General features: G+C 36.9%; 5 protein-coding genes and 10 long non-coding RNA genes across 25 annotated transcripts; 5 read left to right on the top strand and 10 right to left on the bottom strand.

Annotated features, from left to right (window-relative positions):
- Positions 1–15,290: 15,290 nt before the first annotated feature.
- Positions 15,291–16,821, bottom strand: LOC126876858 (uncharacterized). The gene is made up of 3 exons (XR_007694574.1): positions 16,786–16,821; positions 15,424–15,539; positions 15,291–15,346 (listed from the first exon to the last, which is right to left on the bottom strand). It is a non-coding gene; the product is annotated as an uncharacterized LOC126876858 (long non-coding RNA).
- Positions 16,822–30,659: 13,838 nt separating this feature from the next.
- On the bottom strand, positions 30,660–35,974 carry LOC126876853 (uncharacterized). 3 transcript variants are annotated; one of them, XR_007694568.1, is made up of 5 exons: positions 35,346–35,972; positions 33,929–34,224; positions 33,642–33,846; positions 32,793–33,546; positions 30,660–32,751 (listed from the first exon to the last, which is right to left on the bottom strand). It is a non-coding gene; the product is annotated as an uncharacterized LOC126876853 (long non-coding RNA). The 3 variants fall into 3 exon arrangements; XR_007694567.1 differs by having other exon boundaries at positions 32,793–33,846; positions 35,346–35,974; XR_007694569.1 differs by having other exon boundaries at positions 32,793–33,716.
- Positions 35,975–40,145: 4,171 nt separating this feature from the next.
- LOC126876848 (omega-amidase NIT2-like) lies at positions 40,146–40,839 on the bottom strand. The gene is made up of 2 exons (XM_050639713.1): positions 40,438–40,839; positions 40,146–40,286 (listed from the first exon to the last, which is right to left on the bottom strand). The coding sequence occupies exons 1-2, from the start codon at positions 40,661–40,663 to the stop codon at positions 40,195–40,197; spliced, it is 318 nt and encodes a 105-aa protein (XP_050495670.1). The 5' UTR covers positions 40,664–40,839; the 3' UTR covers positions 40,146–40,194.
- Positions 40,840–42,863: 2,024 nt separating this feature from the next.
- Positions 42,864–112,610, top strand: LOC126876843 (venom serine protease Bi-VSP-like). 5 transcript variants are annotated; one of them, XM_050639707.1, is made up of 10 exons: positions 42,864–43,168; positions 108,547–108,744; positions 108,983–109,078; positions 109,150–109,304; positions 109,633–109,687; positions 110,385–111,129; positions 111,342–111,437; positions 111,514–111,792; positions 111,868–112,136; positions 112,220–112,610. In XM_050639707.1, exons 1-6 carry the CDS (start codon positions 43,066–43,068, stop codon positions 110,411–110,413), a joined length of 636 nt encoding a protein of 211 aa, XP_050495664.1. In that variant the 5' UTR covers positions 42,864–43,065; the 3' UTR covers positions 110,414–111,129; positions 111,342–111,437; positions 111,514–111,792; positions 111,868–112,136; positions 112,220–112,610. The 5 variants fall into 5 exon arrangements, with proteins under 5 accessions (XP_050495664.1, XP_050495662.1, XP_050495661.1 ...); XM_050639705.1 differs by having other exon boundaries at positions 109,633–109,974; positions 112,226–112,610; XM_050639704.1 differs by having other exon boundaries at positions 109,633–109,974.
- LOC126876850 (uncharacterized) lies at positions 75,205–84,220 on the top strand. The gene is made up of 6 exons (XR_007694561.1): positions 75,205–75,249; positions 75,520–76,299; positions 76,595–76,717; positions 77,208–77,296; positions 77,400–77,621; positions 84,172–84,220. It is a non-coding gene; the product is annotated as an uncharacterized LOC126876850 (long non-coding RNA).
- Positions 84,253–97,491, top strand: LOC126876846 (omega-amidase NIT2-like). Of its 2 annotated transcripts, XR_007694559.1 has the most exons (5): positions 84,253–84,433; positions 95,937–96,121; positions 96,516–96,684; positions 96,959–97,339; positions 97,400–97,491. XR_007694559.1 is itself a non-coding variant. In XM_050639711.1 (4 exons), exons 2-4 carry the CDS (start codon positions 96,038–96,040, stop codon positions 97,237–97,239), a joined length of 534 nt encoding a protein of 177 aa, XP_050495668.1. In that variant the 5' UTR covers positions 84,253–84,433; positions 95,937–96,037; the 3' UTR covers positions 97,240–97,491. The 2 variants fall into 2 exon arrangements, 1 of the variants encoding a protein (XP_050495668.1); XM_050639711.1 differs by having other exon boundaries at positions 96,959–97,491.
- On the bottom strand, positions 87,872–89,913 carry LOC126876849 (uncharacterized). Its single transcript, XR_007694560.1, has 4 exons — positions 89,858–89,913; positions 89,514–89,782; positions 88,908–89,430; positions 87,872–88,759 (listed from the first exon to the last, which is right to left on the bottom strand). It is a non-coding gene; the product is annotated as an uncharacterized LOC126876849 (long non-coding RNA).
- Positions 90,515–95,489, bottom strand: LOC126876845 (venom serine protease Bi-VSP-like). Of its 4 annotated transcripts, none has more exons than XR_007694556.1 (6): positions 94,462–95,489; positions 92,844–93,041; positions 92,560–92,655; positions 92,334–92,488; positions 91,664–92,005; positions 90,515–91,253 (listed from the first exon to the last, which is right to left on the bottom strand). XR_007694556.1 is itself a non-coding variant. In XM_050639709.1 (6 exons), exons 1-6 carry the CDS (start codon positions 94,562–94,564, stop codon positions 91,225–91,227), a joined length of 636 nt encoding a protein of 211 aa, XP_050495666.1. In that variant the 5' UTR covers positions 94,565–95,489; the 3' UTR covers positions 90,515–91,224. The 4 variants fall into 4 exon arrangements, 1 of the variants encoding a protein (XP_050495666.1); XR_007694557.1 differs by lacking the exon at positions 94,462–95,489 and adding an exon at positions 93,113–93,490; XM_050639709.1 differs by having other exon boundaries at positions 91,951–92,005.
- LOC126876860 (uncharacterized) lies at positions 97,216–99,513 on the bottom strand. The gene is made up of 2 exons (XR_007694576.1): positions 98,501–99,513; positions 97,216–98,437 (listed from the first exon to the last, which is right to left on the bottom strand). It is a non-coding gene; the product is annotated as an uncharacterized LOC126876860 (long non-coding RNA).
- Positions 99,508–103,691, top strand: LOC126876856 (uncharacterized). The gene is made up of 2 exons (XR_007694572.1): positions 99,508–99,913; positions 103,151–103,691. It is a non-coding gene; the product is annotated as an uncharacterized LOC126876856 (long non-coding RNA).
- LOC126876847 (omega-amidase NIT2-like) lies at positions 104,097–105,620 on the bottom strand. Its single transcript, XM_050639712.1, has 4 exons — positions 105,467–105,620; positions 104,904–105,072; positions 104,249–104,629; positions 104,097–104,188 (listed from the first exon to the last, which is right to left on the bottom strand). The coding sequence occupies exons 1-3, from the start codon at positions 105,548–105,550 to the stop codon at positions 104,349–104,351; spliced, it is 534 nt and encodes a 177-aa protein (XP_050495669.1). The 5' UTR covers positions 105,551–105,620; the 3' UTR covers positions 104,097–104,188; positions 104,249–104,348.
- A 4,289-nt stretch (positions 112,611–116,899) lies between the features above and the next one.
- Positions 116,900–119,517, top strand: LOC126876859 (uncharacterized). Its single transcript, XR_007694575.1, has 2 exons — positions 116,900–117,353; positions 118,428–119,517. It is a non-coding gene; the product is annotated as an uncharacterized LOC126876859 (long non-coding RNA).
- Positions 119,518–120,078: 561 nt separating this feature from the next.
- On the bottom strand, positions 120,079–120,728 carry LOC126876855 (uncharacterized). The gene is made up of 2 exons (XR_007694571.1): positions 120,391–120,728; positions 120,079–120,271 (listed from the first exon to the last, which is right to left on the bottom strand). It is a non-coding gene; the product is annotated as an uncharacterized LOC126876855 (long non-coding RNA).
- A 550-nt stretch (positions 120,729–121,278) lies between these two features.
- LOC126876854 (uncharacterized) lies at positions 121,279–124,812 on the bottom strand. Its single transcript, XR_007694570.1, has 2 exons — positions 122,506–124,812; positions 121,279–122,431 (listed from the first exon to the last, which is right to left on the bottom strand). It is a non-coding gene; the product is annotated as an uncharacterized LOC126876854 (long non-coding RNA).
- Positions 124,813–127,328: 2,516 nt separating this feature from the next.
- On the bottom strand, positions 127,329–129,604 carry LOC126876851 (uncharacterized). The gene is made up of 4 exons (XR_007694562.1): positions 129,560–129,604; positions 128,510–129,289; positions 128,092–128,214; positions 127,329–127,601 (listed from the first exon to the last, which is right to left on the bottom strand). It is a non-coding gene; the product is annotated as an uncharacterized LOC126876851 (long non-coding RNA).
- Between the last annotated feature and the right edge of the window lie 14,575 nt (positions 129,605–144,179).

Raw genomic sequence — 144,179 nt, 5'->3', positions numbered from 1 at the left:
TTCTGCTCGTTTCAAACCTCGTTATATATTATTCAAACCCAATACGAAAGAGTTTTCGTGTTAATAATTCGTATTTCATCGAAACGCGTAAATGTGGATCGCGATTCTAATCGATACATATTCGATCTTGAATTAATTAAAAAAATTAGCAAAAGCTCGTTACGAGGAGTGCGCGCTTTCAAGGGAACTTTTTGCACGGCCGGGAATAACGTCGCACCGCGGAGGCAGCCGATTCTTTCATCCCGGAAGCGCACTGGAACTTGGAGATTTTATTACGAGCGTACAGTGATCCTGTTTAATTGCATCCGCTACAAGGCGACCCTCGAAAAGCAATTTCGAGTGTACCGGAGGCTGGATTTATCGCGACCGGTATTCACTGTAAACAGCCAACGACGTTCCTCTTAATTCTGCCGCCGGCTTCCGATTCTTTACCTTCGCTCTGTTGGCCGCGGTTTTTCTTTCGTTTTCGCGGCACCGCGAAACGAAGAAAAGGCGCTTCTATCGTCGAGTAGGTTTTACTAATAGTCGATGCTCTGTTCTTCCTTATTTATTTATTTCTTTATCGTTTTCATGATTTTTATGGTCCGGGATTAGGCAGCTACCGCGATTAATAAAATACGTAACAAAGAGCAAAGCGTAGAATGCAATGAGGCAAGTTAGAAACTCAAACAACGGTATCTATACTACGATACAGCGTATGTTAGAATTAAGCAGGTAGCTTACGATATCATAATTGCTGATACAGATTAATATCTTTGAGAAGATAAAGAAGATCTTCAATGCTTCTGATTTAGACATGCTGCATCTCGTTTGGCAGAGCGAATTTATTTCTTAATTTAATTTACTTTTCATGCATTAACGTTGCTACGATTAAGAAGATTATCATCTACAAATAGGATAAAGTTATGAGAGTGTGTCAGTTTAGTATGTCGAATTTTAAGTCTCATGAGAATGGCTTGCTTTCTCCGATCGGAAAGAAATACTGGACTTTTATCGATGTACGTACGGATGTTATGTATGTTGAATGGGGGTGATTCCTGTGGAATCCTATGGAAGGGACGTTTGTACTCTCTGGAGTTTTGTTTCTCATTCTACGTTTTTAATCGAATGGAAACCGAGAGTAAAGATCTGAAACACATTTAGCGCATGTCGAGATAAAGGGGTTTTTAAGCTACGCTGTGCCACAAGTTTCGAGCACCTAATGTGCTTCTTGTGTTTAATATTAAATCGCCTTTTGATTGCAATATCTGCAATAATTTACAAACATTGTAGAACCATATTTTACTTTTAACTCAAGTTTGACCAAAATGTGTGACCATTCAATTTTTGACTAGTATGCAATTTTTTATGCACTTATGGGAGACTTAAACGCGAAACATAAGCAAAAATATATGAATAAATTCGAACTATAGTACTCGTTATAATATCTATCGAAAAAATGATTATCCATCGAGGTCCCATTCCTTCAGTTATATTCGTAAAGATATGAATTTGCATAAAAATCCGTAATCTATCTTTCATGGAAACTAAATTGAAAAGATAAGCCGAATATTTTACGTTTTGGGTCTGCGTTGACAACATTTTTGTTTCGTGTGATTTTGTGACATTTATATTTCCGAGATATAAAATGTGAAATTAATATAAAACTTATCACGTGATATTTAGACTTCTATTAATGATACGAGAATTTATGACTCCCCATTTTCTCCCTTTCTCTTTCTACAGTTGAAAGTCAATCTGCTGAAATAGGAAACGTCACATAATGCTGTATATCATTCAGAAAGTAAAAACCACATCGATTAATAACGTCACCATCAAGGTGTTAGCTAATCCGTGGCCAGGGTCAACGTAATAAGGCACACCTGAGATTGATGACAGCTGTTGATGTATCACTACTCTGTTATTATGTATTTCTGTAAGAATTCTATTGTGTATTCCATTGTGTCTCGATTAAACCATTCAACAGATTTATCTTAATTTAGTCTATTAATAATTTCGACGTCTCTTTTTCTATCTTGATGAAAGATACATTGCCACATTTACGCATCTTGAAGTGACGTTTCCGGTTTATGCTGAATTTTATATATAAATCTTTCCTCTGTATTTTCGAGCTGACATTTTTCGGCATCTACATTCCCATACAAAAGTTTTCGTAATAAAAAGGCTATTTATACTCGAGTAAAGTCTTATAAAATTTCAGCGTAGAGTTAACGTATTTCGTAACAAAACGATTAACATAACTGTTTTATTCTTGCGTAATAAAACAAAAAGTAACTACGATATAGAAATAAAACTGACCAATTCTATCGAGGTTAATTAATCGTTCCGTTTCTGCGAAATGAACCCTATCTACGTATTTTGATACGTAAAATTAAAAACTTTTGAAACATCGAAATCGATCAGTTCAGCTTGTCAGATTGACTCCTACATGCTTTATTTAAACAAAGAATGTCAATGTTTTCAAGACATGCGGATTACTTGGAAATGATTGTACATTTGTCATTTTCCCAGTGTCTGCTGGTATTTCTATTCTTTCTTCCAAGAGTAGAAGCTATCGTAACGATTTGTTATATTCGTTACATTAGCATGATCGATCGTGCGGAGCAAATGATCCACGTTTCGTGTACACACACCCTCGTTACGCCGTGTTTTTCCCTAGTGATCGAGTGGATTTCATCATCGGTAAAATGCACTATATCAGACGTCGCTGACATTAATATTCAAGGTATTTAACGTTTAAAGACGCGGGCGTGTCGAGTAGTGCCTCTCGGTAACAGGCAATTCGATTGGCAAGCAACGAGGGAAAAAGCTGTTACACAATAAAATAATAGCCATTATGACTAATCGCGCGAGTGGAACTCGCGAGTATCGCGACCCTGACTAATTGTAAGCGAGTACGCGAATTGCGGTTGAATGGAACGTGCTGTCGCGTCCCGGAAACTCGAAAAAGTCAAAGGGAAACGCAATTTCGCGATAATGAATGTGGAATGTATTAATGTACATGGTGTCTCATTTTGATCGTTCCACGCAAACATATATCCTAAACTATACGTAATTCGAGAAAGAGCGTACAATAAAATTGTACGGTTTCAATTGGCCCATCTTACGACGTTCAATTGGATTTGTCTAAGTGGAAGCGTTTACGAGATTCTAAGATAACCGTTGTTTCTTCCAATTGAATTATACGTTTTATCTTTCATACACCATCCGATGCACTTTTTAGTTCTCTACGGAAAAGTATCAAGGTAGTTGTATCTGAAAATTCTTAGCTTAAAAGATATCTCATTGTTAATTTCATTAAAATTGAGCGTGTGGAGGACAAGAAACATATAAACGTAAGTGCGCTGTGTTATCTTTCCTTGTCTTTCATGCGATAAGTTTTACAAGGTTGAAGCTGGAATACCTTTTGAACTAATCATTTTTCCATTGAAGTACCCTAATACTGGTTTGTAGGGAATTAAAAAATCCATCGAATAGCGTATGAAAAAAATGTATGTAGAAATCCATTTGAATAAACGAAGGTCACCTTGAGATCTCGAAGCTATGTATTTTTCGAAGAAACACTTTTTTCGAATAATATACGGTTTAAGAGATATTTGCCTGGCTCGATCAAGACGAGACACCTTGTATATACAGGCTGTTGCAAAAATATGATAGGTGCAAGGATTTTGTTAAAGGGAATAAGAAATAATTTCTAAATACACTTAGCATTGTAATTATTAATATATTTATTTAGTATAACATTGTATTTATTATATCATACTAGTTAATTAGGTCCAAGTGTATTAATTTCGGTATTTGGTAAAATTTTATATTAGGAAAATGAAATATAGAAACTCATTTAATTCTAAGAAATGGTTCTTTATTATTCATATTGCTCGATCATTTTTCAGCATGGGAAAACCATGATTATTCAGAAGCAAATCTGAATTTACTTGAAGTAGTTCTTATATTAATAATTTAAACTGTATTTTTCCTTATTCCCATGAGTATGCCATTCCGTTCTCTGATATAGTGTTGCCAGAATTTCGTACAGGTGTAGAATTATAAGATCGACCAGTACAGATTCCAAAATCAATGCTTCCAACGTAAAATCTAATTTTGTATTTCTATGTAGGGTGACTTAATTTACTAGTCTATAAACGATAATTCAGTTAACACATTAACAGTCGTCGATGTAATGTAATGTTTCGTAATTAAAGTACTTACTACTAGGTAAGACAATTATCAATGGCTCTGAGGGATTTCCTGGATTTATTTGAATTAATTCTAGGAAACGATTAAGGTTTAATATTCGTAGGATATCGTTCTGCAAAATTATTAAACGCGAGTATATTACATTGCAACGCGCTGTAGTTAAAGATCTATAATGTTTAAGAGGGAAAAAAAAGAAATAAAAAATATCGAGAGATTTTTGAAATCGATGTTCTTAATTTAAAATGTAATTTTGTCTCTTCTTATACTGACATTTAATGAGCTTAATTTACTCAACCCTAATGTAATTAAATTGCAACAACGAATATCTTCGTAATGTTATAATATTAATAATATATAAATATCGTAATATATATTTTATCACAGTTTTCAATGTCTACTACAAGATCTTTATGTTTGTGACACACGGCATACTATTTGCCGCGATACGAACCGCATCGTTTTTTATTTTCGATCGATTTGAAAAGTTGCTATGACATACAGTAACTTAGTTGTATATCAATCTAGTGATAATACGATTTTGATTTGCGCAGAGTACAAGCTATTTCAACAAGTTGATAAAATTTATTACCATGTAATATGATTTAATACCGTAACGTAATTTAAAAGTCGAAGGATCGAATCCTGAGATTCTAAGATGATTAATAATTAGTCTTGAAGATACGGTCTTATAATTTAAAGGTATAACGGCATAATGATACAATCTGTAATATAAATGAAGATTCAGTATATCTTAAACGTAAAACGCGGCTATAAAATGTTTCAAAATAGAAATATCCAATGTTTTAGAATCCTAAACCAGTTTGAATCTTCAACAAAACTCCGATTTTTTGAGAAACCTTGACAATACGCTAGCTTTTATAGAAGCTTTTTAAAGCTATGTTAAAGGAAAGAATCAACAAGTTTAACAATCATAATATTTAATACCATTCGCGTCACAACGTTTAAATTTATCAATACACATTATAAAAGTCCAAATAGTTGCATAAAGCCGCGTAAAAATCCTAAAGTATACGAGTTGAAAAAAACCGGCGAACTTCTGAAAAAACTTCGGACCTCGACGATACGCTATCTTTCACGGAAGCTTTCAAAGTTATCGCGAAGGCAAAAACCAACAATTTTAGCAATTACGCCATTTAGTATAGTTCGCGTCACGCCATTTAGATTTATCAATATACATTATGAACGTGCAAATAGTTGCACAATACAGTGTTTAACAATACTAAATCGCACAACTTGAACCTCTTAACGAACCATCGAACTCCTGAGAAATTCCTCTTGACAATAGGCTATCTTTTACAATTCTTTGCCAGTTATCTCAAAGACAAGAATCAACAATTTTAACAATTACAGAAGTGTCATCCGCGTCACGCCATTTAAAACAATCTAACACTTGCGCGTGACAAGCGCGAAACTGGTGTCGCCAGCTCGATTTCCGGCAGACGACACGACGGCCAACTCACTTGACGCCGTTCATCTAACGGCGTTTAAGCTTACTTTAAAATCGATCGATCGCCTGTCGAACAATTGATTTATGGTGTTCGCGCCGTCCTATGTCAAATTCTTCGAAACATGACGTAAACGTCATGCAACATAGGGCGGAATGATGTCAATTGAAGAGAATTGCGCGAATTGAACGTTGTATACTCAGTTTCATCCAGCACTTTCGCGATGGAACACCGGTTTACGAAACCGTGGCATACAGTTTCGAATTTTCGTAGAAATTCCACGCCCGCGAATAAAATCACACGGATAATCAAGGAGTATTGTGTCCAAGTGGTCGACGTTGTTACAACGAACCTATCCACGGAATTTGTCGTTTTATATCCGTCGCGGATACAATCCGCGAATATGGCCGTAATCCTATCGTTTAATGAGTTTCCAGATCAATGACAACATGCGTTATAATATATCATTCGTTTTTTTGCACCACTATTCTTCATCGTCTGTTATTCTACGCGTTGCTGAAGTATTGTCAACTGCGACGAACTATTGTAAACTGCGTCGCGTTGTCGCAAACCTCGGCTCATAATTATAAAACAATCCTAAAACTTTTAATACGACGAAAGCTGCCTGGTTGAATTTAGTAAAGTTATTTTCCCCTCCTTTTTTTTTTACTGCACGAATCAACCTACGCTAATGAGAGCTTAAGACAAGACGCGTACAATCTTTATCTATTCGACATTTTACAACTGTACGAATAATCTTCTCGGTGGATTAAAAGACCTCACGTTTCTTTTTTTCAATTAAAAGAAATTGCCTGGCGATTCGTCAAATTCGGTTAATGAACAATTTTTGTACGATTTATGTTTGAAAACGAGCTCTTTAATTCGTTAACGACTCGTAATATATCGTGAATTGGTAGAATATATCGATGGTCATAACTTTTCGCGAGGATATAATTTTTACTGATTAAAAGGAAAGCTTGTTCGATTAACGTTAAAATATTCTCATTTTATCCTTGTATATAAATTGTATATAAAACCACTAATTTTTTCAAATACATTAGAACAGGAGGCTGTAACTGGTCAGAATTTGTGGTGAAAATAAAGAAAATGTGCAAACTAATTAAACTATCAATAAATACGACAATTAATTGAATAACTCGCGCACCATATTTCCTTTGATCGAACGTGGATTTTCCATTCGCTCAGATGAAGTTGAAACGAATGGCAATGCTGCTAAAACAAAATACTTGTTGCGTATCGCTTAGATTAACGAGTTGCAAATTCGTTGAACGCTGTAGCATACGGATAAGATGACTACTACATACATTCGCTGTCTCTGCTGCAAATTAATGCTACAGAGTGGAGTTTAAATTTTAAATGAGATAGAAATACAGAATAATTCCAACCTTCAGATGACATTAAAATTGACGTACATTACGAACTGAAAGTTTTGATGTAGCGCGATCCTTAGCATAAATCGTGAAAATAACGAATTAAATATTTGTCCCCTTAATATTAAATGGAAATTTGTAAAATAATCAAATGGAGTGACAGATGGATTTCGTTTGACTACTGCCCGCGTATATTAATTATTTGAACAAATTTCTAAGAGAGAGTGAGCTACAAAATTATCGTGGAGAAATATTTGTAGAATGAGGTGGGTAGCAAATGAAGAAGAAATATTTGTATAAGAGAATGCAGTTGCAGAATAAAGTTTTCTCAATATTAATAAATTTTTGCAATAAAAAATCCCATTGAAAATATTCCAGGTGGTGTAGTATACTAAGCGAAGTACAAGCGTATCAATTAAAATTACTTTCCAAAAATCTATCCCGACCGAAAAGTTTCAGAAGTTGAAACAAGCTCCTCAGTGATTTTAAAAACCCAACGTCTTTTCAATTAAAAGGTTCTCCATTTAATATTCTTCGATCGAGAAACTTGTCAATTAAAAATCAGATGTTTCAAAATGCTGAACCATGTCAACTATCGTAACTTTTTATCAAAGGGGAGAGAAAGTAAACGAAACGCTGGGAAAATACAAGAGAAAAGAAATTACATGTTGTTTAAGAGTTTATCTCCTCTCGAGCGAATAAACTTCTCTCTCGAGAAATTCGTTGACTCGCACGATCTCTACGTCTCGAATTCTCGCGACTCTGCTTCTCGAGTGCTCTTGGTCACGGCATCGATTAACTTATTAAGAACCAAGTAGCAAAATAATACATAAAAATTGTGTAAACGCAACGTTACGGTGAAAACTCTCTATGATCGTAAACTTGAATCTCGTGTTTTTCATTTTTCATTTTTTTTTTTTTTTTTTTTTTTTTAGACACAATCATCTTTTCTTCTGAATTTCTTTCTAGAAGAAGAAATGTTACGTCGTGTTAATAGATGGACAGAAATGCTGTGCAATTCTAAGTTTCCGTGATAATTTTCATAGTTGAAAATGGTAATTATCATCGTCTAGGCTTTCTTTGACGAGCATGTATGAAATTTTAGCCCAATGCAGGGTTAAGCTCGTACCTCGACCGCATTATGCAACCCAGTTTCGAAGTTCAGGAGGGACGTCGGTCAAACAATGGTGTAACCCGACCTATGTGGTAATTGCAACTAATCTTCTCAATTTATTTTTGTTGTCCCGTCCCACGGGCTTCCTTGCTTTTTAGAATGTATCGATTTACCTGGAAATCGTGTCCGTGACGAACAATCCAAATTCGATTTCAAGTTCCATTTGCTGGGACAATAGACTTGATCCGTCGCGGATTTTTCTTTCGTTTCTGTTTTGTACTTAAATTCAGGTAATTCTTTCACGCGAGACCATCTTCAGCGAAATATGTATTCTTGGAATTGTAGACAATTTTACTAATATTATATTTGTTAGAAATATTTTTGAATATACGTAAATATTATTAGAAAATTATTGAAAGATTAATCCTATGTGTGCTATATCTCTATTCACGCGGAGGACTTTGTTTTGAATTTTCCAAGCGTCCATAACAATGTATTTTGTAGTGTTTTATTTGAATTACATAGGACTGAAGATATCTGTTCACTGTTCCTTTAGGTTTTCAAATTAAGAAACGTTGAAAAACTCTCTATGAAAAATTAATAATTGAAATATTGTATCATAAGATTGCATGTTAAATTTGATTTATTTCAGTACCAAGTAACGATTTGTTAGATTAAATTCGTGTGAACCGATCGAAGTTAAGAACATAATGAGAGTACAGATTTTTTTTATTGAGAGATCAAATTAATGATTTTGCCACTATTGTTTCGAAAATTCTTCATCATTTGTGAAACACGTTCTCTCAGAATTTAAAGTCGATCGGTTTTCTAATCAGAAACAAACAAATTGTTTGGTAAATTTATTATCACTTACGAAAATCACAATTTTTCAGTCGACAAGGTTTCCTGGCATGAAATATACGACAAAATTATGTGTTATTTATCGATAAGATTATTTCTCCACTGTCTCGGATTAACTCGAATTCACGCAACTAAATACAGCAGATTTTTCTCCGGTACACATCTTAATTGCACTTTCGTCGCGATTAATCACAGTTTGATACAATGGAATGAAAGATGCATTAATTATTTCTGCGAAACGCGCTTCCACTAAGCTAACGACTTACAGTTCTCTTATATTTACCCCGCTAAAACAAAGAAATGAAAAACCACCCTCTCAACACTAAGATTGCTAAATCTGTTAAAATGACACAGACCGATTTTTCGTTTGTACATTACAATTGGCAAAATTGTTACGGTTTTCGTTATATCGCTTCAATCATAATTATTTTGCTACGCTATTGATCAAACATTTGTAATAAAATTCAAGAATTTAAGAGAAAGTCAGTTCAGGACTTTGTATTCTGTTAGAAAACTTTTACATCAGAATTCTATCGAACTGAAGAAAATTACCACTGACAAATTTATCGTTTCAAAACAAAAATTACTAGGAGTAATTCGATGTAGCTATAGCTTAACAGGTTTTTAAAATGTGTACATATATTTTTACACATATTAAACCTTCATAATTCGAATACTAAAATCTTACAAGTAAATGTGATAACATTTCTCTTGACAATCTTTGCATAAAATATCTAAGACAAACTTTTAACGACTCGATCGAGGATAAAGAAAACCGATAGTCTTGAGAGAAAGACACCATATCATATTCACTTTTTTAGAGATTCTTAATGAGAAATAGTTTGGACAAACTGTAAATCCAGAAGACTCGCTACGTGCGTAAATGATGTAGAGACATTAGAGAGAAAGGAACCGAAATCGACGCGTAGGAACGTCGGTTTTTAGAAATATTCCATCCAATGTACCGATGAAGCAATGTACTCACGACAGGAATTCGAACGAAATCCTTTCTGGTCCTAGCCGCTACCGAAGAATAATGGCCGCGCAGAGGATTGCCACTTCACTCATCGCCGACTATCCTTGCACTAAAGCTCTGTCACCTCGCTCTGGCAACGATAACAAAACTTGCGGACGTAGTTCAGCATTTTAGAGGCCCTGCATTCGATCAGGGTACGTGGAGAGCGTGCCAGCGTGTAATTCTTCGCCACTTAGAGTGGGTCATTAACGATGCCCTCCACGATCTTTCGAAGCTCGCGTAATTCTCGTGCACGCGCTTTTTATCCTCTTTATTCTTTTTCGTTACGTTCACCTTCTTTGCTTCTTTTCTTTTTTCGATCGAAAAATGCAAGATAAAGTTACGATCTTCGTTATTCGCCGACTCGAGTCGATTATTAGACTATGTGGATTTTTAAACGTGAAAAGGCTTTCGATGAGAACATTCAACGAATGTCGAAAGCATTGTGATTTTTAAAACGCACGATCCTCTACGAGGAGATCTAATTTTCTATAGTAAACTTGTTCCATATTGTCGTTGCTACTATCTACCATATACTTATTACGCGTGGTTGATAGATGGTTATGCAACGTACATTCTATGCATTTTTGAGAAACTAGAGAAGCTTTGAATAAAAATCACTACTGCATCATAAAAATATTCTATTTTTCGATAGATTCGGTGCTACATAAAAAGATGTCGTTCTTCATAGCGATCTTTTGCATAATTTATTCTTGTTAATCTCAACATTTCTTTAATTAATACTCTCCTAATACCTACCCAATGTAAAAATATTAATTTTCATTGAGACATTAATGTGCATAGATAGAACATTAGTGTGGAGTTTTATCCATCTATAGGAAATTTAGAAACGAGAAAATCCGTAAGACGCTCCTAATATACAAAAATGTATTCTTTATAATGTTCCAGAATATTTGGTAAATAAACAAATTTCTGCTTACAATCTATTTCGTTGATCATTCATTAAAGTATAAACTTTGCCTTTTGACATATTTTTTCTTTTTTTCTCTCATCTTAATAATGTCTTTGATACACGAAGGTGTAAATTTACATAAATATCCTTGATCAAATTTGATTCTCACGCGAATAGTATAACGATGTGTTGTCACGATAAGCATTTTTGTATTCGAGTAAAGTCTGATCGAAAAAGAGGACTGAAGAGGGTTATACGATGGAAGAGAGGCTTGCAGAGAAGCTGGGAAACAGTTTACAAGTCGGGCTAGGAAATAGAAGATTGAGTAGTTTAGTTGTATGTTGGAAAAGAGGTTATATGAGAGGGACTGGGAAATAGAATCGAAAAATTATGCGTTCAAGCATATTGAAAAGAACTTTTTTTAAGAGTGTTCGTAATATATTCATCGTACATGTTTTAAGGAATTTATTTGATACATCTGAGATTTATGTAGCTTTTGCTTGTGTAATTCTGCTCATTTCTTATAGATGCCTTTTCTTTGTCGCAATATAATGTTATTCATAACATGCAATGACATTTCCAATGGTGTTCCCTATCCTCGCATAATACGTATCGGTAATTCTGTCATAATACTTCATCTATGCACATATGCAGTCGACTACGTCAGCGATATGTGTAATACGTTTGTATCAGCTTTAAGATTAAACAATACTGCTATTGAGTTGGAAATTCATCCGATAGTTCGCATCGTACAGTGTGTAGTGTAATAGTGGATATTAAACAATAAATATTTGCTACGATATGTATAACTAATTGCTTCAGTTCGCAGTCAGAATTAGCTCAAACTCGCGCTATATCTAAAAAAATGTTCTTAAGTTACACAGACGGTTGTCTGTCATCTCGGAAGATGCAGTCATTGAAATCAGCGTTTGAATGTCATATTTTCTGGATGATATAATTTTCATCGGTAAAATTAGAACATATGAATTATCACAAACCAGGAATTAAGCCAAGTTTACGCAACGTGTTTATGCACCAGTTATAGTTTACATAAGAAATTCCAATTTATTTACATAATACGTCATACTAATACGTCAAAAAAAATCATTTACTAAAATCCATGTCTCATCGAAATATGAAAAATACGAAAAAGAAAGCAGGAAACTATGGAGAACGATAGAATTCGATCGAAGAATCGGTCTCGTTCGGATAAAGAGGCTCTAGAACGCACGCAGGCCTAGTGGCCCCGATACTGGAAGAGGCCTCCATTGTGCGAAACCCACGAAGATGGAGATAACGTAATGAAACTAACTGGCTTGCTCTGACCAATTAACCAACCCAACTACGGCATAATATTTAACGTACACTCGCCGCCTTCCCCTGTTCACGTGGCCACGTTTACGCGATGGATATAGCGTTACATGAAAACGCGTTGCGAGGGAATCTCGCGTGATGATGAATTCGCTCACGCGCATCATCCCAGCGTGAGTTACAAGTACCTTCACGCGATTGACGGATCAAATATTCAAGGCAATTCGATTGGAATTATATTCGTGGGCCATAAAAATATTCACCTTCGCGATCTATTATCTATTTATCGATCTATTCAAGACAGATTGGAAATCGATGTGTCGGAGATGAAAGAACACCTGTCGGAGATAAAAGAACACCGGAGCCTTTGGAACTTTGGATAACCCCGCAACATTGTAACCTAGAGTCTACTAAAACAGTAATTAAACAATTGTAGTTATTCAATCCGATTGTAATTGTTCGAGATAGGTGATAGTGAGCTCTGGCTCGAGGCGATAGTCTGTCGCCCAACGTAGCCGCGGCCAACGGGATGACAAAAGGACGTACTCACAAAGTCTAAGTCTGGTTAAAACGTGAAATAACCACTGATCGCGAAGATGTTAGTCTTTAGTCGATGAGATCGCGAGCGAGAATGACTTTCCCGTCCCGATGATACCACGGAGGAAAACTATATTGGGGCGTGTCTAAGGACACGAGATCGGATTCGTCGAGAAAAGCCTCCGTTCAGAAAGTAAGGGAAATTGTCGTTGCCGCTAATTGGTCAATCTCTATACCGGTGGTTAGAAAGAGATGCTGGCTGTTTTCGAGGGGAAGTTGCTAGTGGGAGACGCCGCTCGTTGAAAAATTGGTCTCCCCTATTTTCCCGTAGTGGGGACAAAGATTGTTTGTCTGTTTGATGGACTTTAGTTGACTAAATCTTAAGATTTATAACGAGCCCTCGAGCTAGCTGAACATGTACTGTGGAGACGCATCGACATCTGGCAATTATCTTACTCCAGGAATAGGGTCTGCGCGTGGCGAGCCACGGGACAAAAACCGTTGGAATATTTACTGTCACGTGTCGCCACGAATATTTCTTTTAAGCTATAGGATTTTAAGCTTTTGAGCTATAGGATTACTCCATACCTTCGTTAAACAAAGCGTTCATTCCTTGGCCGCGGCAACGTTGGGCGACAGACTGTCGCCTCGAGCCAGAGCTCACTATCACCAATCTCGAACAATTACAATCGGATTAAATAACTACAATTGTTTAATTACTGCTATAGTAGACTCTAGGTTACAATGTTGCGGGGTTATCCAAAGTTCCAAAGGCTCCGGTGTTCTTTCATCTCCGACAGATGAAATATTTTTATTCTCTGATTTATAATTTTGGAAGTGTAAGGATTTCGTCGAGTGAACGAAGAATATTCGTAACGGAGTACCACGTCTTTAAATCAGGAATTTTTGATAAATAAGTAACGTAAGGTTTTCTGAAACAGATTACTGCAAAAAAAGAAATTCATCATAAATATTTATAATATTAGATAAATATTAAAAATGCCTTTTTATGCAAATGCGAGAGGTATATTACCATGAGACTGTGTTCGCATGATAACGATGATAATGGTCGCAGAAACTGTTTTTTGCCTAACGCTATTTTAACATAGACATCGTGTTTTTTGATGGTTACAAAAAAAAAAAATTAAATTTTATAGATTATGTATAATCAATTAATTCAGTGATCAGAATTTTAAAGAAACTTTTTAATAGAATAAATGAGAACTCGAAAGGGCAAATACGTGGAATTGTAACGATGTGTTAAGGTGTAGGAAGATTTAAGATTAAGCTGTTACTGTTAATTTGTGTTTCCGCCTGTTTGCACGCGTCTGACCATAGACAGGCACGCTCTACTGCGGCTGCCAGGCATCCGCTGCACGTGAGCAATCGTATTTGAATATAACATCTGTTTGATTTGTTTTTACCAACTTTGTGTACCACTAATTACCAGTGGCGAAATTCAGAAATTATTCCTATTTCCTCGAAACAAAAAACATAGAATCTCGTCCTTTTAGATATATGATTTTACTTGGATATGTCTTACAGTTCGAACACCTAACCGATTTTCTGTACATTTAGTATTTATAATAATAGACTTTAGACTAGCTTCACGTACGAATATACAGGGTGGTTGGTAACTGGTGGTACAAGCGGAAAGGGGGTGATTCTACGCGAAAAAAGAAAATATAGAATAGAAATCTTTCGTTCGAGGCTTTGTTTTCGAGAAAATCAACTTTGAATCTTATCTCGTTATAACGGATCTCACTGTAGATCGTTGTCTCGATGGAAAAATTAAGAAAAAAATTTTTATTCTATATTTTCGACTTCTTTCACCCCCTTTCCGCTTGTACCATCAGTTACCATCCACATCCATTCCATATACATCCTGTCCATAAAATTATGAAATACCTACATTTTTCAATTATGTTCAAAATTCTACAGACCTCCCCCTTCCCCGAAATCTCATTTTGCGCTTTCGTCAATCATAAAAGTTTATTTGCGAAAACAAGCAGCCCAAGAAGAACAATTTGCGTCAGTCTAAAATTACCATCACGCATCAAGGAACGTACCTGACGTCAACAAACCTGAAGTCCCTCCCATATTTAACTCTACTAAGCCAACCACGGGAGTTCCGCGTTCAAAATACCAATCGTTCGTTTATTTGCATGAGAAAAGATTTGTCGGTGGCTGGGGAGGAAACGAGCCGAAGCGCGGATAGGTGAATGTCGGAAGAGAAGGGGAAAACCTTCCGAGTCCTGAAACAATTTTCGTTTCGAACAGCTCGTCCTGCTGGTGGGGAGGGTTGCATAAATATTCGAGGTTGCGCATCGTGCTCGACATAGCTGGAAACTGCTGGCAAGCGAACAAGTGGTGGAGAAGGAGCACCAGGACCTTAGTTTCGCCACAGCTCAGTACCAGTTGCGCTCCATACGAGTGTTCATCCAACCTGCTCGAAAGGGTGGAATTCCAACGTGAAGATATTGAGTTCGGTGACATCGGTGAGTTTAAATCCACTATATCTTCTATGAAATCATCGTGACGCTAAATGTAGTTACAAGAAATCATTCTAATTTATTTCTGTGTGTAATTTCTTTTCTTCATTTCGCGTGGTTTCTTACTTGGTCAAAAAGGTGAGGAACTTTTATGCGAGGATACTGTTGATAAATTTGCATCGTCCATCCTTTATTGAATTTATACGCAAGACCATCGACGTTGAGTTTCGCTCGATCATTGTCTATCGAATAATTATAAAATTTATTCTGATTTTTGTGCGTCTTCGGTCCCTTCCTTAGCTTTGTCCGATTCTTTTTTATTTGATCTGATTGATTGTAGCAATTTAAATACGAGGAGACTGCTGGTCAGTTCGAATCGATTATTTTCTGTGCAGTAATCGTAGCAAAATGAATATATTCTAATTTATACGTGTCCTTTGTCCCACTTTGTGCCCGCTCTTTTTCCCCTACTTTCTACTGTTTCGAGGCATGAATGAATCCTCTGAACTTGTTGCTCTGGCAGTGAATGAAAAGTGAAGTTTAGGATTGGAAAGTGAAATGAAAGTTTCAATTCCTCGCTTGTGTTTCACTTGTGGAAAGAATCTTCATCAGAAGTTTGACATTTTTGATAGACGCAAGTTTTTGTGCTTACATTTAGATTTTAGAAAGAATTTTGAATTGTATATGTCGATTACGTATATTGGTCATTTAAAAAAATCATAAACACTGTTCAAACTTCTAAGGTACAATGAGAAAAATACAATGTTCATCATTTTATCTTTCCCATGCATTACTGTACTATTACTTAGTGCTGGAAGTTATAAATACCTCTTGTCGTAACTTATCAAAATGTTCTGCTCAATGATATAGTCCCATTCATCCCCTGTCATTCCCACCCACCATTTACATCTCATAACATAATAATAAAACAGTACTTGACATGATTAATAACATATTAAAAGCATCACTTAGAAGAGATGAATTATTTCATAATATAAACTTTCATGTTTATTAATCCCTTAATGTTTTTGTATTCTAATACTTTTGTATATCGCTTATGCTGTAGGTTGAATATGCAAATTAATATTTTTATAGATATAATTTAAATAATACTCGATAATAGCACTGGATAATATTATATCGAGTACTATTCCTCGAATATTTTACACGTTTTTCCATATTACATAATGGAACATAATTTTTGTCTAAATTACGATGCTTCTAATTAAATTTAAATATAAACGAAAGATTGCTTTCCTTCAAAGTTATTGAAATTCGTAAGAAAAGCGAAAGACAAAACAGAATCGATGTATCGATTAATTCCTTAAAAATTTTTACTCGATAACTGGCCCTTAACATTTCACGAACTATACGCGTTTTAATATTCATGGTTACAAGAAAGTAAGAAGAAAGAAGCCGAAATAGGTCGACGCGTGTTAGCGGCATATTTTTTATTCATGTACCCACTTCAAAGTCGTCTATACGTACCTCACCGACCTAATACGAACAGCTCTCTTTTCGGTCTCCTCCTTTTTATTTCTCTCGCATTTTTCTTCTTCCATTTCCTCCTGCCCCCCCCCTCTCTCTCTCGTTCGTTCCTTTGGCCTGGATATTTTTCGCGTGGTTCGAGCAACGATGAATTTCCGTGCCGCGAAATTGATGACACGAGGGATAATGAAAATTTATCGAGTATAATAGCCGACGTTCTGATCAAAGACCAAGCCAATCCGTGCCTAAAAAAAAAAAAAATTTTTGGATACCGTCAATGAAGCTGTATTATATTTACATATAAACTATATTATATATGGGACGCAGGTGTTCTATATTAAACATAGCTAAATATAGGTAAATGCAATTAAATAGAGTTAAATATACCGTAATGAAATATATTTAGTTTATGAAACTTTTCCTAAATTAAATGGGAAAATTATTCGCATAGCTGGAAATTCGTATAGTATCTATAATAAAAATTTATAAAATAACAAGACAGCTCAGAGGACTTTTCAATATTTTTTATTTCGATATATATATAGCATTTCCATTAATCTTCGTTTCAGATATTTTTAAAAGGTACTTATTAATATCACTTCTAGTCATTTTTTAACATTATTCGATAAAGTTACATTAACAAAATCGTGTTTTTCAATTATACCATTTACTACTCTTTATCTTCATGATTATAATTGATTATACAAGTATCCCATATATCGTAATGAAGCAATTGTGTATAGTTGTAGCATTGTAAAGTTATGACTCTGAGACAACAAAATCGTAAAAATTCTTAAAAAAAATTGGCTGACAGAATATCCTACCAAGTATTATTTTCAGCGAAGCAACAGGTTTTGTCAAACGTATAACCTTTATAAATTTCTGACGTAAAGTATTTCAAATCTATCTTCTCCAAAAAGAAGAACGTCGTAGGATAAAATTGTACATTTTAAAATGTACATTGTAAAATTATACATTTTCGATTTATTTCTTCACGTAGAAAATTTTACCTTATCCTTTATAGTACGATTAATGAGACACACTAAATATTTGAATGCTACGAAACTCGTAAGAACCAGTTGTACTATACTTTAACCAGTTACACATACTAAACGGTATCAAGTAACTTATCGATCAGTATCGCTTTCCTTTAATATGAAAGAACGAAATAAACGTAGAACAGAATTTTTACGAACAGAGAAAGTATTAGGTTGTCCGGAAAGTGTCTTTCTTTCGCAAGCGTGTCTTTTACAACGATGCACCTTCGTACAAACGTAAAACCAAGTCTGTGAAATTTATCTCAACAGAACAAATTGGATCGTACGTAATTCGACAAAATAATATAAAACAAAAAAACGTTGTGCGTCTATTATTTCCTCATAAAACGAAAGAAACTTCTTGGACAAGCTAATAGTTTTCGAAAGATTTACGACTTGTCTATGGAAGACGAGGGATTGAAAGAACGCCGAAGAATGAGGTTCAATGGATGAACCAGCAGGAAGTTCTCGAAGCAGCCGCGAATCGCGAGTATCCCCTCGAAAAGAGATGAAAGTGAATCGAAACTGTAAGACTGTTACGACTTTTCCTCTCCGATATTCGTGAATTGAATCACGGTCAACTCAGCTTGAAAGAGAAGTTCGATTAAAAACTTCTATTGTAAAATTCCTTAGTCACTCAGGCAGATCCATGCGATTAACTCTTAATTAGTATTCTTGATACAGCAATAGTTACTCAATTTTAGAGTTTCAATAATATACGTTGATTTGTATTTCGTACTTTACGTAATAAGTATCATTGATATTATTTACGGCATAACACTAAATAATAATTTAAATTTCAATATTGAAATTCTGTAATCATATATTAAAATATTGAAATTGTATACTGAAAGTATTTCATTCTGTTAGCTTAATTTGCTCAGGAGTCACGCTGATCACCTTCATAAATTCAAGCACAGAGAAAAATAACAGAAAACAATTACAAACGCTTTTGAAAATTTACCTTGGAGCCTGTGACTTTTTACAATTCTTTGCGATAGATAATTGCAAATTTGGAAAAATAGATCGTTCGTTTTTTAGCATGCTGAATATTAATTATATACTTAAATAATTAAATCGAGGAATTTTATATTAATTTTATATTTTTCACAAGGCTGATCAGTTTCTCGTGTGAAAATCTCAATGAAAAGAATTCATATGCTATTGTTAAATTAATCCTCGTCTTAAATTCTCGTTACTGATCTAATTTATACAAAATAAGGTTACACACTTGCAACAATAAAGAAGCTATAGAACGGCGAAGATATCCTCAAAGAAGGAGAGAAGAATCAATTATACGAGCCATTATTCGCCACTTACCTAATCTTAAATCTAACTGCAATTGTCCTTTGTTAATTTTATGATTTCCATTACGCGAATCGAGTTGAGTGTAAAAATTCTGTTTTACGACTAAACCATATTTACGACTAAACGAATCCTTACTCAACATATATATAAACATAAACATATATATAAACATTATAATGCAGAGATTGGAACACAATTCAATTTCGTGGACAGCATGTGTTCGTGATCAATCGACGCGTCAGATAATTTATTATTGAATAAACTGGCCGGTGGCGTCTGCGTTTCATGATTGGCAAGTCGATAACGATACAACCGATAGGTAACCGAAATAAATGTTCTACATCTGCGAAGTAAACGTTGTTCTACTAAGCTTTCGACGAGTGAATATTTCTCTTCTTTCTTTCCATCGATAAATCGCGTATCTCTTAGTAACATTCAACTAAATTTTACAAATTTCACCATAGGCAGAGTAATTCTATAGCCGAAAGATAGAAAAAAAGAAAAAAATGGAACAGCGAAAGAACCAAGTCAATTTCCCTCTTTCATCCAGTTTCAGAGCGAAATACGACATATATGATATTTTCATGCTTCAATTTACGATCAAAGGATATTCAGAGTCGCAACTTTTTATCGAATCGAAACTCCCAAGCTGCATGTTTCACGCAGAGGAAATGGGAGAAAGAGTTACATAAACACTGATAAGTGAGCCAGTGAGAAGTTAAATTGATCGATTCCATTTTTAAACAAGTTTTTTCGTTCTAAGATCCGATCGACTAAATCGCTACACTCACTGCTGATATTTATTTAAATTTATGTTTTTATAGAGCGCGACGAAGGAGAAGAACCTAGACAGAAATTTATTTTACTTACTGAACTATTAATAGCTGCTAGACTTTGCATATTTGTACACTTTCGCGCGTATTTTTACATCTTTCAATTTACCGTAAAACCTTATTCACATTGAACTCTTCAGAAACCAAACGATTAATCTCAATAGAGTCAACCTTCTTTACAAACAAGGTATTTCTATATTGCAACTATTTTGAAACATATACATGTATGAAATATAAACATATTTTTCATCCTAATTCCGGACACTCTTTTCACATGGATTTCGTCAAAATTATGCGGCCTTGCGATTAAAAGAAATTTTCTCGAGAAGTGTCGCGATTAGGCAACTTATTGGTATTAACAGATTATTAACAGAAAGACAAAATAAACTCCGTTACACAAATCGGATGATCAAGTTTTCGGAGGAGAAAGAGAAAGAGACAGAGAGGGGGGGAGAGAGAGAGAGAGAGAGAGAAACAAGATTTATTGAAGGGAGGATGAGGGAACGGAAACACTTTGAGGAAACACTTTGAGCTCTATGCTTCGACCTGTCCAGCCGCCAATCGAATTAGCGTGCCATCCAGCATTGATTTTGCGTCCATATCGTGGAACCATGCCGTATTTATTGTTTACCAGGTTTCCTGTGTCCTATGAATTTCAGTTTTTCCGCAAGATGCCGCAAGATGCAGCTCGTTTTCCTTAGACTCCGATGTGAAATCGCGCGAAAAAGTAAGAATGAAGGCGTTTCCATTGGATCGCGATTGCACTTTATCGTATTAATTAACTCGACATTACAGCGTAGTCCTAGAAAATCGTATTAATCGAGGTAATCCGATGCAATTGATTCACGGCCAGCGTACTGCTGCGCATCACGCGAGTCGTTGTCTCAATTATTGAATTGCTCGTTGCGAAGTATTGTAGCGGAACCTCGGAAACGAAATTAACGATGTAATTGGGGACAGGATGCATTGTAACGATGGAAAATATTTTAGTTATAACAGCTAATTCGAAGGTTGAAAAATATCGATCGAACTGTTTGCTGGTGTTCGCCCAAGGATTCGAACATGTAGGGGTATAGTGGTTGAACAATTAGATCTGGTCATATCTGTTAATTTTTCTGTCGTTATTGTATAATTCATTGTATTCTTTGGTTTACTATATACACGTATCCCGTTTGATAAATTATATTTCTAATTTTCGTTAATAATATTAATACTTTGCATTCGAAGGTTTCATTTATTCATATTACCAGATACTCCAAGTAATTTCAGTAGAAAGAACGTGTTTTCGTATAATTGGTTAAATATATGCGTAGAATGAAGAGTCATAGCCGCATCACTCATCACCTACTCACTCACTCACTATCATCGCGCAGTGCGATACGATTTTGCTTGGTAGTGTAATATATCTTCGGCCAATACGTCGGTTTATTTTTCTGATTGTATCTTACCTGTTCGTTGCAAGAATACGTGAGATAATTATGATTTGACAGGTTAAGGACAAATTTTTAATTTATTGATTTATTAAATTTTTAATTTATTAATTATTTAATTTATTTGATATTATTAGCGGAGCCCTCGATTGCGAAGGGTTATAGTAGCGTCGAATAAAATTGAAATTGTTAATAGATCATTTTCTGATATTATATTTCAATGGATCTTCGTGGAAATTGGAATAATGTCTGATTCTATTATTTATCTTAGAAAACTTGAAAAACTAATTAATTATTCGTATCGAATTAGTAATATTCGTTTGTTTGTAAAATGTACTTGTCAAGATAGTATTATATAAAAATGCTGAATCTCGACAGGTTAATTTCTCATGTGAGTTTTCACGAAGCTTGAAAAAATAGAATTTGTAATTAGTGTTATTTGCAACAGACATTTATTTTCCCTGAAACCTATGTAGGTCACAAATATTCCTAGTAGCAATGCGTGTGAACTACATTCGCTTCTCTATGTACGTACATATGTACTCTCAAAATTTCATTAAAATCGTTCTTACGTTATTTTAAAATCCATTCTAAAATCGATTCTATGGTGACAACCAACGGTGTAACTTTATAATTCGACGAAATTTTCCAATGCATTTCAAACAGACAAATTTTTACAATCCCAATATAGAGAAGGTATAAAAATAAAATAGTTATTTTTCTTGCTCGGTTCTAGATGAGAACAATAAAAGTTGCGTGGACAGTGATTAAATTGCTTTAAGGAAAAACCTCCTATTTTTTGTTTTATATATTGACTTTTTGTTGCAATATTTTCCAAGAGCTTCGACTGGCATCGAGTCGTATAAAATCGCAGAAAAAGGCGCTAGTATTCTTTATAGTTGCATAGCTTCCATCATCGCCTGGGTAATAGGCCTCGCTTCGTCTTTGACGCGACAATCTCGTTACCAAGACTTCGATCTTCGAGTTGCTTAATGCGATATCGACATCAGAACGATGCCTCGACGAGCAATTCATCAAAAAAGTTTTTTAAATTTTATTCGTGTAATCTCGAAAGTGACTCGATATTGACCGAGAATAATACGATGTTTCATTTATTTGTCGAAGCTTGGGTGAAAATTTTCCGCCGACAGATTTTTGATTGCAACCAACGACATTTGAAATTACTGACACGAGAAATAGAAATTTATTGTCATAACTAGCAACGTTGTAAATTGTTCGTATTTGCTTTGATACGAAGATGAATTGGAAATTATTAAAATTTAACAATTTAATAGCATTTACAATTATTCGTATTATCTCATTTAATTATATCATAATTGACAATACAGAAGTGTCACTGTTTCTGTATACCTAAATATATTATGTAGTATCGTTTGTTTTTTTACAATAACTGTGCAATTCCATCGTATTGATGCCTTTTCTACTGTAATTCTACTCCTAACTAATTACATTGAATCAACGTCAGTCATTCGCATAATAACAATTCTATTCCCTGATATTCCCAACCCGAAAGCAAATATCCTCTTCCAAATTGTTGCGTATGTATAACCATCCGATTTCTATAGTGATATATTAGCCGTACTGTATTATGTGGATTCTTCGTTGTACGAACGTAAGTAGTCAAGTGAAATTTGTGATGTTCCTTGATCTATGTACGTTACGATCAGTTTGCAACAGGCAGTTTTCCCGAGTCGTTGCACGTTCAGCAAGAAATTAATCAGCAGTGAAGAAAAATATAAAGTTCCCCTGTATTTCTAACTTTGTACTCTGTAATGTCACGGTTTCTAATCTTTCATCCATAGTTCACACTTTAAGAAAAATTAATCAATTACATTAATTACGTTGCTTAAAATCATCGAATTTATCTAGTCGGTTAAGCGTGTAAAATCGACGAACGGAAGATTATTCAATGAGAAAACTCGACATTACAAAAATGAACGTTTGCCCATGTTGAAGTAGCATTTAAAGGATGAACGCGATACTCAGCGTCGAGTCGAAAACGTTTCGAGTTCGAGTTTCTATTCGCCTCCATATGAACCCATTGAATAATCGATACGAGTTGCTCGTTACACGGTAATTCCTTGCTTTCAAATTTGAAAGCCACCCCCATAGGCCCTGTTAATCGGTCAGACTAGCGCAGAGACGCGTTTCATTTGCTATAATTCGATCATCGGACGGTTTAGTTATCGTCGAATTTTGACGCTGCTTACCAGCAGATTAATCTCTAGCAAACAATTGATAGGCGTCACAAACAGACCAGTTGCTTCGTAGTTAGCGAGTCTCTGGACGTTCAGAATATGAGGATCCAGCTGATCCACCATTACAATTAATCGGATTAATTCTCACTCCCTCTCGCCAAGGGATATATGTAATTGATTTTCTGAATCAGGGATGGCTATTCCGATAATATACAGTAAATATAAAATATAGCGAAAATACATAGTAAATCGAATTTTTCCTTTTCATTTCTTAACTTTATCTGTTCTCAAGATACATAGCTTTTGCAGTTTTCCGTAATGGGACAGAAAGCGGAACGTCTTTAGGCTACCATCTTTTTCTTTTTACAATTTAAATTCGTTTCTTCAATGTCCGTTAGAACATTTTCCAGCCAATATTTTCTAAAATTTCACACGTATCCTTCCTTCGCTATAAGACGCGAGATACACGTGTACTTCAGCATCGACGTGTCTTCAACTCATCGATGCCTCTTTCTCGGCGTTTCCCATAGTCCGTTTTCCATTCTGTCCGCGTTTCAACCCCCGACCACATTTTCTGTGCAACGTGTACACACATCCAAATATGGGTTGACTGCGACACGGGAAAACTCAGCGTTAGAAACGAACGAAGAAACGCCTAACCATCGTGAAAGCGATGTGAACGCGGAAATCGGACGAGGCGAAGTTAATTTCGACTATCAGCCAGCTTTGGGCAATGAATCTCGACGATTTCCGCGAGCATATTGGACTTATCTGCTCCAGCACGCCTTACAATCACGATAACACCTTCTGTTGCACGCACGTGAACACGCAACCCCCTCGTTACCCTCGAAACGAGCGGTCAGAGATCCGTGAACAAGATTGAAGTTCGTTGCGGTTACGGAAGCCGTTTACGAGCCTATGGATTACGAGGGTCGTTTCGAAGAATGCAGTGAGCGATCCCATGGAGCGTAATTCTTAGCCCATTAACGGGCAACGTTGCGTTAGCGAATTTCATCTGTCACCTTTTCCCCAATGAATTTGCGTTATCGAATTCTATTTGTTAACATTATCACCACGACAAGCAATTCCAAGGATGAGCTTCGCGTTTACCTCGTCTCTACTTTTTCTATCTGGATTCTACAATTTCATGAGTTTCAAAGGATGTGGATAAAACGGCATTATGAGAAACTGTTGGTTGATTCTTCATGGGTTAACGTAGTTTTGAAGAAATTCTTCCAGGAACCGGGAAGAATATTAAACATTGAAATCGGATACAGTACCAATTCTGAGAACTTTGAAAATGACACGGTACCACAATGTCGCTATAGAGACCAATATAATGTTACTCTAGAGGCTTTCACTGCTCGAATTGTCACAATTATTTTTTATACTTCCGATCCTTGATCATGCCAAAGCGTTATTTTTAAAAAATAAAATATATAATAGAAGTGTGTATAGAACTGTTGAAAGGGTCCGTGTAACAGACTTTCGTCGATGATCTATACAACTAAAATTCTTAATATTAAATTCAATTCGTAGAATATTCAAATCTATCTATAGTTTGATCGAATCTTCGATTATAAATCGACGTAAAATTTTTGGATACTACAAGCGTAGCCATCGTTCAGTATCTCGTAAACGTCTGATGAAGAAGTACATGTTACAAGGCTTATACGTCAAATCTATAGAACACCTGAATATAACTGACTTCCCAATATTTCAATATTCCAGGTCCCATAGCTATATCGGATGTCGATTAATACGAAACATGAGAAGTCAATCAATCGATATGTTCAATGGCACGTAATCTTGATAAAAGCTGTACAAACTTGCAGTCCTTTCCTTGTTTATAACGGGAAATTGAATACTTTGTAATTAAATTGTAGAAACAGAAGCAATAAAATGTTGCGTGGCCTGTCGCAATAACGTAACGAATCGATATAATGGTTGCCACAGATTAATTAATTAATATCAATCCCGCGATCCTCCATCGCAGCTGTCTTTATTTCCGCGTAGTTTGTATCGAATTCGTCGCGTTTCATCGTGAGAAATCTTCAGCCGTTCCAAAAGTCTCGTAAAGATTAATCCTTCATAATTGAAGAGCGGAAGTAGATAAAGTTGCCAGTATCGAAACTAAAGTTTTCTGGGAAACGACTGTTTATGAGAAATTGTTTGTTTATGGAAATGTTATTTATTAGAAAAATATAACGATACTTATTTATTACGCATATTATAATACTTTATATAATTTTACGATATCTCTATTCTATCGTTTCAAAGATCTGTTAATTAACGATAAAAAAAATATCTTCTTTATATCTTAAGAGAAGATATGTAAGTCCATTATGTAGTTTGCTTAAGAAGGTCAGTAGAGATTTTCTTATCTGATGGGATAATTGAGGCAGATTTATCTACGCACATGTTCAAGCACGATGGAGGGAGTTTGCTGGCACATGGTGCACACAGTCTAATTTAGGGAACTAATCGTATAACATACATCATACACAACCTATATCACGTATGAAACGTTAAAAACTGTACGAATTATTATGATTACACTTCCCTTCATATTTAGTGATATTAACCTTCATACAAACAACCTCTTCAAGGAAAAACAAAATTCTTTTTCGAAAATGGCACTTCCAATTCTTCTTATTCTCACTATTTAATTGCTAGCCGTATCAAGTAACAACGAAAAAAATAATAATATCTAATCGTTAAGCAGGGCCATATTTTTGGGGATACAATTAAAAAAGTAAATCGTCGGTGGAATATTGTTTCACCTATCAAGAATTTTGGAAGATATAATTAGAAAGGTACAACCTGGGTAGAAAATTGTACTCCTTATCGAGCATTTTTGAAAATATAATTGAGAAAGTGGAATCTGGATAGAGAATTGTTTTACCTACGAAGCATTATAAAAAATAAGTTTAATAAAACTATACCTTGGATAGTTCATATATTTTTTCATATTATACGCATTCGTTAAAATTTTACACTCCCAAACATCCTGCTATACTTGCACAAAAAAGCGCAGTCTAGTAATATCCCCCTTACTGCTCCTCGCATTTTCTTTCTAATCATCTCTCGTTCGCTTTTCCTGATATTATTCTCATCGTAAGTTCAGAGTGGCGGTTTTTAAACTCAGGAACGCGCGGCTGTTCGTTAAATGAAATATCAAACGTAAGAATTGCCGCAGTCTTAACGCGAGATAATTCATTTCGTGGCAAAGAGCGCACGTCGTTGAATATTAATTCATATCTCATATAAGTTGCGAATAAAAAAAGCAGATAAAAGAGGACAAAAATCCGATAATTACCGCGAATCTTTACGCAATTTCAAGAAATACAAAAGAAATTTGTTTGTAAGCATGCTACTAAGTATTATTAGAAGTACTGTACTTTCGATATTTTACATATTCTTGCATATTTTCTACATTTTTCTGTATTTTTGTATCCTTAAACTTTCTGTAAACGCGTAAACGTCTGCGCTCTGACAATGACAAGGAAGATTCTACTGATAAAAATAAAGCATCGAATTTCACCGAACTCTTAGAAATGTAATTCTCAGATCACATAAATTAAAAAGAAAGAACAAAAGAAAATACAAATATATATATATACATACGTAGCCACAAATCAATTTGGATCACGACAGATAAAATAGGTAGCAATAATGTCTCCACGAACATTATCATAATTTATTGGAATTTACATAAAAGCCAAAGAATGCTATTGTTTCAATGACACGGCGTTTTGTCGAGTTAGATAAATATGAATTGTGTGTTTGAACAAGTGTTCGGTCGTGTTTCACGCGACGAAAAAGGAAATCACAAGACAAGGTGTCGCCTCGTTGGAAGCAACAAATCGCAATACGAGGGTGGAAATTGGGTGATACCGGGAGGATTACGAGGGATGAGAAATCTGTCGAGAGCGTGAAAGGCTCGCAGTCACCGGGTTTCTCCAGTTCTGTCGCTTTTAACGCCGAGTTCTTCCGCTTCGAGGATAGAAGCTGCGAAATATCGAGGCCATTGTCCAAAGATTTTCAAGAATATCCGATGCAACGTCTTGAAATTTACGAGAGCAAGTCTGATAAATTCTTATCTCTGGTCCATTCGTGGCCAATTTTTTAATACCCTCGTAACTTGTAACGACAAATAAAAATATTGGTACAGGCCAATTTTTTTTTTTTGGATAAAATCTTGTGTGAATTTACAAAAAATACGATTCTTCGTTTAAATTTTTTCCCTTATTGTCTTTACATATTTGGAGTTTAAACGCGTTATAAGTACGTTTTTTTTAACATGATTACGTAGAATTCTTATTCTGAATAAATTATTTGTTTCCGCTTCATAACTGTTTCTAAATTACAGTGCATTTAATCTTGAAATGCACAGTAACATTTTATACTTTTTACGTTCTAAGGAATTTTCAGGATCGGTTAAAAATTAAATTACAGTAATGGTAATACTCAATATTAATGTCAGACGTGAATACTTCACTGTTTTGTATAATAATTTGTTATCTTGGCATCGATAAAGGTATTTAATATACAAAGCGTACAGATTAATAAGAATTTTAATTAATCCTTCTTCTATAGTATTCACCGTTCTTTTCGAGCTCGTACCATTTCAAATAGACTTTCGAATAGATTTCAAAGATTTGTCTGTTCAAATAAAACGCGATCTTTTTTATTTCCCTATCAGTCGTCCCGTTACTGTTCCGTAGTTTCCAACAGATTGCAGATTCGTTTAAAAAACATTTGTAACGAAAAACAAACCCACTCGCAGAAATGTTATTCAATATCGCATATATAACTTTTATAGACATCCTCCTCTCATTGCTATCATTGTAAACAGATTGAAACTTCGTTTGCAAACACTCGCGATTAAAAAAAAAAAAGAAGAATTAATCTTAAACAATTTTATCTTGTGTTCCATTTATAATTTTCATAATTGTCTTCCCGACGTTGTATCATTTTAAATGGCTTTTTTCTATCCATCTATGTTGCAGCGAGATCAACGGTCCTAATTACTAAATTGCACGATGTGTTCATACAAATTCACTTTTTATGAACGCGATGAAACGAAATGAAACCTAAGTAGAGATTTGTTTTCTCATCAAGTATAACGAGTTTTATACTTTGGATAGATAGCCTCGTTGTGAGAAGGTCTTAATCGTTTATAATTGCGATTAAGTAATTGCAATAAGTCATATTTTTAAGAAACGTTCTCACATGCTGTCACACACTCTAATTAGAAAAGGATCATGAAACATTCGGTTTATGATATTATTTGTTTGTAAATCTTCCTGCTTCCGGAAACTTTTTTAAATATGAAAATATTTATATACAAAATGAAATATTTTTTTCAATATCAACACTTCTTGCGTTTATGTTGTCCTAGTCAGAATTATATTATTTCGTGTATCCTGTTGCTTTTTATATGATAGTCCTCTCGTTGGCCGCGGATTCGTTATCAAGCCTGAGGCCCTCGTCACTAGTGTCACTATCGACAATAAAGGTGCCCCACCCGCGACCGGACGATGGAGAACTCCAACACGGAATCGCAATCTCCCACGAGCCCTGCCCGGGAGGGCGCCTCGAGCTCGGACTCGGAATGTGACTCGAGCTCGGATTCGGATTCAGACTCGACATCAGAAGTGGCATCCGAACACACGTTGTCGGCACGGGATCGTAAGAGTATCGTGCGCGCACTAAAGCGGTCGCTAGGGAAGAAGAAGAGGAAGAAGAAGAAGAAGAAGAAGAAAGGACACCAGGCAACCTGGGTATCGCTACCGCGCTTCAACCCCGAAGCCGCGGACGCAGATCCAGCCGCCTGGTGCACAGCCGTCGGCCTGCTAATGAGGGACCACCCCCTGAAAAACAGCGCACTGTATTCTGCCCTAAACCGTGCCCTAGAGGGTCCGGCAGCGTATTGGCTTACGCAGATAATGAACGGCGACGAGCTCACCTGGCCAGATTTTAAGGAACAATTCGCCGCGCACTTCGGTGGCCAAGAAGTAGCAGCCGCGTCGCTAATCAAGGTAGCCGAGGAACTACCGCGGGACGGCGAAACACCAGGAGCGTACGGAAATCGTATCATCACCCTTCTGGGGTCGAAGTGGCGAAATTCAACCAGGGAAGAGGTACTCGCCGCCACCGCCCTCCATCTGCTGGGCTCGCGCGATGAACGTTTTAAACGACTAGCACTCACGAGTGACATCACGTCGGTGAAACAATTCCAAAGAGAAATGAAGCCCTTCCTATACACGGAGTGGCCAACGCCCCCGCCGTGGAGGTCATTAGCGAGCTCCGGAAACAAACGAGGCAGGTCACCCGCCCCCTGGACCAGGTGTGGCCACTGCGGTATTTACGGACATCCGACATTCGAATGCCGCAAGAGGGCGAAGTGGGAACCGAAGAAGGACCCCCGACGCCCGGAGGAAAGCCGACCGGTTGCACCACCAAAAGCGTTGTGCTTTCACTGCCACATGCCGGGACACATCGCGTCTCGCTGTCCATCGCGGCGAGAAGAAAAACATTGCAATCGTACGTCGATCGGAGGATCGTGTGTACTGAGACACTCGACCGGAGTCTTGTTTCGGTGGCGTCGTTGGGATGACGAGCAGTCTTGCTAGAGAGCTGATCGGTGAAGGAAGTCGAGTGCCTTACGAGCAGGGAGTGGTGCACGTGTGAGTTAGAGCAAGGGAACCTGTCCTCCCGTTGGTCACGGATTCGTTATCAAGCCTGAGGCCCTCGTCACTAGTGTAACTATCGACAATAAAGGTACCCCACGCGCGACCGGACGATGGAGAACTTCAACGCAGTACCGCTACCTCCCGCGAGCCCTCCCCGGGAGGGCGCCTCGAGCTCGGACTCGGAGATTCAGGCTCGACATATATATTATTATATATATTATATATATTATTATATCTATATAATATATGTATTTATATCTATAAATATATGTATAAATATATCTATTTAAAAAAATAAAGTTGACCTTCATATATCGCCAATAATATCGCGTGCGTAAAAAGAAACTAATTACATTTAATTCTTTTTTTACATTTATTTATTTTTTATTATTATTTTTTTCACAACTAATTACATTTAATTATTACATTTACATACATTTAACTATTATTACATACATTTACATACATTTAATTATTATTTTTTTCATAATTATATCTCGTTTGAAATATTTTTCGACATAATTAATTGTTTCAAAAACATATATTCCAGCCTTCTAAATGATTTATTTTGCGTATTATACGAATTATTCCATCTATAAATAAATTGTTCTCTCTACACACAAACACGCACACAGTCTGTTAATTACACGAGTTAATTGTAACATTTTTCTCGATAAGTTGACAGAGCAAGGAAAATGAGCGACGAACATACCTACAAACTAATCTACTTCAATGCCCGTGGTCGTGCCGAACATATACGGTACATATTTGCATATACTGGCATCGAGTATACCGACGAGAGGATCCCCGAAGAACTCTGGCCTGAATACAAGGATTGTAAGCGTGAAGAATCGATTTTTACTTTCATCGTTCAACTCTCAGATATCTGCCACTTACTCAAACTTTTCTGTATATAAAACTTTCGTTTCACGTGCAGGCTAAACTTACTTAAAGTAAAATTTCATACGGAATAAAGTCGAACTTTTCATTAAGTTTTGCTTCCGTAATATCGTGTTCATCGAATACCAACTTAATTCACTTACGATTCTCGAATTTTTGTGTTGCAATCTTTATTGTTTTCAATGAATCGAAGCATTTCGAATATTTTGAGAAAACCGTAAATAGGTGACTTAAAATAGGAATACAAAAATACTTCTACGTTTCTCGTTAATTTAAAAACTTTTTAGGACTTGTCGGAAAAAAAGGATAAAAAATTGAAATCAGTTCGAAAATGAACAAGAACATAGCTAAAAAGTAGAAAGAACAAAGCAGACATAAAATTCGATCTTCCGTTGCGACATTTCTATCGTAAATAGTCTTCGATATAATCTTATATGTCGCTTGCAGATAGAGAAACAAAAAATCAACGTAAGTCTGTAAATCAATCCTGTCGGTGTAAAACACAAAATTACGTTCGCAAGAGACATTCGATTTATATTCCTTGCATTTCAATTTTCATTACAAGAACCGTGTACATTTTCTAATATTTTTTTCCGTGTCTGGTATTATCTTTTATCCTTGATTTTAAAAACTTTAGATTCTTCCCAACAGTCAAAAACACGCGATACCCTGTCCATCGTAATCGTAAGAAAAGAAAAAAAGGAGAAAGAAGACATTTCTGTATTTCTTTACTAGGTCATGTTGATTAAAACCGAAATGATTTCGATTCATCTATTCACAAGAACGCAACGGCCTCGGAAGCTGTGTTGTGATTTCCTATCGATCGTTTCCCTCTACACAGTGTTCATATGAGCCATGTTTGTTCTTAGCAATGCCTTATAAAAAGCTGCCTGTGCTGGAGATAGACGGGAAACCGGTAGCGCAAAGTAACGCTGTGGCGCGATACTTGGCGAGGAAGTACGATCTAATGGGAAAGGACGAATGGGATGCGATGATATGCGACGAGCTCGTCGATACTCTTGGAGATTTGAAGCAAGGTGAGTAACTGATGAGATGACTTTGCATTTGTCTCACCACAGAGACAGACGTTCAAGAATTCATTGTGAAAAGACGAGTACAAACAAGATACGTATGTCTTTCCGTTAAGCGAATGTTACAGTTTGTTTGCAAAAGTCAGTTTTTAGATTATAGAATCGTAGATAGAATTTAGAGGATAGAAACTTTTAGTAGTCACTTTTAGTTTAGTAAAGTCTTATCGACAATAAGCAGACTACGTTATGATACAACGATTCCAACTGAAGATTTCTATCGACATCACGAATTCGATGGCTTCCAAATTTTCTTCTCTGCAATCTCAGACGCTCAACTCGAAAGAATCTTTTAGATCCCCCGACAAACACTCGACTCAGGTTATCTATTATCGTAATCTTCCTACGGGATTTTTTTTAACTGCGTTGCGTTAACGAATAACGGGATAACATCACGTTTCTCTCAACGCCTTTCAACGTTCTACAACTTTTATTCTTTGCAAATCCCTGTCTCTATATGATAAACGCTGGTTATCCGCGGAAGAAGCGAGGACAACGAAGTGTTACTCGATGATCAAAGACAGGAAGATCCTGGTACGCGATAACGTTACTAATTTCCAATTACGATATGTGTGATTACGTAACATCTGCTGTCTGCATAATGCGTTAACGATCCGCGCGTTGATCGCATAAATATAAATCGAAGGGAATGGAATCGCTCGAAACTCATGCAACTATCCGCAGGTGTTTAAAATCGTGTTTCTACACCGCCAACGTAACGTCACGCCAGTCGAATCGAAAAATTATTACTAGACAGAGAAGGTGAACAAAAAACGAGGTAAATAGGCTACCGATTGAATAATATCATAACGATCGTATCTCTGGTTTTTGCTCGTCTTTTATATTTGTTTCAAATGTATAAAATATAATCGTATCGATATCGTTCACGATTAAAGCCATCCATCCGCCATCGACGAGGAACGAACGATTATATTTTATCATTTATGCGAATCCTTCTCTTCTCTTCTTTCTCTATTTACGCCCCTCGCCTTGCTTCGTACCGCCGATGATTCACAATTCGATGCACCTGAACAGCTGGAACGTCGCAGATTTTTCCGTACGATAACAAACGTGTTTTTGATGGCCTGCTTTAAACCGTGACGATCGCCATGACGTGCATCAATTGTCGAATGATGTAGTGCGACGATACTCCTACGCAACTTTTTTTTACGCTGTTTTTTCCTCTATTTTTTCTTCCTGTGTGTTATCACATGATCATGAGATACCTGTATAGAAGATGCAAAGAGTCTGTGAAGAATTTACAGATATTTAAGATTATCATAATGATTAAGCAAAAGCTAAGACGCAAAATATTGCTCAAGATGTAATTATGTAATATTTACTCAATTTCTAGAAGACTGTTTATATCTTGTTGTTATTCTTGATATGGAGATAAATATAGTATACTTTATTAAGACCTAGATAAAAGACTTTTTTCTCGTTTCTCTTCTCTTACTTAATCACTAAGAGTTATATAACGTTTATTCGATAATTCTGCTTCTCCTGACCTTTCCACAAATGGTTGTTTATATCTCGACATTCTTGGTACTTTTAATCAAATTTTAATAACAGTACTTTACTCGTCAGAAGTAAATAAAAAAGCTCTACGTAGAAGCAAGGATTTACTTACATTTCCTTTCTCGAATCTCAGTTAGCAATGTTGTTCCTCTTGAAAGATTTTCCAAGTTTCCAAGACAATTTCCACGCTGGTAACATTGTATATATTTCAAGTATCGTGAACCACAGGAACTTGTTGAGGCAATATTGAAGAAAGCAAAGAGAATGAAGAAATTGTAGGAACTATGAGAGGCTACTCCTTCTTTCACACCTTATTTTCTCTTCGTTTGGGGGGAAAAACACAAATGAACGTAACGGTTGGTTTCATATACGTTTCAGATATCTGCTACTATCGCATGGAGGAGAATCCTGAAAAGAAGGAAGCGAGGAAGAATCAACTTTTGAACGAAACAATACCATTTTACTTGACTAAATTCGACCAGATTATTGGCAAAAATAAAGGATATATCATTCCTTCTACCGTAAGATTTTTTATCCAAATTTAATGTTAAAATTTTTAGTCTTTGTGCAAACTGGGCCATGTTGTCCATAAAAAATTATTGAAACTTTGTTGCGACAAGACAGCTTTAATTGTTGAGAGCAGAGTGTATCTTTAAAATTCACTCCTGTTAGTTTATGTACAAATGAATTTGCCAAGATTTTCAGCTTTTAGATAATTATTCATGTATCTTCCTCATCAAGTTTGATAGAAATTATTACTATCGTAATCAAAGCAAAGATTAAGATATGTAAGATCATTTCTCTGGATATGACACTCTTGTTTAATGAGTGATAAATGATACCATTCGAAATATCATATTTATATAATATATAATGATACTTATAAGTGTAATCACTTAAGTACAGATATCTGAATTTTTCTCACTGTCACTGACATAGATACGTATTATCGTTCCTTAGATTACTTGACCAGTTTATTTCTTTCATCACTGTGTTATTATATAATAATAATAAATAGTCACATTAAATTAATTTAGTATGACTATGATGTTTAATAATACGTGTTTCATTGCAAAATATTTAGCGATTGAAGGGCTCATAGGAAACATGAAAGTGAAAGAATACTAGAATCTAGAGTTTACGATTTCAATTTCTTTAACGAGATATTTATCATATTACACAATTCCTGTAAATGTATTTGTAATTATATCGCCGAAGAATTGTATTTAATTAAGCTATGAAGTTGTGGAATCGTGAGAAGGATTATTTTTATAGAACTGTCTAATTTCCATTCGACATTGATTGATTACTCTTTTTTACATAATACCAGTTTTGTCATTTTTAATTAACAAATACCTCCAAAGGTTGAAGTTTCTAAAATTATCCATTAAATTCTGACAATAAAATAAAAATCCAAATTCTTCCTAAAAAGCTAGTGATCTGTAGTTAAGAGTTCGATTTTTCACATTTTTCGAGGTAAATTAAAAAAATTGTTTAATAGAGGAGGTACAAAATAAATGTATACAAACCTTTTTTCAGACGACATGGGCGGACTTCGTATTTGCAGCGGCCCTTGAAAATTACGAGTATATGTTTGGGGCACCAGCTTTGGATAAATATCCAGCTCTTCGAGCATTGAAGAAAAGGATTCATAGAATACCGGCCATTTCTGATTGGCTGATTAGGCGCCCATTCACAAACAGCTGAAAAGCTAAAAACGTGTGGAAAAAAGATGACCAGTACACCAGTATATATATATGTACGCTGGCATCGCTATGTTGGTAAATGTTCGATGTTATACGTGTCGTAAAATGTAACAGTTCTATTTAAAAAAAAAAATTTCGTTTCTATGAGTACGTTAAAAGTTTAACTATAAAAAGTCTCATCTGGGCTGTGCTCCTTTATGGAAGGTATTATTGTGTTTGAAAGAACACAATATATAATAAATGTATGTATGTTGTATAATAAATGTATGTTCTTTCGAAAAAAGTTCGAAATTTTTCTTTCTTTTATTCGTACTTAACTTTTTAATAAAATGCACGATTAATTCTTGTGTCTCGTTTAAACAGCTTTTGGTCTATCGTTATTTCGAATTATTTGAACATCGTGTGAATTTACTATTTAATTTTACAATATCATTTACTATATAATTTTACAATATCATTTATTATATAATTTTACAATTATAATTTTACAATATCAATAATTTACAATAAGTGAGGGAAAAATCATTGAATGTTATATCTAGATGTCTATATACTATTTTAAACAATACTTAACTCGAGATACTCGTTTCGTCTCTTCATGATACTTACTGGCAATACCGAGTACAAATATGATGTTCTTTGAAAATAAAAAATGGATTTGAAAACGTTAATGCACGTAAATTAAATTTGGTTTGGACATATATGACACAATTTGTATGGACAATGAAGAGTACGAATCTACGAATTTCGAGGTAAAAGTATTGATATATGTATCGATATTTCTGGTCGTTACAATATCTCTAATCAATACAAAGTTCTAACTGAATGTTAGAATGTTAAACGTTAAAACGTTTAAAACGTTAAAATGTGTATCGAATCGTTGTAATTCCAAAGATGTCAATTGATGTAATGTAATAATAAAGTATAAAGTATAATAAAGTATAGAGTATAATAAAGTGTAAAGTATAATTTCGTCTGTGATATAATCTTTCTATTCCATTTTGTTACGTCGCACCGCGAGCAATATGGCAACCAGATGTCACCGTATACTCGCAGCGTATCCTCCATAGTTTCAAGTACCTTCCATAAATCTCATAGATTTCCTAGAAAAGGTCCTTCAAACCAAACAAACGTCTGTTTCCGAAGAATTTCTAAAGACTATTGTCTACCCCGACTGGACAAGGGAAAGTTAGTTTTTCTCACGTACGCTGCAACTTTCCTCCCACTAACCACTTTCTCTCGAGGGCGGTTAAGACCCTTCGTCTGACCAATTAACGACGAAGCCTACTCCCTCACTCTCCTAACTAAAATCGTCACCAACAAATCCGATGGTCCCGTGCGCTAGACACACCTATCATTAGCTTTCCTCCGAGACAGCATCGTCTCCCAAGACAGTTCTGATTTCACATCCTTCGAACGGTCAATATCCTTCCACCGGGTAGGGCACACCCACAGATCAGCCACTCATTCATCTCGTACATATTCTCAACGCGAGAATTAATTGTAATTTCAACAAATAAATAAAAAAAAAAAAATCTCGTACATACGCACCAGCGTAACTGCCTTCGTTATAAGTTGTTGGAATAAACGGTGAAATATAACTTACTATACAGTGTCATATTCATTTAACCACCTCTTATCTTAACCGAAACAGGGGAACGACTACTTCGCGGCGTCGATTCACCGAATCGTAGCGAGAATTTACGCCTCTCGCTACTGCGACTGCGTCTCTCCGCGAACGGTCGTAACACATTGATCGACAGAAGTACTAAACTCTAATAACATAAATTTATATATTTTCTATTTCCCAGCCAGCAGTTTTATAGATTTTTCTATCTTCTGTACTACTTTTATCCCTTTTATTTTTTCTTACATGAGATTATTGTAAATTTTTTTTTTTTATTTATTTGTTGAAATTACAATCAATTCTCGCGTAGAGAATTTTCAGTAATTTTTCTGGCGTGGCGCAGTGACATGGCTGTTTATTTACAATAAGTTAATACTTATTATAGATAGATATAATTTATAATCTATAAGTATTATAAGTAAGTGCATATGCTTAATTTGGATAATTAAATGAATCTAACGTTTAGGTCTAGCGGGTAGTGCCTCTTCAGCCTGCGAATCTGGTCCGTCGTATCGAGTAGTCCAGTGATTAGGGGGTTTCGGTGTTTGTTGATTCTTTTGCTGTATCTGTTGCTATATTTTGCTATTTCCTCTTTGACGGTGGGTATCTTGAGGTCGCGGTGTATTGTTTCATTGGTTACATACCAAGGTGCGTCAATTAGGGATCTTAGCGTTTTCGATTGAAAGCGTTGGAGTATTTCGATGTTGGAGTTACTTGCTGTTCCCCATAGTTGGATTCCGTAGGTCCAGACAGGTTTTATTACGGTCTTGTAGAGGGTAATTTTATTCTGTAAATTTAGTTTGGAGCGTCGGCCCGTGAGCCAATAGAGTTTTTTTAGTTTGTCCTTTAGTTGCTTCCTTTTATCTGAGATGTGTGTCTTCCACGTTAGTCTCCTGTCCAGGGTCATGCCCAGGTATCGGACTGTGTCCCTGCTAGGAACTGTTGCATTGTTGATGGTGACCTGGGGGCAGGTTTGTTTTCGGAGCGTGAAGGTTACATGTGAGGATTTCTTTTCGTTGACTTTGAAGCCCCATTTGTGAAACCACTTTTCCATGGAGTCGAGACTTCGCTGGAGAGTGGATGAGGCTATTACCGGGTCTGCGTGGGAAGCTAATAGCACTGTGTCGTCTGCAAATGTCGCTATTGTTATATCGTTTGATATAGGTAGGTCGGCAGTGTAGATGGAGTACAGTAGGGGTCCGAGGACACTACCTTGGGGTATGCCGGCTTCTATTGGGAATGTTGCGGAAGTGGCGTCTAGGTATTTAACCATGAATTGTCTATTGGTTAGGTAAGATTTTAGGATGGAGTAGTAGGGGTGGGGTAGGATCTTTTTAAGTTTGTAAAGTAGCCCTTCATGCCATACTTTATCGAATGCCTGTTGGATGTCTAGGAAAACCGCTGAGCAATATTTTTTCTTTTCGAGTGTTTGGCTGATCGTATGAGTTAAGCGGTGGATTTGCTCTACTGTAGAATGATGTTTTCGGAAGCCGAATTGGTGATCTGGGAGTGTTTTCAAGTTCTCTAGGATTGGAAGGAGTCGGTTCGTGAGCATCTTCTCGAATAGTTTGGACAGGGTAGGTAAAAGACTGATTGGGCGATAGGAGCAGGTTTCGTGTATCGGTTTACCGGGTTTAGGGATGAGGGTAATCAATGAGATTTTCCAAGCCTTAGGATAGTGTTCCAGGCGAAGGATAACATTAAAAATCGATGTGATGAGTGCTATCCCTTTTGTGGGAAGTTCCTTGATTGCTCTATTGCCTATTAGGTCGTGTCCTGCTGCTTTCTTGGGGTTTAGGCGACTGATTGTTTCTATAGTCTCAGCAGAGGAGAAGGGTTCGATAGGAGGGGACATTTGGAAGGGGGTGTGTAGGTATTCAGTAACGTCCGCGGCGGCTTGGGGGGAATGGGGTTTGAATACTTTTGACAAGTGTTTTGCAAACAGGTCGGCTTTTTCTATAGGGCTCCGCGCCCATCCACCTTGCGGACGGCGGATAGGTGGGATTATTTGTGGGGGGCGTGTGAGTTTCCTGGAGGCCTTCCATAGTGAGTAGTTGGCGTCGGCTGTGGGGGATAAGCTGGCGAGGTATTTATGGAAACAGTCGTTTTTATAGTTTGTTAAGGTTCTGGATAGTTTTCTAGTTGCGTTGTTAAGTTTGCGTTTGTCCTCCGGTGTTCTGTGGGTCTGCCATACTCTTCTTAGTCTACGTTTTTCTGCTATTTTTTTTAGTATGTATTGTGGATATTCTTGTTTGCTGTTAGTTGGCTTTGTCGGTGTGGAGAGGCGGATTGCGTTTATTATGCTCGTGTTTAAGTATTCCGTGGCTGCTTCGATATCTTCCTTTGTTTTTAGTGGGGTGAAGGCTGAGGTTGAGTGTGTAAAGACTTCTCTGAAGAGCTGCCAGTTGGTGTGTTGGTTGTGAATGGAGCCATTAGGTGTACTCTCGATGATTGTTGAACTGACTGTTGCTATCACGGGAGAATGATCAGAGGAGAGATCGGCCGAGGAGTTGATCTGGACGTGTCTTGATGGGATATTTTTAGTTATGAAGAAGTCGAGAAGGTCGGGTATTTTGTTGGTGTCAGTGGGCCAGTATGTGGGTTCGTATGTGGTGAGGTAGTTGAGGTTGTTGTTTATTATGCTGTTTAAGAGGTTTTTGCCTCTTGCTGTAACCAGTCTGCTGCCCCATTGGATGTGCTTGGCGTTATAGTCTCCTCCAACTATGAATCTGTTGCCCAGGGTGTCCAGGAAGTTATCAAAGTCTTCTTTGGCGATGGAGTGTCTGGGAGGGCAGTATACTGCTGAGGTGGTGATTGAGCCATGACAGTCTTCTATTGCTACGTTTGTTGCTTGGAGGTAGTCTTTCTGGAATGGTGGGAGTTCGTAGTGCTTAATACTTGCTTTGATTATTATTCCGGTGCCACCGTGGGCCTTTCCGCTGGGGTGTTATTTAGTACAAATGATAAGAAATTAGTAATAATTCACAAAAAAGGGATATTGTAGTAGAAATATTATAAAAAAACATTTTCTGTTTTAGTGTAGAGTTACTCCTTCTTACAGACAGTGTCGTACAAATCTGTACGTCTCTGAGAAAATGTAGGTATCTGAGCCCTTACTTCCTCAACAACTTTTAGATCTGATAGAAAAAAGAAACATACGAAGTAATAAGTAATGCTTACTAATAAATTCAACAAATACAGAGGAAGATGGCTAAATCGATAAATTAACGAGACTAAAAATTAATTACATCATGGATCTCTCGCTTTTAATTTTAAGCTGTAAATTACCGATATCGGTGACTGCCATATTCTCTTGAGTTTCCAAATCGTAAAGAATCTTTCCCCAGGGATTGGTCAACTGTGTATGCCCCCATGCGACGTAACTTGCTGAAGGAACACGAGCCGGTGATATGCAGGCAACGTATAATTGATTATCATTCGCTCTGGAACGCTTAAGTAATGACCAGTGCAGTGGTCCAGTGGTCATATTGAATGCCGCTGGATATATCAGCATTTGGCAACTTAACCCAGAGAAGCAGGAAATATGAAGCCACCGAATACCAATTAACTTCGTAGTTGCACGGTTCACATTCCATCATTTCTGAATATGCGAGGACAGTCCTCTTATTGTGCTTTTAATTCTTTTATTTGTTTCATTTTCAGCAAATATACTGGTTTTTTAAATTAAGCTTCTTTTTATACAGAGTTACAGATTATATTAATTTTATATAGAATATATTTAAGAAAGATATTTAATTTTTTGCTAGTTAAGTATTGATCGATTAAGTTACTGTACCTTTGTTACGATAAATGCGTGCCATTTCCTCGAATCTAATATCATAGCAAATGCCAATACCTATTTTGCAGCCCTTCACGTCGAACGTCGTTAGGGAGTTACCAGGACTGAGTGAATCACTCTCTCGAAAAGTAATCTTATTAGGAATGTCGATGTCGAATAGATGTACCTAATAACATAAAAATGTAGTCGCTAATTCTATTGCTGCAACTTTTGTAATTTAATATCAAAGTTACCAACTCCTAAACTTTAATTATTTTTTATTTAATAACTGACAGCGTTTTTATCACTTTCTTTTATTAAAAAATCTTATCATTTAATAATGTTTAAAAAGGAGAAAAAATAAGTATAATAATATTTTAAGTATGTGAAAAATTTATATTACACATTACAACAAAAATGGGCGTTTCCCGTATCATAACGTATTTTATAAACCGTAAATTATAGAATTGGTTATAGTATACGTATGTACATATGTATATTCCTAAATTATTCCTAGATAGAGTCACTTTCTTCACCCCAATATTTTCAAATCCAAAGCCATAAAGGAATATATTACTTACCTTTCGGTGTTTTGCTATCAAAGTTCCATCGGGACCCCAAATAGTACAGGTATTGTACAATTTATCGCCCTCTATTTCAGGCATCGTACCACCAACTACATAGATGTTGTTTTCTTTAGCTGCGTTCGATGAAGCAACGCTCGTTTCACCATCAGGAATACTCTCGGCGTATTTTCGAAAGTACTCTGCATTGCAATATTTCAATTAATGAAAAATAACTGTCTTTTGTTCCAACCATAAATTAAATTGAAATGTTTGTCAGTTTTTTATTTTTTAAATTATTAAAATAACTAAGTTTTATATTTCGACTTAATTAAATATGCAATTACTTAGCTAATAGTATATATAATAAATTGTTTCTACAGGTTCAAAATGAAAAATGAATATTTAGAAATATTTAATTACGACAATGCTATTTGTGTTAGCATCAGTGGCTTGTTACTCAACGACTTTGCTAGTACTTTTTCAAACATAAAGTTAGTTTTCAATTAACACTTATACTAGAGGCGGAATTATAAATGCAAAATAATTGATAATACTAATTTATAAGTACCTAATTATTAGTATCTTAAAAAATATATTTATACAAAAATCACGATAATCATGAAAATGGGGAAATCCTATATTCTCGAATCAATTCACAATTTATTTTGTATATTAATTAGATTCCGCGCTCATCAGTACGTACTCACTGGCGACATCGAGAAAATGTATCGGCAATTCCTCGTACGACCAGAGGATCGGAAATATCAAAGGATATTATGGCGCAGCGCGAGTGGAGAAACAGAAACATATGAGCTTAACACCGTAATACTCTTATCATAGAAATAGAAGCAGTCCTCAATTCCCGCCCGCTAACTCCTATCTCCACCGATCCAAATGATCTCCTAGCCCTCACTCCCGGACATTTCCTCATTGGCGATTCATTAATGTGCTTACGTGATCGAGATTTCAGAGACATTCCATCGAACCGACTCTCCAAATGGCAGCATATCCAACAGCTTAAACAACATTTTTGGAACCGCTGGCATAAGGAGTATTTGAACGAGCTAACCAACCGCAATAAATGGAGCAAGGGTGGACACAGCATCCAAAAGGGCACAATCGTCATCCTCAGAGAGGACAACGTTCCCTCCATGCATTGGCCTCTGGGCCGAGTTATCAAGATTCATCCAGGCGCCGATGGTGTCATCCGGACAGCTACAGTTCAGACGGCAAAGAGCATTTTGGATCGGGGCGTCAAAAGGCTTGTCCCACTGCCAATTCAACCCGATCTCGAGAAACCCGAACAACTAGCCACCGAGACGAAATAAAATGGGAACTTCAACCACACCTCCCTAGTTTGATCGGTACCCTCTCAACGGGGGGAGAATGTTACGCCATGCGGCTTACCATAGGTCATATTCTTAACTATCGATCGCGGCACTATAATGTCGCAGACGGATCGTCGCGTCTGCCCGGCAAACAAACATTGTAGTGGCAAGCGCATGGTTCATTAAGCAGGGCGACTTCCAGAAACGTCGACTCGTGGCCCGTATTTTACCTCGCAGTAAAAGAATGTGGCGTGATCCGAACGTAGTGGGGGTCGCCTTCCAGAAAAAACGAAAAAAATCGAAAGGCGTTCAGAACTTTTCGAGAAGTCGAACCGTCAACACATGTGGTATGTCGCGCATTACTTATCAACCAAAACGCAGTTACATTTTTTTTGTTCCATTTATATCTTTCTAGTTAATAAGTTGTTGAAATAAACATTAATTTATTTGTGTTAATTCTGTGGAATTTCATTGAACTACCCTTATTATCATAATCGAAATAAGGGGATCGATCAGTTCGTGGCGTCGATTATTTAATCGTAACGGGAACTTACAACTCTCGTTGACGTGCTATCTCGCGATCGCGTCTCTCCGCGAACGGTCGAAACGCCTATTTTTTAATGAACGACGTCTCCCACTAGAGACTTTCTCTCGAGAGCGGCTAGCATCCTTTTCTAACCACCGATATACAAATTGACCAATTAGCAGCAATGCCAATTTCCCTTACTTTCTGAACGAAGGTTGTCCTCGACGAATCCGATTTTTCCTCTGCAATATTATTAAAGCTACACATTTCGAATTTTCCAATTATGCCGAAACAATTGCGTGAACCACTCTATATATTCCATACAATAAACTATTTTTTGCGTTTTAAAGTAGTTGAATATTTTATTAAAATACTCTGAGCAATTCTCAGGTTTCTGTGAAAACAAGATAACCCAAATGTAGTTGTGTTTCCTTCAGAATTATGCAGATTTTATTTGAAATATGTGAGGTGTAAGTGACCCCGACGTGATCGAGCTAATGAGATTTCAATTATCGTGATTCCGGGCGCGCCTACGATATGTCAAACAAGAATAAAACAGTTACGACCAGTGAAGAGTTCGCGTGCCTTTGACGATGCCCTAGAAGATAGTGCTATGGTTCTCCTTACTAGAGAGATAGCTCGCGGCGGCGAGCATCGCGGGCGATGAAGAAAAATCTACGGCCCTCCAAGGGTGTCTAGAACCTGAGTACTTAGAGCGAATCGAGGACATAGCGTTGAATCCCCCGGCCACCACAATATGATAAACTCAAGGACGAAACACTTCTCTCTCCTTTTCCTTTATTTGTCGGCTCTACATCCATCCCCCTTGCTTACTCAAGTTGTTGTTTGTCTATATACGATTCAGCAGCTATGGAACCACATATGGGCAAGATGGATTGACAGAAAGGAAGCGGAGGATGTAATTGAAGGATGAGCGTTGTAATGAATTGGTTTTGGTTTGTAAATATATTTGTTATGTTCTTGCAGCACTTCTTCTTTGCATTCTCAAGTCCCTTGGACGGCCTTTAGGAGAGAACAAAGACACAAATGATAATTGTAGCTGCTGGCTGTAGATGTCGCTGCTAGGGTACTGCTGTATTTTCTTTTCATTTAAGAATCGTGGAAGAAAAATCGGACTACGGTCGCCGGGATTTAAGAACCCAGATCCCGAACGCTCGTAACTTGAGACGCTAACCACTGCGCTGCCGTTGTCTGGTATTAGTTAGTGTCGAGTTGTCGTATTTGTGCTGTCGAGTGCCGCCACATATGTATGCATTTATGAATCGAGTGGTTTACAAGTAATTACAATCGATATACATTACAAGTAATTACAATTTATTACAAATGACTCGCTGTGCATATTACTATAACAGTCAGTACTAATTCTATAGATCAGCAGCATTATAACTTTCCAATAAACAACCGAAAATCACGTCGTTGAATAATAAATGCATTCACTGTAGAACGAAATTATTATTACGAATATAAGAGAAACGATTTAAAAACCATGTATTTTTTCATTTAAATTATTTGCATTTGCAAAGGGAGATACAAAATTTTAACAACGTTGCAAATTATAAAGACACAAATTACAGTTTCGTGTTTAAGTTATTGTTCAGAGTTTGTTGGAATACAACGATATTAATCGCATACAGATGAGGTGATTGATCGAACGGATTCTTTCCTTCGTTGTTCAGCGATATCCTCATTAGCGTGCGTTCGTGAGATGTACCACGGCGGCTAGCACGTGCATGCTCTTTCGAGAATTCGGCGGAAGAAGCGTAGGAATATGGATGGAACATTCCCGATGGGCACGTCGAGAAGCTACTAGAAGGTTCTGCGGCACATGTGACGCCACACAGACACCCACACAGGTCACACTCATTACTGCATAGAGAGTGGGGTTCAAAACCTTTTCAAGGGCCATGGGTCACTAAGCCAGTCAGTCTGTGTCTGTGTCTGTGCCAGTCAGTCAACTGTCTACATTCCAGAACACACACACTTATAATTCCTGTAATAATTGTTTAATAAATATCACATTATATTGTTTCAACACAAACATTGTGTCTTCCACAGATTATTAATCTTAATTCCAAGATTAAATTCTAACAGAGCTTCCTAATAATTATGGTACAATTGGTAAAATGATGATTTTACATGAAAAAAGTAAAAAATATATTAGATAATTGAAATAACGCGATATAAATATAATTGAAATAACATCAGTAAGAACGGATGTTTTAAGCTTTCGACTTTGAGAAAACAGGGTATGAATATGTTTAGTTAAAAAGCAATCCGTGTTTATTCGAGCATTCGCGGAGAGACGCGATCGCGAGAAAGCACGTCAACGGGAGTAGTAAATTCCCGTTGCAATTAGATAACCGACGCCACGAACTGATCGATCCCCTGATTTATTTATCCCGATAATAGGGGTGGTTCAATGAATTTAACACTGTATTAACAGGTTAATATAGCTTGTATATTTAAAAATAATGAATGTAATAATAAAAACGTCACAAATTATTTAGCGATAAATACAGTTGATATGTTATAGGAATTCGACCCGACTTTGCGATATCTCTCAATGAATTCGTTAGACTAAGCAGTTTATAACGTTTGACTCTTCAGAAGGGACCGATTACTCTTCGATCCTTTTCGTTGTCTTCTCTGGAAGACGACCCCCACTACGCTCGGATCACGCCACCGTTCGCGCCTATGATCACGTATACCAGCTTCTTTATGCGGATAAAATAACGCACCGAAGGCGAATAGATGTTTCTGGAACTCGCTGCTTGACGACAACTATGCGTTTATCGCTACTTTGTGTATATCTCGACGGTCATGTAAGACGATCTGTTTGCGACGGTTAGGAACACGGCCTATAGTAAGCCTTGGGGCGTAATAAACGGAGAGAATAGAATAATCTACAGAATTATCAACGGTGAAGTATATAAATATACTAACGACTCAGAAAACATAATTGAAGTGAGTTGCTTAGATATGAAATTATTGTTAATAACTAAAAGAATAATAGTACAAGTTAGATTAGCAGAGAGACAAACGTGATTGTGCAGTGAGTCTAGGAAACAGGATAAAATATAAAACAAATAAAAATGGAATATACAATACGTCCTATCCAAGAAGATTGGATACCAACTAATGCATAATAAAAGAATGTCCGCAATATTTGGAATTAAGAACAAAATTCTTAAAATAAACAACCACCATCTTTATGAACAGAGAAAATTGATTATTGAGACTAAAGAATTTTATTAAGAAACAACATGACGCTCAGAGCATAATAACTGAAGTTATAATAACCTGAGCACAACTCAAAAACTTAGCTATGACCCTTTTGTAATAACTAACAAACAAACATTTCAAACTTAATTAATTATAAACAAGCTACAGATAATTTGAAGTTAGATATGAACAAGCTTAATAACAAAATTACATAAATAGAATTTTTCTTATTTAAATGCGACAGTTCGTAGTACAAAACAAATTTTGTTCAGGAATAAGGTTTTCTGAAAATTTCCAGCGAAAATTTTTGCAAAAATTTCCTAAAGGAATTATAATCTATGAGATAAATGAAATAAAAATACAAAAACCAACTGATATTAAAAGAAGAATGATTATTTTACAAGATCATATGAAACTGTGTAAGGGATTACATATGTAACATATTGTCCCGATGTACACATATTTGCGAAGCGACTTACTACCCTGTATATTCCAGAAACTTCTTAGTTTGCCCCAGCCTTAGCAATTTGAAACTATTTTATTAAAATTAAGAATTTTCCACATTAGATCGAACGCACTTCTAATAGGTACCAAACAGTATATATATATAGCAAGATTTCACATATCTCTAAATTATTCACAGAAAATTAATACGGCACATAAATTAGACTTCGGATTGTAAGTATTAAGAATAAATAACCGATACAGTCTCACAAAAATAGAAGGATAAAGATAGAGATAAGGGATCAAAAACAACAGTTATTTTTCAAATTTGTATGAAAAGCCCTTAAGAAAATAAGTTCCTCCTTAAATTGAAAACAGTTATATGTATAGAAATCAAACTTGCGATAAAAGTAAAAAAGATAGAAAATAAGAAAATTGTATTTGTTTTTATGACTCACTTTTACATGTAGTATAATTTCCACCGCTATTTTAGCATAGAACGCTATTTTCAAACACGAACTGTTCCAACTCGATAGTCCCTTGCTTTATTGTAAACGGAAAATTCTTTCGTGTTCTCAACCAAATTTATCAAATTCCAGCAATGACACATGCTATGTGATTGTCAGTAGAACATGGAGAAATGTTTCCAGTAAAGTTTCGAGCGACTTATCGCCGATTTTCAGGAGACACTGCGACGATATCGCGTGTACAGTGCTTCTATCGGTGTTGATGCGCTTTAATACATGGTGCAAGAGAACACTAATAAGATTTCCCAGTGGGCCTGTAAATCCTTATAGATCACTCAAAAATATATCATATTGTTTGTTTCAACTACTAGCAATTTAAAACGTCGTCTACATATATTTAGAAAGTTAGCAAAGACATATATTTGTTCCTGAGCATGATTTCTATCAGTTGAGCGTTGTAGCAAAATGTCCGATACAATTTAATGTTGAATTTGTCTTTTTTTTAGGCTAGCTTGATTGGATTACAGGTAGATTTAAACGATCCGTGTGTTGCATCTCCAAGGCATTTTCGACTCATCGATACGCAGTGATACCCGGCAAACTTCTAGTGGACAAGCGACGTTGCTTGCAGGCAGTTTATATACATGTTTTGGCATGTGTTGTCGGCAGGCAATGTCTACAGACGCCTGTAGTCTGCCCGTACGCGCCTTAAGTTTCACTGACAGACATTGTCCGCCGATTACTACGACATCTGTCTGTGGACAATAGGCCGTCAGTGTGGAGTTATCTTTACCCGAATAATTTAAGAAATATAAAATAAACTTCAACGAAAAGTTGCTAGCTTCGATATCTTACTAATACAATGTTATCGAAATTGAATAAACCTCGTTACTGTATTTAAAAGGAAATTGCATTTATATTTCAAGTTTATAGAGACAACAACAACAACCAAACAAAGAATCGCAACGAAGAAATAAACGGATACAACAAACAGAACACTGGATCGAAGATAGAACAATAAACAAGATAGAACCAAGAAAACAACAGTAACGAAGAACCGGGGCGCAGAAAAAAGCACGAAGCGTGCGAGCTGGAGAGGAAACCTGTGACCGTCGGTGCAAGCGGTAAGCATACAAAATGGTTGTCGAGCAGGAATAATCGGCTGGAGAGCCAACCTGCTGGGACCGAGCTATATGGTGGCAGGTATCGCATGGCGCCAGCTAAGCGAGCTGCCGCCCGAAAGGGTAGGTTTAACTTGTCCAATGATCCGCAAGGAGAGGGCAAGTCGCGCGCCGACCATCTATGCGCGCCATTCCCAAGTCGAACGCGAACATCTAAATGCGAAGCCAGTATGCGTTTTTACTGCAGATATGGCGCGGTCGACCAAAAGGTCGGGCCCTCAAACGCACACATTACTTGTACAATTCGAGTGCTGCAGATACGGAAAAGCAATTTATAATTTATCGTAATTTATCGTAATGCGAATTTTGGCGCGTCGTCATAAATAGATTTTTATTTAAAACGAAATTGTTAAATATCCTTTTGTATCAATTCACATAACGTTAATAAATCAATATTAGACATATTACTCATAAATTGTACATATCTTTGTGCATATACGCATAGTTTTCGTGCATATATCAATATTTGTATATTTTATGTGTATAACTTTCATATGCTTTTCGCAAATTTTACATTCATAAACATCTGCAATCTACACGTTACGTTTTTCGTTGTATTTACAAGTACGGACATTAGATATTCTATTACATTCTTTTATTATAATCTTTTGATATATTTATAGTTGTTTAATTATTAGGTCATCCCATAAGTTCGTGCCGTTTTTCGAGAGGTTATATATGTTAAGATCGTTTACATACCTTTCAGTTTCATGAAAAAATGTAATCCCCCTCTCGTTGTACAACTTCTTCCCATTTTTCTGGTAGGTTCCGTCTGGATAAAAGTTCTCTTGTTTTTCTTTAAAATAATTTTCTATGCTATTTTTGAGAGTGTCAATATTTTCCAATTTTTTAGCTACTAAAAAGTGTTGTAATGCTCTGAACAGGTGGTAATCAGATGAGGCAAAGTCTGGGGAATATGGAGGATGTGGTAAAATTTTTCAATTAAATTCAAACAATTTTTTTGTAACGCTTTTCGCGACATGCTGTTTAGCATTGTCGTGATGGAAGATAACGTTGTTCCTATTCACTAAACCTGGCCGTTTTTCAGCTAGTGCTTCCCTTAATTTTTCCAACTGAGCGCAATATTTGTCTGAATTAATGGTATCACCACTAGATAAAAGTTCAAAATAGAGTATTCCTTTATAATCCCACCATACACACAAAAGAACTTTACGTGGATGTAACCCTGGTTTTGCACAGCGTTCAGGTGGCTGATTTCGTTGGGATCAGCTACGTTTCCGTTCAGGGTTTTCGAAAAGTATCCACTTTTCATCACCAGTTACCAGGGGCGTTTAAGGAATGGTTCACGTTTATTACGTGCAATTAATGACATGCACGCTGTCATTCGTTCAAGACGGTTCCGTTCCGTAAGTTCATGGGGCACCCAAACGTTCAACTTTGACACCATCCCCATTTTTTTTAAACACCTATGAATCGTTGTCTTAGGTATTTTCAGGACATTTGACATCTCTTGAACTGTCAAACTTGGTGATTTTTCAACAAGATCCCGAATTTTATCTCCGTCTGTCTGAGGAGGACGCCCGGAGCGTACCTCCTCTTCTAAACAGAAATTCCCAGCTCTAAAACGTTGGAACCACTTCCTACAGGTGCGAGATGAAAGCGCATTTTCTCCGTAAACAGCACATATGTTTTTCCTGGCAATTGTTACCGAACTTTCTTTCCAAAATTCATATAACATGAGATGTCGAAAATGGATACGCATTTCACTCGTGATTTTTTACTGTTAGAAGTCACTGTGTTCACTATATTACGATCTTATGCCCACGAAGATCTACTCTAGCCTGTTCTCGATCAGCTAAGCTCAAGTGCATTGGTCCCTTATCGCCGTATGTTTAGAAATCGACACATGAAATATATACACAAAAGTGTATAAATATATACACAAAAACTTATGGGATCACCTAATATGTAAACGATTTTGAACTATTTAATTTAATAAAGACCTTAGATCGACGGATTTTAATTGCTGTCACATAATCGTTAATTCATTACTTTTCCTCCAACTGTCACGAATTTTCACAAAGTGTGTATTTCGGATCGTTAATCTCATACGGATGTAAACTTCATTTTCTTAATAATCTTGGTCAATCATGTATCACATTTTCTATAAAATCTATAAGATCAGCAAGTGCTCTAATACTTGTGAATAATCATATATCTTAATTCGTGCCTTTTGTATTAATACAGAAGCTTCATGCGAGAAAGAATTTTCGATATAAATGTTCTCAATGTTGTAAATCGAGTTCTGCCAGAGCAACCGAGCTAAACGGACGTGTAAAACAGTGCTTCAGAAAAAGTGCGGCAAGTGGGGAAGAGAAAGTTACGAACGGCAACGCCCATAGCTAAATGGTGGAAACTCGTGTCTTCTACTAAGAAGACTACAAGCAAAACTAAAATGAAAAAGCACATCCCACCGATAAAAATAATTAACAAAGACGAACAATACTACATAAATAAAACAACAAACATATCAAAACCAAGCCAACCAATAAACGAAGAACAGGAATGCTCAGCTACAAACGAAGTTGATATGGAAACAATACCAAACAATGAAGAGAATATTACCAATAACGAATTAACCCAACAGGATGAAAGCTGGAAGGTGGCAAGTTATAACAAGAAACGAAAAATAACAGGAAATTCAGATACAGAAAAGCAGCGATGGCTGCAAGAATTACCATTAAGAAACTCCTTCAGCTCACTTACGGAAGAAATAGACGACCCAACAACCAAAAACACAACTAAATCAACGCAAACTACAAAACCACCACCAATATTTGTCGACGCCCAGATAATAGACCCGCTTATTGATCGACTAAACGATATAGTTGGGAAGGAAAACTACACAATAAAACAAACAAAATTAGAACAAGTAAAAATTCAAATAAACACCCCAGAAAATTATAGGAAAGTGATAAAGGAATTAAAAGAAAAAACGCTGTGTACCACACATACCAGCTGAAAACGGAAAGGAGCTACGAAATAGTTATAAGAGGACTACATTCAAAAACTAACACAAAAAAAATTAAGTGACGAATTAGCAAAAATTGGTCACCAAACAAGAGCAATAAACAATATGACAAGATACGATACGAAGCATTTAACAACACACTGTCCATACGTAGGGAAAATAAATGAAGTAAATGTTAAGGAAATTCGAGGATTTGGAAATACAAATTATTGACTATATTTCCCACACAACAGTTATACATCTATATTACTCTCTGAAAACGTCTTGCACGCACGCTGGTCGCCAACCGACTATCCTAGATTCTTCTAACATCTGGCAACAGTCTTTTGTCTCCACTAAGACCTTGACGCCCTCTAACCCTTACACACACACTCTCATGTACAGTGTAAATGTATCACTTCCCTAACACGCCTCCTTACATTTATACTGTACACTTAATTTTATTTACATACTTGTCGAATTAACAAAATATTTAACATTTATCGCTTTATTTACATTTCTCTTATTTTACATTCATCCATGACCTAAACCTTTCAAATTTCTCTCTACACAGTGCCTTCGTAAAAATATCCGCAGTGTTTTCTTCTGTACTTACTTTTATTATGTTTATCTTATTTTCCTTTACGTACTCGTGAACGTAGTGGTAATGAACTTCGATGTGTTTAGAATTTTTTGTAAAAGTTCCGTATTTTGCTATACTCATTACTCCAGAGTTATCCTCATAGATTTTTACAGGGTTATCGTCTACATTTACATCGAAGATTTTCATTAGTTCTCTGATAGTCATTACTTCGCTCACCGCTTCCGATAGAGCAACATACTCTGCATACGTCGAGGCTTTTGTCACACACCTTTGTTTTTTAGACTTCCATCCAATTACATTTCCATACCATCTAATTACATACCCAGAAGTCGATTTCCTATCTATATGATCTCCTGCCCAATCAGCGTCCACATAACAATCTATCGTTTCGCACTTTTCATTTCTTTTATAATGTAGCCCTAAATCTCTAGTCCGGTACAAATATTTCAATATTCGCAAGGCATATTTAAAATGTGTCTCGTTACAACAATCTTGAAATCTGCTCAGATAATTCACACTATAACTTATATCGGGTCTGGTATTTACACTAATATACAGCAATGCGCCAATTAAATTCTTGTATCCAATGTCCTCTCTATTTATCTCAGCTTTTTCAATTTTTAAGTTGGTCTCCATAGGTGTACAGTACAATTTGCTGTTATGTAATTTATATTTGTTTGCTAATGATTCTATGTATTTCTTTTGGCTTAATCTCATTTCATTTTTTAAATAATCATACTCTACATTTATTCCAAGATATTCTTTTACTTCACCTAAATCTTTCATTTCAAATTTATCAGTTAATAATTTTTTTTACACTTTGTATCTTCCCTTTGTTTTTACTACAAATCAACAAATCGTCTACGTATATTAACAAATAAACAACATTTTCTCCCTCTCCATAAGTATATAGGCACAGCTCTATATTGTTCTTTTTAAAACCTAATCTCGTCACATACTTATCAAAACACTCATACCAGTCCCTCGGACTTTCTTTTAACCCATAAAGCGCTTTCGATAATTTACAAACTCTATTCGTTCCGTCCGCATATCCCTTTGGTTGATTTACATATACCTCCGAGCTTACTTCACCATTTAAAAAGGCAGTTTCTACATCCATTTGCTCAATTATTAATCCATTTTGACAACAATATGATAGCAATATCTTAAAGGTCTGATTACTCGCCACTCGAGAATATATGTCATCGGCTACGTTTCTTTGTTGAAATCCCCTTACCACTAATCTAGCCTTATACCTGTCCTCTGATTTTTTTCGTGTAAACCCATTTTACATCTAATACTTCTTTGCCTTTTACCCTTTCTACCAATTTCCAAGTTTTATTCTTATAGAGACATTCTATTTCCTTATCCATAGCCTGTTTCCAAACTTCATTATTTTCGCAACAAATCGCCTCCTCAAATGTACGAGGGATATCTACTTTACAATAATTTGCATGCATCTCGTAAATATTTTCCTTTTCTGGATACCTTACTGGAGTTTTCTTAATACGTGTAGATCTCCTAGGAGTGTTTGAGCTTTCAATACTACTATTATTTTCATCTTTCCTACCTTCTAACTCTTCCTTATCCATACCATCCAATGAATAGTTATCTTCGCTATCATTTCTATCTGCCTCTAATGAATTTTCCTCAAAACCGATACATTTAGTGTCTGTCTCTATGACCTCTACATGTCTAGCTATTGTTATTTTCCCACCTAATAAGACTCTGTATCCTACTTCACTATATCCTAATAGAATTCCCATATCTGCCTTCTTGTCCCATTTGGAAACTCTTTTTTGTTCTGGCCTTCTTACAAAAACTTTACTTCCATATAGATGTAGATTTTTAACACTTGGTTTTTTCCCGAAGAATATTTCAAAAGGTGTCTTTCTTTCTATAGTATTCGCTAATATTCGATTTTTCAAGTATGCCGCTGTACAAACTATTTCCGGCCAGTACCTTTTATGTACTTTCGCTTCCGCTAACAAGCAACGCGCCATGTCCATCACTGTTCTATTATACCTTTCCGCTGTCCCGTTTAATTCATGTACGTATGTTGGGCAATTATTTATTCTTATACCTTTATCCCTAGCAAATTTATAAATTCGATTATTTAAATATTCTTTACCATTATCGCATCTTAATATTTTTAACCTCTTGCCCGTTAAATTTTCGGCTTCATTTACGAACTGTACGAAAGAATCAAAGACCTCATCTTTTGATTTTATACAATAGATCCTAGCTATTTTACTATAATCATCAATAAATGAAATGAAATATTTTTCTCCATTGAATCCGGTAGTCTTAAAGGGACCACATACGTCCGTATGAATAATTTCCATTATTTCCCTAGTCTTAGTTCGATTATTTTTGAAAGGTAAGTTATGCATTTTGCTTTCTATACACACCCTACATTTCAAAAGTTCCTTTTCAAATTCATTCGGTATGCCAGTCACTAGTTGCTCTTTACCCAAAATCTCTAAATATTTAAAATTTACGTGTCCTAGCATCCTATGCCATCTTTCCTTTTTACTCATACCACTACGTTCGGCGCTGTTTACTAAGTGCGCCGTTGCTGTCCATATGCCTGCTCTTGAGTTTCCATGCTCGCCCGTGCCGGTTCTTGATTGACGATGAAAGTTTCCACGTCCTCTGCTCGTATTGCCTTTGTTCCCTCTTCCTCTGTTTCGACCACGTGTTGGCCCATGCCAATAGCCGTTACTGCTTCCCGCTTGGACGCCATTTTGACACTCTCTCGCAAAGTGTCCTAATCTTCCACATCTGAAGCATCCTTCCTTTTTTGCAGAAAAGGCGTTGGTTTGCCTTTCTCCTCGATTGGATTTATTTTTCTTCTCTGCTATCTCTATTTTATTTTTTACATACGCTACCGTTTGATCCTCTTCTTTCAATGCGTCTATTATGTCCGCTATGTAGCTGTATTCTTCGGGTAACGTATTCAGCATGTAATTCAGCTTTTCCCTCTCACTTACTTGTGCGCCCGCACTTTTTAATTCATTGATTAATTTCTCAAAATCGTTAAAGAATGATGCTGAATCACTGTAGTTCTCCAGTCTTATGTTTTCCAATCTCCTTCTGCATACGATCTGCAGTGCCGTCGACTCTTTCAAGTACATTTCATCGAACCTTTTTATTATATCATACGCCGTTTTTCCTTCCCTAACATACTCCAATTGTCTGTTCGATATTGCACTATAAATTATATTAATCGCCTTCAAATCCTTTTTGTCCCAGTCTTCATCGTCTCTTTCGTTCTTCATTCTAGTTGTAACAACCTCGCATTCCTTATATTTGAAAAACATCGTGATTCTTTGCTTCCACATTCCATAATCCTCACCATCGAATATAGGTATCATGATTTCCGATCTCTCCATTTTAATTGATTCTTCTTTTTTTCTTTTCTTACTCAAGCGTTCCTACGTGCTCGAAGAATATTTTTTCCTCTGAAAGTTTTTTTTTCTTTACTGAAAACTCACTCGCAAGATCGTAACCACGCACTAAATATCTTGCAAAACTAGTAACCACGCTCTGCTACCATGTTAAGGAAATTCGAGGATTTGGGAATACAAATTATTGACTATATTTCCCACACAACAGTTATACATCTATATTACTCTCTGAAGAACGTCTTGCACGCACGCTTGTCGCCAACCGACTATCCTAGATTCTTCTAACATCTGGCAACAGTCTTTTGTCTCCACTAAGACCTTGACGCCCTCTGGCTCTTACACACACACTCTCATGTACAGTGTAAATGTATCACTTCCCTAACAGTAAAATGTTACAACTGTAATGGAAACCACCCAGCCAGCTATAAAGGATGCGAAATCAGAAAACAATCACAACGTAAACAGTTTCCACCACTTGGCAATAGATCAATCAATAACTACCAACCACAACAAAGTATAACGGATAATTAAGCAACATTGAAAGCACAAAATGAACCAAAAGCTATAAACGGAAACACCGATCCCCAAGGAAACCGCAGCTACGCGCAAGTAACCCAAAACATTAGACAAACAACGCCCACAAACAAACAGAATCAAAGCAACAACACCGAAGACGATACAGAAATCAAAGAAATGCTCAAACAATCCATTAAAGGTACAGAGATATTAAGAAAAATGGTAAGTGAGAAAAACACAATACTAAGGCAACAAGTACAACAAACAACAGTCATGTTACTACTCACAAACTTGCTAAGTAAAAAATAAAAATGGACATGCTTGAAATAGCAGCATGGAACTCTAACGGACTATAACAAAGGGCCCTAGAAACTAAAACATTCCTGTATAATAATAATATCGACATACTACTCGTATCGGAAACACACTTCACTATAAAAAGTTACATAAAAATACCGTACTACACAATATATGATACCAAGCATCCCTCAGGAAAATCACACGGAGGGACCGCAGTAATAATAAGAAACGACATTAAACACCACTAACACAGCCAAGCTAGTAAGGAATATATACAAGCAACCACCGTTACTGTACAAACTAGCAGCAACCATTTACAGTTGTCAGCAGTATATGTACCACCGCGACACAAAATGACATCACAAACGTGGGAGGAGTACTTTCAACACTTAAGTGACAAGTATATCGCAACGGGAGACTACAATGTAAACCACACGCTATGGGGATCAAGAATTACCACACCTCGAGGTAGAACCCTGGAAAAATACATTAACAACAACCTCAATATATTATCCACAGGAAGACATACTGGCCGACAGACCTGAGCAAAATACCTGGCCTACTCGATTTTGCAGTTACAAAGGGACTAAACGCAAATAAACTAAAAATAACACCCAGCCTCATTGCATACAGCCCAATTGCTTACAGAAACAAATTAATACTTTATAGCAATCCAGGGACACTATGCAACAGAACAACCTAATGGCAAATTTTTCAAGAAATAATCGAAAGCAAAACCAGTTGCAGCATCCCATTGGAAACACCCGAACACGTCGAACAGGCAGTAACACCATTGACAGAAACTATCCAAGAAGCATCATGGACAACCACTATACCTGAACCAACCAACAGACAAACAAAAATAATTCCATCAGACATACTTGAAAAAATTAGAGAAAAAAGAAAAGCGAAAGCAAAATGGCAAAAACATAGAACATGAGAAAACAAAAAACACCTAAACAAACTTGCAAAGGAAATAAAAAACAAAATAAAAGTGCACAACAATAACGAATTCACAAAATTCATAGAGTCACTCTCTGCTCACGAGAACTCCAACTACTCCCTATGGAAAGCCACGAAAAAAGAAGAAACCAATAAAACTAGTCACAGCAATCAGGACGGCAGACAACACATGGGCAAGAAGCAACGAAGAGCAAGCTGAAGAATTTTCCAACCACCTTTGAAACATATTTATACCACATAATATCAACAACAGCAACCCCAAATGTCATACGGACGAGGATGCGTTTACCACTAGTACCTCAACTGACAACCACTATACCATACCTAAAACAACAGCACAAGAAATTAGAAACATAATCGAGAAAACAAAAAACAATAAAACACCACGAATCGACCTAATCAATGGTAAAATCTTGAAAAACCTTCCGCCAAAAGCGATAACACTAATGACAATAATATTCAATGCAATACTAAGAATCCAATACTTTCCTAAACTGTGGAAACTAGCACAGGACATAATGTTACCTAAACCAGGCAAAGAACCACACCAAACTGCATCTTACAGACCAATATCACTACTTCCTGTGTTTTCCAAAATACTAGAGGAAATAATATGCAACCGCATAAAACCAATAATATAGAAGGAAAAATTAATACCAGATCACCAATTTCGATTCAGAAACATACACTCCACTATAGAGCACATGCACAGGCTCATTAAAGAAATAATACTAGCATTAGAAAACAAACAATACTGTACAGCCCTCTCTATGGACATAGATAAAGCATTTGACAAAATAAACCACGAAAGCCTACTACAAACAATCAGAAAACAATTTCCGGAGCAAATATACCAATTAATAAAATCTTACTTAAGCAGCAGAACCTTCGTAATAAAAATCAAGGACACATACTCTGAAGTTAAAGACGTCAAGGCAGGGGTTCCGCGAGGAAGCGTCTTAGGATCAATACTATACACAAAACATACCAACAACTACCAATAGCAAAATACTGACACTCACGGACGACACAGCTGTACTAGTCAGGCACACTAACCCAGAAATAGCAGTCAAATTACTACAAGAACATATCACAAAAATAGAAAAGTGGCTGCAAGATAAACAAATAAAAGCAAACCCCGATAAATGCAACCATATTACACTCACACTGCGAAAACAGACACCATCAAGCATCCTACTGAACGGCACGCACATACCGCAAACAAGGCAAGTCAAATACCTAGGACTAGACCACCTAGAAACACAACTCACATGGAAACAGCATACTAAATCAATAATAGACAAAATACAGACAACAAGGAGACAAATGCATTGGCTAACAAGTCGAAAATCCAAATTAAGCATAGAAAATAAATTAAAAATATACAAAACGATCATAAATCCAATCTGGACGTACGGAATACCACTATGGGGGGTAGCGGCAATGAGCCATATAAACAAAATAGAGACAGTACAAGCTAAAATTCTTAGAACAATAGTAAACGCCCCATGGTACGTTAGAAACGAAGGCATACGGAAGGACCTGGGAATACCAATGGTCAAAGAGAAAATTAGCAGACACGCAGAAAAATACAAAGAAAGAATAGGAACACAGCCAAACTGGCTAGCTGCGGAAACGATCAACACCTCAAACATGGATAGAAGGCTGAAAGGGAAATACCTAGCAGACCTCACAAAGGACACAACCAAACAAACACGAAGATGGTATCCCACTGGGGGTAGCTACCCACATAATAATCTAACAGCTAAAAAATTCTACCAAATGTCCAAACTGGACAAATTGTGAATCTAATCTATAAAATAAAAAAAAACCTGTGATCTGAGTTTAGATCTCAGTTTAGAGTGATACATCTCCTAAAAGGATTAAGAGATTTTTTAACAAATTCCCAAAATAACAGTGAATTTTAGAACAAAGATAATGGAAATACATAAACATCTTGTTAATAACGACGTGGGTATACTGATAGGAACTAATATCTGCAGAATATATGAATGTCTTAAACATAACATAATGCTAAAAAACGTTCTCTTTGTCCAACGACCTCTTGATTCCTATACAACCTCTCCTGGTTATCTTGCGCACGCGTAACATTCACGTACCGTTACATGCATTGCCATTCCATACTTTTCGTATCCTTTTTATACTGTTACTTGAATATAGAATTATATAAAAAATACAAGAGCACAAAGATATAGAAAATATAAAAATATAAAAATAAAAGATTACAAAACTGTCAAAATTACAGAAAATCAGATTAAACATTAGTACCTATATTCGTCCCAAGTGTTGCGTTGTGTGTTCTATTTCTTTTGTAGATTATTAGTAGTGGTTTAGTTTAGAATATAGATTATTTATATATTTATGTAGAGACATGCATGTTTCGTAATGTAGTTCTTATTTTATAACACTTTACCGGAATGTAGGCTAGTTTTAAGTATGTATCTTAGATTACTAATTTGATTTAATAATGTAGAATGCGCACACATATATATATGTTTCTGACAATGTAACTTTTATTTCTTTAATAATACAATATTGTATGTTTTATGTATTCGTTAGACTATTAGTTTTTGACTTCATATATACTTATATTTCATAAATTGATAATATTGTATTTGTTGCATAGTATTGGAAGTACTGTCTCTAATATTTACTAGTTTATTACATGTCTGGCATATATGTTTATACTTATATGTAACTCTCCAAGTTGATTGATTAAAATATATTTATATATACATGTATTCCTGGCGTTTCAATTATTTCCCCTTTTGTAGTTATTCTTATTTCCTGGTTTATTTGTTTGGTTCGTAACTCGTTCAATCCATTAACTGGTTCTATTTATTTTATTTTATACTGGTTGGATTTATATTATATTGAACCACAAGTTTTCAAATTGCAAGTCGGTTATTGGTAGGTTTATTTAGAGTTGTGTGTATATGTGTTTTGTTTATTGGTTGGATCTATTAGTCGCCCTCGTTTTGTTAATCCTTCCTTTAGTTTCGTAGCGCCGTGTGTTCGTTTGTGCATTCAAATCCTTATTCGCGCGTTTTGTATAGAATGGTTTTCTTGTTCTTGTTACGGCGCGTGCGGAGCGCGGGACGTGACACCCCCGCCCTTGGAGTTCAAATTTCCAAAGGAAATTTGACTGATGGTGTCTCTGAGTTCGCTCAAGGCGGACGTAGATGTCGTTGGTTGTTGAGTGACTACCGGTGTTATCGATATCCCTTGAGGTTGTGATGTTTGATCATCGATATTTCGTCTTCCTTTGAGGTATAGGAGCAGGTGGGTGACTGATCCGCATATTGCTCCTAATAGGGCGATTCCACATCCGTAAGTTTCACGTAACTGGTATCCGTATGTTTCGATCATTCGCGGAGAGACGCGATCGCGAGATATCACGTCAACGAGAGTTGTAAGTTCTCGTTACGATTAAACAATCGACGCCACGAACTGATCGATTCCCTTATTTCGATTATGATAATAAGGGTAGTTCAATGAAATTTCACAGAATTAACACAACTAAATTAATGTTTATTGCAACAACTTATTAACTAGAAAGATATAAATGGAACAACAAAAAGAAATGTGACTACGTAATGTGCGATATAAGATATGTGTTGACTGTTTGGCTTCTCGAAACGATCTGATTCTTTCTGGAAGGCGACCCCCACTACCTTCGGATCATGCCACATTCTTTTACGCCAGATAAAATAACGGCCACGAATCGACGTTTCTGGAGGTCGCCCTGCTTAATGAACCATGCGCTTGCCACTACAATGTTTGTTTTGCCGGGCAGCCGCGACGATCCGTCTGCGACATTATAGTGCCGCGACCGACAGTTAAGAATATGATATATGGCAAGCCGCATGGCGTAACATCCTCCCCCCGTTGAGAGGGTACCGATCAAATTAGCGAGATGTGGTTGAAGTTCCCATCTTAGTTCGTCTCGGTGGCTAGTTGTTCGGGTTTCTCGAGATCGGGTTGAATTGGCAGTGGGACAAGCCTTTTGACGGCCCGATCCAAAACGCTCTTTGCCGTCTGAACTGTAGCTGTCCGGATGACACCATCGGCGCCTGGATGAACCTTGATAACTCGGCCCAGAGGCCAATGCATGGAGGGAACGTTGTCCTCTCTGAGGATGACGATTGTGCCTTTTTGGATGCCGTGTCCACCCTTGCTCCACTTATTGCGGTTGGTTAGCTCGTTCAAACACTCCTTATGCCAGCGGTTCCAAAAATGCTGTTTAAGCTGTTGGATATGCTGCCATCTGGAGAGTCGGTTCGATGGAATGTCTCTGAAATCTCGATCACGTAAGCACATTAGTGAATCGCCAATGAGAAAATGTCCGGGAGTGAGGACTAGGAGATCATTTGGATCGGTGGAGATAGGAGTTAGCGGGCGGGAATTGAGGACTGCTTCTATTTCTATGATAAGAGTATTCAATTGTTCAGAGGTGAGTAACTCGTTGCCGGCTACACGCCTGAGGTGGCGTTTAAATGACTTCACCGCTGCTTCCCATAGCCCACCGAAATGCGGCGAATGAGGGGGAATGAAGCGCCATTCGATTTGTTTGTCGGCTAAAAATGCGGTTACTTTTTCCTTGTGATCGTCCGATTGTAATAAATCGTGAAGCTCTCGTAATTCGTTGCTTGCTCCTCTGAAGTTGGTGCCGTTATCAGAATGGATGGTGGAGCAATACCCTCGTCGAGCGATAAATCTGCGAAGAGCGGCGATGAAGGCTTCGCTAGTGAGATCGTCAACGAGCTCGATGTGTACCGCTTTAATTGCTAGGCATACGAAAATGGCTACGTATACTTTTATCTGACGACGGTTACGATCTCGTTTTTCCTTGATGTGGAACGGCCCGCAGTAATCGACGCCGACGTTTGTAAATGGGCGAGATTCCGTTACTCGCGCCTCCGGCAGATTACCCATCACGTATTCTACCGGCGGTGGTTGAGCGCGGCAGCAGCGGACGCAGCCTTTGATCGCCCGCCATACTTGACTTCGACCGTCAACGGGCCAGTATCTTTGTCTTACTGCGTATAACGTAGCCTGCGTTCCGGAATGCATGTGGATCTTGTGCTCGTGGTCTATGATGCGTGTTGTAACGGATGACTTAGGTAATACTATGGGATGTTTCTGGGCGAAGGTCATCGACGAATGACTGAGTCGACCCCCGACTCGCAATATTCCTTCCTTGTCTATGAACGGATTGAGTCGCGTGAGCTTACCCTTTATCGCCGCGTTCCGATCTTTTTGGAGTGTACGAATTTCCTCGGAGAAATGGATGTTTTGCAACAATTTTATCAGTTTATTGTGCGTTATGAGTAATTCAGTAACGGTTAGGGGTGCCGCTCGGTTCCTTTTCTGTTTCCAACGGAGGCAACGAGCTATGATTCGTATCAACTTGGGCCAGGATGAATACCTTTACAACAAACTGTAATCGGCGGGGTTTGCGGACAGACAAATCGCCCCCTTCTGCTCCGGTACTTCAATTTGCGGTGTTAGCGCCCATGTCGGCCAATAGCCTTCCGACTGGTAGAGCCATGCAGGACCGTGCTGCCAGATGGTTGGGCGCAGAAACTCTTCGGGTGTTTGGCCGCGTGATATTAAGTCCGCGGGGTTGTCGTCGGTAGGAACGTGGCGCCAATCGCGGATGCTGGTTTTTGTTTGAATTTCGGAGACTCTGTTAGCGACGAATGTTTTAAGGGTGTGAGGTGATGTATTGAGCCAATGGAGGACGATAGTGGAATCGGTCCAATAGATAGGTCGAGTAATTTTGTGTGATAGGGCTTGTTGTACTGTCGACATCAGGGACGTAAGAAGGAGTGCTCCGCTCAGCTCGAGCCGAGGAATGGTCTGGCACTTGAGTGGGGCGACTTTCGATTTTGCGGTTAAAAGTTAGGTCCAAACACGGCCGTTGGTGTTAAGGGTTCGAAGATAAACACAGGCTCCGTAAGCCTTTTCGCTGGCATCGCAGAAACCATGCAGTTCAATTTCCATTGCGGACTCGATTATTGCCTTGCGTGGGAACCTGACGTTGTTTAATAAGGGTAATTGGGCATAGTACCTTTCCCACTCTGTATGTAACTCGATCGGAAGTGATTCATCCCAATCGATTTTCGACGACCATATTCGTTGAAGTAGCATCTTGGCCCGAATAATCACCGGTACGAGCAGACCGAGCGGATCGTAAATTTTTGCAATCTCCGAGCTGATGATTCGTTTCGTGACTCGAGAGGGCGTGGGTTTGACTTCGACCGAGTAAAGAATAGAATCGTCGGATGAATTCCAAAACACTCCCAGCGTCTTCAAGGTTTGCGAGTCGCCCAAAAAATGTTGGTGATTTGTTTCTTCTAAGGAAAGTCCGTGTAATAAGTCCTTATCGTTTGACGCCCATTTTCGTATGTTTAAGCCGGCCAGTTGAAGTAAATTGGTGAGTTCTGTTCTGAGCGTGAGGGCTTCGTCCTTCGTTTCAGCTCCGGTGAGAGCGTCGTCGACGTAGAAATCCCGCTGCAGTACCTGTGCTGCACGTGGAAATCGATGTCCTTCGTCCTCTGCCAGTTGCTTGAGGCACCGAATAGCTAGATACGGGGCTGCGGATAAACCGAACGTTACAGTGTTAAGCTCATATGTTTCTGTTTCTCCACTCGCGCTGCGCCATAATATCCTTTGATATTTCCGATCCTCTGGTCGTACGAGGAATTGCCGATACATTTTCTCGATGTCGCCGGTGAGTACGTATTGATGAGCGCGGAATCTAATTAATATATATGTCGGAGATGAAAGGAAAGCCGAAGCCTTTCCTTGGAAATTTTGGGAACATCCTCTAGTACCTTAGCCTAGATTTTATTATAGTTGTAATTGCTTAAGATTTGTAATAAGCGAGATTGGGTTCGAGGTGACAATCGGTCGCTGAACGTAGCCACGGTCACGGGATGGATGTTTTATCTAACGGAGGTCTGGAGTGGTTGTATGTGTTTTCCGAGAAATGTGGTTGTGGCGGCATGCGGCCTCGAGAGCGGGCCGAGCCACGTGTGATGTTGCCTCGGAGGTGCCGATGCAATGGTACATACATTGTATTAGTAATCAAAACTCCAGGCAGAAACTGCCTAGCAACGGCGTTTGGAACTTTCTCGATGCTTCCAACGAGTGTGCCTAGCAACGGCGTTTGGAACCTTCTCGATGCTTCCAAACGGGTATAGAAAACAAAATGCAATCGTACAGGGAGAAAAATCTCCACGAGGCTGGCATTCTTGCGACTGCCTTGGAGAGTGATACATCGAGCATTTTCGACGATCGCATTTGCGTCTAAGTTAGTTTCGCTTAGTAAGGAGTTATCCCGGTGACCGTGGATTCGTTTGAACTCAAACATTGCTAATAGTATTATTTAATTTAATTATTCGTAGATCGTATTATTCATTAGGCTTAGTGTTTGTTAGACTTATTATTAGTCGTACTTATTATTTGTTAAGCTTAGTGATAGACCTGTATATACGTGTAAATAAAATCTCGGCTTTGTGAAACGATGGCTAGTCCACATGAAGAGTCGTCGCGCGCCCAAAATTCGAATCGTGACCCGACATCAGAAGTGGGATCAGAACCGTTTAAAGTGCTACAAGAGCAAATGGTCCTTATGCGCGAGTTAATTCAGACGCTAGCGCACAAACCGGAGGTGCAAAGACCGAGTACGGAATCTAAGGATGTAACGTTACCACGTTTTGACCCCGAAGGTGCGGGCGCCGATCCATCCGCGTGGTGCTCTCATGCTGATTTGATTTTGAAAGACCACCCGATGCAAGATAGTGCGTTACTTTCCGCTCTAAATCGCGCCCTAAGGGGTCCTGCTGCGCATTGGCTTTCACAAATGGTGCGCGGTGGAAAGCTTACCTGGCCAACGTTTAAGGAACAATTTCTTTCGCGTTTTGGTGGCAGAGAGACAGCCGCTTCGGCGTTAATAAGGATATCCAGAGAACGACCGTCGGAGACTGAATCCCCGGGAGCGTACGGTAGTCGCCTCCGCTCCATGCTGCAGATGAAGTTGCAAGATCTAACGATGCCCGAAGTGATCAATGCCTTCGCCCTTTACATGCTGAGTTCACAAGATCGACGCTTTCGGCGACTAACGCTCGCGAATAATATCAGGACGGAGGACCAATTTCATGATGAAATAAGGATTCTCCCTTACAACGATCAGCCGACATTTTCGCCAAGAAATTCACTAACGGAACCTGAAGCTAAACGAAGCAGGCTATCAGTTCCTCGGATTAAGTGCTACCGCTGTGGTGCTCTCGGACATAGGAGAACGGAGTGTCGCCTGCAAATACAAACGGGGAAGGAGCAGGATATACGAAACCCGAAGGAAAAACGACCAGCCGCATCGTCGAAGGTGACCTGCTTCAAATGCCACGAGGAGGGACATATCGCGCCTAATTGCCCATCATCGCGGAAAAGAAACTACGATTCCATTGACGAACGCCGGATCGACTCCTGTGTAGTGGAAGCTCCGGCTGGTAGATTAAGCCATCTGGGTGAGTCGTATCCATTTTACTTTGATTCTGGGGCCGAGTGTTCGTTAATCAAAGAGTCCCTAGCCTCGAAATTTTCGGGTAAAAGAATAACCGATGTGGTAGTGATGCGGGGAATCGGGAATACTTGTATTAAGAGTACACTTCAGATTTTGTCCACTGTTTGTATTAACGGTCTTACATTGGAGATAGTTTTTCATGTCCTTGCCGACGATTACCTAAAATACGACATCATGATTGGTCGCGAGATTTTGAGCCAGGGATTCGACGTAAATATCACGCAAAATAGCCTCGTTATTTGTAAAACAAAGGTCGTTAACGCTTGTGGTAAAGTCGCGGAAGATGCGGTCAACATTAACGAGGTTGACACTGATGTGATCGGTAACGACAAAGATCGATTAATCTCTGTTCTCGAAAAATTTAAAGAATCATTCATTACGGGTTTCCCGCGTACTCGCGTCAGTACGGGTCAGTTGGAAATACGGCTAATTGATCCCAACGTCACCGTGCAGAGAAGCCCTTACAGGCTTAGCGAGGAAGAGCGAAGAATAGTACGCGAGAGAATAGACGAATTAATGAAAGCACAAATCGTAAAACCTAGTAATTCGCCGTTCGCGAGCCCTATGATACTCGTGAAGAAGAAGGACGGCTCAGACAGATTGTGTGTAGACTTTCGAGCGCTGAATAAAAATACGGTCGCGGATCGGTATCCCTTACCCCTTATTGCTGACCAAATCGCGAGATTGCAGAGTGCGAGATACTTCATTAGCCTGGACATGGCTAGCGGATTTCATCAGATTCCCATTCATCCTAACTTGACGGAATATACTGCGTTCGTTACCCCCGACGGTCAATACGAATACGTGACGATGCCGTTTGGGTTGAAAAATGCACCAGCCGTTTTCCAGAGAGCCATTTTCAAGGCCTTAGGCGACCTCGCTTATTCGTATGTCGTTGTTTATTTGGACGACGTTCTAATAATCGCTGACTCAATAGATCAAGCTCTAGAAAGGTTGCACACTGTACTAAACACTCTCGTAAACGCCGGATTTTCTTTCAATTTCGCTAAATGTTCTTTTCTGAAAACGTCGGTACTTTATTTGGGATATGTAATTCGTAACGGAGAAGTTCGTCCAAACCCGGGAAAAATACAAGCTTTGAATTCTTTACCTGCACCGTCGACCGTCACACAGCTTAGGCAGTTTATAGGTTTGGCCTCTTACTTCCGAAAATTTATTCCTAAATTTTCACAAGTGATGAAACCCTTGTACGCACTCACTTCTAGTAACAAGCACGTAACTTGGACGGACAGGCACGAAAAGATAAGACAACAGATAATTTCCGTTCTGACCGACGCACCGGTGTTAATGATATTTGATCCCAATCGTCCCATAGAGCTACATACCGACGCTAGTTCGGAGGGGTATGGAGCTATTTTAATGCACAAAGTCGAAAAGGAAAACAGAGTCATCGAATATTATAGTAAAAGGACCAGTCCCGCGGAATCTAGGTATCATTCGTACGAACTGGAGACACTAGCAGTAGTAAGCGCCGTCAAGCATTTCCGACACTACTTACATGGACGGAAATTCTTAGTAGTTACCGACTGTAATTCTTTGAAAGCCTCCAGCAACAAAGTAAACTTAAACGACCGGGTTTATAGGTGGTGGGCTTATTTGCAAACATTCGATTTTGACATCATGTATCGAGAGGGTAAACGAATGGCCCACGTAGATTTCTTTTCGCGAAACCCCGTAGACTTGAATCGCCGTATGATAGACAAGGTCGCAGAGAAAGAGATTAATCTGGCCGAGATCTCCGAGGATTGGCTATTAGCGGAACAACGTCGCGATCCGCAAATCTCCGAAATCGTTAATAAGTTGCAGAACGAAGAGCTCGCGGAAGATATCGCGAATACCTACGAACTGCGATCCGGTACACTTTACCGTAAAATACAACGAAAGGGCAGAACCCTTTGCTTACCCATTGTTCCGAGAGGTTTTAGATGGTCCGTCATCAACCATGTGCATCAGTCAATTATGCACTTAGGATGGGATAAAACGCTCGAGAAGCTCTATGAGTATTATTGGTTCGAGGGAATGGCGAAGTACGTTCGCAAATTTGTCGAGAACTGCCATGCTTGTAGAGTTTCGAAGGCTAGTTCAGGTAAAATACAGGCTGAACTGCATCCTATACCTAAGACCGGCATACCGTGGCATACGGTGCACATGGACATAACGGGCAAGCTGAGTGGCAAGAATGACTCGAAAGAGTATGTCGTCGTCTTGATCGATGCCTTTACGAAATTCGTGCACTTACATCACACACGCAAATTGGATTCGCTTAGCGTTATCAAGGCACTTAAGTCCGCCGTGTTTTTGTTCGGTAGTCCCTGTCGGGTAATAGCAGATCAGGGTAGATGTTTCACGGGCCGGGAATTTCAAGAATTCTGTGCAAGCAAACAAATCAAAGTTCATTTGATCGCGACCGGTGCAAGTAGGGCCAATGGCCAAGTAGAACGTGTTATGAGCACGTTAAAAAATATGTTCACAACGGTAGAAACGACCGGGCGTTCATGGCAAGACGCGATCGGGGAGATGCAATTGGCTTTGAATTGCACCATCAACCGCGTAACCAAATCGAGTCCTTTAGAGTTATTGATTGGTAGAGCAGCAAGACCGTATGACTTATTACTACCTGATAACATCGAGGAAAAAGAAATAGATATCTCCAGTGTAAGACAACGGGCAATAAAAGAGATGGAAACTAGTGCTAGGTATGACAAAGAGAGATTCGATAAAACCAAAGCTAAAGTAGTTAGGTTTAATCCCGGTGATTTGGTACTACGCCAAAATGAAGAAAGGAACCAGACAAAACTGGATCCAAAATTCAGGGGTCCGTTTGTAATATCGGAGGTCCTGGAAGGAGACCGATATACCTTGAAAACACTGGATGGGAAAAGGTCATACAAGTACAGTCATGACAGGTTAAGGAAAATGCCGGATAGTTGCATTCCTGCGGAGTTGGATGTCTGTTGTGATGACGAGAACAGTGACCATGGCGATGTGAGTACCCCGATCCCAGAGGATCGTAGAATTATATGAGCCCAGGTGCGGCCATGGGATGGAATTCAGTGCGGTCAGGCACTGGAAGTGACGATGTCACGAAGCTGGGAGCCGGTTTAGTACCGACAGCGACGATGTCACGAAGCTGGGAGCCGGTTTAGTACCGACAGCGAAAATGTCACAAAGCTGGGAGCCGGTTTAGTACCGACAGCGAAAATGTCACGAAGCTGGGAGCCGGTTTAGTACCGACAGCGACAATGTCACGAGGTTAGAGCTGGTCTAGTACCGACAGCGACAATGTCACGGATTTGGAGCTGGTCTAGTACCGACAGCGACGATGTCACGAGGCTGGAGGCGGTCTAGTACCGGCAGTGACAATGTCACAAGGCTGGAGGCGGTCTAGTGTTGACAGCGATCGTGTTACGAAGCTGGTTATGTAACGAACTTTGAGAGTATGTGCGATTCGAAGGATGAGACCCATTTGGGTGCGAAATCGAGAATGGTCCGTCATGTCATTACGACCCGACTGAAAGCACGCAGAATGCAACTGGCACTTTGAATGCTAATCACAATGATACTAATCTTGTTTCCTTTTGTTTTGTTGACGAAGGTACACCCGAGGACGTGTGATAGTCAGGATGGCCGTGTCGGAGATGAAAGGAAAGCCGAAGCCTTTCCTTGGAAATTTTGGGAACATCCTCTAGTACCTTAGCCTAGATTTTATTATAGTTGTAATTGCTTAAGATTTGTAATAAGCGAGATTGGGTTCGAGGTGACAATCGGTCGCTGAACGTAGCCACGGTCACGGGATGGATGTTTTATCTAACGGAGGTCTGGAGTGGTTGTATGTGTTTTCCGAGAAATGTGGTTGTGGCGGCATGCGGCCTCGAGAGCGGGCCGAGCCACGTGTGATGTTGCCTCGGAGGTGCCGATGCAATGGTACATACATTGTATTAGTAATCAAAACTCCAGGCAGAAACTGCCTAGCAACGGCGTTTGGAACTTTCTCGATGCTTCCAACGAGTGTGCCTAGCAACGGCGTTTGGAACCTTCTCGATGCTTCCAAACGGGTATAGAAAACAAAATGCAATCGTACAGGGAGAAAAATCTCCACGAGGCTGGCATTCTTGCGACTGCCTTGGAGAGTGATACATCGAGCATTTTCGACGATCGCATTTGCGTCTAAGTTAGTTTCGCTTAGTAAGGAGTTATCCCGGTGACCGTGGATTCGTTTGAACTCAAACATTGCTAATAGTATTATTTAATTTAATTATTCGTAGATCGTATTATTCATTAGGCTTAGTGTTTGTTAGACTTATTATTAGTCGTACTTATTATTTGTTAAGCTTAGTGATAGACCTGTATATACGTGTAAATAAAATCTCGGCTTTGTGAAACGATGGCTAGTCCACATGAAGAGTCGTCGCGCGCCCAAAATTCGAATCGTGACCCGACATATAAAATAAATCTTCCTGTAACTTGGGTCCTGTGTGAAGTGTATCGTTTAAGGAGGTTCCGGTAGTGCTTGGTGCCGATCCGTCGAAAACTACACGGAGTTTGGTGGTTTGACTCGATGCTTTGGTCACGCCATGATGGGGTAAATAGTATCCGTTGTCGTCGGAGTGGTTGTCATTGACCTTCGTCATGTGTCCCAACGCCAGGTATTCCTGTATTACCGTTCGATATTCTGATTCGAAGCGTTTGTCGTGCTGGAATCGGCGATTGAGTGAGGCGAGTCGTTTACTCGCCAGCGTTTTAGAGGATCCGAGTGACTGAAGCTGATCGTTGAAAGGTAGAGCGACGATGTATCGTCCTTCGCTGGTGCGTCGGGTGTGGGCTTGGAAGTGTTCTTCGCATCGTCGATCTGCCTCTGAGATATGTTTAATTGAGGGTCCTTCATCGATTTCCCAAAACCGCGCGAGGTCTGCTTGTAAAGTCGTCGTGGATGTGTGAAATATGTTTGTAGCGGTTTGGGAAGTTGGACTCCCCCCGATTACCCATCCGAATCGCGTCTTTTGCAGACGCAGTCCAGGCTCGTCTGGCTGCGTGAGGTTGACTTGTCCCACACACATCGACGCGAGTGTTGAACCTGAGCTTAGTAGTACATCTATCGGAGCTGGTAGATGAAATCGTGGATCGGCCAATTTGAGATTTTTTGGTATCTCAAGTGTCGAACGATCGATGGGTTCGCTGGGAATTAAGGTTGATATGGTTGGAATGATAAGGAACGTTAATGTCCGCGTGTATGTACCGTCAGTGGAAGTGATCGTGGCCGTGATGTGTCGCTTAGAGGTCGTTGTCAAGGTGTCTAGAGCTCCGATCGGGACCGAACATTTGTTTTGTCTTATCTTTAACGATTTTGCTAATTCCTCGGTAATGAAGTTCATACTGGATCCGGTGTCGAGCAACGCTCGACAACGGATTGGTTGCTGTTTATCATTCAAAATATTAATCTGCGCTGTGATGACTAGATCATTGGACAGTAATTCGGATGCTATTGGTCTGGTATGTTCGGTCATCAACGGAGTCGATCGTCGGCGTCATTGGTTGTGTGTTCGTCTGTCACTGGGCGGTGGACTTGGAGACGCGGCTGTTCGTGGTGTTTCCGATCTGTGGTCTGTTGTGTGCCTTTTGCGGCGAGTGGGTGATACGTAAGGTGGCAAGGAAGGTGTTTTGGATCGGCTATTGGATGGGGAAGATTTCGGGCTGGACGTGCTGGAACGAGACCCTGAATGGCGTTTTGTCCTATGCAGCATTGTATGATGTCGTTCTCCGCATATGCGACATGATCCTGCGAAACAATGCTTCGTTGTGTGCCCTTTCCCGAGGCAGTTGAGGCATAGTGATGCTGTTTTGACCTCCCGAATGCGTTCGCGAAGGGATTTGGTTTTGAAGGTGTCACATCTCCAAATGGGGTGTGGTCCTTGACAGGTGGGGCATGTTGGAGTAACCTGTGTCGCCGTAAGTGCATGCCCTCGTGATGCGCGTTGACGGACCGGAGTAGTTTGTTCCGGTGATTCTCTTGTTTGTCTGACCGTGGTGATCGGTCTGGAGCTTCGTGCTAATCTCTCTAGGAAGTTTAATAAATGAATGTACGGAGGTACCTCGTTATTGGGCAGCGTCATTTCCCATTGCTTTTGGATACTTAGTGGTATTTTCGAGAGGATGAGGCTGTTGAGCATAGCACTGGTATCGGGGTAGGACTCTCCTAATTTGTTCAATGCATATATGTGTTGTTTAAATGTGTGGACTAAGCGCCTTAATTCCGTTGGAGACTCCTTGGTTATCCTTGGATAATCAATTATTGCCATGCAGTGACTGAAAGCTGTGTATCGTGGACATTCAAAACTTTCCTTGAGAACGGCTATAGCCTGACTGTAGTTTACATTACTAAGGGGTAACGCGTTTAAGCAATCGGCTGCTTCTCCTTGCAGGGCGGACTGCAGGTAATGGAATTTCTGTATGTCAGTGAGACTAGGATTTTTATCGATTGTGGAGGAAAAGGTATCATAAAACGTGTTCCATTTTTCTAAGCTTCCGTCAAAAGTAGGGAGCCGAAGATCTGGTAATTTAATGGATATCGGATTTAAACTTGCGGATGATGCACAGGTTGGAGGGTTTATGGATGTCGACGGCGAAGCTGTTTGCGCGTTCCTCAGAAAATTTTGTAGCCTTGTGTCTACCGCGACGTACTGATCCCTTATTTCGAAGCCGCGCGCTTGTTCCTCCTCGTCCAATACTTCTAATTCGAGTTGAATCGCTTCGAATTGACTCGCAACTTCGGTCAGTTGTTTCTCGTAATTCTTTAATAAGGAATTTTGCTGACTCTCGGATTGCTCGTACTCGTCCAGTCGGTTCGATAAATATGTGAATCGGCCGCTACAATAGCCTCGTCTCCGACGCAGGGAGATGAGTTGGTCTTCGCTCGTCATCGTTGCCGAGGATAGGAGATGGTCGAAATAAGGAACGAGCTTACCTTACTGTCGTGCGGCGTGAGGTCGCGTGTATGTTAAGTTGTGAAATTCGTTGCGTTGATGGTTGTCCAGCTGCGACGGAAGGCTGCGTGGTTGCGTTCCCTTGCCAATGGGATGTGCTTCTTCGAAGATGACGCGCCTGACGTCATTGGTTTCGCTGTAGTGGATGCTCCTGCTTCCGCTGCTGGTTTTGATAAAGTCACGTGGCACTGTGTGGTCACTGGTAAGTGCACTCTTCACTGGCACGTGATCCGGCTCGAAGGACCAAAATGTTTCGATCATTCGCGGAGAGACGCGATCGCGAGATATCACGTCAACGAGAGTTGTAAGTTCTCGTTACGATTAAACAATCGACGCCACGAACTGATCGATTCCCTTATTTCGATTATGATAATAAGGGTAGTTCAATGAAATTTCACAGAATTAACACAACTAAATTAATGTTTATTGCAACAACTTATTAACTAGAAAGATATAAATGGAACAACAAAAAGAAATGTGACTACGTAATGCGCGATATAAGATATGTGTTGACTGTTTGGCTTCTCGAAACGATCTGATTCTTTCTGGAAGGCGACCCCCACTACCTTCGGATCATGCCACATTCTTTTACGCCAGATAAAATAACGGCCACGAATCGATGTTTCTGGAGGTCGCCCTGCTTAATGAACCATGCGCTTGCCACTACAATGTTTGTTTTGCCGGGCAGCCGCGACGATCCGTCTGCGACATTATAGTGCCGCGACCGACAGTTAAGAATATGATATATGGCAAGCCGCATGGCGTAACACCGTATATGGCTATATCTATTATCGTCTTGATTAATTTAAACATTACGAGTATTCCAAATATTGCTGCACTGACAGTTCCAAATTCCATGAAACCAGTCCATAAGCTTGATACGGTATTTTTCGCTATTGTCGTTAATGTGTTTTCGTCCATCATTCCCAGGATGTTTACTGTTCCAGGGACGATTGTTTTTCCTGTCGCTCCTCTGGCCAATGTGTTCAAGACTGCAGATTTTTCTGCCGGGAACATGACGTGGTCCCGTAGTGCGTCGAGGTCTTTTTGGGTATATATTCCGCTCGTGGCCAACGACGATGGTGCTGAATATCGCCACGTTTGGCGCACGTCCGGGCGGAGTTCCTGTGGTGTGATTCCCTTGCCAAACGGATAGCTCCGAGTAGCATTCTGTTGTATGTCGTACCTTTACTTGTACCGGAATGCATTCGACTATATGGACCGCTTCTCCTGTGATCAGAGCCATGTGTCCTGGGTTTTGGTTATGGTGTATGCAAATTCGTCGGGCGGTAAGTTTGCCAATCTTAAAGCGTTCTCTATTAGTTTCTTCTATGTGGTGCGTCTTTGTGTCGGTATATCATGGTATAATGTTTTCATTTGTCATTTTACTTTCGAGTTTATTAGAAATAAGAATAACCTTTTATTATTATTAATATATATATATATATATATATATAGAAAAAGAAAATTTTTATATTTATATGTATTTTTTTCTCTTTTTTTTTCTTATTGTTAAAACCTTTGTTTTATTTTAGGTTTTACGTACATGTTATCAGTGAAAATAAATATTATTGTAATATCGTAGAATAAATTTGAATTAGAGATCGGTTGAAAATAGAAAAAACCGTGTACGTCGTCCTTCTGTGGTTCGTTTACATTTAAGAGCGCCTATGTGACTAAAGTCACCTAGTTCTTACAGAGATATGAGAAAAAACAATAAAGAACGCTAGAGCAGAAGGACGGTTTCGGGTTCAAGGAGCGATGACCGAGAGGTCAGAGTATGCGAGTCGAAAAGCGAGTGTGTTGCGAGAGTCAGAGCTAATTGAATCGTTGAAGAGTAGAGTCGTTAGAGGTTTCGAGTTGTCGAAGAGTAGAGTCGTTAGAGGTTTCGAGTTGTCGAAGAGTAGAGTCGTGAGAATTGATAGAGTTGTTAGAGAGAGAGAGAGTGTGTGTGTTAGATTCGTTGTGACGAGAGTGATCAAATAACTGTAAAGTTATTTGATATAGATACGAGTATTGCATTTAGTTCCGTTAAAAAAATATCGTTCTCTGTCCAATTTATATTTGTATATTCAATTTAATATTAATAAATTGTAAGTAATCGAAAAAAAAAATTTCTATCCTTATTTTCCGATATTACATTATGAATGCTACTTGGGTTATAATTATATACATATATGCATACGTATTGGTAAGTAGTATAGATGAGATTTGTTTTATTGTTATGAATATATAAGTATATATTATCAATAGGAATAGATATTACAAATATAGCTTGTCTTTGAATATATATATATGTGCGTGTAATGGTAAATATGACGGCTTATTTTTATGAGTCACTTGCATTATCAATGGAAGTGAGTGTTATAAATATCGCCTATTTTACAACATGCGTGTATATATATATTGGTAGATATAAGTGAGAATTATATGTATAGTTATAAATGTTGTTTGTTTACAGGTGGATAGCAAAAGTATTTGGTTTCGTGGGTGGCGTACAGGTGCCTTACAGTTCTACGGTGCGGATTGCTATTCCTTGGACTAAAAAAATTTCTTTCGAGATGAGTCAGATTATTGTAACGATCATGCATGGGAGGATTTTCTGCAGAGATTCAAAATGCTCTCTGGATTCCTCGTGAAACGTCTGGACAACACCTACATGTACTTCCTCCGTCGTTCAGAGAATGGTTGATGAATTCGCCATCCGTTCTGCACACACATACAAAAATAGTTAATGTATATATATATTATTTATTTTTATTTTTTTTTTTTTTATAAGTTTCGTTCGGACCTGTTCCTTTGTACGAAGACTGTATCCCTGTATATAATATAATATATATAATATGTTATGATTATGTTAGTTGTTATTTATTATATATATATTTTCCTTATCTCTCTCTTTTTTTGTTTGTTTTTTTTTTATTAGTACCTAACATTGCTATTATGATGCTGTATTACATTGCATTGGCTATTATTTGTATGTGCGACGAATTTTTCAACATGGCCGCTCGCGTGTCTCTTTGGTATGGCGTTGGTTTAATGTCAACAGTAACGTGTTGTTGAAATAGCTAATTAATTGTTAATCATTATAATTTTATTTAGTAGTGTTTTTGTAATATTGTTTTGTATTTCATGATATTGTCTGTGTCAATACCGTGTGCTACTTTAATGTGATAGCATGGATTGTATTGTTACCGAATTTCAATAGTCATTGTTTTGATTATACGTGACTTGCATTTATGTAAGTCTTGTTTAATTTAGTTAATGTTTTGTGTATTGTGTTACCAGTTATTTTCGTGTAGCATAACTTTATTCCTTTGCACCGAGTTCAGTCATGTCTTGTTGTTAATATTTAGTTAGTCTATCTTGATTAATTTCTAACCTATTTCTGTGTTTATTGACTTTTCTTATTTTCCCTATTAATTTATTATTGCTTGTACTTGCTATTTGTTATTATTTTATGCATGATATGAATTAGTTCCCTTATTAATGATTAAAATTTATTTGTTAGATTAACATTGTCTGTAATTCTTTAGATTCTGCTCTTTCGATGCTGCGTCACTTACCTGGATCGTTCCCACAACATCATCCGATTCTTTGATATGCCTTGGATACTTACTACGGCTGCCTTCAATCGTCTTATATCTGTGGTCATAAAGGTGGTGTTTAATTTATTTAATTCAATATGTGTATAATGCATTGTATGTGCGACCGCTATTGGGCATTACAAAATAACATAACAATACTACGTAGATTAATGCATAACAAAATATCCTTTTACTCCGGTTATATTTATTACTAACTCTCAATTAATCTATCTTGATTATTTTCTAACCGCTTTCTATACTTTATCAGCTATTTTATTTCTTCTTATTAACCTGCGAAATTCATGCATGTACACTTCCTTGTATAGTGATTAATTGTTCACGAGGTAGGTTGCACTTTCACTGTTTTAGTTATTCGTTGAACTAACACGTTTTACGTTCAAACAGTAATTGGAGCACTCGTAATAAACCTTTTCTTTTCAAGTTTCCGCTATCTGTGTTATTCAACGAACAGTGCCATGTTTCCACAGTATTGTTATAACATTTAGTACTGTTGTATTTTGCATTAAGGCAATTGAAGTTAATTTGTTCATTTATTTTTCAGCTGGCTGTTGTACATGGTGTTCCGTAAACAGGGAGCCATAACCTATTTTGCACGTAAACCTTCTCGTATGATGATTACTTGTTCACAAGGTAACTTTCACTTTCACTCTTTTAATTATTTATTGAATCAACACGTTTTATATTCAAACAATGATTGGAGTACACATGATAATTTTCTTTTTTTTCTTTTTAGGTGTTCGCTATCTGTATTATTCGACGAACAGTGTCACACCTCCTTTTGATTTATCCACAATATAGTTATAACATTTAGTAACCTTGTATTTTGCACTGAGACGATTGAAACTAATTTATTCACTTATTTTAGGTAGCTGTCGTACATTATGTACCACGAACAACGATCCATAACCTATACTTACACGTACACTTTCTTGTATGTTGATCACTTGTTCACAAGGTAACTTTCACTTTTACTAGTTAATTATTCATTGAGTTAACACGTTTTATATTTAAACAATAATTGAAGCACATATAATAATTTTCCTTTTCTTTTCTTTTATGTTTTCGCTATCTGTGTCATTCGACGAACAGCACTACAACATACACTACTGCACTACGTTGCCCACTGAAATCACTTTATTCATTGTTTATTTCGATTATGCGCTAGTTTTAACTTGTTTAAGTGCACCGTTCGCGGAATCCCTTTTTTACTTCAATCTTGACGTTTTGGTTCTGCAAGATTTCTAGCACTTTGTGTGGTCCAGTATATTGATCGGAGAATTTTCCTTTACTAGGTTCTTTTAGTAAATATATCGAATCTCCTATTTTAAAATCTTGAGGGTTGATTCGTCGATCGTAATATTCCTTTGATCTTAGTTTGGATTTTATCAAATTTTCTCTTGCCATTCGTTGTACGGTGTAAATTTTATTGAACAGATCTTCGAGATATTCTGAGTATGTTGGTTCCATGTTCTCTTCGATTATTACTTCACCAGTAGGTTCTCTGGCTAGATGTCCAAAACTAATTCGTGCGGGGAGAATTTCGTTCCTTTCCTTCATTTTAGTTTTTATTTTGCGCCAAGACGCAAGTTTACTCACATCGATCCAATTATCCAATTGCTTGCTAATAGCATTCAAAATACAAATTTTTGAAAGTGTCGCAGCCATATTAACCCAAAAATATTTTGTATATAGTATAGTGTGATACCATCTATATTTTCCTGGGGGAATCATAAGATCAGCACTACCTACTATGTTACCTACGTCAAATATTAGATGTAGTAACCAATAAAGTATTTTTAATCCAATTATAATCCAATGGCTAGCGTATTCAAGTTTTTATATATATCTTCAACTGGTGATTCCCTATTTTCTCCCTTTTGATTTCTTTGGGCTCGTTGAATTTGCGTTTCTTCAGCTTGAAAATGTTTAGAATCCTTTTCCTTAGTTACCCTTTTTCCTTCTTTATTTACTTTATTCACAACACCTTTATTTTTCTCTACCTTTTCAGGATGAATAGTTTCATTGGAAGTGCTTATTATAATTAAATTATTATTTATTTGTATGGAACGTTTAGGAATATTTTTGGTAGATTTGGAATTATTCTTTGAATTTTTATTACAAACCTTTTTGCTTATAGATTCTGTTTTGGATTTAGGGATAGCTATATTTTTATTTTCTATAGTGTGATCTTCCTTGCAATTTAATGATTTGGCTTTGAGTTCGATAAAGTTTCCTTCTGATGGTTTTATAGAAGTTTTTGAGTGAGATACACTCGCTATCTCTTTTCCTATTATGGTTGAGACATTCACGAAATTCGTGGAGTCTTGCTTTTGTATCTTTGCCAAGTCGAACGTGGAGAGGCAATTCGCACTTCCCAGCGGGTCCAATATCTCTGTGATATTATGCAGTGGATAAGCATTGCCTGTCGTCTCGTCGTTCAATTTCCTAGTTTCTGCTTCGTCTGAAAGTTCTTTGGCACTAATATTATTTATCTTGTTTGGTAACTCAGGAAATTTCTCACTCATGATCCTGTCTATGGCACCGTGCGTCCTCTTATTATTTAACGTGACATTATCCCTTATCACAGCAACGGAATGGTGTTTGCATTGAAAAGTTGATTGGTTGAAATGATCAGCATCTCTCTTTTGATTTAGATCTCTATCGAGGTATTTATTTATGCATTTTTCTTCCCAAATTATTGCTCTTGCTTCTTTTCTAACATTTTCTTCTATTCCCGGGTTGTTTAGATGTTTCCGCGACGGCGGAACGTCCAAGGATTGGTATCCTGCTATCTTTACTCGTAAATACACCTCGTTTGGAAGCCCCTTAACGAAAGCTTCCCTCGTGTCTCGATCTATCCTATCTTGAAATACGGTGCCGTACTCGTACCTTTCCCCGTTCGTTATCGCCAGTCTGAGATCTTTGACGCGTCCTATGTAGTCCAAAATATCTTCTCCTGGTCGTTGAAATATTGTAGCTAATTCCCCTTTATATTCGTTAACCGTTTTTCCCGGACCGAACATATCTTTTAATTTATTCCCGAAATCGTTTAAACTTATTACTTCTGTGTCTTCTATGGCGAGAAATGCGTGTCCGCGAAGCTTATTCGTTAATAATTTTACTAACTGAGATTCTTGATGCCTAGGAACCATGTTTCGTGCGCGCTCGCATGCTCTTAAAAATCGAAATACCGAGGGTCGATGTCCGTCGAACACTGGTACTGTCTCTATTGCATCTTTTAACTTAATTGGTTGGGGATTAACTTCTATCGGTATTGTCGCTTGGGAAATTATCGGCGATGATACGGGTGTCTTGATTTCTTTTTTTGCTTTAAGTTTTTCCGACAACATCAAGATCATGTCTTTGTCCAACGATTCTAATTTAGTCGACATTATTTCTTAGGTATATATTTTATCGATAATCGTAACAACTTTAATTTTTTGTGGAGCGAATCGAACCGTTTAAACCAACTTTAATCCTCCGTGAAGCGGATCCCACCGCTGCCACCAAAAATTTAAATCTCTAATGTTACGTATCAATTTGTTTGTTTAAATCGATCAAATCTTAAGTTTAAATTTTACTGAAAAATTTTTTTTTTTTCGTTTGAGTTTGAATTTAATCTTAAGGGAAATAAATTGAATTGATATTATTGTGTATGTAATACTGATTTAGATTTCTAATTAATACGGTAGTTGCTGCCACCAGAAATAGTCTAAGGACTATTTCAAAATATTTTATTTTTTATTATCTTTTTTCGTTTAATGGGTAGCGTTAACTGACGCTTAATGCAACTGGTAAACGATTTCCACTTTTCGGCTAACCTGCTATGTGCAGGGATATTGGCACGGGAGAGGATTAAAGCTGGGAACAATAAATATTTGTCCTCGTTAAACGGATTTTTATTTGAATGTAGAATTGCTTAGATTATTACCTTTATATATATTTTATTAGCCGGATATATATATTTTAGCGTTGCTGGATTGGATAGGAATGTGAGATTTTTCGTTGTTTTATATAAATTTATTTTTACGTTTGACTTCTTCTTCTCTTTTAATTTCGCTGTAGTAGTTTGCCGTTAGAACCGAAACTCAATTCATTTACTACGATGGATTCTGTTACCATGATTTTCTTGCCTTTTGAGTTTAATAATCGAGGATGATTCTAACGATCCTCTCTGTGTGGGACTCGTGTGATTTCGCAAGCCTTGCCCAAAGACGGGTAATATTTTACCAACAGTGGGAGGAGGAATGCGAAGATCGATGGGTGTTTTCGATAATCGAAAACACCGTTTGCACAAGCCAACACAGCGAACGATCCTTTGGTTAAATTTTCGAAGGGAAATTGTTCTGCTATTTCTCTCTTACAATCGCATGCAATGATGGCAAGAATATCGGTTAATAGCAATGCCGGTATTGCTCTTAATTTTCGATTGACCCCGACGATGTATTTAATGGTCCTCTCTGTGCGGGACTTGTGTGATTTCGCAAGCCTTGCCCAAAGACGGACAATATTTTGCCAACAATGGAAGGAGGAATGCGAAGATCAGTGGGTGTTTCAGTAGCTGAAAATACCGTTCGCACAAGCCGACACAGCGGACAACTCCTTTGTTTAAAGTTTAAACAATGATTCTATCTTCAAAACCGTTCACGAAAATAAAACGAGATCGATGATAGGAAGTTCTAATTCGATTCTCGAGGGCAACGAGATTATCAGAGAAGAAGGAAATTTTCAAAATTAATTTTCTTACCTTGAGGAGTAGGTGCTGTCTGGTGCCATTACCTCAGCTGCTCCGGTGGTCGTCGAAGTTTTTGTTGGGTTTATTACTTGAACTCGAATATAGTTTACTATCAACTTTTACTTTATTTATCTATTTCGATACAGACTGAACAATTTACTAACTGGATTAATACCGCAATTACAATGCGCGTTTCTGTCTAAGCGATGAAATGAGGACTTCAAAGATAAAATCTTTCTTTTACTTAGTCGCGGTTCTCTTTTCTTGACCGAAAAACTAAAGACCCCGAAACGCAAAATACTATACAAAATTTCTAAACGCAATGATGAGCGCAATAACGAACGTAGTAACAATGAACACAAAATATAATGAGCACAAGAATAATGAACGGTAATAACAATGATCACTATAATAATGAACGCAAGGATAATAAACGTAATACGAATGATCCGTAATAACAATGAACACAAAATATAATGAGCGTAATAAGAATGTTCACCAGAATAATAATGAGCGCTGCTCTATGTTGCTTCGCTTATTTATAATGCCATCCCCCACGGGGTGGTGGTCCACTGGGGGTACGCTTCCGTGGGAATCGGGATGTTGCAGTTTGGGTTTCTTGGAATCGTACGTGACAAAATGTAAATTCCGTATTTCGACTTAGTTTTTATCGGTCCTGTGCTTCTGCTGAGCTAGCGTCTAGGAGGCTTGAAGCATTCCATGCTGATCTAGTCTTTTCCGCGAGAAACTTCTATGTTTTGTACCGTGGGAATTACCCGTGTTTCTTCGGCGCGTGCAAGGGCCGGCGGCTGCAGCATAATTATCACCTCGATGTTTGCTCGGGCAACACGCGCAATTCCGCTGCTCTCCCACAACAAGGACCTCCTTCTTCGAGTTATTTTTCGTAAGTTTGGATATTCGCATATTATGGTTGTTTTTGCGATTTTAATGTTTTTTCCTTTTTTGTTGTTTCCCTAGGCTTCGGTGATCGTCGTTCGGACAATGTTTGCGGAGGCATTTCCATCAGAGGTTCCTTATTATTATTATTTTTTAGATGTATTTTGTTTTATATACGATATATATATATATATATATATATATATATATATATATATATATATGTCGGAACGAACATTAGAATTAGGGTTAGGGGCGTGAAACGAATCTTCGTTTGGGTTACACGTTGTCGTTATGCAATAGAGAAGACATTGACTAGTGCAAATACGATTATTATAGAACCGGACAAGTAACCGCGGTAGTTAGGTACTCGAGAAACTAATGACAATGATCCTAGGTTCAATAACGAATCCGCGGTCGACGGGATGATAGATGAACGTACTCACAAAATCTAAGTCGGACGCGTAATATTCACTGATCGTAAAGAGTTACTCCTTTTATCAGTGAGATCACGAGCGAGAATGCCTTTCCCGTCCCGATGATGCCACAGAGGAAAACTATAATGGGGTGTGTCTAAGGACACGAGATCATCGGATTCGTCGAGAAAAGCCTTCGTTCAGAAAGTAAGGGAAATTGGCGTTGCTGCTAATTGGTCAATTTCCATATCGGTGGTTAGAAAAAGATGCTAGCCGCCCTCGAGGGAAAGTTGCTAGTGGGAGACGCCGCTCGTTGAAAAATATGTTTCCCCTATCTTCCCGTAGTTGGGACAAAGACTGTTTGTCTGTTTGAAGGACTTTAGTTAACTAAACCTTAAGATTTATAACGGGCCCTCGGGCTAGCCGAACATGTACTGCGGAGACGCATCGACATCTGGCAATCATCTTACTCGAAGAATAGGGTCTGCGTGTGGCGAGCCACGGGACAGAAACCGTTGGAATGTTTATTGTCGCGTGTCGCCACGAATATTTCTTTTAAGGAGAACTATAGAATTACTCGATACCTGTTGTTAGGCAAAGCGTTCATCCCTTGACCGCGGCTACGTTGGGCGACAGACTGTCACCTCGAGCCAAAGCTCACCGTCACTAATCTCGAACAATTACAATCGGATTGAATAACTACAATAGTTTAGTTACAGTTATAGTAGACTTTAGATTGCAATGTTGCGGGGCTATCCAAAGGTTCCGGTGTCCTTTCATCTCCGACATATAGATATACATGTATATGTGACGAAATATACTAAAGCAATATTGACCCTTTGTCGCTGAAAGTATCAAACTACAAAACTTCCTTTCAAATTTTCAGAATAAGGAAATCAGGATCATGATAAATAATTGGAACATAATTAAAAATAATATATCTTCTCTATAAGATAATGAATACATTGGTTCATTTAATTTTTATGGATATTCAAACGCTTCTGTGAAATAAAACGTCAAGATTATAGAGTATAAAATTCATAGCTATGAAATAACTAAAACTCTGATGTATTATTAAAAATATACGTCAGGTTGTATGTAGTGATACATACAAAGATTACATGTACAAACCCATAATTAACACAATGCTACCGCAACCATTCTGCAATCTACCTTGCCCAAAACACTCCTCCAGTCACCTCCAAACTCTTCAATTCTCTCCACCTAACCACCCACAAACCATTCACAAACATGCAATTCTCGACAAAAGAAGAACTTATCGTCAGTTGTCCTTAACATCTCGTTCATTCATTTGGTCCCTATCCCCCTATTTCCTCCCACTGCGATGATCGCACTACATTTTTCCACGTCTCTATTCTATTCTCTGGATGATCTGAATTCTCGAGCAGTCGAGTGACGATTGATCTGTACAATTGATCGATTTCTTTTTACTACAGACATGCAAGAAATTCCGTGTTGGAGAGCGATGTTGCGAGTTCGAGTGCCTGGACCACCTGAAGACCGGAACTGTCTATAGTTTATGTCGTTGATGATAATAATTCCTCCACGACTCAGCAACAAGAGCTACTCTGGGTGATGAGCTTAATGGTGCTGTTGCGGCTATTTTAATTTTTCAACAAGGATCCAAATGGCGCCGTTGACGAAATTCTTTCATTATAAACGTCAACGATCAACATCAGCCATCAGGGAACGAAGAAGGTACGCTGTAACGTGTCTGAGTAATTATACCTCGAGGAGTACATACAGTTATGTAATGAAGATTCGTATGTGAGTGTTTGTTTTCTTATTTCTTTTCCCTTTGTTTCATTTGAATGGATTTTTGTACTCAAAGAGCGAGGTAAGATTACGTCAGATACGTTTTTACATATGCTAAAAAAATGGAAAATGATGATGATGAATCAATGACACGTAGAAAATTATAATCTATTGTATTGCTGTTATCTAATGGTGTTGTAGTTGACTGTATGGTGGATGTATCTAATGGTGTTGTAGTTGACTGTATGTTGTTCAATATTGCTATGAAACTCTTCTGATTCATTGTCACTTATACGAAGGATGGAAGTATACGAAATTGATAAAATTATTAATAATATTTACGAAGAGAAAGTAAACTGTTGGATATATGACAAAATAATTCTATTTTAAATAAGAGACTGGTCAGAGTGGTTATTTTGTTTACAAAATCAAACGAATTTAATGGATGTAATGGTAAGGAAGTAACTATAAGTGGCTGTTAAACTATTTTTATGCTTGAAAAGTAATTCGCAAAGTAATGTAAAGCAGTACTACTGAGTTGTACATAACCTCTTTCAGAATTTGTTCTTAACCTCTTGCTTCATAACTTCCTTAATTATACTCTTCAAACTTATTGACTACTTCGATGTTGTTACGAACAGAAACTGATAAAATATTAATCTTAAATATAGATTGAAATGAAAGCTTGTCACGTAAATATATATATATATATATATATATATATATATATATATTTATATGTACTACTTACTCAAACTATGGATCACATAACCTATACAAAAAAAAAAAAAAATTATTGTACACTATAAAGCAAGAGGTTAAATCTTTAATCTGTTAAGAATTAAATTTTTTATTGTAACTGCGAAAATTATAAAAGTACCAAGCGAAGCAAGTACGGAATATATGCGGAATATGAATCGCTCAACGAACCAAAGAGCGGCTCAGTGACAAAATTAGTAAAGTAAAGACCACAAATATAACAACATTATATTCTACCACAAAATAATTCTCTATACAAAAAAGGTACACAACGAATCGATTTTTCACAACGATAAGAGTCAACAGAACCAATCAAGACCGGGCGAGACTCTCATAAGACAACGATATCAGAGGAATCAAATCAGCGACTTCAATCTATGTTACAGAGTATAGTTATCAAGAAAAATTGCTCTTTTCATGAAAAGTATGGTAATGATACTTTTATAATACATTGTATATTTGGCAGTCGGATGTGCCCGTGGCCATCGGAAATGTAAAGACAACGCTTTTAGAAAGTGATAGCGCCATCGCGTTTTAAAAACGCGTTAGAAGAAGGACGGTTTCGCTATCCAAGGCGAATCGAAAAGTGTGCGTGTTGCGAGAATCAGAGTTGATCGAGACGTCGAAGCATAGAGTCGTTAGAATTGAGTTGCGAGTGTTGTCGAGTGTTAGAGTTGCTAGTGAGGGAGAGAGAGAGAGAGAGAGAGAGAGAGAGAGAGAGAGAGAGAGTTACCAAATAGTTGTCAAGTTATTTGTTGTAAATACGAGCGTTGCATTTAGTTTTCCTGTTAATCAAACATCGTTTCTCTGTCTAACTAATATCTGTATTTTCAATCCATTATTAATAAATTATAATTAATCGGACAAAATTACACCTTTAATATATTCCGATATTACATTACCGTGATGTAATATTTATCATGCTTATTTTGTACGTAAAACGAATCGTTGGAATATTCCCGAAGCTAACGAAGCATTTCCCAAAAGTTAAACCGAAGAAATTAACGCGAATAGTTAAGTGAAATTTTTCCATTAACTTGCTGACCAACCGGCAAATAAAAAATCATAAAAATTGTTTCAATGTGTTGAGGTCACGCATAACTTCTTTTTTCATTGACGATTACCAAACAGGTAAAATTTCGAAATTGTACGAAGGCCACGTGACCAGATCGTATTGGAATTTGAAGTGCATGGAAAAAGACAACTCGAAGTACAAACCTTGAGCTGTACTACTCGAAGTACAAACGTGAACTAATGGATGTAGAAAAGCAATTAACGCCAAACATCCGAACAGCATCTTGGAGCCCGTCATTGTTCTGAAATAAAAGAAGTGACGAATTAAAAAGACGCAGGACTAATAATAATAAAGGAAACTTAGTTCGTATTATAAATTGAATTTACATCAGAAAAGAAGCACGATCAAGCGAAACAGATCGTAGAAATGACAAATATCATCGATATACGTTTCAGTGTAATTTCACTTTTGAAAATTATTTAGTTTAATACGATCGTATTCATCGCTCTGAAACTTTCATTGTGCTGCAATTTGTGCTGCGTCTTTTTAATTTCTCTATCTTTCTGTGTTTTCGGAAAAATTACTTGAAAGATTAAGAATTGCTTGCCTTATTTTATTTTCGATTAGTTAGGATTTGATTATTCCAGGTAAGGTTTATTATTTATAACAGGTTTTATCACTTGTTTATTATTTAGGAGTTTGTTATTTTAGGATTAGTACCTTTTAGGATTTCTTATCCTTCGAGTTTCTGTTTCAGATATCTAGGTCTATTTCAAGATGTTTTATTACATTAGGATTATTTATTCGATTAAGATAATTTAAGAGTTTCACAATGTACAAAGAAATAATCGCGTGAAATTTAGATTTATGCTTTAAACGTATTAAACACGCGGTAATTTCAATGTCTGTAGCCTCGAACGTGTTCTGATTAGTTGTGTCATTGTCTGTGACATTGAAATCACAAAAATCCATTGCAAGTGTGCTGTCATGCAATGTGGATGTAATTGGGTTTTTTGGGGTTAGGTTGGGGTTAGGTTGTATCATCTGATTTGTACAGTACTATTTTAACGCAAGGACAGGAAAGTTATTATATATTTCCCGTCCATTATTTGAATCGTTGTGAAGTGTAACGAATTATATTCGATTCGAGGAGATGTTAATGAATTACCCATTTCATATGTAATTACATGGAAATAAAAATCATTGCAAAAATAATTGATCTAATGACAACGGAATTTCCAATATTTTTTTGTTTCGTCACGTCTTTTTCATAATATATCTTTTATAGGTACGTGATTTATTAATCGTTCGAATGGAAATAATTATTCGTATAATATTCAAACGATTCTAGCCATAAAATAAATTAAAACGATACCTGTAATGCAATCTGCGTATGACGTCAACCTCGATCTATGCTTATACAAGAAATTTTATCAATCAATGACTAGATATACAATAATCAAATATTATAAAATTTCCTGAAAACCTTTAGGTGTTAATATTAAGGTGTTAATATCTTTAATATTTGCAAGTTATTGTTTAGCGCTAATTAGTTAGAACGTAACAAGTGGTGTACCAGAATTGAGATAATTAAGCCACACGAACAATCTTATTTAGATCTTTTTAATTTTTTAATTCTCTTTTGCTCTAATACTTCGTAAAATTAATCTTCATTAGCTACTACACTTCATAGAATAACAAGAGATAATTTTTCTTATATAACGTTTCATTCATAAAATCTATCATTAAAGTATATCTTCATAAAAATATCATTCCATACTAACGGTATATTTGGTGTCATACGAGATAACAGTTACCAGTGATGACATATGTAACTTTATAAAGATATCTCGTTTTATTATATATTAAAAGAATGTACTCATTGCTGCTATATTTCAGATGAAAAAAAGGAGGCAACGATTTTACAGTAAAATCGTTCGTTTACAACTGATTCATTTACATTTCATGATAATACTGTGCATTCTGAATATGCTATGATTTGGTTTAAAATAATAAATAGTCCATTCTTGCATACTATTGCTCCAGCTTTACTTGTATTTTCGATATTGGTATAAATAGAAAGACAATTAATGTCGTTCGAGTCTATTTTCGGATCATTTATATTACGTTTAATCCATATAGTTATTATATGAGACATAGTATCGTAAAATTTGGAAGAATAAAACGTTCGTACAGGAAGTACATTTTATAAGAACTCCAACAAATCTGCGTGTGCACCTAAGATACAAACTGATAGTGATTGTTCATAAGTTTATATACATTATCTAATGTCAATCGAAGGTATCAATTCTTTTTCTCCATAAGAGTACTTTTTCATTTATATGTGTTCAAAAATACATGTGTTCAACCGTGAAGCATATGTCACCTACAACGAAAAAGAGTTTTCCTATACTTAATATTTCCTTTATATACCTATGAAAAGTCTATTCTTCGCGTAGTATGAAATTATGAATAAATCTGGAATATTGTTCAATCTGAAAAGAAAAATAACTTATTGACATCATTCATTGATACGAGATTCAGAATGTTTGTTTTGTCTTGCAGAAAAAGAAGGCAGCCCTCCCTTTCTTTTAATGTGAAATAGAAAGCGAAAATTTGAAAACAGATTTTTTGGAAATTTACTTGCAAATATCGTTTTCAATATCGTGATTTTCTTCCCAATGGTACTGTACTTTCAAATTTTCCAGTATCCCTCTAAAAACAAAAAGTCGAACCTCGTTATTATTAACGCAGGCATTACAAGGAAGAGAAGTATTAGAAAGCAGCTCCTTTTTATTATGGATTTCTTTATAATCATGTAAATAAGAAATTCCGGAAATTTTTTCCTCAAGAATTTAATTCTTGTGTTTTGATTGATAATTATTACACTGCATACTAACTTTTCGCATACTGTTCGCGTCTAACAATTTCCTAATAATAACTACTTCAAAATTACATATGTTCTTGCACGAATTCAAAAGTACGTATGATACAATTATTATTTATCAAAAAATTCCAAGTTAGTAACTTTCTTTTCAAATGGCAAATAACATATACTTTGACTTACCTGTAAGTTTTTGTTCCTAATCATCATTTCCTCTTATAGAACACATCATTATTGTTCTCATAATTACTACCAGTGTCATAGATATTGTAGTGGCTACAACTGAATTAATAGAAAATGATAAATAACTGTGTATAACACTAACACATAACTGTGTATAACAATGACACATAACTTTTACTTACATATCAGTCGATACGGGATTACTGTGATATCCTGTTGATGTTTCTTAAGGCACTTGATTAGGTGCGATACGGTATCATTCCTTATGGTATACTGTAGATAAGTATTTTAGAAAATAACAAGAATAAATCTAAATTATTCAGAGGTTCCAGTTTCGGCTTAGACATAAATACAGGACCATTTGCAAAGAAGAAAGGGTGCGTTTCTACAGCCTCGTTATAGTAACCATGAATACCAATCTCTGAATTACTGGTTACTAAACATAAATATCCTATAAAATTTAATATATTTCTTTAATTTTTAATACATACATGAGTTAGTAGTTCTAAATTATGAATCATCCTACCTGTGATATTACACTTTTCCTTATAATATCATCACTCAAGTGAACAACATTAAGATGTCATCCTATCTTACTGTGAAGATACTTAGTTATGTTATCTAACATTATAAAAATATCATCAAATTCAAGTCCTTTTATTCACATCACATGGCCACGACGATCTGGTTCTTCGTTATATAATGTTCTAAAATTTGTCGTATATATAGGATGTACAAACCGTGATATCAAGGTATCAGTTCTTCCTTCCCAAGGGACAGTTTCATTAAAATTCTGATAGAATTAAAAATTAATTATTAATATTCTAACAATCATATATGTTAAATACATTATAGTCAACGATATATACCTGAGCGAATGTAGGGGTGATTCCTTGATAATTATAAATGTCATCAGCCCACATCATTGTGCCACTTCTTTGTACTCCAGCCTCTAGATTAACAGCCTAAACAAACATACGAAATTTTATAGAAGCTGTACAAAATATAGTATATATGCGCAATATTGAAGCGTTCAAGGGGATATAAAGGTAATGTACATCACATACACGTGTACTCTCATGCAACAAAATACAATTAGATTTAATAGTATAAGCTCTTTTATTCATCATAATAGATTGGAAATTTAAGTGTCTTACGAGGGTGAGTAAAAAGTTACCCGCTCTGTCGGTGTAGAATTTATTTTAAGCAATTGTCAAAAAAGACATACATCATTTTTTGACATAATCACTCAATTTCTGTATACACTTTGTCCATTTGCCGAAGGACCTTCGTATTTTCTCATTAAAAAATGTTTTGGGCTGAGCTGCGAACCACGAATGCATCGTCGTCTTCACCTTTTCATCAGCTTTTTCGGCATCCATCTCGCACAAACTTTTTAAAACCCAAATCTGTCGTGCACTATTGCATAAGCAGAGCCGTGGCTGATTTGCAAATGATTTGCCACATTATCCAGTGTCACTCGCCTATTCCATAGAGCATAAGTTCATGAACACGTTCAATGTTGTCAACGTGGATGTGGACGGGCGTCCACCTGTTTTTTCATAACACTTGTGCGATCTTCTTTGAACCTTTGTGCCCATTCAAACACACTTCGTGACAAAACACTTTCTCCATAATGTGCATTAAATCTTTGATAAATATAGGCATCAAACATAACCTCCGACCACAAGAAACGAATCACAGCATTCTGCACTGTTTTCCTGCAAATCACCATTGCAAAGCGCCATTACTCGCGCAACGGTCACAAACGAATTGACGTAACACAAAGAAACCTGCGCAGCAGCACTGAACAGATATTGACGTCATACGAAGAGTGCAGATGGATCAATACGGTCGACAGAAGTTTTAACTATCTGGAGTGCGGATAAATTTTTACTGAGAGTCGTATAGGAATCTATAATCTGTAAGTACACTTTTGGCTGAATGGAAATTTCTCTTACATATAGTCAAAAATGCAGAAACAGTGTATTGAATTGGAAAGTGATAAAAAATAAGTGAAGTTTCGAGGTTGCATGTGATTGCATGAGTACACAGGACGTTTTTAGCGAATAAAAAGTAATTTTGAAAGACACGAGACTTATCGTGTATTTTATGCACTCTCTGTGTCCGAATTTCCAGAAGCTCTCTATCTTATGAAGCGTTTTAGATTAGCCGGAAAATTTTGTACGTACATACAAAAAGTATACGATCTAAGTGGAATATTCCATTATTCTCTTGATACAACAGAAACGAAATTTACAGAACTTCTCAGAAAGTTGGTTTATTATTACCAAATTAATAGAATTAATATACGTTTATCATCTTTACATACCTAAGTCGTGGAGGTTTATCGTGCGTAAAAAATTAGTGTCGTTTCAAAGTTACATTTCGTACATTTTAAGCCTATAATTTGTAACGTACAAAACAATGTAAATTTGAGCTGTTTCTTATCTCCACAATAAGAAAATCCAACTTTACGTTTTTTACACAATGATATTTATGGAACAGTAATATCATATTATTGCATCGCTTGGAGAATGAAGTCAAGGTACGATGTGACCCTAGTGTAAACGCTGGGATACCCAGCTGTGCCGCACTTATAAGCATAAGACACAATACCTATTAAATACGAGGTTAATTCATGTTGTATCAGCAGTGGTCCGCCGCGGTCAGCCTGAAAGGATCGTTAAATTTTTAATCAAAGATACTGAAATATATCGATCGAATTGTATTAAAATTATACTTATATACAGTAATAATCTTCTATTGATTTGTGTATTGAAATACTCCAATTTATAACGTACATGTTATATGTATTTTGAGCAAAACTAAGATTAGGAGGAAATTAGATTAAATACCATAACGAGGTGTGAGAAGTGGGCAAAACTATTAAATTGTGTTTATCTATTATTTTTAATGTTTAAGACGTCGATTTGATGTTAATTCGAATTGACGTGTCTTCAGATACCGTATAGTTTGTAGTAACTCTGTAACTTAATTACCGTACAAGAATCCTTTCCACCCTGAGCACGTTCGGCGCATATTATACCATCAGTGACATCAGGTGCATTAGGAAATTTGGAATAAGCTATTTTGCATTCGGCGTTCTTAATCACTGGCATTTGTACTTCCATTAATGCATTACGTCGTGGTCGTCCTACGAAGAAAATAAGAAAGATATTTAAGACTGGAACTGTTTAATTTTATTATAAAATTGATATCACTTACTATATCTTAATGCTCCCCATCCAGCAACAAGGGGGTTATAGCCGACGAAGTTGCTCTTTCGCAGGAGCTCTTTCGTACAAATGGGATATACGTACCCTGAAAAATAAAAAAATAAATGAAAATGCAGGAAACGAATGACCAAAAGTATGAGAAAGAATTGTACACGCTTTATGACACAATATATGTGTACAGTAAGAAATTTCAGGATATGATACTTCAGTAATACTCAATAGCATATATATATATATATATATATATATATATATATATATTTGAGGACTTACTCGAAAATGGCACCTCCTCCACCAATCTAAGAATGGCAATATTATGATTGTGTATGTTTTCTATTCCATCCATATGTGCACAATGTGCTGCGGTCAAAACATGCCTAGCCGATATCAGGGAACCTCCGCACTTCCATAGTGGTTTGTCTGGGTTTCGGGGATTACGAAAACCTAATGCAACGATCCATGGCCAAGCGCCTAAAATGCAATAGTCATAGTTGTGAATATACATAATTTTTTCTCACATAACGAGTAACAACGATTATTACCTATTCGATATTCGATCATACAGCAGACGATAAGTACATACGTACAAATACTCTGAAATAGAGATTTGATAAAGACAGAAATTAAATTTTTATTCCAGTGGAATACAAATTATTAAATAATTCTATATAATTTCTATTTGAACTATACTGAACTATAAAGTTCAAACGTGTAATTTCTGCCCTAACAGTTTTTGATCTCTATCCATATTATTACTCCTATATCAATTTTTTATTTCGAGCAAAAAGATACTCTTCCTAACATAAAGTAAAAGAAAGAAATAATTCAAGTTAATAAGTAAAGTTACTACCGATAAAATCATAGCATTATTATTTAGTCTAATTGAAATGTACATTGATGTGCTGTTTAATGCCTTTAAAGTTCATTCTTTGCAGTAAATGGCTTATTATTAATCGGAAAGAAAGACATAAAACGTACCAAGTTCAGCTGGTTTACCATCGACCACCACCCTGGTATGAGAGACGTTGCTAAAACCACAGTATGGTGGTCGCAAAGCCTTATACTTATACACAGTTTTTATTAAAATTTCTCTCTTCTCTTTGTTTGGATCGTTCGGACAGCAAACGATCGTAACATTGCCCTGGTATCTGCACACTGATCGTCTATAAAAATCGGTGGCTGTACGGTACTGTATCTGCCATATTTCTTGCAGAGGTTTACATTTTCTGTAGTCAAGGCACCTGCCTTCTTGATTGTCCGGTGTGGTACATTCTGGATCAAACAATTTTAAAACATTTATACAGTTCAAAGATGCGTAAGAAAGCGACACCGATTACTCAACTTTCGAAGTAAAAAGCCGATCAAGTCCACCGGATTGCCCTACAGACACGTATTAATCCGTAAGAGTTAGTCATCATGTTGATAATAATTATCTAAAGAAACTTTTCACGTGAAAATATAAAATTTTAATTGATTAGATATTGTGTTAGCCATACTTAAGAAAGAAAATGAAAATGAATGAAATGAAAGAAAAGGACTACCTTCAACCTCATTTTTTAAATAAACACTTTGTCAGTTTTGCGGTAAATAAATTCTTAGGAATTCAGGACAGTTTTTAGTGAATCATTTTGTTTCGACCGTTCGCGGAGAGACGCGATCGCGAGATAGCACGTCAACGAGAGTTGTAAGTTCCCGTTACGATTAAATAATCGACGCCACGAACTGATCGATCCCCTTATTTCGATTATGATAATAAGGGTAGTTCAATGAAATTCCACAGAATTAACACAAATAAATTAATGTTTATTTCAACAACTTATTAACTAGAAAGATATAAATGGAACAAAAAAAATGTAACTGCGTTTTGGTTGATAAGTAATGCGCGACATACCACATGTGTTGACGGTTCGACTTCTCGAAAAGTTCTGAACGCCTTTCGATTTTTTTCGTTTTTTCTGGAAGGCGACCCCCACTACGTTCGGATCACGCCACATTCTTTTACTGCGAGGTAAAATACGGGCCACGAGTCGACGTTTCTGGAAGTCGCCCTGCTTAATGAACCATGCGCTTGCCACTACAATGTTTGTTTGCCGGGCAGACGCGACGATCCGTCTGCGACATTATAGTGCCGCGATCGATAGTTAAGAATATGACCTATGGTAAGCCGCATGGCGTAACATTCTCCCCCCGTTGAGAGGGTACCGATCAAACTAGGGAGGTGTGGTTGAAGTTCCCATCTTATTTCGTCTCGGTGGCTAGTTGTTCGGGTTTCTCGAGATCGGGTTGAATTGGCAGTGGGACAAGCCTTTTGACGCCCCGATCCAAAATGCTCTTTGCCGTCTGAACTGTAGCTGTCCGGATGACACCATCGGCGCCTGGATGAACCTTGATAACTCGGCCCAGAGGCCAATGCATGGAGGGAACGTTGTCCTCTCTGAGGATGACGATTGTGCCCTTTTGGATGCTGTGTCCACCCTTGCTCCATTTATTGCGGTTGGTTAGCTCGTTCAAATACTCCTTATGCCAGCGGTTCCAAAAATGTTGTTTAAGCTGTTGGATATGCTGCCATTTGGAGAGTCGGTTCGATGGAATGTCTCTGAAATCTCGATCACGTAAGCACATTAATGAATCGCCAATGAGGAAATGTCCGGGAGTGAGGGCTAGGAGATCATTTGGATCGGTGGAGATAGGAGTTAGCGGGCGGGAATTGAGGACTGCTTCTATTTCTATGATAAGAGTATTACGGTGTTAAGCTCATATGTTTCTGTTTCTCCACTCGCGCTGCGCCATAATATCCTTTGATATTTCCGATCCTCTGGTCGTACGAGGAATTGCCGATACATTTTCTCGATGTCGCCAGTGAGTACGTACTGATGAGCGCGGAATCTAATTAATATACAAAATAAATTGTGAATTGATTCGAGAATATAGGATTTCTCCATTTTCATGATTATCGTGATTTTTGTATAAATATATTTTTTAAGATACTAATAATTAGGTACTTATAAATTAGTATTATCAATTATTTTGCATTTATAATTCCGCCTCTAGTATAAGTGTTAATTGAAAATTAACTTTATGTTTGAAAAAGTACTAGCAAAGTCGTTGAGTAACAAGCCACTGATGCTAACACAAATAGCATTGTCGTAATTAAATATTTCTAAATATTCATTTTTCATTTTGAACCTGTAGAAACAATTTATTATATATACTATTAGCTAAGTAATTGCATATTTAATTAAGTCGAAATATAAAACTTAGTTATTTTAATAATTTAAAAAATAAAAAACTGACAAACATTTCAATTTAATTTATGGTTGGAACAAAAGACAGTTATTTTTCATTAATTGAAATATTGCAATGCAGAGTACTTTCGAAAATACGCCGAGAGTATTCCTGATGGTGAAACGAGCGTTGCTTCATCGAACGCAGCTAAAGAAAACAACATCTATGTAGTTGGTGGTACGATGCCTGAAATAGAGGGCGATAAATTGTACAATACCTGTACTATTTGGGGTCCCGATGGAACTTTGATAGCAAAACACCGAAAGGTAAGTAATATATTCCTTTATGGCTTTGGATTTGAAAATATTGGGGTGAAGAAAGTGACTCTATCTAGGAATAATTTAGGAATATACATATGTACATACGTATACTATAACCAATTCTATAATTTACGGTTTATAAAATACGTTATGATACGGGAAACGCCCATTTTTGTTGTAATGTGTAATATAAATTTTTCACATACTTAAAATATTATTATACTTATTTTTTCTCCTTTTTAAACATTATTAAATGATAAGATTTTTTAATAAAAGAAAGTGATAAAAACGCTGTCAGTTATTAAATAAAAAATAATTAAAGTTTAGGAGTTGGTAACTTTGATATTAAATTACAAAAGTTGCAGCAATAGAATTAGCGACTACATTTTTATGTTATTAGGTACATCTATTCGACATCGACATTCCTAATAAGATTACTTTTCGAGAGAGTGATTCACTCAGTCCTGGTAACTCCCTAACGACGTTCGACGTGAAGGGCTGCAAAATAGGTATTGGCATTTGCTATGATATTAGATTCGAGGAAATGGCACGCATTTATCGTAACAAAGGTACAGTAACTTAATCGATCAATACTTAACTAGCAAAAAATTAAATATCTTTCTTAAATATATTCTATATAAAATTAATATAATCTGTAACTCTGTATAAAAAGAAGCTTAATTTAAAAAACCAGTATATTTGCTGAAAATGAAACAAATAAAAGAATTAAAAGCACAATAAGAGGACTGTCCTCGCATATTCAGAAATGATGGAATGTGAACCGTGCAACTACGAAGTTAATTGGTATTCGGTGGCTTCATATTTCCTGCTTCTCTGGGTTAGGTTGCCAAATGCTGATATATCCAGCGGCATTCAATATGGCCACTGGACCACTGCACTGGTCCTTACTTCAGCGTTCCAGAGCGAATGATAATCAATTATACGTTGCCTGCATATCACCGGCTCGTGTTCCTTCAGCAAGTTACGTCGCATGGGGGCATACACAGTTGACCAATCCCTGGGGAAAGATTCTTTACGATTTGGAAACTCAAGAGAATATGGCAGTCACCGATATCAAAAAAAAAAAAGAAAAAAAAAAAAAAAATATGAGGCATACTATATAAGATTGTCATCGATTTAAAATCAAAGTATGAAAAGGATACCCTGGAGAGAGTAAAACACAGAATCATTCCAACTAAACATTCAGATCGTACCGACACCTAGGTATCGTCTTACAATTAAATCTCGGTCTCGAATGGATTAAAATGAAATACATACTTGCAGCTTCAACATCTTCAATATCGAGGAGATTCAAACTTTACAAATAAATGTAAATTGCGATGTAAAACAAAGCGATGTAAAAAGGGAAAAAGGAGGAAAGAAGGAACAGGGAAGTAAAGAGAAGAAACGAATTTTTCATTTTCTCGAAACTGGATCAAGTTTCAGGAAGACCATCCAAGTAATTGATGTCCTCTGTAATTATTTGTTAATCATGCGCGGAATCAGAACGATTCGACCTCGTTCCAAAGCAAATCGTTACTAGAGTAGAGACGGGAATTAATAATTCGTGTCAATTGTTCGATCGTGTTCACAAATTCAAATGCGGTTGAGTGGCGGAAACCATTTATAACACGTCCCATACAGCGTAGATCGCATACACGTCTTAGGATGTATTTTTGGTACTTATATATACTCTATATATATATTCTTACTCTATATATACTTATATGTACTCTATATATATTCTCTATCTTAGATATACCATAAAATATTTCGTGAAATTGCGTATTCGTGTCTAATGTCAGGGATTCTCTTTCCACAAGTCTGCGTTTTCTATATTATCTTTCTTCCTTACCAGTAGGCATTCTCACAATTTGTGATTAATACTGCTCGTACAGGAATATTAGGTTTTTGACGTTGTAAAATTTCACGTGAAATAATAATGCCTATATATTGACTAATTTATCAATTAATTAAATCCGTGTATATCAAGTTTTCTATAATTTAGTACTTTCGTGTAACTACAGAAATTTGATGCAATATAAAACTTGATTAAAACAGCGATTCATTAGGAAACGAGAATAATGATGCAAATATTTTTTGTAGCCATTATATAGGATTTCGATCGCATAATTAATCAGTATCAACTTACCAGTCTGTAATGGAAGGATGAAAAGAAATGCTGGCGGTATACAGACCGCAATCATCATCATTCTCATGTAAAGTTTCAAACTGCAATACATGTTCCTAGTCGTAAGACGTAAGTCGTAAGAGTCGTAAGTAGCGACGAAAAGCGAAAAGAAATGCACAAGCCAGAAGTATCTGCAACAGAAATCAGAATACACTCGTTTTCGCATGGTTGGATCAATTTCGCGTGGGACTAACCTGATTGAACCTAACGCGGGATAATTGCTCAACTCACGACCTTAACCAGCCCGCTTGATTCTCTGTAAATGCTTGAAATTGACGCTTGGATTCTTTCCAGATTAACTAGCTTTGCCCCTCCCTCCCTTTATCTATTTTCTTAGATCGACTTAGAATGGATCGAACAAAGGCACAAAAGAATTCGAAGAAAACAACAACTTATTATCCAAATTGTTCATCCAGGGTAATCAATGCTGTATACTTCCTAGAATTAGGATGAATAGGGATTTGGAGAAACCCACCGGCCATGTCCAGAATAATAAAATATCTCGCTTTTGCAATCTCGCGACTCGATCCGCAATGAGGGGTAAAGGATACCGATCCGCGACCGTATATTTATTTAGTTCTCGAAAATCTGCCTATCATCTATCTGAACCATTATTCGTCTTCACGAGTAACACGGGATATAGAAGGGAAAATAAAGGAAAGGAAGGTAGGGATAAGTAGAAGCTTGGGCCCAAGTTTAATTCACTGAAACCAAGCTGCTTGTATTATCACAAAACAAAATTGCCAGTACGTCATTTCCGTACTCTCGTCCTCGCGAAAATGGTTTTGCTCGTTAAGAAAAAACGAAGAGACAGGGAAGAGAGGAAAAAGCAAACGGAGAGCGCTTTTAAAAAGCTGGCGAACCGTGTGTTACCACAACGAGATACGCGGTGCTATTTGTCGCTTTAAATTGTGTCGCAACTCGTTTTTCAGATCTTTGCCAGGGACGCGTTAAAACACGCTGCAAATATATTTCTGGCTTTTCTGGGGTTTAACTGAAATATGACAAATAACGTTGTAAGACATATGTACTTATGACTTACAGAGTAATTGAGTGTACAAAATATATAGTATACAAAATAGCCAGCGATTTAGGGCTTTAAAAGATCAAAAGAAAAGAAAAGAAGAAAGATAATATGTTGTGGCAGTCTAAGTCGATCTAAGAAAATAGATAAAGGGAGGGAGGGTCAAAGCTAGTTAATCTGGAAAGAATCGAAGCGTCAATTTCAAGCATTTACAGAGAATCACTATTGAAAGTTCAAAGGCCGACTAGTGAGCTTCATACTATCTCATTTTTTAATCAGGCGATGGATCGACGAATCGTATTGATTTCGAGGATTATTATAGTTCTGTGGGAATTTTAAAGCGTGGTTTGTCTAATCTTGTCTCGTTAGCTACAGACTCTTTGGCGAGCAGCCTGAAACTTGATCCAGTTTCGAGAAAATGAAAAATTCGTTTTTCCTCTTTGCTTCCCTGTTCCTTCTTTCCTCCTTTTTCCCTTTTTACATCGCGTTAAGACCCGTTAAATAATATTGACTGCCGTGGACGCTGGCTGAGAAGTGCACTTTATAACTAGCTTTAAAATCACTGACGTCGATGAGGACAAAGGTAAGTTAGAGGGTCATTTATCCGAGCTGGTGTTATTCCGCTGTACAAACTATTTCCGGCCAGTACCTTTTATGTACTTTCGCTTCCGCTAACAAGCAACGCGCCATGTCCATCACTGTTCTATTATACCTTTCCGCTGTCCCGTTTAATTCATGTACGTATGTTGGGCAATTATTTATTCTTATACCTTTATCCCTAGCAAATTTATAAATTCGATTATTTAAATATTCTTTACCATTATCGCATCTTAATATTTTTAACCTCTTGCCCGTTAAATTTTCGGCTTCATTTACGAACTGTACGAAAGAATCAAAGACCTCATCTTTTGATTTTATACAATAGATCCTAGCTATTTTACTATAATCATCGATAAATGAAATGAAATATTTTTCTCCATTGAATCCGGTAGTCTTAAAGGGACCACATACGTCCATATGAATAATTTCCATTATTTCCCTAGTCTTAGTTCGATTATTTTTGAAAGGTAAGTTATGCATTTTGCTTTCTATACACACCCTACATTTCAAAAGTTCCTTTTCAAATTCATTCGGTATGCCAGTCACTAGCTGCTCTTTACCCAAAATCTCTAAATATTTAAAATTTACGTGTCCTAGCATACTATGCCATCTTTCCTTTTTACTCATACCACTACGTTCGGCGCTGTTTACTAAGTGCTTCTTCCCTTTCAATATACTTTTTATTCTATATGTCCCATTCTCTTTGAACGCTACAGCTGTAAGTATATTATCCTCATCTATTACTTTCGCAATATTTTCTTTGGAAATAACCGTATTCTTATTGTCTGTTAGTTTACCTAAACTAATCAAATTTGCGGACATTTCTTTCGCGTAAAATACTTTCCTCATATTTATTTTATTTTGTTTTCCGAATGCTTCAAAATAACTTATAACATTCCCAACTTTTGTCGCTTTTATCGATCTATCATCGCCTAAATATATATTTACCGGTTCTTTTAGGTCGATAGATTTATCGAAATAATTTATATTATTAATTATGTGATCGGTACAACCGCCATCTAATAGCCACACTATTTCGTTCTTACTTATTTCATTCGTCTCACTGCTGTTTGCTGCGTGCGCCGTTGCTGTCCATATGCCTGCTCTTGAGTTTCCATGCTCGCCCGTGCCGGTTCTTCATTGACGATGAAAGCTTCCACGTCCTCTGCTCGTATTGCCTTTGTTCTCTCTTCCTCTGTTTCGACCACGTGTTGGCCCATGCCAATAGCCGTTACTGCTTCCCGCTTGGACGCCATTTTGACACTCTCTCGCAAAGTGTCCTAATCTTCCACATCTGAAGCATCCTTCCTTTTTTGCAGAAAAGGCGTTGGTTTGCCTTTCTCCTCGATTGGATTTATTTTTCTTCTCTGCTATTTCTATTTTATTTTTCACATACGCTACCGTTTGATTCTCTTCTTTCAATGCGTCTATTATGTCCGCTATGTAGCTGTATTCTTCGGGTAACGTATTCAGCATGTAATTCAGCTTTTCCCTCTCACTTACTTGTGCGCCCGCACTTTTTAATTCATTTATTAATTTTTCGAAATCGTTAAAGAATGATGCTGAATCACTGTAGTTCTCCAGTCTTATGTTTTCCAATCTTCTTCTGCATACGATCTGCAGTGCCGTCGACTCTTTCAAGTACATTTCATCGAACCTTTTTATTATATCATACGCCGTTTTTCCTTCCCTAACATACTCCAATTGTCTGTTCGATATTGCACTATAAATTATATTTATCGCCTTCAAATCCTTTTTGTCCCAGTCTTCATCGTCTCTTTCGTTCTTCATTCTAGTTGTAACAACCTTGCATTCCTTATATTTGAGAAACATCGTGATTCTTTGCTTCCACATTCCATAATCCTCACCATCGAATATAGGTATCATGATTTCCGATCTCTCCATTTTAATTGATTCTTCTTTTTTTTTCTTTTCTTACTCAAGCGTTCCTACGTGCTCAAAGTATATTTTGTTCCTTTGAAAGTTTTTTTTTCTTTATTGAAAACTCACTCGCAAGATCGTAACCACGCACTAAATATCTTGCAAAACTAGTAACCACGCTCTGCTACCATGTTAAGGAAATTCGAGGATTTGGGAATACAAATAATTGACTATATTTCCCACGCAACAGTTATACATCTATATTACACTCTGAAGAACGTCTTGCACGCACGCTTGTCGCCAATCGACTATCCTAGATTCCTCTGCCACAACATATTATCTTTCTTCTTTTCTTTTCTTTTGATCTTTTAAAGCCCTAAATCGCTGGCTATTTTGTATACTATATATTTTGTACACTCAATTACTCTGTAAGTCATAAGTACATATGTTTTACAACGTTATTTGTCATATTTCAGTTAAACCCCAGAAAAGCCAGAAATATATTTGCAGCGTGTTTTAACGCGTCCCTGGCAAAGATCTGAAAAACGAGTTGCGACACAATTTAAAGCGACAAATAGCACCGCGTATCTCGTTGTGGTAACACACGGTTCGCCAGCTTTTTAAAAGCGCTCTCCGTTTGCTTTTTCCTCTCTTCCCTGTCTCTTCGTTTTTTCTTAACGAACAAAACCATTTTCGCGAGGACGAGAGTACGGAAATGACGTACTGGCAATTTTGTTTTGTGATAATACAAGCAGCTTGGTTTCAGTGAATTAAACTTGGGCCCAAGCTTCTACTTATCCCTACCTTCCTTTCCTTTATTTTCCCTTCTATATCCCGTGTTACTCGTGAAGACGAATAATGGTTCAGATAGATGATAGGCAGATTTTCGAGAACTAAATAAATATACGGTCGCGGATCGGTATCCTTTACCCCTCATTGCGGATCGAGTCGCGAAATTGCAAAAGCGAGATATTTTATTATTCTGGACATGGCCGGTGGGTTTCTCCAAATCCCTATTCATCCTAATTCTAGGAAGTATACAGCATTGATTACCCTCGATGAACAATTTGGATAATAAGTTGTTGTTTTCTTCGAATTCTTTTGTGCCTTTGTTCGATCCATTCTAAGTCGATCTAAGAAAATAGATAAAGGGAGGGAGGGGCAAAGCTAGTTAATCTGGAAAGAATCCAAGCGTCAATTTCAAGCATTTACAGAGAATCAAGCGGGCTGGTTAAGGTCGTGAGTTGAGCAATTATCCCGCGTTAGGTTCAATCAGGTTAGTCCCACGCGAAATTGATCCAACCATGCGAAAACGAGTGTATTCTGATTTCTGTTGCAGATACTTCTGGCTTGTGCATTTCTTTTCGCTTTTCGTCGCTACTTACGACTCTTACGACTTACGTCTTACGACTAGGAACATGTATTGCAGTTTGAAACTTTACATGAGAATGATGATGATTGCGGTCTGTATACCGCCAGCATTTCTTTTCATCCTTCCATTACAGACTGGTAAGTTGATACTGATTAATTATGCGATCGAAATCCTATATAATGGCTACAAAAAATATTTGCATCATTATTCTCGTTTCCTAATGAATCGCTGTTTTAATCAAGTTTTATATTGCATCAAATTTCTGTAGTTACACGAAAGTACTAAATTATAGAAAACTTGATATACACGGATTTAATTAATTGATAAATTAGTCAATATATAGGCATTATTATTTCACGTGAAATTTTACAACGTCAAAAACCTAATATTCCTGTACGAGCAGTATTAATCACAAATTGTGAGAATGCCTACTGATAAGGAAGAAAGATAATATAGAAAACGCAGACTTGTGGAAAGAGAATCCCTGACATTAGACACGAATACGCGATTTCACGAAATATTTTATGGTATATCTAAGATAGAGAATATATATAGAGTACATATAAGTATATATAGAGTAAGAATATATATATAGAGTATATATAAGTACCAAAAATACATCCTAAGACGTGTATGCGATCTACGCTGTATGGGACGTGTTATAAATGGTTTCCGCCACTCAACCGCATTTGAATTTGTGAACACGATCGAACAATTGACACGAATTATTAATTCCCGTCTCTACTCTAGTAACGATTTGCTTTGGAACGAGGTCGAATCGTTCTGATTCCGCGCATGATTAACAAATAATTACAGAGGACATCAATTACTTGGATGGTCTTCCTGAAACTTGATCCAGTTTCGAGAAAATGAAAAATTCGTTTCTTCTCTTTACTTCCCTGTTCCTTCTTTCCTCCTTTTTCCCTTTTTACATCGCTTTGTTTTACATCGCAATTTACATTTATTTGTAAAGTTTGAATCTCCTCGATATTGAAGATGTTGAAGCTGCAAGTATGTATTTCATTTTAATCCATTCGAGACCGAGATTTAATTGTAAGACGATACCTAGGTGTCGGTACGATCTGAATGTTTAGTTGGAATGATTCTGTGTTTTACTCTCTCCAGGGTATCCTTTTCATACTTTGATTTTAAATCGATGACAATCTTATATAGTATGCCTCATATTTTTTTTTTTTTTTTTTTTTTTTTTTTTGATATCGGTGACTGCCATATTCTCTTGAGTTTCCAAATCGTAAAGAATCTTTCCCCAGGGATTGGTCAACTGTGTATGCCCCCATGCGACGTAACTTGCTGAAGGAACACGAGCCGGTGATATGCAGGCAACGTATAATTGATTATCATTCGCTCTGGAACGCTGAAGTAAGGACCAGTGCAGTGGTCCAGTGGCCATATTGAATGCCGCTGGATATATCAGCATTTGGCAACCTAACCCAGAGAAGCAGGAAATATGAAGCCACCGAATACCAATTAACTTCGTAGTTGCACGGTTCACATTCCATCATTTCTGAATATGCGAGGACAGTCCTCTTATTGTGCTTTTAATTCTTTTATTTGTTTCATTTTCAGCAAATATACTGGTTTTTTAAATTAAGCTTCTTTTTATACAGAGTTACAGATTATATTAATTTTATATAGAATATATTTAAGAAAGATATTTAATTTTTTGCTAGTTAAGTATTGATCGATTAAGTTACTGTACCTTTGTTACGATAAATGCGTGCCATTTCCTCGAATCTAATATCATAGCAAATGCCAATACCTATTTTGCAGCCCTTCACGTCGAACGTCGTTAGGGAGTTACCAGGACTGAGTGAATCACTCTCTCGAAAAGTAATCTTATTAGGAATGTCGATGTCGAATAGATGTACCTAATAACATAAAAATGTAGTCGCTAATTCTATTGCTGCAACTTTTGTAATTTAATATCAAAGTTACCAACTCCTAAACTTTAATTATTTTTTATTTAATAACTGACAGCGTTTTTATCACTTTCTTTTATTAAAAAATCTTATCATTTAATAATGTTTAAAAAGGAGAAAAAATAAGTATAATAATATTTTAAGTATGTGAAAAATTTATATTACACATTACAACAAAAATGGGCGTTTCCCGTATCATAACGTATTTTATAAACCGTAAATTATAGAATTGGTTATAGTATACGTATGTACATATGTATATTCCTAAATTATTCCTAGATAGAGTCACTTTCTTCACCCCAATATTTTCAAATCCAAAGCCATAAAGGAATATATTACTTACCTTTCGGTGTTTTGCTATCAAAGTTCCATCGGGACCCCAAATAGTACAGGTATTGTACAATTTATCGCCCTCTATTTCAGGCATCGTACCACCAACTACATAGATGTTGTTTTCTTTAGCTGCGTTCGATGAAGCAACGCTCGTTTCACCATCAGGAATACTCTCGGCGTATTTTCGAAAGTACTCTGCATTGCAATATTTCAATTAATGAAAAATAACTGTCTTTTGTTCCAACCATAAATTAAATTGAAATGTTTGTCAGTTTTTTATTTTTTAAATTATTAAAATAACTAAGTTTTATATTTCGACTTAATTAAATATGCAATTACTTAGCTAATAGTATATATAATAAATTGTTTCTACAGGTTCAAAATGAAAAATGAATATTTAGAAATATTTAATTACGACAATGCTATTTGTGTTAGCATCAGTGGCTTGTTACTCAACGACTTTGCTAGTACTTTTTCAAACATAAAGTTAGTTTTCAATTAACACTTATACTAGAGGCGGAATTATAAATGCAAAATAATTGATAATACTAATTTATAAGTACCTAATTATTAGTATCTTAAAAAATATATTTATACAAAAATCACGATAATCATGAAAATGGGGAAATGCTATATTCTCGAATCAATTCACAATTTATTTTGTATATTAATTAGATTCCGCGCTCATCAGTACGTACTCACTGGCGACATCGAGAAAATGTATCGGCAATTCCTCGTACGACCAGAGGATCGGAAATATCAAAGGATATTATGGCGCAGCGTGAGTGGAGAAACAGAAACATATGAGCTTAACACCGTAATACTCTTATCATAGAAATAGAAGCAGTCCTCAATTCCCGCCCGCTAACTCCTATCTCCACCGATCCAAATGATCTCCTAGCCCTCACTCCCGGACATTTCCTCATTGGCGATTCATTAATGTGCTTACGTGATCGAGATTTCAGAGACATTCCATCGAACCGACTCTCCAAATGGCAGCATATCCAACAGCTTAAACAACATTTTTGGAACCGCTGGCATAAGGAGTATTTGAACGAGCTAACCAACCGCAATAAATGGAGCAAGGGTGGACACAGCATCCAAAAGGGCACAATCGTCATCCTCAGAGAGGACAACGTTCCCTCCATGCATTGGCCTCTGGGCCGAGTTATCAAGGTTCATCCAGGCGCCGATGGTGTCATCCGGACAGCTACAGTTCAGACGGCAAAGAGCATTTTGGATCGGGGCGTCAAAAGGCTTGTCCCACTGCCAATTCAACCCGATCTCGAGAAACCCGAACAACTAGCCACCGAGACGAAATAAGATGGGAACTTCAACCACACCTCCCTAGTTTGATCGGTACCCTCTCAACGGGGGGAGAATGTTACGCCATGCGGCTTACCATAGGTCATATTCTTAACTATCGATCGCGGCACTATAATGTCGCAGACGGATCGTCGCGTCTGCCCGGCAAACAAACATTGTAGTGGCAAGCGCATGGTTCATTAAGCAGGGCGACTTCCAGAAACGTCGACTCGTGGCCCGTATTTTACCTCGCAGTAAAAGAATGTGGCGTGATCCGAACGTAGTGGGGGTCACCTTCCAGAAAAAACGAAAAAAATCGAAAGGCGTTCAGAACTTTTCCAGAAGTCGAACCGTCAACACATGTGGTATGTCGCGCATTACTTATCAACCAAAACGCAGTTACATTTTTTTTGTTCCATTTATATCTTTCTAGTTAATAAGTTGTTGAAATAAACATTAATTTATTTGTGTTAATTCTGTGGAATTTCATTGAACTACCCTTATTATCATAATCGAAATAAGGGGATCGATCAGTTCGTGGCGTCGATTATTTAATCGTAACGGGAACTTACAACTCTCGTTGACGTGCTATCTCGCGATCGCGTCTCTCCGCGAACGGTCGAAACAAAATGATTCACTAAAAACTGTCCTGAATTCCTAAGAATTTATTTACCGCAAAACTGACAAAGTGTTTATTTAAAAAATGAGGTTGAAGGTAGTCCTTTTCTTTCATTTCATTCATTTTCATTTTCTTTCTTAAGTATGGCTAACACAATATCTAATCAATTAAAAGTTTATATTTTCACGTGAAAAGTTTCTTTAGATAATTATTATCAACATGATGACTAACTCTTACGGATTAATACGTGTCTGTAGGGCAATCCGGTGGACTTGATCGGCTTCCTACTTCGAAAGTTGAGTAATCGGTGTCGCTTTCTTACGCATCTTTGAACTGTATAAATGTTTTAAAATTGTTTGATCCAGAATGTACCACACCGGACAATCAAGAAGGCAGGTGCCTTGACTACAGAAAATGTAAACCTCTGCAAGAAATATGGCAGATACAGTACCGTACAGCCACCGATTTTTATAGACGATCAGTGTGCAGATACCAGGGCAATGTTACGATCGTTTGCTGTCCGAACGATCCAAACAAAGAGAAGAGAGAAATTTTAATAAAAACTGTGTATAAGTATAAGGCTTTGCGACCACCATACTGTGGTTTTAGCAACGTCTCTCATACCAGGGTGGTGGTCGATGGTAAACCAGCTGAACTTGGTACGTTTTATGTCTTTCTTTCCGATTAATAATAAGCCATTTACTGCAAAGAATGAACTTTAAAGGCATTAAACAGCACATCAATGTACATTTCAATTAGACTAAATAATAATGCTATGATTTTATCGGTAGTAACTTTACTTATTAACTTGAATTATTTCTTTCTTTTACTTCATGTTAGGAAGAGTATCTTTTTGCTCGAAATAAAAAATTGATATAGGAGTAATAATATGGATAGAGATCAAAAACTGTTAGGGCAGAAATTACACGTTTGAACTTTATAGTTCAGTATAGTTCAAATAGAAATTATATAGAATTATTTAATAATTTGTATTCCACTGGAATAAAAATTTAATTTCTGTCTTTATCAAATCTCTATTTCAGAGTATTTGTACGTATGTACTTATCGTCTGCTGTATGATCGAATATCGAATAGGTAATAATCGTTGTTACTCGTTATGTGAGAAAAAATTATGTATATTCACAACTATGACTATTGCATTTTAGGCGCTTGGCCATGGATCGTTGCATTAGGTTTTCGTAATCCCCGAAACCCAGACAAACCACTATGGAAGTGCGGAGGTTCCCTGATATCGGCTAGGCATGTTTTGACCGCAGCACATTGTGCACATATGGATGGAATAGAAAACATACACAATCATAATATTGCCATTCTTAGATTGGTGGAGGAGGTGCCATTTTCGAGTAAGTCCTCAAATATATATATATATATATATATATATATATATATATATATATATATATATATATATATATATATATATATATATATATATATATATATGCTATTGAGTATTACTGAAGTATCATATCCTGAAATTTCTTACTGTACACATATATTGTGTCATAAAGCGTGTACAATTCTTTCTCATACTTTTGGTCATTCGTTTCCTGCATTTTCATTTATTTTTTTATTTTTCAGGGTACGTATATCCCATTTGTACGAAAGAGCTCCTGCGAAAGAGCAACTTCGTCGGCTATAACCCCCTTGTTGCTGGATGGGGAGCATTAAGATATAGTAAGTGATATCAATTTTATAATAAAATTAAACAGTTCCAGTCTTAAATATCTTTCTTATTTTCTTCGTAGGACGACCACGACGTAATGCATTAATGGAAGTACAAATGCCAGTGATTAAGAACGCCGAATGCAAAATAGCTTATTCCAAATTTCCTAATGCACCTGATGTCACTGATGGTATAATATGCGCCGAACGTGCTCAGGGTGGAAAGGATTCTTGTACGGTAATTAAGTTACAGAGTTACTACAAACTATACGGTATCTGAAGACACGTCAATTCGAATTAACATCAAATCGACGTCTTAAACATTAAAAATAATAGATAAACACAATTTAATAGTTTTGCCCACTTCTCACACCTCGTTATGGTATTTAATCTAATTTCCTCCTAATCTTAGTTTTGCTCAAAATACATATAACATGTACGTTATAAATTGGAGTATTTCAATACACAAATCAATAGAAGATTATTACTGTATATAAGTATAATTTTAATACAATTCGATCGATATATTTCAGTATCTTTGATTAAAAATTTAACGATCCTTTCAGGCTGACCGCGGCGGACCACTGCTGATACAACATGAATTAACCTCGTATTTAATAGGTATTGTGTCTTATGCTTATAAGTGCGGCACAGCTGGGTATCCCAGCGTTTACACTAGGGTCACATCGTACCTTGACTTCATTCTCCAAGCGATGCAATAATATGATATTACTGTTCCATAAATATCATTGTGTAAAAAACGTAAAGTTGGATTTTCTTATTGTGGAGATAAGAAACAGCTCAAATTTACATTGTTTTGTACGTTACAAATTATAGGCTTAAAATGTACGAAATGTAACTTTGAAACGACACTAATTTTTTACGCACGATAAACCTCCACGACTTAGGTATGTAAAGATGATAAACGTATATTAATTCTATTAATTTGGTAATAATAAACCAACTTTCTGAGAAGTTCTGTAAATTTCGTTTCTGTTGTATCAAGAGAATAATGGAATATTCCACTTAGATCGTATACTTTTTGTATGTACGTACAAAATTTTCCGGCTAATCTAAAACGCTTCATAAGATAGAGAGCTTCTGGAAATTCGGACACAGAGAGTGCATAAAATACACGATAAGTCTCGTGTCTTTCAAAATTACTTTTTATTCGCTAAAAACGTCCTGTGTACTCATGCAATCACATGCAACCTCGAAACTTCACTTATTTTTTATCACTTTCCAATTCAATACACTGTTTCTGCATTTTTGACTATATGTAAGAGAAATTTCCATTCAGCCAAAAGTGTACTTACAGATTATAGATTCCTATACGACTCTCAGTAAAAATTTATCCGCACTCCAGATAGTTAAAACTTCTGTCGACCGTATTGATCCATCTGCACTCTTCGTATGACGTCAATATCTGTTCAGTGCTGCTGCGCAGGTTTCTTTGTGTTACGTCAATTCGTTTGTGACCGTTGCGCGAGTAATGGCGCTTTGCAATGGTGATTTGCAGGAAAACAGTGCAGAATGCTGTGATTCGTTTCTTGTGGTCGGAGGTTATGTTTGATGCCTATATTTATCAAAGATTTAATGCACATTATGGAGAAAGTGTTTTGTCACGAAGTGTGTTTGAATGGGCACAAAGGTTCAAAGAAGATCGCACAAGTGTTATGAAAAAACAGGTGGACGCCCGTCCACATCCACGTTGACAACATTGAACGTGTTCATGAACTTATGCTCTATGGAATAGGCGAGTGACACTGGATAATGTGGCAAATCATTTGCAAATCAGCCACGGCTCTGCTTATGCAATAGTGCACGACAGATTTGGGTTTTAAAAAGTTTGTGCGAGATGGATGCCGAAAAAGCTGATGAAAAGGTGAAGACGACGATGCATTCGTGGTTCGCAGCTCAGCCCAAAACATTTTTTAATGAGAAAATACGAAGGTCCTTCGGCAAATGGACAAAGTGTATACAGAAATTGAGTGATTATGTCAAAAAATGATGTATGTCTTTTTTGACAATTGCTTAAAATAAATTCTACACCGACAGAGCGGGTAACTTTTTACTCACCCTCGTAAGACACTTAAATTTCCAATCTATTATGATGAATAAAAGAGCTTATACTATTAAATCTAATTGTATTTTGTTGCATGAGAGTACACGTGTATGTGATGTACATTACCTTTATATCCCCTTGAACGCTTCAATATTGCGCATATATACTATATTTTGTACAGCTTCTATAAAATTTCGTATGTTTGTTTAGGCTGTTAATCTAGAGGCTGGAGTACAAAGAAGTGGCACAATGATGTGGGCTGATGACATTTATAATTATCAAGGAATCACCCCTACATTCGCTCAGGTATATATCGTTGACTATAATGTATTTAACATATATGATTGTTAGAATATTAATAATTAATTTTTAATTCTATCAGAATTTTAATGAAACTGTCCCTTGGGAAGGAAGAACTGATACCTTGATATCACGGTTTGTACATCCTATATATACGACAAATTTTAGAACATTATATAACGAAGAACCAGATCGTCGTGGCCATGTGATGTGAATAAAAGGACTTGAATTTGATGATATTTTTATAATGTTAGATAACATAACTAAGTATCTTCACAGTAAGATAGGATGACATGGTTTACATGATCTTAATGTTGTTCACTTGAGTGATGATATTATAAGGAAAAGTGTAATATCACAGGTAGGATGATTCATAATTTAGAACTACTAACTCATGTATGTATTAAAAATTAAAGAAATATATTAAATTTTATAGGATATTTATGTTTAGTAACCAGTAATTCAGAGATTGGTATTCATGGTTACTATAACGAGGCTGTAGAAACGCACCCTTTCTTCTTTGCAAATGGTCCTGTATTTATGTCTAAGCCGAAACTGGAACCTCTGAATAATTTAGATTTATTCTTGTTATTTTCTAAAATACTTATCTACAGTATACCATAAGGAATGATACCGTATCGCACCTAATCAAGTGCCTTAAGAAACATCAACAGGATATCACAGTAATCCCGTATCGACTGATATGTAAGTAAAAGTTATGTGTCATTGTTATACACAGTTATGTGTTAGTGTTATACACAGTTATTTATCATTTTCTATTAATTCAGTTGTAGCCACTACAATATCTATGACACTGGTAGTAATTATGAGAACAATAATGATGTGTTCTATAAGAGGAAATGATGATTAGGAACAAAAACTTACAGGTAAGTCAAAGTATATGTTATTTGCCATTTGAAAAGAAAGTTACTAACTTGGAATTTTTTGATAAATAATAATTGTATCATACGTACTTTTGAATTCGTGCAAGAACATATGTAATTTTGAAGTAGTTATTATTAGGAAATTGTTAGACGCGAACAGTATGCGAAAAGTTAGTATGCAGTGTAATAATTATCAATCAAAACACAAGAATTAAATTCTTGAGGAAAAAATTTCCGGAATTTCTTATTTACATGATTATAAAGAAATCCATAATAAAAAGGAGCTGCTTTCTAATACTTCTCTTCCTTGTAATGCCTGCGTTAATAATAACGAGGTTCGACTTTTTGTTTTTAGAGGGATACTGGAAAATTTGAAAGTACAGTACCATTGGGAAGAAAATCACGATATTGAAAACGATATTTGCAAGTAAATTTCCAAAAAATCTGTTTTCAAATTTTCGCTTTCTATTTCACATTAAAAGAAAGGGAGGGCTGCCTTCTTTTTCTGCAAGACAAAACAAACATTCTGAATCTCGTATCAATGAATGATGTCAATAAGTTATTTTTCTTTTCAGATTGAACAATATTCCAGATTTATTCATAATTTCATACTACGCGAAGAATAGACTTTTCATAGGTATATAAAGGAAATATTAAGTATAGGAAAACTCTTTTTCGTTGTAGGTGACATATGCTTCACGGTTGAACACATGTATTTTTGAACACATATAAATGAAAAAGTACTCTTATGGAGAAAAAGAATTGATACCTTCGATTGACATTAGATAATGTATATAAACTTATGAACAATCACTATCAGTTTGTATCTTAGGTGCACACGCAGATTTGTTGGAGTTCTTATAAAATGTACTTCCTGTACGAACGTTTTATTCTTCCAAATTTTACGATACTATGTCTCATATAATAACTATATGGATTAAACGTAATATAAATGATCCGAAAATAGACTCGAACGACATTAATTGTCTTTCTATTTATACCAATATCGAAAATACAAGTAAAGCTGGAGCAATAGTATGCAAGAATGGACTATTTATTATTTTAAACCAAATCATAGCATATTCAGAATGCACAGTATTATCATGAAATGTAAATGAATCAGTTGTAAACGAACGATTTTACTGTAAAATCGTTGCCTCCTTTTTTTCATCTGAAATATAGCAGCAATGAGTACATTCTTTTAATATATAATAAAACGAGATATCTTTATAAAGTTACATATGTGTAATATCGTAGAATAGATTTGAATTAGAGATCGGTTGAAAATAGAAAAAACCGTGTACGTCGTCCTTCTGTGGTTCGTTTACATTTAAGAGCGCCTATGTGACTAAAGTCACCTAGTTCTTACAGAGATATGAGAAAAACAAGAAACAACGTTAGAGCAGAAAGACGGTTTCGTGTTTCAAGGGCGGACGACCGGGAGGTCAGAGTATGCGAGTCGAAAAGCGAGTGTGTTGCGAGAGTCAGAGCGAATTGAGTCGTTGAAGAGTAGAGTCGTTAGAGCTAATTGAGTCGTCGAAGAGTAGAGTCGTTAGAGTTTTCGAGTCGTTGAAGAGTAGAGTCGTGAGAATTGATAGAGTTGTTAGAGAGAGAGAGAGTGTGTGTGTTAGATTCGTTGTGACGAGAGTGGTCAAATAACTGTAAAGTTATTTGATATAGATACGAGTATTGCATTTAGTTTCCGTTAAATATCGTTCTCTGTCCAATTTATATTTGTATATTCAATTTAATATTAATAAATTGTAAGTAATCGAAAAAAAAATTTCTATCCTTATTTTCCGATATTACATGTGGGGGCTCGTCCGGGATCGAATAGGACAGAAAACGACACCTTTTAGCGGAGCTATTTGTGCGGGAGAAGAAAAAGAATAGAATAAAATGGCGAACGTTGAAGACCTCGAGAAGCTGAGGACGAAAGAGCTGAGAGCGCGTCTCGCTAGCTTGGGGTTGAAGGTAACAGGAAGAAAATCCGAATTACGCGCGCGGCTACAGGCGGCCCTAGAAGGAGATGATGTATCGTCGGAAGAAGAGAGCTCCGACGAAAGTAAAGGCGAGGACGACAAACAAGGCGCGCGAGAATACAGGAGAGGCACGCGAGCGGTGTATCAGGACCGCGATAAGTATCACCAGAAGGTATGCGTCGGTTCGATGTTGAGTCTTAAAGACGTAGAAGACTCATTAGAGAATTTCAGCGGGGATGATCTGCTGAATGTAAATCAGTGGGTGGAAGACTTCGAGGAAATGGCAGAAGTGTGTGGTTGGTCAGACGCCCACATGGTGACCTATGCTAAGAAATTACTCACAGGCTCCGCTCAGGCCTTCGTACGACAAGAGCGATGCGCGAAGTCCTGGGCAAAGCTAAAGAGAGCGTTGAGGAATGAATTTGAAAATGTAGTAAGTGCCCAGCAACATGAGGATGATCTTGAGCAACTGGTTGGATTTAAGAAGCAATTGGAGAAGAAATTAGCTGATGCTTACGAAGAGGTCGAGGAACAACGTCAGGTTGTTGGACAATGGAAACGACGCGTGCAAAGTCTGAATGGCGAGATGCACGACTTGAGACTACTGTTGGAAGAACAAACAGCTAGGAATAATCTTCTGGAAAAGAAACAGCGCAAATTTGATTCAGAAACTCAGAATCTAATGAACGATCTGCGGCAAGAGAAAGCGCAACGTAAAAGATTAGCTAGAGAAAAAGAAATCGCGATCGCGGAGAAGTTTACCATAGAACAGAACCTTAGTGACGCAAGGTTGGAAATCGAATTGAAGGAAGAAAGATTGCGGACATTGGGCCAAGAGCTTGAGGAGTTAACATTTGGTAGCAAAACGGAGGAGGAAGTAGCACAGCTGAAGAACCAGTTAGAAGATGCAGAATGCGCTAGAGCAGTTGCAGTTAAAGCGAAACAGACACTGGAGCAAGAACTGAATGAGACGCAGGCTTCGTTGCAGGAAGCACTGCGGCAACGTTCCGAAGCAGAAGATCGTGTTAATGTAGCTAGTCGCGAACGAACTGAGCTACTGTCGCAATTGGAAGAAAATAAAGAAGAGTTGGCAGAAGTTTTGAAGAAGTATCGGGCGGCTGTACAGCAAGTGTCGGAGGAACGGAGAATAGTGACGAGATACGTGGTGATTGGTAAAGTGGACCACGAGATGGTGTCCTCGTCGGATTCTTGCGGCCAGCAGGAGGACTTAGCGAACATCACGAGGAGGAAGAATCTGGCTAAACAGCAACAGGATGTTGTTGATGATATTTGCGAATTTACTGAGAAGGATAGCGTTGCGGGTGTGAGGGTTGTTTCAAGTTTTCGGATAGACTCGAAGAGAGTCAATGCAAGGCGAACGAAAAGACAAGGGAAGTTGCACGTGCGGAATCCCTCCAATAATATCGATACGAAGATTCGATATACAGAGGATGTCGGTGACGAGGACGACGATGGGATTGTCGAGAACACGATGAACGTGAAGACCTTTGAAAAAGAAGAGATCATAGTCTCGGTAGATGGTAAGTTGTTAACGTCTTCCATGTACGAACCGAGCCTACGAAAACGTCACGGTGCTGCCACGACGATCGAAGCCCCTGATAAGAGTGAAATGGGTAAACAAACAGCGGAGAGGAAGATAGAGGAAGAGCGAAAGAGGAGCAGTAGCATCGAGGACGAACAGACCGTGGTGTTCCAAGAGGAACGAGATCAGTTGCGTGCAGACGCAAAGAGACGGATCGAGAAGATCCAAGCCCGAGACAAGTGGGCGTATAACAAGAGACGCAAGAAGGCGACAGCATACAGGACGCAGGGCGGTCCCCGACTAAAGCTGCATCCGAAGTTCCTTAACTAAAAGTAAAGGTCCCGCGAAATGACCGATACGTAGTGCAGCGAGAGCAGCACGATCACGGCAGCCGATCACATGAAGTGGTGGAATGTTAACGATAGTGATGTAAGTGCGAGCAGCGATGATGAGCACATCTGAGGGCAGATGTGATTGTCAGGAAAGGCCGAGTGTAATATCGTAGAATAGATTTGAATTAGAGATCGGTAGAAAATAGAAAAAACCGTGTACGTCGTCCTTCTGTGGTTCGTTTACATTTAAGAGCGCCTATGTGACTAAAGTCACCTAGTTCTTACAGAGATATGAGAAAAACAAGAAACAACGTTAGAGCAGAAAGACGGTTTCGTGTTTCAAGGGCGGACGACCGGGAGGTCAGAGTATGCGAGTCGAAAAGCGAGTGTGTTGCGAGAGTCAGAGCGAATTGAGTCGTTGAAGAGTAGAGTCGTTAGAGCTAATTGAGTCGTCGAAGAGTAGAGTCGTTAGAGTTTTCGAGTCGTTGAAGAGTAGAGTCGTGAGAATTGATAGAGTTGTTAGAGAGAGAGAGAGTGTGTGTGTTAGATTCGTTGTGACGAGAGTGGTCAAATAACTGTAAAGTTATTTGATATAGATACGAGTATTGCATTTAGTTTCCGTTAAATATCGTTCTCTGTCCAATTTATATTTGTATATTCAATTTAATATTAATAAATTGTAAGTAATCGAAAAAAAAATTTCTATCCTTATTTTCCGATATTACATATGTCATCACTGGTAACTGTTATCTCGTATGACACCAAATATACCGTTAGTATGGAATGATATTTTTATGAAGATATACTTTAATGATAGATTTTATGAATGAAACGTTATATAAGAAAAATTATCTCTTGTTATTCTATGAAGTGTAGTAGCTAATGAAGATTAATTTTACGAAGTATTAGAGCAAAAGAGAATTAAAAAATTAAAAAGATCTAAATAAGATTGTTCGTGTGGCTTAATTATCTCAATTCTGGTACACCACTTGTTACATTCTAACTAATTAGCGCTAAACAATAACTTGCAAATATTAAAGATATTAACACCTTAATATTAACACCTAAAGGTTTTCAGGAAATTTTATAATACTTGATTATTGTATATCTAGTCATTGATTGATAAAATTTCTTGTATAAGCATAGATCGAGGTTGACGTCATACGCAGATTGCATTACAGGTATCGTTTTAATTTATTTTATGGCTAGAATCGTTTGAATATTATACGAATAATTATTTCCATTCGAACGATTAATAAATCACGTACCTATAAAAGATATATTATGAAAAAGACGTGACGAAACAAAAAAATATTGGAAATTCCGTTGTCATTAGATCAATTATTTTTGCAATGATTTTTATTTCCATGTAATTACATATGAAATGGGTAATTCATTAACATCTCCTCGAATCGAATATAATTCGTTACACTTCACAACGATTCAAATAATGGACGGGAAATATATAATAACTTTCCTGTCCTTGCGTTAAAATAGTATTGTACAAATCAGATGATACAACCTAACCCCAACCTAACCCCAAAAAACCCAATTACATCCACATTGCATGACAGCACACTTGCAATGGATTTTTGTGATTTCAATGTCACAGACAATGACACAACTAATCAGAACACGTTCGAGGCTACAGACATTGAAATTACCGCGTGTTTAATACGTTTAAAGCATAAATCTAAATTTCACGCGATTATTTCTTTGTACATTGTGAAACTCTTAAATTATCTTAATCGAATAAATAATCCTAATGTAATAAAACATCTTGAAATAGACCTAGATATCTGAAACAGAAACTCGAAGGATAAAAAATCCTAAAAGGTACTAATCCTAAAATAACAAACTCCTAAATAATAAACAAGTGATAAAACCTGTTATAAATAATAAACCTTACCTGGAATAATCAAATCCTAACTAATCGAAAATAAAATAAGGCAAGCAATTCTTAATCTTTCAAGTAATTTTTCCGAAAACACAGAAAGATAGAGAAATTAAAAAGACGCAGCACAAATTGCAGCACAATGAAAGTTTCAGAGCGATGAATACGATCGTATTAAACTAAATAATTTTCAAAAGTGAAATTACACTGAAACGTATATCGATGATATTTGTCATTTCTACGATCTGTTTCGCTTGATCGTGCTTCTTTTCTGATGTAAATTCAATTTATAATACGAACTAAGTTTCCTTTATTATTATTAGTCCTGCGTCTTTTTAATTCGTCACTTCTTTTATTTCAGAACAATGACGGGCTCCAAGATGCTGTTCGGATGTTTGGCGTTAATTGCTTTTCTGCATCCATTAGTTCACGTTTGTACTTCGAGTAGTACAGCTCAAGGTTTGTACTTCGAGTTGTCTTTTTCCATGCACTTCAAATTCCAATACGATCTGGTCACGTGGCCTTCGTACAATTTCGAAATTTTACCTGTTTGGTAATCGTCAATGAAAAAAGAAGTTATGCGTGACCTCAACACATTGAAACAATTTTTATGATTTTTTATTTGCCGGTTGGTCAGCAAGTTAATGGAAAAATTTCACTTAACTATTCGCGTTAATTTCTTCGGTTTAACTTTTGGGAAATGCTTCGTTAGCTTCGGGAATATTCCAACGATTCGTTTTACGTACAAAATAAGCATGATAAATATTACATCACGGTAATGTAATATCGGAATATATTAAAGGTGTAATTTTGTTCGATTAATTATAATTTATTAATAATGGATTGAAAATACAGATATTAGTTAGACAGAGAAACGATGTTTGATTAACAGGAAAACTAAATGCAACGCTCGTATTTACAACAAATAACTTGACAACTATTTGGTAACTCTCTCTCTCTCTCCCTCTCACTCTCTCTCTCTCACTAGCAACTCTAACACTCGACAACACTCGCAACTCAATTCTAACGATTCTATGCTTCGACGTCTCGATCAACTCCGATTCTCGCAACACGCACACTTTTCGATTCGCCTTGGATAGCGAAACCGTCCTTCTTCTAACGCGTTTTTAAAACGCGATGGCGCTATCACTTTCTAAAAGCGTCGTCTTTACATTTCCGATGGCCACGGGCACACCCGACTGCCAGATATACAATGTATTATAAGAGTATCATTACCATACTTTTCATGAAAAGAGCAATTTTTCTTGATAACTATACTCTGTAACATAGATTGAAGTCGCTGATTTGATTCCTCTGATATCGTTGTCTTATGAGAGTCTCGCCTGGTCTTGATTGGTTCTGTTGACTCTTATCGTTGTGAAAAATCGATTCGTTGTGTACCTTTTTTGTATAGAGAATTATTTTGTGGTAGAATATAATGTTGTAATATTTGTGGTCTTTACTTTACTAATTTTGTCACTGAGCCGCTCTTTGGTTCGTTGAGCGATTCATATTCCGCATATATTCCGTACTTGCTTCGCTTGGTACTTTTATAATTTTCGCAGTTACAATAAAAAATTTAATTCTTAACAGATTAAAGATTTAACCTCTTGCTTTATAGTGTACAATAATTTTTTTTTTTTTTTTTGTATAGGTTATGTGATCCATAGTTTGAGTAAGTAGTACACATATATATATATATATATATATTTACCTGACAAGCTTTCATTTCAATCTATATTTAAGATTAATATTTTATCAGTTTCTGTTCGTAACAACATCGAAGTAGTCAATAAGTTTGAAGAGTATAATTAAGGAAGTTATGAAGCAAGAGGTTAAGAACAAATTCTGAAAGAGGTTATGTACAACTCAGTAGTACTGCTTTACATTACTTTGCGAATTACTTTTCAAGCATAAAAATAGTTTAACAGCCACTTATAGTTACTTCCTTACCATTACATTCATTAAGTTCGTTTGATTTTGTAAACAAAATAACCACTCTGACCAGTCTCTTATTTAAAATAGAATTATTTTGTCATATATCCAACAGTTTACTTTCTCTTCGTAAATATTATTAATAATTTTATCAATTTCGTATACTTCCATCCTTCGTATAAGTGACAATGAATCAGAAGAGTTTCATAGCAATATTGAACAACATACAGTCAACTACAACACCATTAGATACATCCACCATACAGTCAACTACAACACCATTAGATAACAGCAATACAATAGATTATAATTTTCTACGTGTCATTGATTCATCATCATCATTTTCCATTTTTTTAGCATATGTAAAAACGTATCTGACGTAATCTTACCTCGCTCTTTGAGTACAAAAATCCATTCAAATGAAACAAAGGGAAAAGAAATAAGAAAACAAACACTCACATACGAATCTTCATTACATAACTGTATGTACTCCTCGAGGTATAATTACTCAGACACGTTACAGCGTACCTTCTTCGTTCCCTGATGGCTGATGTTGATCGTTGACGTTTATAATGAAAGAATTTCGTCAACGGCGCCATTTGGATCCTTGTTGAAAAATTAAAATAGCCGCAACAGCACCATTAAGCTCATCACCCAGAGTAGCTCTTGTTGCTGAGTCGTGGAGGAATTATTATCATCAACGACATAAACTATACCAGTTCAGATCATCCAGAGAATAGAATAGAGACGTGGAAAAATGTAGTGCGATCATCGCAGTGGGAGGAAATAGGGGGATAGGGACCAAATGAATGAACGAGATGTTAAGGACAACTGACGATAAGTTCTTCTTTTGTCGAGAATTGCATGTTTGTGAATGGTTTGTGGGTGGTTAGGTGGAGAGAATTGAAGAGTTTGGAGGTAACTGGAGGAGTGTTTTGGGCAAGGTAGATTGCAGAATGGTTGCGGTAGCATTGTGTTAATTATGGGTTTGTACATGTAATCTTTGTATGTATCACTACATACAACCTAACGTATATTTTTAATAATACATCAGAGTTTTAGTTATTTCATAGCTATGAATTTTATACTCTATAATCTTGACGTTTTATTTCACAGAAGCGTTTGAATATCCATAAAAATTAAATGAACCAATGTATTCATTATCTTATAGAGAAGATATATTATTTTTAATTATGTTCCAATTATTTATCATGATCCTGATTTCCTTATTCTGAAAATTTGAAAGGAAGTTTTGTAGTTTGATACTTTCAGCGACAAAGGGTCAATATTGCTTTAGTATATTTCGTCACATATACATGTATATCTATATGTCGGAGATGAAAGGACACCGGAACCTTTGGATAGCCCCGCAACATTGCAATCTAAAGTCTACTATAACTGTAACTAAACTATTGTAGTTATTCAATCCGATTGTAATTGTTCGAGATTAGTGACGGTGAGCTTTGGCTCGAGGTGACAGTCTGTCGCCCAACGTAGCCGCGGTCAAGGGATGAACGCTTTGCCTAACAACAGGTATCGAGTAATTCTATAGCTCTCCTTAAAAGAAATATTCGTGGCGACACGCGACAATAAACATTCCAACGGTTTCTGTCCCGTGGCTCGCCACACGCAGACCCTATTCTTCGAGTAAGATGATTGCCAGATGTCGATGCGTCTCCGCAGTACATGTTCGGCTAGCCCGAGGGCCCGTTATAAATCTTAAGGTTTAGTTAACTAAAGTCCTTCAAACAGACAAACAGTCTTTGTCCCAACTACGGGAAGATAGGGGAAACATATTTTTCAACGAGCGGCGTCTCCCACTAGCAACTTTCCCTCGAGGGCGGCTAGCATCTTTTTCTAACCACCGATATGGAAATTGACCAATTAGCAGCAACGCCAATTTCCCTTACTTTCTGAACGAAGGCTTTTCTCGACGAATCCGATGATCTCGTGTCCTTAGACACACCCCATTATAGTTTTCCTCTGTGGCATCATCGGGACGGGAAAGGCATTCTCGCTCGTGATCTCACTGATGAAAGGAGTAACTCTTTACGATCAGTGAATATTACGCGTCCGACTTAGATTTTGTGAGTACGTTCATCTATCATCCCGTCGACCGCGGATTCGTTATTGAACCTAGGATCATTGTCATTAGTTTCTCGAGTACCTAACTACCGCGGTTACTTGTCCGGTTCTATAATAATCGTATTTGCACTAGTCAATGTCTTCTCTATTGCATAACGACAACGTGTAACCCAAACGAAGATTCGTTTCACGCCCCTAACCCTAATTCTAATGTTCGTTCCGACATATATATATATATATATATATATCGTATATAAAACAAAATACATCTAAAAAATAATAATAATAAGGAACCTCTGATGGAAATGCCTCCGCAAACATTGTCCGAACGACGATCACCGAAGCCTAGGGAAACAACAAAAAAGGAAAAAACATTAAAATCGCAAAAACAACCATAATATGCGAATATCCAAACTTACGAAAAATAACTCGAAGAAGGAGGTCCTTGTTGTGGGAGAGCAGCGGAATTGCGCGTGTTGCCCGAGCAAACATCGAGGTGATAATGATGCTGCAGCCGCCGGCCCTTGCACGCGCCGAAGAAACACGGGTAATTCCCACGGTACAAAACATAGAAGTTTCTCGCGGAAAATACTAGATCAGCATGGAATGCTTCAAGCCTCCTAGACGCTAGCTCAGCAGAAGCACAGGACCGATAAAAACTAAGTCGAAATACGGAATTTACATTTTGTCACGTACGATTCCAAGAAACCCAAACTGCAACATCCCGATTCCCACGGAAGCGTACCCCCAGTGGACCACCACCCCGTGGGGGATGGCATTATAAATAAGCGAAGCAACATAGAGCAGCGCTCATTATTATTCTGGTGAACATTCTTATTACGCTCATTATATTTTGTGTCCATTGTTATTACGGATCATTCGTATTACGTTTATTATCCTTGCGTTCATTATTATAGTGATCATTGTTATTACCGTTCATTATTCTTGTGCTCATTATATTTTGTGTTCATTGTTACTACGTTCGTTATTGCGCTCATCATTGCGTTTAGAAATTTTGTATAGTATTTTGCGTTTCGGGGTCTTTAGTTTTTCGGTCAAGAAAAGAGAACCGCGACTAAGTAAAAGAAAGATTTTATCTTTGAAGTCCTCATTTCATCGCTTAGACAGAAATGCGCATTGTAATTGCGGTATTAATCCAGTTAGTAAATTGTTCAGTCTGTATCGAAATAGATAAATAAAGTAAAAGTTGATAGTAAACTATATTCGAGTTCAAGTAATAAACCCAACAAAAACTTCGACGACCACCGGAGCAGCTGAGGTAATGGCACCAGACAGCACCTACTCCTCAAGGTAAGAAAATTAATTTTGAAAATTTCCTTCTTCTCTGATAATCTCGTTGCCCTCGAGAATCGAATTAGAACTTCCTATCATCGATCTCGTTTTATTTTCGTGAACGGTTTTGAAGATAGAATCATTGTTTAAACTTTAAACAAAGGAGTTGTCCGCTGTGTCGGCTTGTGCGAACGGTATTTTCAGCTACTGAAACACCCACTGATCTTCGCATTCCTCCTCCCATTGTTGGCAAAATATTGTCCGTTTTTGGGCAAGGCTTGCGAAATCACACAAGTCCCGCACAGAGAGGACCATTAAATACATCGTCGGGGTCAATCGAAAATTAAGAGCAATACCGGCATTGCTATTAACCGATATTCTTGCCATCATTGCATGCGATTGTAAGAGAGAAATAGCAGAACAATTTCCCTTCGAAAATTTAACCAAAGGATCGTTCGCTGTGTTGGCTTGTGCAAACGGTGTTTTCGATTATCGAAAACACCCATCGATCTTCGCATTCCTCCTCCCACTGTTGGTAAAATATTACCCGTCTTTGGGCAAGGCTTGCGAAATCACACGAGTCCCACACAGAGAGGATCGTTAGAATCATCCTCGATTATTAAACTCAAAAGGCAAGAAAATCATGGTAACAGAATCCATCGTAGTAAATGAATTGAGTTTCGGTTCTAACGGCAAACTACTACAGCGAAATTAAAAGAGAAGAAGAAGTCAAACGTAAAAATAAATTTATATAAAACAACGAAAAATCTCACATTCCTATCCAATCCAGCAACGCTAAAATATATATATCCGGCTAATAAAATATATATAAAGGTAATAATCTAAGCAATTCTACATTCAAATAAAAATCCGTTTAACGAGGACAAATATTTATTGTTCCCAGCTTTAATCCTCTCCCGTGCCAATATCCCTGCACATAGCAGGTTAGCCGAAAAGTGGAAATCGTTTAGCAGTTGCATTAAGCGTCAGTTAACGCTACCCATTAAACGAAAAAAAATAATAAAAAATAAAATATTTTGAAATAGTCCTTAGACTATTTCTGGTGGCAGCAACTACCGTATTAATTAGAAATCTAAATCAGTATTACATACACAATAATATCAATTCAATTTATTTCCCTTCAGATTAAATTCAAACTCAAACGAAAAAAGAAATTTTTTAGTAAAATTTAAACTTAAGATTTGATCGATTTAAACAAACAAATTGATACGTAACATTAGAGATTTAAATTTTTGGTGGCAGCGGTGGGATCCGCTTCACGGAGGATTAAAGTTGGTTTAAACGGTTCGATTCGCTCCACAAAAAATTAAAGTTGTTACGATTATCGATAAAATATATACCTAAGAAATAATGTCGACTAAATTAGAATCGTTGGACAAAGACATGATCTTGATGTTGTCGGAAAAACTTAAAGCAAAAAAAGAAATCAAGACACCCGTATCATCGCCGATAATTTCCCAAGCGACAATACCGATAGAAGTTAATCCCCAACCAATTAAGTTAAAAGATGCAATAGAGACAGTACCAGTGTTCGACGGACATCGACCCTCGGTATTTCGATTTTTAAGAGCATGCGAGCGCGCACGAAACATGGTTCCTAGGCATCAAGAATCTCAGTTAGTAAAATTATTAACGAATAAGCTTCGCGGACACGCATTTCTCGCCATAGAAGACACAGAAGTAATAAGTTTAAACGATTTCGGGAATAAATTAAAAGATATGTTCGGTCCGGGAAAAACGGTTAACGAATATAAAGGGGAATTAGCTACAATATTTCAACGACCAGGAGAAGATATTTTGGACTACATAGGACGCGTCAAAGATCTCAGACTGGCGATAACGAACGGGGAAAGGTACGAGTACGGCACCGTATTTCAAGATAGGATAGATCGAGACACGAGGGAAGCTTTCGTTAAGGGGCTTCCAAACGAGGTGTATTTACGAGTAAAGATAGCAGGATACCAATCCTTGGACGTTCCGCCGTCGCGGAAACATCTAAACAACCCGGGAATAGAAGAAAATGTTAGAAAAGAAGCAAGAGCAATAATTTGGGAAGAAAAATGCATAAATAAATACCTCGATAGAGATCTAAATCAAAAGAGAGATGCTGATCATTTCAACCAATCAACTTTTCAATGCAAACACCATTCCGTTGCTGTGATAAGGGATAATGTCACGTTAAATAATAAGAGGACGCACGGTGCCATAGACAGGATCATGAGTGAGAAATTTCCTGAGTTACCAAACAAGATAAATAATATTAGTGCCAAAGAACTTTCAGACGAAGCAGAAACTAGGAAATTGAACGACGAGACGACAGGCAATGCTTATCCACTGCATAATATCACAGAGATATTGGACCCGCTGGGAAGTGCGAATTGCCTCTCCACGTTCGACTTGGCAAAGATACAAAAGCAAGACTCCACGAATTTCGTGAATGTCTCAACCATAATAGGAAAAGAGATAGCGAGTGTATCTCACTCAAAAACTTCTATAAAACCATCAGAAGGAAACTTTATCGAACTCAAAGCCAAATCATTAAATTGCAAGGAAGATCACACTATAGAAAATAAAAATATAGCTATCCCTAAATCCAAAACAGAATCTATAAGCAAAAAGGTTTGTAATAAAAATTCAAAGAATAATTCCAAATCTACCAAAAATATTCCTAAACGTTCCATACAAATAAATAATAATTTAATTATAATAAGCACTTCCAATGAAACTATTCATCCTGAAAAGGTAGAGAAAAATAAAGGTGTTGTGAATAAAGTAAATAAAGAAGGAAAAAGGGTAACTAAGGAAAAGGATTCTAAACATTTTCAAGCTGAAGAAACGCAAATTCAACGAGCCCAAAGAAATCAAAAGGGAGAAAATAGGGAATCACCAGTTGAAGATATATATAAAAACTTGAATACGCTAGCCATTGGATTATAATTGGATTAAAAATACTTTATTGGTTACTACATCTAATATTTGACGTAGGTAACATAGTAGGTAGTGCTGATCTTATGATTCCCCCAGGAAAATATAGATGGTATCACACTATACTATATACAAAATATTTTTGGGTTAATATGGCTGCGACACTTTCAAAAATTTGTATTTTGAATGCTATTAGCAAGCAATTGGATAATTGGATCGATGTGAGTAAACTTGCGTCTTGGCGCAAAATAAAAACTAAAATGAAGGAAAGGAACGAAATTCTCCCCGCACGAATTAGTTTTGGACATCTAGCCAGAGAACCTACTGGTGAAGTAATAATCGAAGAGAACATGGAACCAACATACTCAGAATATCTCGAAGATCTGTTCAATAAAATTTACACCGTACAACGAATGGCAAGAGAAAATTTGATAAAATCCAAACTAAGATCAAAGGAATATTACGATCGACGAATCAACCCTCAAGATTTTAAAATAGGAGATTCGATATATTTACTAAAAGAACCTAGTAAAGGAAAATTCTCCGATCAATATACTGGACCACACAAAGTGCTAGAAATCTTGCAGAACCAAAACGTCAAGATTGAAGTAAAAAAGGGATTCCGCGAACGGTGCACTTAAACAAGTTAAAACTAGCGCATAATCGAAATAAACAATGAATAAAGTGATTTCAGTGGGCAACGTAGTGCAGTAGTGTATGTTGTAGTGCTGTTCGTCGAATGACACAGATAGCGAAAACATAAAAGAAAAGAAAAGGAAAATTATTATATGTGCTTCAATTATTGTTTAAATATAAAACGTGTTAACTCAATGAATAATTAACTAGTAAAAGTGAAAGTTACCTTGTGAACAAGTGATCAACATACAAGAAAGTGTATGTGTAAGTATAGGTTATGGATCGTTGTTCGTGGTACATAATGTACGACAGCTACCTAAAATAAGTGAATAAATTAGTTTCAATCGTCTCAGTGCAAAATACAAGGTTACTAAATGTTATAACTATATTGTGGATAAATCAAAAGGAGGTGTGACACTGTTCGTCGAATAATACAGATAGCGAACACCTAAAAAGAAAAAAAAGAAAATTATCATGTGTACTCCAATCATTGTTTGAATATAAAACGTGTTGATTCAATAAATAATTAAAAGAGTGAAAGTGAAAGTTACCTTGTGAACAAGTAATCATCATACGAGAAGGTTTACGTGCAAAATAGGTTATGGCTCCCTGTTTACGGAACACCATGTACAACAGCCAGCTGAAAAATAAATGAACAAATTAACTTCAATTGCCTTAATGCAAAATACAACAGTACTAAATGTTATAACAATACTGTGGAAACATGGCACTGTTCGTTGAATAACACAGATAGCGGAAACTTGAAAAGAAGAGGTTTATTACGAGTGCTCCAATTACCGTTTGAACGTAAAACGTGTTAGTTCAACGAATAACTAAAACAGTGAAAGTGCAACCTACCTCGTGAACAATTAATCACTATACAAGGAAGTGTACATGCATGAATTTCGCAGGTTAATAAGAAGAAATAAAATAGCTGATAAAGTATAGAAAGCGGTTAGAAAATAATCAAGATAGATTAATTGAGAGTTAGTAATAAATATAACCGGAGTAAAAGGATATTTTGTTATGCATTAATCTACGTAGTATTGTTATGTTATTTTGTAATGCCCAATAGCGGTCGCACATACAATGCATTATACACATATTGAATTAAATAAATTAAACACCACCTTTATGACCACAGATATAAGACGATTGAAGGCAGCCGTAGTAAGTATCCAAGGCATATCAAAGAATCGGATGATGTTGTGGGAACGATCCAGGTAAGTGACGCAGCATCGAAAGAGCAGAATCTAAAGAATTACAGACAATGTTAATCTAACAAATAAATTTTAATCATTAATAAGGGAACTAATTCATATCATTCATAAAATAATAACAAATAGCAAGTACAAGCAATAATAAATTAATAGGGAAAATAAGAAAAGTCAATAAACACAGAAATAGGTTAGAAATTAATCAAGATAGACTAACTAAATATTAACAACAAGACATGACTGAACTCGGTGCAAAGGAATAAAGTTATGCTACACGAAAATAACTGGTAACACAATACACAAAACATTAACTAAATTAAACAAGACTTACATAAATGCAAGTCACGTATAATCAAAACAATGACTATTGAAATTCGGTAACAATACAATCCATGCTATCACATTAAAGTAGCACACGGTATTGACACAGACAATATCATGAAATACAAAACAATATTACAAAAACACTACTAAATAAAATTATAATGATTAACAATTAATTAGCTATTTCAACAACACGTTACTGTTGACATTAAACCAACGCCATACCAAAGAGACACGCGAGCGGCCATGTTGAAAAATTCGTCGCACATACAAATAATAGCCAATGCAATGTAATACAGCATCATAATAGCAATGTTAGGTACTAATAAAAAAAAAACAAACAAAAAAAGAGAGAGATAAGGAAAATATATATATAATAAATAACAACTAACATAATCATAACATATTATATATATTATATTATATACAGGGATACAGTCTTCGTACAAAGGAACAGGTCCGAACGAAACTTATAAAAAAAAAAAAAATAAAAATAAATAATATATATATACATTAACTATTTTTGTATGTGTGTGCAGAACGGATGGCGAATTCATCAACCATTCTCTGAACGACGGAGGAAGTACATGTAGGTGTTGTCCAGACGTTTCACGAGGAATCCAGAGAGCATTTTGAATCTCTGCAGAAAATCCTCCCATGCATGATCGTTACAATAATCTGACTCATCTCGAAAGAAATTTTTTTAGTCCAAGGAATAGCAATCCGCACCGTAGAACTGTAAGGCACCTGTACGCCACCCACGAAACCAAATACTTTTGCTATCCACCTGTAAACAAACAACATTTATAACTATACATATAATTCTCACTTATATCTACCAATATATATATACACGCATGTTGTAAAATAGGCGATATTTATAACACTCACTTCCATTGATAATGCAAGTGACTCATAAAAATAAGCCGTCATATTTACCATTACACGCACATATATATATATTCAAAGACAAGCTATATTTGTAATATCTATTCCTATTGATAATATATACTTATATATTCATAACAATAAAACAAATCTCATCTATACTACTTACCAATACGTATGCATATATGTATATAATTATAACCCAAGTAGCATTCATAATGTAATATCGGAAAATAAGGATAGAAATTTTTTTTTTCGATTACTTACAATTTATTAATATTAAATTGAATATACAAATATAAATTGGACAGAGAACGATATTTTTTTAACGGAACTAAATGCAATACTCGTATCTATATCAAATAACTTTACAGTTATTTGATCACTCTCGTCACAACGAATCTAACACACACACTCTCTCTCTCTCTAACAACTCTATCAATTCTCACGACTCTACTCTTCGACAACTCGAAACCTCTAACGACTCTACTCTTCGACAACTCGAAACCTCTAACGACTCTACTCTTCAACGATTCAATTAGCTCTGACTCTCGCAACACACTCGCTTTTCGACTCGCATACTCTGACCTCTCGGTCATCGCTCCTTGAACCCGAAACCGTCCTTCTGCTCTAGCGTTCTTTATTGTTTTTTCTCATATCTCTGTAAGAACTAGGTGACTTTAGTCACATAGGCGCTCTTAAATGTAAACGAACCACAGAAGGACGACGTACACGGTTTTTTCTATTTTCAACCGATCTCTAATTCAAATTTATTCTACGATATTACAATAATATTTATTTTCACTGATAACATGTACGTAAAACCTAAAATAAAACAAAGGTTTTAACAATAAGAAAAAAAAAGAGAAAAAAATACATATAAATATAAAAATTTTCTTTTTCTATATATATATATATATATATATATATATATATATATATATATATATATATTAATAATAATAAAAGGTTATTCTTATTTCTAATAAACTCGAAAGTAAAATGACAAATGAAAACATTATACCATGATATACCGACACAAAGACGCACCACATAGAAGAAACTAATAGAGAACGCTTTAAGATTGGCAAACTTACCGCCCGACGAATTTGCATACACCATAACCAAAACCCAGGACACATGGCTCTGATCACAGGAGAAGCGGTCCATATAGTCGAATGCATTCCGGTACAAGTAAAGGTACGACATACAACAGAATGCTACTCGGAGCTATCCGTTTGGCAAGGGAATCACACCACAGGAACTCCGCCCGGACGTGCGCCAAACGTGGCGATATTCAGCACCATCGTCGCCACGAGCGGAATATATACCCAAAAAGACCTCGACGCACTACGGGACCACGTCATGTTCCCGGCAGAAAAATCTGCAGTCTTGAACACATTGGCCAGAGGAGCGACAGGAAAAACAATCGTCCCTGGAACAGTAAACATCCTGGGAATGATGGACGAAAACACATTAACGACAATAGCGAAAAATACCGTATCAAGCTTATGGACTGGTTTCATGGAATTTGGAACTGTCAGTGCAGCAATATTTGGAATACTCGTAATGTTTAAATTAATCAAGACGATAATAGATATAGCCATATACGGTGTTACGCCATGCGGCTTGCCATATATCATATTCTTAACTGTCGGTCGCGGCACTATAATGTCGCAGACGGATCGTCGCGGCTGCCCGGCAAAACAAACATTGTAGTGGCAAGCGCATGGTTCATTAAGCAGGGCGACCTCCAGAAACGTCGATTCGTGGCCGTTATTTTATCTGGCGTAAAAGAATGTGGCATGATTCGAAGGTAGTGGGGGTCGCCTTCCAGAAAGAATCAGATCGTTTCGAGAAGCCAAACAGTCAACACATATCTTATATCGCACATTACGTAGTCACATTTCTTTTTGTTGTTCCATTTATATCTTTCTAGTTAATAAGTTGTTGCAATAAACATTAATTTAGTTGTGTTAATTCTGTGAAATTTCATTGAACTACCCTTATTATCATAATCGAAATAAGGGAATCGATCAGTTCGTGGCGTCGATTGTTTAATCGTAACGAGAACTTACAACTCTCGTTGACGTGATATCTCGCGATCGCGTCTCTCCGCGAATGATCGAAACATACGGATACCAGTTACGTGAAACTTACGGATGTGGAATCGCCCTATTAGGAGCAATATGCGGATCAGTCACCCACCTGCTCCTATACCTCAAAGGAAGACGAAATATCGATGATCAAACATCACAACCTCAAGGGATATCGATAACACCGGTAGTCACTCAACAACCAACGACATCTACGTCCGCCTTGAGCGAACTCAGAGACACCATCAGTCAAATTTCCTTTGGAAATTTGAACTCCAAGGGCGGGGGTGTCACGTCCCGCGCTCCGCACGCGCCGTAACAAGAACAAGAAAACCATTCTATACAAAACGCGCGAATAAGGATTTGAATGCACAAACGAACACACGGCGCTACGAAACTAAAGGAAGGATTAACAAAACGAGGGCGACTAATAGATCCAACCAATAAACAAAACACATATACACACAACTCTAAATAAACCTACCAATAACCGACTTGCAATTTGAAAACTTGTGGTTCAATATAATATAAATCCAACCAGTATAAAATAAAATAAATAGAACCAGTTAATGGATTGAACGAGTTACGAACCAAACAAATAAACCAGGAAATAAGAATAACTACAAAAGGGGAAATAATTGAAACGCCAGGAATACATGTATATATAAATATATTTTAATCAATCAACTTGGAGAGTTACATATAAGTATAAACATATATGCCAGACATGTAATAAACTAGTAAATATTAGAGACAGTACTTCCAATACTATGCAACAAATACAATATTATCAATTTATGAAATATAAGTATATATGAAGTCAAAAACTAATAGTCTAACGAATACATAAAACATACAATATTGTATTATTAAAGAAATAAAAGTTACATTGTCAGAAACATATATATATGTGTGCGCATTCTACATTATTAAATCAAATTAGTAATCTAAGATACATACTTAAAACTAGCCTACATTCCGGTAAAGTGTTATAAAATAAGAACTACATTACGAAACATGCATGTCTCTACATAAATATATAAATAATCTATATTCTAAACTAAACCACTACTAATAATCTACAAAAGAAATAGAACACACAACGCAACACTTGGGACGAATATAGGTACTAATGTTTAATCTGATTTTCTGTAATTTTGACAGTTTTGTAATCTTTTATTTTTATATTTTTATATTTTCTATATCTTTGTGCTCTTGTATTTTTTATATAATTCTATATTCAAGTAACAGTATAAAAAGGATACGAAAAGTATGGAATGGCAATGCATGTAACGGTACGTGAATGTTACGCGTGCGCAAGATAACCAGGAGAGGTTGTATAGGAATCAAGAGGTCGTTGGACAAAGAGAACGTTTTTTAGCATTACGTTATGTTTAAGACATTCATATATTCTGCAGATATTAGTTCCTATCAGTATACCCACGTCGTTATTAACAAGATGTTTATGTATTTCCATTATCTTTGTTCTAAAATTCACTGTTATTTTGGGAATTTGTTAAAAAATCTCTTAATCCTTTTAGGAGATGTATCACTCTAAACTGAGATCTAAACTCAGATCACAGGTTTTTTTTTATTTTATAGATTAGATTCACAATTTGTCCAGTTTGGACATTTGGTAGAATTTTTTAGCTGTTAGATTATTATGTGGGTAGCTACCCCCAGTGGGATACCATCTTCGTGTTTGTTTGGTTGTGTCCTTTGTGAGGTCTGCTAGGTATTTCCCTTTCAGCCTTCTATCCATGTTTGAGGTGTTGATCGTTTCCGCAGCTAGCCAGTTTGGCTGTGTTCCTATTCTTTCTTTGTATTTTTCTGCGTGTCTGCTAATTTTCTCTTTGACCATTGGTATTCCCAGGTCCTTCCGTATGCCTTCGTTTCTAACGTACCATGGGGCGTTTACTATTGTTCTAAGAATTTTAGCTTGTACTGTCTCTATTTTGTTTATATGGCTCATTGCCGCTACCCCCCATAGTGGTATTCCGTACGTCCAGATTGGATTTATGATCGTTTTGTATATTTTTAATTTATTTTCTATGCTTAATTTGGATTTTCGACTTGTTAGCCAATGCATTTGTCTCCTTGTTGTCTGTATTTTGTCTATTATTGATTTAGTATGCTGTTTCCATGTGAGTTGTGTTTCTAGGTGGTCTAGTCCTAGGTATTTGACTTGCCTTGTTTGCGGTATGTGCGTGCCGTTCAGTAGGATGCTTGATGGTGTCTGTTTTCGCAGTGTGAGTGTAATATGGTTGCATTTATCGGGGTTTGCTTTTATTTGTTTATCTTGCAGCCACTTTTCTATTTTTGTGATATGTTCTTGTAGTAATTTGACTGCTATTTCTGGGTTAGTGTGCCTGACTAGTACAGCTGTGTCGTCCGTGAGTGTCAGTATTTTGCTATTGGTAGTTGTTGGTATGTTTTGTGTATAGTATTGATCCTAAGACGCTTCCTCGCGGAACCCCTGCCTTGACGTCTTTAACTTCAGAGTATGTGTCCTTGATTTTTATTACGAAGGTTCTGCTGCTTAAGTAAGATTTTATTAATTGGTATATTTGCTCCGGAAATTGTTTTCTGATTGTTTGTAGTAGGCTTTCGTGGTTTATTTTGTCAAATGCTTTATCTATGTCCATAGAGAGGGCTGTACAGTATTGTTTGTTTTCTAATGCTAGTATTATTTCTTTAATGAGCCTGTGCATGTGCTCTATAGTGGAGTGTATGTTTCTGAATCGAAATTGGTGATCTGGTATTAATTTTTCCTTCTATATTATTGGTTTTATGCGGTTGCATATTATTTCCTCTAGTATTTTGGAAAACACAGGAAGTAGTGATATTGGTCTGTAAGATGCAGTTTGGTGTGGTTCTTTGCCTGGTTTAGGTAACATTATGTCCTGTGCTAGTTTCCACAGTTTAGGAAAGTATTGGATTCTTAGTATTGCATTGAATATTATTGTCATTAGTGTTATCGCTTTTGGCGGAAGGTTTTTCAAGATTTTACCATTGATTAGGTCGATTCGTGGTGTTTTATTGTTTTTTGTTTTCTCGATTATGTTTCTAATTTCTTGTGCTGTTGTTTTAGGTATGGTATAGTGGTTGTCAGTTGAGGTACTAGTGGTAAACGCATCCTCGTCCGTATGACATTTGGGGTTGCTGTTGTTGATATTATGTGGTATAAATATGTTTCAAAGGTGGTTGGAAAATTCTTCAGCTTGCTCTTCGTTGCTTCTTGCCCATGTGTTGTCTGCCGTCTTGATTGCTGTGACTAGTTTTATTGGTTTCTTCTTTTTTCGTGGCTTTCCATAGGGAGTAGTTGGAGTTCTCGTGAGCAGAGAGTGACTCTATGAATTTTGTGAATTCGTTATTGTTGTGCACTTTTATTTTGTTTTTTATTTCCTTTGCAAGTTTGTTTAGGTGTTTTTTGTTTTCTCATGTTCTATGTTTTTGCCATTTTGCTTTCGCTTTTCTTTTTTCTCTAATTTTTTCAAGTATGTCTGATGGAATTATTTTTGTTTGTCTGTTGGTTGGTTCAGGTATAGTGGTTGTCCATGATGCTTCTTGGATAGTTTCTGTCAATGGTGTTACTGCCTGTTCGACGTGTTCGGGTGTTTCCAATGGGATGCTGCAACTGGTTTTGCTCTCGATTATTTCTTTAAAAATTTGCCATTTGGTTGTTCTGTTGCATAGTGTCCCTGGATTGCTATAAAGTATTAATTTGTTTCTGTAAGCAATTGGGCTGTATGCAATGAGGCTGGGTGTTATTTTTAGTTTATTTGCGTTTAGTCCCTTTGTAACTGCAAAATCGAGTAGGCCAGGTATTTTGCTCAGGTCTGTCGGCCAGTATGTCTTCCTGTGGATAATATATTGAGGTTGTTGTTAATGTATTTTTCCAGGGTTCTACCTCGAGGTGTGGTAATTCTTGATCCCCATAGCGTGTGGTTTACATTGTAGTCTCCCGTTGCGATATACTTGTCACCTAAGTGTTGAAAGTACTCTTCCCACGTTTGTGATGTCATTTTGTGTCGCGGTGGTACATATACTGCTGACAACTGTAAATGGTTGCTGCTAGTTTGTACAGTAACGGTGGTTGCTTGTATATATTCCTTACTAGCTTGGCTGTGTTAGTGGTGTTTAATGTCGTTTCTTATTATTACTGCGGTCCCTCCGTGTGATTTTCCTGAGGGATGCTTGGTATCATATATTGTGTAGTACGGTATTTTTATGTAACTTTTTATAGTGAAGTGTGTTTCCGATACGAGTAGTATGTCGATATTATTATTATACAGGAATGTTTTAGTTTCTAGGGCCCTTTGTTATAGTCCGTTAGAGTTCCATGCTGCTATTTCAAGCATGTCCATTTTTATTTTTTACTTAGCAAGTTTGTGAGTAGTAACATGACTGTTGTTTGTTGTACTTGTTGCCTTAGTATTGTGTTTTTCTCACTTACCATTTTTCTTAATATCTCTGTACCTTTAATGGATTGTTTGAGCATTTCTTTGATTTCTGTATCGTCTTCGGTGTTGTTGCTTTGATTCTGTTTGTTTGTGGGCGTTGTTTGTCTAATGTTTTGGGTTACTTGCGCGTAGCTGCGGTTTCCTTGGGGATCGGTGTTTCCGTTTATAGCTTTTGGTTCATTTTGTGCTTTCAATGTTGCTTAATTATCCGTTATACTTTGTTGTGGTTGGTAGTTATTGATTGATCTATTGCCAAGTGGTGGAAACTGTTTACGTTGTGATTGTTTTCTGATTTCGCATCCTTTATAGCTGGCTGGGTGGTTTCCATTACAGTTGTAACATTTTACTGTTAGGGAAGTGATACATTTACACTGTACATGAGAGTGTGTGTGTAAGAGCCAGAGGGCGTCAAGGTCTTAGTGGAGACAAAAGACTGTTGCCAGATGTTAGAAGAATCTAGGATAGTCGGTTGGCGACAAGCGTGCGTGCAAGACGTTCTTCAGAGAGTAATATAGATGTATAACTGTTGTGTGGGAAATATAGTCAATAATTTGTATTCCCAAATCCTCGAATTTCCTTAACATGGTAGCAGAGCGTGGTTACTAGTTTTGCAAGATATTTAGTGCGTGGTTACGATCTTGCGAGTGAGTTTTCAGTAAAGAAAAAAAAACTTTCAGAGGAAAAAATATTCTTCGAGCACGTAGGAACGCTTGAGTAAGAAAAGAAAAAAAGAAGAATCAATTAAAATGGAGAGATCGGAAATCATGATACCTATATTCGATGGTGAGGATTATGGAATGTGGAAGCAAAGAATCACGATGTTTTTCAAATATAAGGAATGCGAGGTTGTTACAACTAGAATGAAGAACGAAAGAGACGATGAAGACTGGGACAAAAAGGATTTGAAGGCGATTAATATAATTTATAGTGCAATATCGAACAGACAATTGGAGTATGTTAGGGAAGGAAAAACGGCGTATGATATAATAAAAAGGTTCGATGAAATGTACTTGAAAGAGTCGACGGCACTGCAGATCGTATGCAGAAGGAGATTGGAAAACATAAGACTGGAGAACTACAGTGATTCAGCATCATTCTTTAACGATTTTGAGAAATTAATCAATGAATTAAAAAGTGCGGGCGCACAAGTAAGTGAGAGGGAAAAGCTGAATTACATGCTGAATACGTTACCCGAAGAATACAGCTACATAGCGGACATAATAGACGCATTGAAAGAAGAGGATCAAACGGTAGCGTATGTAAAAAATAAAATAGAGATAGCAGAGAAGAAAAATAAATCCAATCGAGGAGAAAGGCAAACCAACGCCTTTTCTGCAAAAAAGGAAGGATGCTTCAGATGTGGAAGATTAGGACACTTTGCGAGAGAGTGTCAAAATGGCGTCCAAGCGGGAAGCAGTAACGGCTATTGGCATGGGCCAACACGTGGTCGAAACAGAGGAAGAGGGAACAAAGGCAATACGAGCAGAGGACGTGGAAACTTTCATCGTCAATCAAGAACCGGCACGGGCGAGCATGGAAACTCAAGAGCAGGCATATGGACAGCAACGGCGCACTTAGTAAACAGCGCCGAACGTAGTGGTATGAGTAAAAAGGAAAGATGGCATAGGATGCTAGGACACGTAAATTTTAAATATTTAGAGATTTTGGGTAAAGAGCAACTAGTGACTGGCATACCGAATGAATTTGAAAAGGAACTTTTGAAATGTAGGGTGTGTATAGAAAGCAAAATGCATAACTTACCTTTCAAAAATAATCGAACTAAGACTAGGGAAATAATGGAAATTATTCATACGGACGTATGTGGTCCCTTTAAGACTACCGGATTCAATGGAGAAAAATATTTCATTTCATTTATCGATGATTATAGTAAAATAGCTAGGATCTATTGTATAAAATCAAAAGATGAGGTCTTTGATTCTTTCGTACAGTTCGTAAATGAAGCCGAAAATTTAACGGGCAAGAGGTTAAAAATATTAAGATTCGATAATGGTAAAGAATATTTAAATAATCGAATTTATAAATTTGCTAGGGATAAAGGTATAAGAATAAATAATTGCCCAACATACGTACATGAATTAAACGGGACAGCGGAAAGGTATAATAGAACAGTGATGGACATGGCGCGTTGCTTGTTAGCGGAAGCGAAAGTACATAAAAGGTACTGGCCGGAAATAGTTTGTACAGCGGCATACTTGAAAAATCGAATATTAGCGAATACTATAGAAAGAAAGACACCTTTTGAAATATTCTTCGGGAAAAAACCAAGTGTTAAAAATCTACATCTATATGGAAGTAAAGTTTTTGTAAGAAGGCCAGAACAAAAAAGAGTTTCCAAATGGGACAAGAAGGCAGATATGGGAATTCTATTAGGATATAGTGAAGTAGGATACAGAGTCTTATTAGGTGGGAACATAACAATAGCTAGACATGTAGAGGTCATAGAGACAGACACTAAATGTATCGGTTTTGAGGAAAATTCATTAGAGGCAGATAGAAATGATAGCGAAGATAACTATTCATTGGATGGTATGGATATGGAAGAGTTAGAAGGTAGGAAAGATGAAAATAATAGTAGTATTGAAAGCTCAAACACTCCTAGGAGATCTACACGTATTAAGAAAACTCCAGTAAGGTATCCAGAAAAGGAAAATATTTGCGAGATTCATGCAAATTATTGTAAAGTAGATATCCCTCGTACATTTGAGGAGGCGATTGGTTGCGAAAATAATGAAGTTTGGAAACAGGCTATGGATAAGGAAATAGAATGTCTCTATAAGAATAAAACTTGGAAATTGGTAGAAAGGGTAAAAGGCAAAGAAGTATTAGATGTAAAATGGGTTTACACGAAAAAAATCAGAGGACAGGTATAAGGCTAGATTAGTGGTAAGGGGATTTCAACAAAGAAACGTAGCCGATGACATATATTCTCGAGTGGCGAGTAATCAGACCTTTAAGATATTGCTATCATATTGTTGTCAAAATGGATTAATAATTGAGCAAATGGATGTAGAAACTGCCTTTTTAAATGGTGAAGTAAGCTCGGAGGTATATGTAAATCAACCAAAGGGATATGCGGACGGAACGAATAGAGTTTGTAAATTATCGAAAGCGCTTTATGGGTTAAAAGAAAGTCCGAGGGACTGGTATGAGTGTTTTGATAAGTATGTGACGAGATTAGGTTTTAAAAAGAACAATATAGAGCTGTGCCTATATACTTATGGAGAGGGAGAAAATGTTGTTTATTTGTTAATATACGTAGACGATTTGTTGATTTGTAGTAAAAACAAAGGGAAGATACAAAGTGTAAAAAAAATTATTAACTGATAAATTTGAAATGAAAGATTTAGGTGAAGTAAAAGAATATCTTGGAATAAATGTAGAGTATGATTATTTAAAAAATGAAATGAGATTAAGCCAAAAGAAATACATAGAATCATTAGCAAACAAATATAAATTACATAACAGCAAATTGTACTGTACACCTATGGAGACCAACTTAAAAATTGAAAAAGCTGAGATAAATAGAGAGGACATTGGATACAAGAATTTAATTGGCGCATTGCTGTATATTAGTGTAAATACCAGACCCGATATAAGTTATAGTGTGAATTATCTGAGTAGATTTCAAGATTGTTGTAACGAGACACATTTTAAATATGCCTTGCGAATATTGAAATATTTGTACCGGACTAGAGATTTAGGGCTACATTATAAAAGAAATGAAAAGTGCGAAACGATAGATTGTTATGTGGACGCTGATTGGGCAGGAGATCATATAGATAGGAAATCGACTTCTGGGTATGTAATTAGATGGTATGGAAATGTAATTGGATGGAAGTCTAAAAAACAAAGGTGTGTGACAAAAGCCTCGACGTATGCAGAGTATGTTGCTCTATCGGAAGCGGTGAGCGAAGTAATGACTATCAGAGAACTAATGAAAATCTTCGATGTAAATGTAGACGATAACCCTGTAAAAATCTATGAGGATAACTCTGGAGTAATGAGTATAGCAAAATACGGAACTTTTACAAAAAATTCTAAACACATCGAAGTTCATTACCACTACGTTCACGAGTACGTAAAGGAAAATAAGATAAACATAATAAAAGTAAGTACAGATTGAAAACACTGCGGATATTTTTACGAAGGCACTGTGTAGAGAGAAATTTGAAAGGTTTAGGTCATGGATGAATGTAAAATAAGAGAAATGTAAATAAAGCGATAAATGTTAAATATTTTGTTAATTCGACAAGTATGTAAATAAAATTAAGTGTACAGTATAAATGTAAGGAGGCGTGTTAGGGAAGTGATACATTTATACTGTACATGAGAGTGTGTGTGTAAGGGTTAGAGGGCGTCAAGGTCTTAGTGGAGACAAAAGACTGTTGCCAGATGTTAGAAGAATCTAGGATAGTCGGTTGGCGACCAGCGTGCGTGTAAGACGTTTTCAGAGAGTAATATAGGTGTATAACTGTTGTGTGGGAAATATAGTCAATAATTTGTATTTCCAAATCCTCGAATTTCCTTAACATTTACTTCATTTATTTTCCCTACGTATGGACAGTGTGTTGTTAAATGCTTCGTATCGTATCTTGTCATATTGTTTATTGCTCTTGTTTGGTGACCAATTTTTGCTAATTCGTCACTTAATTTTTTTTGTGTTAGTTTTTGAATGTAGTCCTCTTATAACTATTTCGTAGCTCCTTTCCGTTTTCAGCTGGTATGTGTGGTACACAGCGTTTTTTCTTTTAATTCCTTTATCACTTTCCTATAATTTTCTGGGGTGTTTATTTGAATTTTTACTTGTTCTAATTTTGTTTGTTTTATTGTGTAGTTTTCCTTCCCAACTATATCGTTTAGTCGATCAATAAGCGGGTCTATTATCTGGGCGTCGACAAATATTGGTGGTGGTTTTGTAGTTTGCGTTGATTTAGTTGTGTTTTTGGTTGTTGGGTCGTCTATTTCTTCCGTAAGTGAGCTGAAGGAGTTTCTTAATGGTAATTCTTGCAGCCATCGCTGCTTTTCTGTATCTGAATTTCCTGTTATTTTTCGTTTCTTGTTATAACTTGCCACCTTCCAGCTTTCATCCTGTTGGGTTAATTCGTTATTGGTAATATTCTCTTCATTGTTTGGTATTGTTTCCATATCAACTTCGTTTGTAGCTGAGCATTCCTGTTCTTCGTTTATTGGTTGGCTTGGTTTTGATATGTTTGTTGTTTTATTTATGTAGTATTGTTCGTCTTTGTTAATTATTTTTATCGGTGGGATGTGCTTTTTCATTTTAGTTTTGCTTGTAGTCTTCTTAGTAGAAGACACGAGTTTCCACCATTTAGCTATGGGCGTTGCCGTTCGTAACTTTCTCTTCCCCACTTGCCGCACTTTTTCTGAAGCACTGTTTTACACGTCCGTTTAGCTCGGTTGCTCTGGCAGAACTCGATTTACAACATTGAGAACATTTATATCGAAAATTCTTTCTCGCATGAAGCTTCTGTATTAATACAAAAGGCACGAATTAAGATATATGATTATTCACAAGTATTAGAGCACTTGCTGATCTTATAGATTTTATAGAAAATGTGATACATGATTGACCAAGATTATTAAGAAAATGAAGTTTACATCCGTATGAGATTAACGATCCGAAATACACACTTTGTGAAAATTCGTGACAGTTGGAGGAAAAGTAATGAATTAACGATTATGTGACAGCAATTAAAATCCGTCGATCTAAGGTCTTTATTAAATTAAATAGTTCAAAATCGTTTACATATTAGGTGATCCCATAAGTTTTTGTGTATATATTTATACACTTTTGTGTATATATTTCATGTGTCGATTTCTAAACATACGGCGATAAGGGACCAATGCACTTGAGCTTAGCTGATCGAGAACAGGCTAGAGTAGATCTTCGTGGGCATAAGATCGTAATATAGTGAACACAGTGACTTCTAACAGTAAAAAATCACGAGTGAAATGCGTATCCATTTTCGACATCTCATGTTATATGAATTTTGGAAAGAAAGTTCGGTAACAATTGCCAGGAAAAACATATGTGCTGTTTACGGAGAAAATGCGCTTTCATCTCGCACCTGTAGGAAGTGGTTCCAACGTTTTAGAGCTGGGAATTTCTGTTTAGAAGAGGAGGTACGCTCCGGGCGTCCTCCTCAGACAGACGGAGATAAAATTCGGGATCTTGTTGAAAAATCACCAAGTTTGACAGTTCAAGAGATGTCAAATGTCCTGAAAATACCTAAGACAACGATTCATAGGTGTTTAAAAAAAATGGGGATGGTGTCAAAGTTGAACGTTTGGGTGCCCCATGAACTTACGGAACGGAACCGTCTTGAACGAATGACAGCGTGCATGTCATTAATTGCACGTAATAAACGTGAACCATTCCTTAAACGCCCCTGGTAACTGGTGATGAAAAGTGGATACTTTTCGAAAACCCTGAACGGAAACGTAGCTGATCCCAACGAAATCAGCCACCTGAACGCTGTGCAAAACCAGGGTTACATCCACGTAAAGTTCTTTTGTGTGTATGGTGGGATTATAAAGGAATACTCTATTTTGAACTTTTATCTAGTGGTGATACCATTAATTCAGACAAATATTGCGCTCAGTTGGAAAAATTAAGGGAAGCACTAGCTGAAAAACGGCCAGGTTTAGTGAATAGGAACAACGTTATCTTCCATCACGACAATGCTAAACAGCATGTCGCGAAAAGCGTTACAAAAAAATTGTCTGAATTTAATTGAAAAATATTACCACATCCTCCATATTCCCCAGACTTTGCCTCATCTGATTACCACCTGTTCAGAGCATTACAACACTTTTTAGTAGCTAAAAAATTGGAAAATATTGACACTCTCAAAAATAGCATAGAAAATTATTTTAAAGAAAAACAAGAGAACTTTTATCCAGACGGAACCTACCAGAAAAATGGGAAGAAGTTGTACAACGAGAGGGGGATTACATTTTTTCATGAAACTGAAAGGTATGTAAACGATCTTAACATATATAACCTCTCGAAAAACGGCACGAACTTATGGGATGACCTAATAATTAAACAACTATAAATATATCAAAAGATTATAATAAAAGAATGTAATAGAATATCTAATGTCCGTACTTGTAAATACAACGAAAAACGTAACGTGTAGATTGCAGATGTTTATGAATGTAAAATTTGCGAAAAGCATATGAAAGTTATACACATAAAATATACAAATATTGATATATGCACGAAAACTATGCGTATATGCACAAAGATATGTACAATTTATGAGTAATATGTCTAATATTGATTTATTAACGTTATGTGAATTGATACAAAAGGATATTTAACAATTTCGTTTTAAATAAAAATCTATTTATGACGACGCGCCAAAATTCGCATTACGATAAATTACGATAAATTATAAATTGCTTTTCCGTATCTGCAGCACTCGAATTGTACAAGTAATGTGTGCGTTTGAGGGCCCGACCTTTTGGTCGACCGCGCCATATCTGCAGTAAAAACGCATACTGGCTTCGCATTTAGATGTTCGCGTTCGACTTGGGAATGGCGCGCATAGATGGTCGGCGCGCGACTTGCCCTCTCCTTGCGGATCATTGGACAAGTTAAACCTACCCTTTCGGGCGGCAGCTCGCTTAGCTGGCGCCATGCGATACCTGCCACCATATAGCTCGGTCCCAGCAGGTTGGCTCTCCAGCCGATTATTCCTGCTCGACAACCATTTTGTATGCTTACCGCTTGCACCGACGGTCACAGGTTTCCTCTCCAGCTCGCACGCTTCGTGCTTTTTTCTGCGCCCCGGTTCTTCGTTACTGTTGTTTTCTTGGTTCTATCTTGTTTATTGTTCTATCTTCGATCCAGTGTTCTGTTTGTTGTATCCGTTTATTTCTTCGTTGCGATTCTTTGTTTGGTTGTTGTTGTTGTCTCTATAAACTTGAAATATAAATGCAATTTCCTTTTAAATACAGTAACGAGGTTTATTCAATTTCGATAACATTGTATTAGTAAGATATCGAAGCTAGCAACTTTTCGTTGAAGTTTATTTTATATTTCTTAAATTATTCGGGTAAAGATAACTCCACACTGACGGCCTATTGTCCACAGACAGATGTCGTAGTAATCGGCGGACAATGTCTGTCAGTGAAACTTAAGGCGCGTACGGGCAGACTACAGGCGTCTGTAGACATTGCC

Source organism: Bombus huntii, unplaced genomic scaffold (assembly GCF_024542735.1).
Source record: "Bombus huntii isolate Logan2020A unplaced genomic scaffold, iyBomHunt1.1 ctg00000100.1, whole genome shotgun sequence".
In the NCBI taxonomy this organism is placed as follows: Eukaryota; Metazoa; Arthropoda; class Insecta; order Hymenoptera; family Apidae; genus Bombus; species Bombus huntii.
The sequence above is the reverse complement of the archived record's forward strand: the minus strand, read 5'-3'. Positions and strand labels throughout refer to the sequence as shown.

Bases quoted from the DNA above. Each gene is read 5' to 3' on its own strand.
- LOC126876847 (XM_050639712.1), bottom strand. From the start codon at position 105,550: ATGCCTGAAATAGAGGGCGATAAATTGTACAATACCTGTACTATTTGG. The intron at 105,073-105,466 runs GTAAGTAATATA...TTATGTTATTAG, and splicing joins TGATAGCAAAACACCGAAAG to GTACATCTATTCGACATCGA. The intron at 104,630-104,903 runs GTACAGTAACTT...TCTCTGGGTTAG, and splicing joins ACGCATTTATCGTAACAAAG to GTTGCCAAATGCTGATATAT.
- LOC126876846 (XM_050639711.1), top strand. From the start codon at position 96,038: ATGCCTGAAATAGAGGGCGATAAATTGTACAATACCTGTACTATTTGG. The intron at 96,122-96,515 runs GTAAGTAATATA...TTATGTTATTAG, and splicing joins TGATAGCAAAACACCGAAAG to GTACATCTATTCGACATCGA. The intron at 96,685-96,958 runs GTACAGTAACTT...TCTCTGGGTTAG, and splicing joins ACGCATTTATCGTAACAAAG to GTTGCCAAATGCTGATATAT.
- LOC126876848 (XM_050639713.1), bottom strand. From the start codon at position 40,663: ATGCTGATATATCCAGCGGCATTCAATATGACCACTGGACCACTGCAC. The intron at 40,287-40,437 runs GTAATTTACAGC...TTTTTCTATCAG, and splicing joins TATGGCAGTCACCGATATCG to ATCTAAAAGTTGTTGAGGAA.
- LOC126876845 (XM_050639709.1), bottom strand. From the start codon at position 94,564: ATGTGGCGTGATCCGAACGTAGTGGGGGTCGCCTTCCAGAAAAAACGA. The intron at 93,042-94,461 runs GTATGTCGCGCA...ATTGCATTTTAG, and splicing joins TCGAACCGTCAACACATGTG to GCGCTTGGCCATGGATCGTT. The intron at 92,489-92,559 runs GTAAGTGATATC...TTTTCTTCGTAG, and splicing joins ATGGGGAGCATTAAGATATA to GACGACCACGACGTAATGCA.
- LOC126876843 (XM_050639705.1), top strand. From the start codon at position 43,066: ATGTGGCGTGATCCGAACGTAGTGGGGGTCGCCTTCCAGAAAAAACGA. The intron at 43,169-108,546 runs GTATGTCGCGCA...ATTGCATTTTAG, and splicing joins TCGAACCGTCAACACATGTG to GCGCTTGGCCATGGATCGTT. The intron at 108,745-108,982 runs GTAAGTCCTCAA...TTTATTTTTCAG, and splicing joins GGAGGAGGTGCCATTTTCGA to GGTACGTATATCCCATTTGT.